This window comes from Rhinatrema bivittatum, chromosome 5 (assembly GCF_901001135.1).
Source record: "Rhinatrema bivittatum chromosome 5, aRhiBiv1.1, whole genome shotgun sequence".
Lineage (NCBI taxonomy): Eukaryota > Metazoa > Chordata > Amphibia > Gymnophiona > Rhinatrematidae > Rhinatrema > Rhinatrema bivittatum.
The window spans coordinates 24,681,883-24,807,805 of record NC_042619.1 but is presented as its reverse complement, the minus strand read 5'-3'; the positions used below and the strand labels follow the sequence as shown (position 1 = coordinate 24,807,805).

Below are 125,923 nucleotides of genomic sequence, written 5' to 3'. Positions count from 1 at the left end.
AACCATTCCATCCCCTTTATCATTGTTGCTGCCCTTCTCTGTGCTTTTTCTAGTTCTGCTGTCCCTGAACTGCACACAGTATTCAAGTTGCAGTCGCAGCATGGATCGTTACAGTACACTTAGTGCACAATGGTTCCCACCATGGATTGTTTCCAGTACACTTAGTGCACAATTGTGTACACCTCGCAGCAGAACGGAGTAGCGGAGTGGTTGGCGTGTACTCTGGTTCGGTCTCTTTAGCTGCAGCAGCCTACCCAAACCAGCCTGGGAGAACTGACATCCCTGGCAGGGTACATCAGGAAGCATGCGATAAATAAGCACGAGGAGGAAGAAGAGACACCTTATGTGCTTGCGTAGTATGTGGGTGCCTGAGCAAGAGCATGTTGCTGACTCATGGGATTGTGTTTCAAGGAAGATGCAATGGATAGGGCTACACATTGATAAGGAGAGCTGCTGTCTACTGCTAAGTGCTTTAGTGGCATCTTGTCAAGGGGGGAGATGACGATGAACTCAAAGACAACAACAAGGATGACGGCCCAGACGACAGAAATTAGGAATGATTTTTCACATCGAGTAGGATGCGGAAACTCATTTGGACAAAGAGGCACCAGGAGAGGATGCCACCCGTGAAAATTCAGGATGCTGCCAAGTGATCCCCTTTCCAAAGAAGAGAGGAAGACTTAAGAAAGCCACCTTAAAATCCGAGGAGTCCCCTCCACAGAGAAGACATTCAGTTATCCCTAGGAATCCTCCACGGGGTCCATATTCAAAGGTTTGTTTGGCTAAGTTCAGAACTTACAGGCCGATTCAGTACAGTGCGCTCCGGTGGAGCTCCAGTGGAGTGCACTGTTAACCCGCATTTGGACGCACGTTTTCGACACACTAGCTTTATCCCTTATTCAGTAAGGGGTAATAGTGCGTCAAAAATGCACATCCAACCCTCCCGAAACTAATAGCGCCCGCAACATGCAAATGCATGTTGATGGCCCTATTGGTCATTCCCACGCGATTCAGAAAGCAAAATGTGCAGCCAAGCCGCACATTTTACTTTCAGAAATTAGCGCCTACCCAAAGATAGGCATTAATTTCTGCTTGCACCAGGGAAGTGCACAGAAAAGCAGTAAAAACTGCTTTTCTGTGCACCCTCCAACTTAATATCATGGCGATATTAAATCGGAGGTCCCAAAAGTTAAAAATAATTTCAAAAATTGGCCCGCAGCTTGTGGGTTGAAAACTGGATACTCAATTTTGCCGGCGTCCGGTTTCCGAACCCGTGGCTGTCAGCAGGTTTGAGAACTGACGCTGGCAAAATTGAGCGTCGGCTGTCAAACTCGCTGACAGCTGCCGCTCCTGTCAAAAAAACAGGCGCTAGGGACGCGCTAGTGTCCCTAGCGTCTCTTTTTACCATGGGCCCTAATTTGAATAATTTCTTTTTCTGAATTTATTTATTTATTTATTTATAGGTTTTTATATACCGATAGCCGTTTGCACATCGTATCGGTTTACAGATAACTAAAACTTTTTGACAGTGTCATTATACAGAACTTTTGGCACTGCCATTACATAGAACAGTAAACTTTGCATACAAGAGATAAACATCAACAAACAGTAACTGGGTAACTATTTACAGGGAACGAAGGTTCCTCAATTGCGGGCACAGGAGAGTGGCCTGTGCGTGCGCCAGGAGAGCGGGCGCTCGCCCGCTGTCCCGCGATTTTTACTGTATCAGCCTGTTAGTTGGACAGACCATATGATTTAAAAAGATCCCACGACACTGAGTGGTTCCAATTTATCCTGATATGCTTTTAGCCTGATAAAGCTTATCTAGATAAATTGGGGGTGTTGCAGGGGTGTTGTGGAGCAGGGCTAAGTTAGCCACATAACTTATCTAGCTAACTCCAATATTCAGAGTTAGATAGATAAGTTATCTGGTTTGGCTAACTAGGTCTTTATCCAGCTGTATTAAATGGAGCACCTAATTAACAGCACTCCTCTGGATATCTATGGCAACCAAGTTTAGCTGGATAAATTGTCCACTCACCATGCTGTTACATATTGACTTAAGAGTGTCCTGGAAAGGTTGGGATTTCTGAGCATCTAGAAGCAAGGACTTCCATTGAACTGCAAGTGCACAGCTCTCAGAAGAGTGAAGCAAGCAAGCCTACCTCATATCATGAAGTCAATGAGGGTCCCCATGTGGCACAATGTGTGAGTAAATAGAAGACGAGATAGAATCTCTAGACAACAAGGCATATGGAAACTTGTAGAACTGCCAAAGGGAATGACTCCTATTAGGTGCAAGTGGGTACTATGTAAGAAGTCTGATGCAGTAGGTGAAATTATATGATACAAGGTATGTGTTATGTTTAAGTAAGAATGTGAACCCTGGACTGAGATGAGAGGTGTCTCCGCCCACAGGGAGGAGCCCTGTGAGCCTCACCGTCAGCAGGCGCAGTCTCAGTGGCGTGGGACACAGCTAGAAGTGGAGACTTTATTATATAAGAAAGGAAAAGTAATGTCCACAGAGTTGGAGATATAGTAGTACAATCCTGAGCAACGGGAATTACCCAGAGTGAGACCACAGCTGAGAAGATCCGGTAGTGGCCTGCGGAGTGGGGTTTGCCGAGGAAGTCTGTACAGTAGATATTGAAGAACTTGAAAGCGATGCTGGAACCCAGAAGTGGCTCCTGTAGATGTTGTATATGAATTCTGTAGAGCAGGAAAGCTGAATGGCTTCTACTGAAGAAGGACGGTAGTGGCCCGAGAGTCGGGGTACACCGCGTAGAATCCACAATGCAGTCTGTATAGTAGAAGTCAGTAGAGGTACTCACAGAGATGGTTCCTGGAGAGAGGTAGAGACCTGAGACACAGGTCTAGTAGCAGTCAGGCAGGAAGCCCTCTGAGGAGCGGATAGCCAAGAACGCAGGGGAGTCCCTGAGGAGCGGGTACTCAGAGCGTCCGGATGCCAAGACCAAGTCAGGAACAGGAAGTCCTTGAATGCGGAGAATTCAGCAAGACGTAACTCCTTGCTAACTCGAGGAAGGCAAGGGCTGGTCAGATTAAATACACTAGCAGGTTGACGTCATCGGGCAGGGACGCCCTTGAGGTTCCCGCCATGACGTGTTCAAATGAGGCTCTTGCGCGCGCGCACGTCTAGGTAACTCTGGGTCCAAGATGGCGGTCAGCAGCGCCCACACTGACCGGGAACGCCAGTGAGGTCGGCAGGGACTGGCAGAGACCGCCATTCTTCCCAGACTTGCTGGAGCAGGGAAAAAAGAGGTGAGCATGAGAAGTCGCAGCCGTCTGCGACTGACAGGCGTAACAGTATGCCTGCTAGCCAAGAGATTTATCCAAGTACATTTGAGTCAAAAAGCCTGCGAGGGAATCAATTGGACCATTAGATGATCAAGGGGTAAAAGGGGCACTAAGGAAGGGCAAGGCCATAGCAGAGAGATTAAATTAATTCTTTGCTTTGGTCTTTATTGTGGAAGATGTAAGGCAGATACCCACACCGGAAGTGATATTTAAAGGTGATGATTCAGAAGAACTGAAATAAATCTCTGTGAACTTGGAAGGTGTAATAGGGCAAATTGACAAACTAAAGAGTAGCAAATCACCTGGATCAGATAGAGAGTTAAAAGTACTGAAAAATGAAATTGCGGACCTACTATTAGTAATCTGTAAACTATCATTAAAATCAGCTAGAATACCTGAAGATTGGAGGTGGTCAATAAAACACCAGTTTTTATAAAGCGTTCCAGGAGTGATCCAGGAAACTGTAGATCAGTGAGCTTGACATCAGTGCCAGGAAAAATGGTTAAAACTATTATAAAGAATACAATTAAAGAACATAAAAATAGTAATAGTTTAATGGGACAAAGCCAATATGGATTTAGCCAAATGAAGTCTTGGCTTACCAATCTGCTACATTTTTTTGAAGATGTGGATAAAAGTGAACCTGCTGATATAGTGTATCTGGATTTTCAGAAAGCGTTTGACAAAGTACCTCATGAGAGACTCATGAGGAAATGAAAAGATCATGGGATAGGAGGCAATATTCTGTTGTGAACTGAAAACCGGTTAAAAGATAGAAAACAGAGATCAGGGCTCAATGATCAATTTTCTTAGTGAAGAAAGGTGAGTAATGAAGTGCCCCAAGGATGTGTATTAGGACCACTGCTTTTTAACATATTCAGAAATGACCTAGAGATGGGAATAATGAGTGAGGTGATCAGATTTGTTGATGATATAAAATTATTCAAAGTTGTTAAATCACAAGATAATTGTGAGAAATTGCAAGAAGACCTTTTGAGACTGGGAGTCTGGGCATCCAAATGGCAGATGACATTTAATGTGGACAAGTGCACATTGGGAAGAGCAATCCAAATTATAGCTACATAATGCAAGATTATACATTAGGAGTCACCACCCAGGAAAAGGATTAAGCTTCATCATGGATAATACGTTGAAATCCTCTGTTCAGTGTGCAGGAGAGGCCAAGAAAGCAAATAGAATGCTAGGGATTATTAGGAAAGGGACAGAGAATAAAACAGAGAATGTCATAATGCCTCTGTATCACTCCATGGTGCAAGCACACCTTGAGTATTGTGTGCAGTTCTGGTCACCGCATTTCAAAAAAGATATAGCAGAATTAGAAAAGGTACAGAGAAGGGCGACCATAATGATAAAGGGGATGGAACAAGTCCCCATATGAGAAAAGGCTAAAGAGGTTAGGGCTCTTTAATTTGGAGAAGAGAAGGCTGAGGGGAGATATGATAGAGGCCTATAAAATCATGAGTAGAGTGGAACGGGTAAATGCGAATCAGTTGTTTACTCATTCATAAGGAAGAGCAGTGGTGATCCCACTTCCCAAGACTCACCTCGGTGGTGGGAAAATTAATGGAGACGCTGCTGAAGGAAAGGATAGTGAACTACCTACAATCTGGTGGGTTGCTTGACCTGAGGCAGCATGGATTTATCATGGAAGGTCCTGTCAGACAAATCTGTTTGACTTTTTTGATTGGGTGACTAGAGAATTGGATCGAGGAAGAGCACTCGATGTGATCAACTTGGATTTCAGCAAAGCTTTTGATACAGTTCTGCACAGGAGGCTTGTGAATAAAATGAGAAGCTTGGGTGTAAGTGCCAAGGTGGTGGAGCAGATTACAAACTGGTTGACTGATAGGAGACAGCAGGTAATGGTAAATACTTCCAATGCTTGATCCTGGGGGATATTAGTATATAACGATGACACATCCATTGATGTAAACCAATATTGTGTCTGAGAATCCAATACCACCTGTTGTATCTGTTGTAAAAAATGAATAGTGTCCTTTGTGTAAGATTGCATCTCCTGTACATATGGCTGAAGAATATGATCCAACAATATCGCCGGAGGTTCAAGAACAGAACTATTTAAGGACACTATAGGTCATATAGGAGGTTTAAGGATGTTTTTATGAATTTTTGGTACAAGCATTGGAAGTTATACCCGCTACGATCACCGGCCAAAATGGGATGCATAGGATATCCACGTCCTTTATCATACAAATGGCAGAATTGGTCCTCACCAAAAATCATTTTTTGTTTGAATCCACCTTATATTTGCAAACCCATGGTATACCTATGGGATCCCCATTGGCACCTACCACTGCCAATTTATACATGGCACACTTTGATGGTATTTGTATCCCTCAAAAAGACATCAGTGCATCGTTGTTGTGGTTCAATACAACTGAAACATTATTTCCTGCTTCAGTAGCAGGGGGAAAAGTGGAATTGGATTCAGACAACAAGCCCAGGATTGCTTCTATGGCCAAGTCCATAAGCAATGCACGTCAAGTAGCACTGTCTGAATTTTCAAGAAAGCTCAGTAAAAGCTCAGTAAAAATGTTACTGACTGAAATTTTGATGGGTATCATAAGGTTTGGAGATAACTGCACAGAGCGACAGTTACTATCCTTAAGAGAAATATGGGAGTAACCTGCACAGAGTGGCATTTACTACCTTAAGCTTTCTGGGCAGACTGGACAGACCATTTGGTCCTTTTCTGCCATGGGTAGTAACTGCCACTCTCTGCAGGTTACTATCATGCCTTCTGTTATGGGTAGTAACTGCCACTCTCTGCAGGTTATCCCCATGCCTTCTGTTATGGGTAGTAATTGCCACTCTCTGCAGGTTATCCCCATGCCTTCTGTTATGGGTAGTAACTGCCACTCTCTGCAGGTTACTCTCATGTTTCTGTTAAGGATAGTAACTGCCACTCTCTGCAGGTTACTGTCATGACTTCTGTTAAGGGTAGTAACTGCCACTCTCTGCAGGTTACTGTCATGACTTCTGTTAAGGGTAGTAATGGCTGCTCCATGCAGGTTCCCCCCATGCCTTCTGTTAAAGGTAGTAACTGCTGCTCTGTGCAGGTTACTCTCATGTTTCTGTTAAGGATAGTTATTTATTTATTTATTTTATTTCGAGGTTTTTATATACCGAAGTATAGCGGGAAGCCTTCACTCCAGTTTACAAGATAACAACTTAATACATTTAGGTAACACAGGAACGAATTGATAGACAGCGAACAGGATAACAACTTGATACAGTTTGGTAATACTGGATCGGATTAATAAATAGTGAACTGAGTAATGGATGGGTTAAAAGGGGGAGCAACGATTACAGCCGATTACAAGCTTAAAAGTTTAGAAAAGGGGGGCGGCGGTTACAACCTGAGAAAGGGTGCTTTACATCAAATAAAGTCGGGGAATAGCGGGCATAACTCAAGGAGGAGCGGGGTAGAACGGGGGATGAGAGGAACGGGGATGAAGAGTGGGTTAGGAACGGGGAGGGGGGGATCTGGAGGGGCAGGGGGAGGATGAGAAAGGGGGGAGGATACTCGGGGAGAGTCGGTAAGATGTGCTAAGTGGTGGAGAGAAGTGACGGCTTAGCCGACTCCGTCTCGGAAAGTTAAGTTGAAATACCAGGTTTTGAGTTCCTTTTTAAAAGATTTAATGTCACTGAGAGATCTTAGGTATTGAGGTAGGGAGTTCCATAATTTGGGTCCTGCGATAGAGAAGGCTCTGTTTCTCGTGGCGGTCAGTTTGGCAATACTGGGGGAAGATATGTTAAGGTTCAATTTGCATGCAGATCTAGTGGGACGTTGTGCTTTGTGAAGGTGAATCATGTCATTGAGGGCGGGGTCAGTTTGTTTGAAAATTGTGTTGTGGACGATTGTCAGGGTTTTGAATTCGATTCTTTGTGCTATAGGTAGCCAGTGGAGAGTTTTCAGGACGGGGGTGATATGATCTGATTTCTTCTTGTCGGTGAGGATTCTAGCGGCAGTGTTTTGTAACATTTGGAGTGGTTTTATGGTGGATTTTGGGAGGCCGATCATAAGAGAGTTGCAGTAGTCGAGGCTGTTGAAGATCAGGGACTGCAGAACTGTACGGAAATCTTGGTGGTGGATGAGTGGTTTAAGATGTTTCAGGATGTGAAGTTTCATAAAGCCTTCTTTCGTTTTTGCAGTAATGTTCTTTTTTAGGTTGAGTTCATTGTCAATCCAGATTCCGAGGTCTTTTGTTGTGTTTTTGAGTTGTATGCAGGTGTTGTCGATTTGTAGGAAGTGTGGGGAAGTTGGCGGCCATGGGTTGTGTTTGCCAATGAGGATGCATTCGGTTTTATTCATATTGAGACATAGTTTAAGTTGGCTTAGTTTGTCTCTGATGGCGATTAGGTGTTTGGCTGTGGAGGACAGAGCATCTTCAATGGAGTTGGAAACGGGGATGATTAGTTGAATGTCATCTGCGTACATAAAAAAAGTTAGGCCGAGACTTGAGATGAAGTGGCAGAGTGGGAGTAGGTATATATTAAAGAGTGTGGCAGATAGGGCGGAGCCTTGTGGTACCCCAGTGTCGAGGGGGAGGGGGGTAGATGAATTGTTGTTGACGGTGACCTTGAAGAATCTATCTTTTAGAAAGGAGGTGAACCAGCTTAGAGTTTTGTCGGCCAGGCCAATGTGCATCAGGCTGGAAATCAGGGTATCATGATCAACCGTGTCGAAAGCCGCGGAGAGATCAAGTAGGATGAGTAGGTGGTTAAGTTTGTCATCGAGTCCTCTGATTAATTTGTTTGAGAGGTTGATTAGTAGAGTTTCGGTGCTTCTGTTTTTTCTGAATCCGTGTTGTGAAGTATGGAGGATATTGTTGTCTTCTAAATGCTCATTAAGCTGGATCAAGGCTGCTTTCTCCGTTAGCTTGGCGAGGAGTGGGAGGTTTGAGATGGGGCGGTAGTTATTCAGGTCATCAGAGTCCAGGTTCTTCTTTTTCAATATAGGAGTGATGTTTTTAGTTGGGAGGGGAGTATCCCTTCTTCGAGGGATTTGTTTATGATGGCTGCGATGGTCGGAGCAATGACATGTGCCATTTCTTTTAGGTATTGGGTTGGGATTGTGTCTAGCTCGTGGCGTGTTGGGTTGATTTTTGTTAGTAGGTTTTCGGCATCTTTGAAGGAAATAGGGATGAAGTTTGTCCATGGAGTTGTGGTATATTTTGTGTTATGATCCTCCGTGTTTGATAGAGAGTTAAATGTGTTGGTAATCTTACTTATTTTGTTCTTGAAGAACAGGGCTAGATCTTGGCTTAGGTTGTTTGAGTTTGTTGTGGTAGAGCGGTGGTTGTTTTCGTCGATCAGATTTCTTACAATGTTGAAAAGAGGGTTAGAATTGTTTGATGAATTCTTTATCTTAAGACTATAGTAGTCTCGTTTGGCATTCATGATTTCTTTTTTGTAGGTAGCGAGTAGCGTACGGTAACGTTGAGTGGTTTCTGGGCATATCGATTTTCTCCATTCCTTTTCTAATTTTCTTAGGTTGCCTTTCAATGATTGGAGATGAGAATTGAACCAGGGGTTATTTTTGTTGCCAGTTTTTTTTAGCTTTTTGGTTTTTATTGGGTTTATATTGTTGGCGGTTTGTTCAGTGAGGTGGATTCAGGAATGAATAGCGTTGTTGGTGTTAGAGAGGTCTAGGTTGGCGAGTTGCTTAGAGAGCTCTTGTTGTAGTTGGTCGAGTTGGAAGGGGGGACGGTATTTGAATGATGGTCGGTCCGTGGTATCCTTCGAGATGTTGATCTGTAATCGTGTCTTGCATTGTATAATGAAGTGGTCTGACCAGGGGACAGGATTGGTTGATATTTGCGGATCGGCGAAGTGGTGGTTGGTGAAGATCAGGTCTAGCGTGTGACCAGCTTTGTGTGTAGGGAAGTAAACTTGTTGGTGCAGGTTGAAGCTGGCGAGCATATCGAGGAGAGTTTGGCAGCTTTGAGATCTAGGGATGACGTCCGTGTGGAGGTTGAAATCACCTAGTAAGATGGTAGGTTTTTTTGTGTTGATGTTCGATATTAAGTATTCTAGGAGAGGGGATAGGTCGCTATCCAGTAGTTTGGGGGGGGGCAGTAGATTAGATATATTTGAAGTGTCTCTGAATCGAAGAGGGCAATTTCGTACTTCTTTGGCATGTTGTGTGGTATTAGTTTCATGTTGAACTTCTTTTTTATGGTGAGAAGCAGGCCTCCCCCTCTGCGAGCCTTGCGAGGGATGGAGAATAAGTCGTAGACGGGATGGGTTATTTGGTTAGATATCACATGGTCTGTATTTTGGAGCCATGTTTCAGTTATTGCAATGAAGCCAGGATTTTTATCTTGGATGAGGTCGGCTAATAGCATGATTTTTTTGGTTAGGGATTGAGCGTTGATGAGGAGAAAGGTGAGGAAGATTAGGTTTTTGGCGTGTTTATTGAGGGGGATGTTGATCAGATGTCTGTGTCCAAGCTGTGGGGACGGTTTGAGTGGTGGAGTCATGGTGGGGATGAGTTGAGGTTGAATGGCCATTTAGTCTTCAGGTAGGGTTGTTGTATGGGCGGGGGTGGAGGAATCCGTATGAGGTGCCTTGGTGGAACGTGGGTGGGCGGGATGAAGTGGATTCCGAGAACAGGTCTTTGGCGGGCTTGCTCTAGCGTTAATTGGGCGAGCAGACTCTAGAGATAGGTGGAGACAGAGCGCAATTGAGCGGCGGGGTAGGATGTGGGTGGGATGCTGTAGCTGGCGTGTAGGTAGAGCTTTGAGTGGTGTTGAGATGCTCAGGCAGTGAGGCATGTAGAGAGCTGAAGTAAGGTATGGGGAGGGCTATCTGGATCGGTGCTGGAAGGAGTGATGGGAGGGGGTGCCAGGAGGTGGAATGATGGGAGGAGGGTGCCTTGGAGGCGGAAGAGGCTGTGGCTAGCAACGGTGGGTCTCACTAGTGGGACTCGCAGGCTAGAGGGAGAGAGGAGAGGTCTTTTTAGTTCTTTTTAGTTCAGTTGGCAGCACTATGGGCTGCACTAAGGGGCGCACAAAGGGGCAGGCCCCTTTGTCGCGCGCCTTTGGCGCGCGACGCTGGGTGCACAACACCCAGGGAGTGCGCAGGGATTTAAATATCCTCGGCGTTGCGGTCTTTATGACGTCGAATTTGCGCCGCTGTGATTCGGCGAAGTGGTGTGCAGCATGCAGCGGTGTCGGCAAGCAGGAAGAGCCTCGGTAGGTTCAATCGGCCGCATGGCCAGTGGTGGGCCGTCAGGGGTAGGGTGAGGAAAAATGGGCCTTAACCCGATGGGTCCTTGTGCCGGCTGCGTGGCCCTCCTCCCAGCTCCTTCGGTCGGTACGGCTGTCTGTGAAGTCCGTCGAACGCGGCGGGAAAGGATGCCCGGGGAGTGCGCAGGGATTTAAATATCCTCGGCGTCGCGGTCTTTATGACGTCGAACGTGCGCCGCTGTGATTCGGCAAAGTGGTGTGCAGCATGCAGCGGTGTCGGCAAGCAGGAAGAGCTTCGTAGGTTCAATCGGCCGCGTGGCCAGTGGTGGGCCATCAGGGGTAGGGCGAGGAAAAATGGGCCTTTTCTGACGCTCTGTGCAGGTTACCCTCCTGCCTTCTGTTAAAGCTACTAACTGCCGCTCCATGCAGGTTACCCCCATGCCTTATGTTAAGGGTAGTAACTGCGGCTCTCTGCAGGTTACTCTCATGTTTCTGTTAAGGGTAGTAATTGCTGCTCCATGCAGGTTACCCCATGCTTTCTGTTAAGGGTAACTGACGCTCCATGCATGTTCTCCCCATGCCTTCTGTTAAGGGTAGTAACTGCCGCTCTATGCAGGTTACCCTCATGACTTCTGTTAAGGGTAGTATCTGCCGCTCCATGCAGGTTACCCCCATGCCTTCTGTTAAGGGTAGTATCTGCCACTCTATGCAGATTCCCTCCATGCCTTCTGTTAAAGGTAGCAACTGCCGCTCTCTGCAGGTTACTCTCATGTTTCTGTTAAGGGTAGTAACTGCCGCTCTCTGCAAGTTACTCTCATGTTTCTGTTAAGGGAAGTAACTGCCGCTCTCTGCAGGGTACTCTCATGTTTCTGTTAAGGATAGTTACTGATGCTCTGTGCAGGTTACCCTCATGCCTTCTGTTAAGGGTAGTAACTGCCGCTCCATGCAGGTTTCCCCCATGCCTTTGTTAAGGGTAGTAACTGCCGCTCCATTCAGGTTACCCCCATGCTTTCTGTTAAGGGTAGTAACTGCCACTCTGTGCAGATTTCCCCCATGCCTTCTGTTAAGGGTAGTAACTGCCACTCTGTGCAGGTTCCCCCCATGCCTTCTGTTAAGGGTAGTAACTGCCACTCTCTGCAGGTTCCCCCCATGCCTTCTGTTAAGGGTAGTAACTGCCACTCTGTGCAGGTTCCCCCATGCCTTCTGTTAAAGGTAGTAACTGCCGCTCTGTGCAGGTTCCCCCCATGCCTTCTGTTAAGGGTAGTAACTGCCACTCTGTGCAGGTTCCTCCATGCCTTCTGTTAAAGGTAGTAACTGCCACTCTATGCAGGTTCCCCCCATGCCTTCTGTTAAAGGTAGTAACTGCCACTCCGTGCAGGTTACCCCCATGCCTTCTGTTAAGGGTAGTAACTGCCACTCCGTGCAGGATACCCCCATGCCTTCTGTTAAGGGTATAACTGCCGCTCCGTGCAGGGTACCCCCATGCCTTCTGTTAAGGGTAGTAACTGCCGCTCCATGCAGGTTACCCCCATGCCTTTCTTAAGGGTGGTAACTGAATGATAGCTGAATTGCATAATCAGCAAAGCGAAGAGAACTGTTACTCTTCCTGTTCTCTTCATGTTAGTATTAAGCAATGGTTGTATGACTGGTGGATTTCCTCTAGCATTAAGCCCATTTTGGTTGCCGGTCAGTGCAACCCATTCGTCATAAAATCCATTTACGGAAAAACATCCCTATGGCTTTTGAGTCAGACGTACCCAACCTAAAGTGAACCTGTATGGAGAAATTGCTTTTATTTTATTTATTTATTTATTTAGCGTTTTTTTTTAATATACCGAGGTATAGCATAGATGCCTTCACTCCGGTTTACATATGGAACAACTTGTTACATTGAAAAATTTAAAACTTTAAAGTTTAACAATAGTGGGAAATGGCACCAAAAGAAGAGATATGAACAAAGAACATAGTGTAAACAGGGTAGATACACTGAATAGATAGGCAGAGATAACTGGGTTCTTCAAAAAGGAGGTATCAGTGGCTTGAATCAGTAGAGATTGTCCAAAATGGAATATTTAAAGTTGGCAGTTAATGGGATTATAGTATAAAGTCATTGAGAGTTGTCCTTAAGAGTATGGTTTATATATGGTTTATACGCTGAGGGTACATTCTGACAGTCTATGCAAGATGTAAATATGGAAGCCAACATTCAGCCGCTATCCGGCTAACTTGGCCAAGATATTCAGCAGCACAGCTGCGTCACTAAACGTGCTTGGGCCATCTTATTATTGGCTGGGTAGGTTTGTCCGGCTAACTGTAGTTTATCCAAATAGCAGTCCTAGACTTATCTGCCTGACTAAGCTGGGCAAGGCTGATACTCGGCACTTGCCTGGTAGATTAGGTGGGTAATTAGCTCTCCCTTCCCGTCCCACCTCTCACTTATACGGTTAATTGTTTAGCCAGATAAACAGTTTGCTGGCTAAGTGGCAGCCAAATTTTCAGACAGTGCCACTTAGCCAGCTAAGCTGGAAGTTAACTGCCTATGTCGCGCTGAACGTCGACCTCAAACTGTCCACTGTAACTACTGATATTTACTATGCAAAACAAACTTTACTTGCAGCATCTTTATTAAACAATAGCAGATTATAAAACAACTTCAATAGACTGCAAATACAGTTGCCAAATTTAAGGAGTCACAAAAGCCCAGAATTCTCTTTGTCCGTCTTTTACAGTTCTATCCTTCATTACCACCCCTCCCCATCACTTCTCACCCCCCCCCCCCCCCCCCGCAATGACAGCTTACAAGGCCTGTATAGGATGCCGTACATTGATCAGAATGTCATAGAGGGCATTTGTTCCTTATGCCTCCGTGACTAAAATATTACCCTTTTATTGGGATGTGCAATCGTTTTTCCCGAATTAGGCAATGTCAACGAAATTGCCTAATTCGGAATGGTTTGGGAGAACCGAAAAACGATTGTATTTTTTTCATTTTTTAGTTAGTGCGCACTAACCTGAAAATCAGGGCCCCCGAAAAAAAACAACCCCAAACCGTGGGAAAAACAAAATTACCACAGGGGGGAGGGGGCCCAAAACAAAGCTCAACACGAAATTTTTACCCGAAGCACATCTCTGGCTTTTAACCCTTCTAAAATAACTTTCAATAAAAGGAAAAGTCTGTGTTGGAATCATTTCAGTGCATTAAAAGTCATATTTATGATGCCAGCTGCAGTGTGTGTGCCCTCAGCACAGGGTCCAGGAGATCATTCTCCTTTCCCCAAATGGACCAGAGCCCCTGCGTCCGTGGCATGCTAAGGAATGAGCCAGGGCTGCATCTATTACTGAGAAATGTAATCATAAGGAATGAGGAAAAAGTTCATAAAATGATGCAGAAAGGCAGCCGGTCTCACTTGAAAGTTTCACATCGGGCACAGGCTTGCAACCTTAAGCTCTCCATTTGACAAGGTGACTCTTTAGACGAAATAACTGCCCGTGCCCTTGCAGAAGCTTTGCCTGCTATGTAGAAATAGCCCCTCACTTGAAATGGAGCAAAGGGCTGCTTTGAATATACTATAGATCAGAGGGAAAATTAGGCAATTGGATTGCTCAGCAGTCTTCAGAACTGGCCAACATGATTTTGAAATACTGTTGCCAAGGCTGCTTTTAGACATCTCTTTTCACCTACTGTCAATAAAGATTAATATATTTTTTTTTGTTTGCTTTAGGTCCAGTATTCTGTGTTTGCTAAGTTTTGTCTAGACAAGCATGGTCAGTGCCAAGCAGAAAGGACCTTGCAGTCCCATGAACTGGTCTAAATGTTTATTAATAACAGTATTACTAATTTAGATTTCATTAGTGCCTTTCATCCAAACAGGATCCCAGTGTGCTTTACAGCTTAATACTTTCAAAACTTGCACAGACCCGCTCCAGGATGTACAGATTAGACATAAATTTTACGGTCTGATTGGTATTTATTTATTTAAAAATTTAGATTTCACTCATACCCATTGTTCACAGTGGATCACAAGTTAACGTATAAAATTGCCAGGAACATAAGACATTAAAATTTATTAATAAGAAAAGTAAAATAAAATACAATAATAAAACTATAAAATTATAAAACGCATAACAAAATCAAAATGAAACAATAAAAATAAACAGACAATAAATTATAGATATCTGTGGTAAATAGGAATAATAAGACAAAAGACCTCTGAGTACAGCTATATGTGGAACACAATAGAACAGTCTGATGCAATACCTCAGATGTAACTAAAAGAGATTTTAAAAAAGAACTGAAACTTTAGGAAGAATACAAAAAAGAAATTAAATTTGTATATCTTCGCCAAAGGCTGCTTTGAAAAAGTGAGTTTTAACTGCTTTTTTAAAGGCAGCAAAACAAGCAATACTTCTAATAGTGTCTAGGAGTTCGTTCCACAACTGCAGACCAGCAATGAAGAATGCACGATCATGGGCCTCTATAAGATGGATACCGTGGAAAGATGGAACTTCCAACAGACATTGGTTTGAGGAGCGATGAAAATGTGTAGGTGATTATAATTTCAAAATGGCATTAGCCCATGGGGAAACATTATTATGAAGCAATTTGAAAACCAGCAAGGCAATTTTATTCTTAATGCGCCATATCAGGGAAAGCCATTGCAGAGGGCATGCTGTCATGGCCCGAGGCCAGTTAACAATGTGGCAGCAGAATTCTGGACCATCTGGGGAGCCTTCAAAGTAGTTGCTGGTAAGCCTGTCAGAAGAGTTATAAAAGTCTAATCCGTTCAGGACTAAAGCCTGTAAAGTGGTCTTAAAATCAGAAGACAAAAGAGGTTTTAATTTGCTCAGCATCCTCAGTTTGGCATAAGAAGATCTGACCAAAGATCCAATATGAGGCTTCATAGTAAGCCCTGAATTCAAGATAATGCCGAGATTACGAATAGAAGCAGAAACATTGATCTTAAGACTCTCAGATTGGAAAAAAAAAAAGGCGCATCATTCAAAGGCAATCTACTCAAGATCATAATCTTGGTTTTATCGAGTTTCAGAGTCAGGTGGTTGTGAGTGAGCCAGACTCTAATAGAAGAAAAGCATATATTCAAGGACTCATTCGTAGCAGACCACAATGTTTTGCTTGGGGACAAAAAAACAGTATGTTATCAACATATAGTTTATAATTGATGCCCAAGTAGGCTAGCAATTTACAAAGCGGGGGCAAATAAATATTAAAGAGTACCACAGAAAGTGTGGAGCTTTGAGGGACCCCAGAAAAAAGCTGGTAGCAGCCTGAAGAACATGTGGCAATAGAGACTTGTTGTATAAAGTCCAAAAGATAGGATGTGAATCATCTAAGAACATTTCCGCTAATGCCAATCTCCTCTCAACACTTGAGTAAGATTGAATGACGCGGGGCGACAAAAGCAGCAGACACTTCAAGTAATGCCTTGACATAACACAGCCCACATCTGATGATTATCTATGCTCGAAAGAAGCAGAGTAAAAACCTGCAAAAATCAAACAGGAATTGGCCCAGCACATCATGCTGCACAAGAAAATCATCAAGCTGAGTCAGGACGACACTCTCTGTAATCTTGGCAAGAAAAGACAGGTTGGAAATAGGCCTATAATTATTAAGAGTTGCAGGGTCCAAAGAAGAGTTTTTGAATAAGGGACGAATCACAACCCTTGAGAATATTAGGATGTTAATCCCCCTCTGATAAGGGGAGATTAACTATTTTTTAAATAAAAATAGAGAGGCCCTGGCAAAGAATCTTAACCAGAGCTGGGTCGTGCTTATTCAGAGAACTGGAGCTAGGATTCAGTTTGGATAAAAGACACTCATTTTAGAGATAGAAGCATCAGCAAAGGTTTCCCAAAGAGGTGAGGCGGGTGGAAGACTGGAAAAGCCAGGAGAAGCAAAGTTTTGAAATCTATCGCAGATTTTAGTGATTTTATTTATTTATTTATTTAAGGCTTTTTTATACCGATGTTCATAGGTACATCACATTGGTTTACATAGAACAAGAATTAAGATTAGAAACAAACTTTACATATAACTGATGGTAACATAACATAGAACAATAAAAGGAACACAAAACTAAGGTGATTAACAGTTTCTAGAGATGATTGTAAAGTTTAACAATTTAAGTAATTCAAAGAGGTCGGCTAGTTATACATTTAATGTATGGATGGAGGAGCAAGGGGAAGGAAGAAAGGTGTAGGGGAGAGAGAAGGTACTGTGGGGTAATGGTGAGAGAGAAGGGGTATAATAGGTAAGTAAATGCTTGTTGGAAGAGCCATGTTTTTAGGGGTTTTTTTAATTTCTGGGAACATGGTTCCATACATAGGGTAGGGGGCATTGAGTTCCAGTTTGAGGGACCGGCAATAGACAATGCTCTATCTTTTGTGGAGGTAAGGTGCGTGAGTTTAGGTGGGGGTGTGTGTATGGTTCCTTTGTAGGCAGATCTGGTTGGTCTGTTTGAGGACTGGAAGTGGAGGGAGTCGTTTAACCAGTGAACTTCCTGGTTGTATAGGGTCTTGTGGATAATTGTAAGGCTCTTATAGACAATTCTGAAAGAGATAGGGAGCCAGTGGAGGTCTCTTACAATGGGAGTGATGTGATCCTTTCTACGTGTGTTGGTGAGGATTCTGGCTGCAGCGTTCTGTAACATTTGGAAGGTTTTGATGGTGGAGGTGGGGAGGCCTAGGAGGAGGGAGTTGCAATATTTATTTATTTAATTTATTTATTTTATTTTATATACCGGCAACCGTTTGCACATCGTGCCGGTTTACAAGTAACTTATAAACAAGGAATATATAGGCGAGGCCTTTACAAAGAACAATATGTAACACAGTAACAAAGCAGATAACTAAAAAACTTGGGGAAGGAGGGATAGAGACAAGAGGGGGGGTGGGGGAGGGTGAGAACAGATAGTCAAGTTTAGAGAAGATTAGGGCTTGAAGAACAGTACGGAAGTCATTGAAGTGAAGGAGAGGTCTTAGTTTTTTGAGGACGTGAAGTTTGTAAAAGCATTCTTTCACAGTAGTGTTTACGAATTTTTTTAAGTTCAATTGATTGTCTATGATAGCGCCTAGGTTTCGAACATTTTGAGAGATCGGGGTTAGGAAGGGCGTGGGGGTCGTGTATGTGTGGGTATTAGTAGTTGGGTTATCTGATATGATAAGGAGTTCGGTTTTGGCAGTATTAAGGGCAAGATTTAGATTTGTTAGGAGATGGTTGATTGAAGTGAGACAGTTGTCCCAGATCTTAATGGAGTTAGGCAGGGAGTCTGCTATAGGGATAAGAATTTGGACATCATCCTCATAGATGAAATGAGTGAGACATAGGTCCTTTAGTAGTTGGCAGAGTGGCAGCATGTATATATTGAAGAGAGTAGAGGAAAGTGAGGAGCCTTGGGGTACGCCTCGAGATAAGTTGATAGCATCTGATTCACTGTTTACTAGTTTGACCTTGTTAAGGTGGTGACATCAAAAGCAGTAAGAGAATTCCAGAAGGCCCGGAATAAGCACGAAGGGACCCTTTGGGGAAAGGCAGAGAGCAAACTGGTGTGTACGGTTTTTGCAACAACAAATCCTCCAGATTAAGGGGCGGATTTTAAAAGGAGCGCGAATAGCCTACTTTTGTTTGCGCTCCAGGCGCAAACCAAAGTACCCTGGATTTTAGTAGATACGCGCGGAGCCGCGCGTATCTGCTAAAAACCTGGATCGGTGCGCGCAAGGCTAAGGATTTTGTATAGCCGGCGCGCGCCGAGCCGCGCAGCCTACCCCGCACAGCCTACCCCTCCAAGGCCGCTCCGAAATCGGAGCGGCCTTGGAGGGAATCCTCTAACGCCCTCCCCTCACCTTCCCCTCCCTTCCTCTACCTAACCCACCCGCCCGGCCCTGTCTACACCTCCCCCTTACCTTTCTCCGGGGATTTACGCCTCCCGGAGGGAGGAGTTAATCCCCGCGCGCCAGCGGGCCTCCTGCGCGCCGGGCAGCGACCTGGGGGCGGGTACGGAGGGCGCGGCCACGCCCCCAGACCGCCCCGGGCCGTAGCCACGCCCCCATACCCGCCCCCAAAACGCTGCCGACACGCCCCCGAAATGCCGCGACGACCGGGCCCGCCCCCGACACGCCCCCTTCGGAGAACCCCGGGACTTACGCGAGTCCCGGCGCTCTGCGCGCGCCGGTAGGCCTATGTAAAATAGGCTTCCCGGCGCGCAGGGCCCTGCTCGCCTAAATCCGCCCGGTTTTGGGTGGATTTAGGCGAGCAGGGCTCTTAAAATCCGCCCCTAACTGTAGATTTGCTTGTGCTATTTGATCTTTTTATTTTTTTTTTTACCATGACTATATAATTCATAATTTTCCTATTGCTCAGTAAAATAACCTCAGAAACAAAACTGGGGGGGGGGGGGGGGGGGGGGAATCCTATTTCAGAACTGATTCCCGAAACTGTAAAAAAGACAGTATCATGATCACAATGGCAAATTGTGGCACTTTTCTTTTCAACTACCTCTCAAGTATGCCCCCCTGTGCTCCACCCTTCCTCTACCTCCCTTCAGCATTCATGCAGCACCTTCACTGTCTTGCAACTATACTCCCGCAACCTACACTGTACACGTGCACTTACACTCCAGCACTCAGACCCATAATTCACACTCTCATATCATCCAACTGGTCATTAACACAAACAAGACACAGAAACACTATAAAAGGGAAAATGCTAATTTTATTTTATTTTTTTTTACTTTTCCCCCTTCTTCCTAGCGGGCCGAGATTGGATGTGCGCTATTACCTAAGGGTAATAGCACATCGAAAATGCGTCCAACCCCCCGAAACTAATAGCGCCCGCAACATGCAAATGCACGTTGATGGCCCTATTAGCTATTCCCCGGCGATCCAGAAAGCAAAATGTGCAGCGAAGCCACACATTTTACTTTAAAAAATTAATGCCTGCCCAAAGGCTGGCGTTAATTTCTGCTGACGCCAGGGAAGTGTACAAAAAAGCAGAAAAAAATGCTTTTCTGTACACCCTCCGACTTAATATCATGGCGATATTAAGTCGGAGGCCCCAAAATTAAAAAAAAATAAACATTTTTTTAAAAAAAATTTTAAATCGTCCTGCGGCCCGCGGGTCGGAAGACAGACGCTCAATTACGCCGGCGTCCATTTTCCGAACCCATGGCTGTCAGCGGGCTCGAGAACCAACGCCAGCAAAATTGAGCGTCGGCTGTCAAATCCGCTGACAGCCACCACTCCTGTCAAAAAAGAGGCGCTAGGGCCTCTTTTTACCAATGGCCCTCATTTGCATACTAAATCGCAAGCACAGGAGAGTGGCCTGTGCGCACGTCGGGAGAGCGGGCGCTTACCTCGGAGCGCCGGCTCTCCCGCGGGTTTTACTGTATCGGCCTGTTTGAGAGGGTGTGTATCCCGGTACCACTTTTGGAGAGTAGGGGATTGCACATTCGGTCACCATCTGCCTCCTCCTCCTCCTGCTGTTTGTGGGGGGTGGAGCATCAGCTTGTCAGGGCGGGGCTGAAAGAGAGAAAACAAAGGACGCAGCCAGTCAGCACGCCCCACAGACATGCAGATCAAGGGCAAAGTTTACAACTATTAGAGATGTGAATCGGAACCGGCCCAATCGTTTTTTTTTTTTTTATCGGCTGCGCCCGATCCGATAAACAAAAAACCCACCCCGACCCTTTAAAACCGCTCCCTTAGCCTCCACCACCCTCCCGACCCCCCCAAAAATGTTTTAAAATTACCTGGTGGTCCAGTGGGGGTCCCGGGAGCGATCTCCCGCTCTCGGGCCGTCGGCTGCCACTAATAAAAACGGCGCCGATGGCCCTTTGCTCTTACCATGTGACAGGGTAACCGTGCCATTGGCCGGCCCCTGTCACATGGTAGGAGCACTGGACGGCCGGCGCCATTTTTATTAGTGGCAGCCGACGGCCCGAGAGCGGGAGATCGCTCCCGGGACCCCCACTGGACCACCAGGTAATTTTAAAACCTTTTTTTGGGGGGGTCGGGAGGGTGGTGGAGGCTAAGGGAGCAGTTTTAAAGGGTCAGGGTGGGTTTTTAGGTTGTGTCCTAACTCTCGTTAGTGTGCACTAACCTGATTAACGATTTTTTCACGATAAATAGGTGGAATTTCTATTGTATCGCACTCTTTAACGATTAATGACGATTTAAAAAATATCGGACAATATTTTAAATCGTCAAAAAATGATTCACGTCCCTAACAACTATACCTCCAATGGGGGGGGGGGGGGGGGGGACACATCTCTTCATCTCCTCAGCAAACCCCAGGGAATGCTTGTGAGTGCATGGTGGTGTACCTGGACTGCAGGGCACACTGGCTCCTTGGAGAGGCTGCTGCATGATCTGGATAGTCAGGGGCAAAAAAGAACTTGGAAGAACCTCAGAAACCAGAGGGAAGCAGTAATATTAGTAAGCATGAAAAAAGGATGCAAAGGCAGGATGCACAGCAGGGAGAAAGGCATACAGTGTAACCAGGACAGGCAAAGAACATGACAGACACTACTCAAGGAACACAGGAAAAGCACATACCTTTCCATTGCTCGCAAAACTGAGCAAATGTGTAAATAGGAAAAAAATAGGCTTGTTTTACATTTGGACTTGCCGGCAGTTATTTATGCACTGTAATTTGCTAAGGCATTGGTGATTTATCATCTGACTGTAATAAGCATTTGTTCACATAGATATGAGCACTGGAGTTTCTCCCATTGAATCCTGCGGAGCGGTGGAAAATGAGTTGTTCCCCCCTCGGTGGCATAATAGTGGGTGACCCACGGGGGCCGTTAAAAAGACGGGATTCTGAGCCTTCCAGCACTTTATGTGATCCTTCCAAGCTACCATCAGCTGAAGCTTGACTTGGGGAGAAACACCAGAGGGGAGCTCCACCCCTCCCTCGCTGAGATCATCAATGGAGGCCCATGGGGGGCCATTAAGAAGACGGGGGCCGCAGGCAGGCTCACCAGAGGTGGGCCGCTGGCAAAGAACCTTGTCCCTTTGCTAGTCCCTTCACCTAGACCCTCGTTGAGACCATCCTTTATTTCTGGAGTTGGTTGTTTGTTTTTTTTTTGCTTAGATCGTATGTTCGGGGTTTGGTTGGGTTTACAGTTATGGCTGTTAATCCCATTTTGGTTATAAACGGGAAGAGGAAAGTATAATTTTCCGATGCATGTTGAGAATCATTTTCCTAATCTAAGAGAGAAGATTAAAGTTAGGTAGCTTGCCTACCCTCTAAGACACAGCCTAAATGGGACAGTGTCAGGACCCTAACATTTGCATACATTAATATGCTATCCTTTTGTCAGAAATCTGAAATTATTACAACTTTATTACCTGAAGCCGAATTAGACTGCTTATGTATTAGTAAACATGGTTATCACTATCTGACCTTCCTCTTTATGATGTATCATTCTCCACCAGGTTATTGCTTCCTACGAGGCACTAAGCAATAGGAACAGGGGAGTATTATTACTTTAGCAGTGAAACCTATTTCTGTGTCTTTGGAAAATGCTTGTGAGAGTTTGGTGGTAAGAATTCAAGAAAGGTTATTGGTAGTTTTGTACTGGCCATCAGGGGTGATCTGTAAAGATCCTACTTTTATTTTAGATTTTTTTACATCCCTTTTTATTATAAACCAAAAAGGTCTTAATTATTGGAGACTTAAATATCCATAAAGGTTATTGACACTTATCGAGTTTCTTGGATTTTCAGGTGGGGCTAAATAGTTTACAGCTGATGCAGTTAATTACCTCAGTCACTCTGCTACCTTTTCTTTTACTTTAGGGGAAAGAATAACCTCATATTTTAATCCTCCTAGAATTAGGAAATCGAGCGATCCTATCGAGCCAGTACATTTCAGGACCGAATGAGAGCTTACACATAACCCTGTATTTATGGATTCAGCTTCCTCTTTTGCTGATACTATGACCCAGGGTTTAAGTGAAGTAACTGATAAAGTAAAATTGTTCCTTGGTTTAATAATGAATTGCAGATTAAGAAACAGAAATTACGCCAGGCAGAGAGGCAGTGGCAGAAAAACTCATCTGTTGAAAATCAAGCCCAGTATGTAACACAGCGACAGGATTACAAAAGGTGCTTTGAGACAACTAGGAAAGAGTATTTTAAAGCTTGTCTCTCACGGATTCATTAAATCAGCCACCAGAATTGTATTTCTGTAGTACATAAATTGGTTGAAGGCAAAAAAGTCTGAACACAATAATGTTTGTTTCTAGGGGTGTGCATTCGTTTTGACCGCATATGTAAAACGTTTTTTTTTTAACTTAAAAAAGTGATGAGGTGAAAACGATCGGATTTCCAACTTATTCAACATAGCTATGTTGAATACGTTGGAAATCGCGATTGTTGATCCTAAATAAAAATTTAAACCCCTCACCCTCCTTAATCCCCCCCCAAGACTTACCAAAACTCCCTGGTGGTCCAGCGGGGAGTCAGGACGCCATTTCTGTATTCCTTTGCGAGGAGCACGTGACGTCGGGGTGCCAATGGTATACCACCTTCACGGAGCGGAAGGATGGAGGGCTGCCGTCTCCAAAAACAGAGGGGTGGGGAAGAACAAGGAAGTATACCGGTGAGGGCATTGGCTAGAGTTAATGCCAATTGTGTTTAAGCTGCTGCAATATTAGCGGATATTAAGGTTGTAATAATGTTATAATGTTAATTTTGGCTGTGGCCGTTTCTTCCACTGAATAAAGGCTATCATGGTTTACCTACTCTGCTGTCGTGTGGTCAAGGGTGGGAGGGACGGTCATCTGTAAGCTACGGTGTGCCCGAGTTAAGGACCCATTTCAAATTTGGGAACACCGGGGAAAATATTAGAAAAATTAGTTTATAGTCAATTTAATAAGTTTTTGATGAACAATAACAGCTTACACCGTTTCCAGTGTGCTTTCCGGAAAAATCACAGTACAAAAACTTTATTAGTTTCAGTAGTGGATTATCTCCTTCACTGATTAGACAATAACGGACTAGTAATGTTAGTATTTTTAGGCATTACAGCAGCATATGATACCATAGCCCATGAGATTTTATTACATCGGCTAAGGGAATTTGGTATAGGTGGACAGGTTTTCACAATGGTTTCTATCAAGGGTGCTCAAACCGGTCCAACGGGCCTCCCCTAGCCAGTCGGGTTTTCATCTTATCCCCAATGAATATGTATGAGAAATACACAGGAGGCAGTGCATGCAAATACATCTCATGCTTATTCGTTAGGGATATCCTGAAAACCCAACTGGCTGGGAGGGGGGCCCTCAGGACCAGTTTGAGCACCCCTGGTTTATATCATGTCTAACAGGCAGGATGCAGCACAATAGAGTTCAAGAAAGCTGCTCAGAATGGTATGAATTAAAGTGTGGGGTGCCGCCCTTTTTAATGCTTATTCGGTCTCACTTTGTTCTTTGAACTGTTGAGTGTTTGGTTCAGGGTTTGTGCAGACAATTTGCAAATTTATTTCCCTGTAACAACTTCATTGTCTGGTTTGGTGCAGCATTATTTCAAAGTGACTAACCGTCATCGGCAATTGGATGGAAGAAAATAACTTGATCCTAAATTTATCTAAAACCGAGGTTTTGTGTTTCCACCTCCTGACCTTCGTTCATACCCAAACGGACAGGCCGATGCAATAAGAGGTACGGGAGAGCCCACGCTCCGAGTCGAGCGCCCGCTCTCCTGACGCGCGTCCAGGCACCTCTCCTGGAGGCGGCGGCTGTCGGCGGGTCCGACAGCCGACGCTTAATTTTACCGGCGTCGGTTTCCGAACCCGCTGACAGCCACGGGTTCAGAAAACGGACGCCGGCAAAACTGAGCGTCCGTTTTCAAACCCACGGACCTGCGGGCAGATTTTTTAAAATTTTATTTTATTTTATTTTTGGTGCCTCTGACTTTTCCCAGTGCTTTCAAAGTTAATGCCTGCCCCTAGGCAGTATTCAGTATTCAGTATTCCGGGCGAATAACTAATAGGCTCATCAACATGGATTTGCATGTGATGAGCGCTATTAATTTCGGAGGGGGTTGGCCGCGCATTTTCCACGCGCTATTACCCCTTACAGTATAAGGGATAATAATAATGCGTCTAAAACGCGCGGCCAAATGGGTCTAAACGGTGCGCTCGGCCAAGCGCACCTTTCTTTATCGGCCTGCTAGTTAATGGAATTAAAATTCCGGTGGAAACAGTGATTAGGAATTTGGGTTTTCATTTTGATTTGCATCTACATTTTTTTTTTTTTTTTACCACAGCTGAAATCGGTGCTTAAATCTGTTTTTTTCTTTTTAAGCCGTGAGTACTTCGACATGTGAGATGTTCTAGACCAAAAAGATTTCCGTACTTTAGTACAATCATTTGCATTGTCTACAAGTGATTATTGCAATACATTATCTGTAGGGCTTCTTTCTTCTCATTTTACGACCTTTGAGAAATTTACAAAATTCGGCAGCTCGGTTATGAAAGGTTAATCATGGGACCATGTTAGCCTTCTCCTGCGGGAACCTCATTGGTTAGCAGCACAACAGTGAATTCATTTTAAAATTTTAGCTTGAATTTTTAAGGCATTGGGACGTGCGTGTGCACGTTTGAAAATCTGCTTCTTACTGCACGCAGGGCCTGTGGCTCCTGTTAGCTAAAGCCCTTTGCACAACAGGCTCCTTTCCCTAATCATGTCTTGTCAGCCGTACGCTTCTCCTTCACACTTGGTTAGTTTTCTAATCTCTTTTTTTTTTTTTCTTTATATGAACGGGATCAGCGCTTACCTACTTCTGATGACATCGCTAAATCCGGTTGCATTTCTAGTGCATGGTGATTGTGTGCAATCTGAAAAGGCAAATCTTCCCTAACGACCCCTTTCTCCAATCAGCCATCTCTCTGCAAATGCTACACCCAGTAGCCACCTTCAGATTCAGTGTAGATTGGGGGATGCATTCATCAATTTTAATCAAAATTCCACTGCACTCCCCCCCCCCCCCACTCTCTCAAACATAGGTTCTCTATCTTCCCTCCCTCCAGGGTGACCCCAGCACTTCCTCCACCTTCACCAAAGGCACACAAGGCTTCTGCAAGGAATCTCACTCAGCAGAGAACAAACCCTCTGCTTCCTGTTCCAGCCCCTCCCCTCATAGACAGTTTTAGGGAAGAGGAGAGGAGGGGTTGAGGCAGAGGTTGGAGCAGAGAAGCAAAGAGCCACTCTACTCACTAATCCAGCCCTTCTATTCCTGTCTTGCAGGAAACCAGGAGGGGGAGAAACTGGAGTGAATAGAGTAGAAGAGACTAAATAAGAGCTATTGGGCTCCCTAATCCATCCCCTCTCTTCCAGCTGTTTCTCCCCATCTGGACTGCTTGATGCACTAACTCACTGTGCCTTTCTGGCAGTGGTGCCTATATTGGCCATAGGATAACCATGGCTCTGAAGCATGAGATAAATTTGCATGTATTTCTAACCCCAATTCAGAGTGTGTGCTGAATCCCAATGTTATAGTCACTAGTCCTTTTGCCCCAGGTGTGGGTTCTTGATCTCTGGAGGGGGGTGGGGGGAGGGGGGAAGGATGCCCTTCTAGGCTGAGGGTGTGTGAGTGAAATCCCTTCCCTGATGTTACAGTAGCTCTTTGGGGAAGGTACACTGAAAGAATAGGCTGGACTTACTGATGGGGTGTTCAAATAAAAATTTACTGTGATTTGGTGAAAAATATTTAAGCTGCATAAACAAAGTGACGACCAGGACATCCAGGTTTAACTGTTCTCTTGGAGCAGAGATTTAAGGTCTCTCTATCTCTGTGGAAGTGTCCTTCAGTGCTGGATCCTGAGATTGGTTTACCCTCTAGGAAGTGGAATGATAAGTGTCCCAGGTAGGCTGGAGGTGTCCTAAGAGTAGATGGATTCCCTTCCCCACAGTACCTGTGCCACACTAGAGTCATGAACAGTTATGGAATGAGGACCCACCACTAAGGAGTTATTTCTTCTTCCTCTACCTCCACGGATCGAGCCGGTTCATAGTGACCTGGGCCGGGTTTCTTTACAGTCACATCGTTGGGGATGAGACAATTGATTTGGTTTCTTCTCTGGTCTCCACTCCTCATCTGATATAAGAACATGCTATAGTGGGTCAGACCAAAGGTCTATCAAGCCCAGCATCCTGTTTCCAACAGTGGCCAATCCAGGCCATAAGAACCTGGCAAGTACCCAAAAACTAAGTAGATCCCATGCTACTGATGACAGTAATGGCAGTGGCTATTCTCTAAGTCAACTCAATTAATAGCAGGTAATGGACTTCTCCTCCAAGAACTTATCCAATCCTTTTTTAAACCCAGCTACACTAACTGCACTAACCACATCCCCTGTATATCACTGCTTGTTTGTAAACATTTCAGATCTGCAACTTTCCTATCCACTGCTCTTGGGTAATCTGAGGGTTCCCTCACCCGTTTGAGGCAGGGGTGGCCAACCGGCGGCGTCTCGCGAGCCGCACGTGGCTCTTTGGAGGAGTCCGTGCGGCTCTTGGAGCTGTCCCCGTAATTCGTATACATGGGCGGCAGGAATAGCGAGAGTGGCAAAGACGGCCTCAGCAGCAACAGTTGCGGCAGAATGGCGCAAGCGAGATGGCAGTGTCTGAGCCGTGCCGCCGCCGCCGCTGCTTTGCCGCCGAGGCTGTCGCTGCTGTTTGCCGCCGAGGCTACCAGCCTGCTCTTCTGCCGCGGCTCTCTTCACAGCGCCACTCTGTTGAGCTCCCACTGCCGAAGAGACTGCCCAGGCCAGGAATCTGTGGATCCACTGCCTTTGCTTGACCCCGGTGGTGCACTAACTCAGCCTCTTGGGTGGGGATGAGGAGGCGCTGGAGCAGAAGTAAGAAAAGAGGGAGATGGAGAGAGGAGGAGAACATTGGGGAAAGCTGAAGAGAGGGAGAGGGGGGGAGGAGGAGAAAATTGGGGAAAGGGAGGAAGGTTGAAAAGAGGGAGGCAGAATACGGCAGACTCCTGGCACCCACAGCAAAAGCAGCAGAGAAAGAGGGGCAGAGAAGTTCAAAGTAATGTCATTATTATTATTATTATTATTATTATTATTATTAATAATAATAACTTTTGAAATGTTAAAAAGTCGTTATAAGCATGTGTGGCTCTTGAGCGCTCTTTGATTTATTTTTCGGCTCTTGGCCTGTGAAAGGTTGGTCACCCCTGCTCTAGGGCATCCTTGATGACCCACCTATCAGCAAGCTCTCCTAACCACCTGTCAGCAGGCTCTCCTAACCGCGCCTCTTGCTCTTCCTCCACAGAGTTCATGGCATAGACTGGTACATAGGGGTAACGCAGTCCAAACATGCCTTGTACCTTTCTCCACACAGTACGCTCACCCTGAAAGGCTCGATACAGCTTGGTTGTTCCCTGGTTCCCAAAGGCAGGGAGCCCACCCAGGACTGATTCCTCTCTGTTAGGGATATCGGCTGATCCAGTAGCTCGTTTCCTGTCAAAGATTCGGGAACCCTGGAAACGTTGCTGGCTGCCCAAGATGAAGCTTGTGGGTTGGGGGAAGTCACTTAATGGCAGAGATTCTTCTCTGGAGGAGACACCCAAACTGCATCTAGAGGCAGATGTCTCCATTGCCATCGGGGCAAAGCTCCCGGTAGGTTTTCAGACCTCGGACCAATAAATAAAAAGTTTATTGCAAAATATTTAATTTGCATAAACAAAGTGATGTCCAGTATATCCAGGTTTAACTGTTCTCTTGGAGGACAGATGTAAGGTCTCTCCGTGAAAATGTCCTTCAGTGCTGGATCCTAAGATTGGTTTACCCTCTAGGAAGGGTGGGCTGGGGGTGTCCTAAATGTAGATGGATTCCCTTCCCACACAGCACCTGAGGTCCATTTGTTCTTCAAAACCTGTCAGTATCCTGAGTCCTTTGGGAGTCTCCAGATGTCGCTCTCCGTTCTTCAGTTCACCTCTCCAAATTCTCCTTAGTAGATGATGTCCCTGGGGGAAAGGCCTCCTCTGGAAGACAGTTGTCAAGTCTTTCCAGATGCAGGGTAAGGAAGGGCGGCAGAAAAAAGGAACTTCCTTCCCTGACCTCAGGCAGAAAAATCTCAAAACTTGTGGAAAACCTTTTGGTCTCTCTCTTCACCTTGAGGTCACTGCAGTCCCCTCTTGATCTGGGCGAAGAGGCAGTCAGGACCCTCTTGGCCCTCCTAGGCAGGGAAAACAGCCTTTCAGTAAGGCACAGGTCGTGGACAGGAAAAAACTCTCAATAATCAGAGAAAAGGGGAAAAGATTTTCTCAGTCTCAACTCTCCCCTATAGCCCTGTAAAGGAGCTGGCATGGCAGTGCCTCTCTATTCCAGATCTAGGCAGGGATCCTTCCAAATGAAACATAGAAATGGCGGCAGAAAAGGACCAAGCGGTCCATCCAGTCTGCCCAGCAAGCTTGTGGTAGCATCAAAAGTACCGGGCTTATGGGTTAAGGGTAGTAACAGCCGCATCAGCAAGTTACCCCCACTCCTACTTGTTTTCCCAGACCCCAAAATCCAGGGTCCTCATTGGTTGCTGTCTGAGTCTGATTCCCTCCACCTTTTCCGTCCTCCCCACTGTTAAAAAGAAACTGTAAGCTGCCACACTGCTGCCTAAACTCCTCCTCCCCTGTGATATAGGAGCTGATCGTTCCGGGCAGCCTCATGGGAGGGGCTCCTACAAGTCGTACACCCCTCTCCTACGATCTCTAACCCCAGGCTGGAACTAGGGTCTCCACATATTGGAGATCCAGTCTATGCAAAATGTATCTCATGCATATCCATTCTTGATACCCTGTGGGTGTCCAGGGCAGGGTAGGGAAGCCCTGGTTTAACTCACTGAAAATTAGGCCACATCTTTAGACCCTTCGTGCTCTTGGACATTTACGTTTCGTGTCGAGCTTCACATGAATGCCTGAACTTCTTGTTTTGAAAATTTCATAGATGTCTGAATGGGTTGCTTTACGTCTTAAGTTTTGTAAACTTTATCTCGCTCTGTCATATAACAACATCGAGGTCCATATTTAGCAGCTTGCTTGCTTTATAAACTTATCCAGCTAACTCAGCCCATATACTCGTGGACGTGGCTGCACCACTGAATATATCTGGGCTATCTTAAAGTTTATCCAGATCTACGGGCCGACCAGAGTTAGCCCCTATCTTATCCAGCTAAATTCTAGCTGGCTAACTTATTATCTGGCTAGCATTTAGCTGCATAGGGGCCCATATCCCCATCTAGCCAAATCATTTCTGACTTGTCCTTCTAAATGCTTTTAAAGTTGGACCTCATAAAGGCAATCAAAGCTTGCAGATTGTATGGAAAAGAAATATTGAAACGGAGCAGGGCATGCAGTAGAAAGTCGTGCTTAGTATATATTAAAAAAATAAATAAATAACATTGCCAATCTCAGACAAATAAAGAAATAGATTATTACCCAAGCAGATGCAAGGTTGGAGTAATAACCTGGCACATGCCCCAAGCTGTCTAGGTTCCCTCTGGCAGCCAGCTAAGTACAGTGAAGGTTGAAAACAAACTGATTGCAGGACTGTAAAAAGGTAAAACGAATGCAAAATGAACCCCTTCGTGCATTATGTTTATTGCTGCACTAGCTAGGGCCCATGGGATTGAAGCACTCAATGTGGGAAAGTACATCTGTCTTCTGTCGCTCTTTATAGAAGGTGCATAGGGGTCTTATTGTTTATTTATTTAAACATTTGTAGACCACAGAGCCCCACAAATTACAGAGAAAAGAACTTGAACAAATGTTGAGAACCTTATGGGTTCCAACTAAGAGGAATGCTCCATTGTCATAGGGGGAACAGAAGAAGTAGTATTGTGGTTTCTTCTAGCTCCCCTAGATGAGAAACTATATGGAGAGTCCTTAGGGAATTAAACTCATGCCACCATTTTAGGAGGTGGAATTTTCAGTTATCCCATTTACACAGAAACATGACAGCAGAAGGCCTTGTGGCCCACCTAATCTGCCCATTGGTCCGATTTATCTAGCCCTTACAATTCCCATCCCTCCCTCGGAGATCCCCTGTGCTTATCCCATGCTTTCTTGAATTCAGATTACTGTTTTTGTCTCCACCACCTCCACTGTCACCATGCACGCTCATGATTTGTTTAGTTGCATTAAGAAAGGACCCTTGGGTCTTTTTGGAACCCGTTTGGTTTTAGAGAAAGAGGTCTTTCAATCCTTCCTTACTCTACTTTTATGTTCCCTTTTCAAAGATTAATTTTACAGCTTTCCTGAGTACCCGAGGGCTCAGGGTTTCAGTGTTTTTCAGCTAATAGGCGTGATGTCTCTCAACCAGAGAGCATAGGTAGACTCTTATAAATCCTGGTGGAAGAATGGATCTGGGTTCATTCCTGGGGAAGGAGGATAAAGAGAAGATCTGTGATTCCCATCAGGTGTTTAACCCCATCTACATCATCAATATGTTAAAGAGAGGAGTATGGAGATACCCTCCAGGTACCCATAGGGAAGTAAGGAGAATAACTGAACTACAGGACTTAATATATGAGAAATGGGAATTTACTGTGGAACATCTACATTGGGAAAATATCATCCTATCTACCAAATTCTGGGAGGAAGGTCCATAAAACGTACCCCATTAATTGGAAAAGATCAAGATTAAGAGAATTAATTGACTTCATAAACATTGTAAATTAATGGGACAGCTTAGAACTAATGCTGTAAAATGGATTGTCAAGAACTAGAACTCGTAATTGAATGATTTCATCGATTTCCATCATTAATCACTAAACATTAAGTTGGAGACCGAATTGGCTTCCAGTGTGATTACTACTGCTATATTCAAGAGATTGTGGTCCTGGAATGACTAATGAACAAAGCTCAGAGCCTAGGAAGTAATCTTTCTGCCTCCTCCCCAGCAGGAAATCTTGGGCTTTCAGATGGCTTACCATCAGAAGGAAAGTTAACCCTTAAGCCCCTTTAGTTAACTTGAAGTGTGGCCTTCAGAGACCTGTGATGGAGCGCTAGCCCAGGGGGGTTATACAAAAAATTGTTTTTCTTTTTGGATGGGCATATTGTAACGAAGTATACAGGTGAATACAAACACTGGGCATGTAGTGAGACATGAGGCTGATGACTGAGCATCAAGAAGTGCTGACCTCACTTCCTCCTTGGGCCCATGCGGGTGGAAGGACTCCTTCTGCTGCTTCTGCTCTGTGTAGACCCACTGTCAGGGTCTGATCCGGGGAACAGCTGAAACAGGCCCAGTCCACAAACAGCTTTAATTAAAGAGACAGATTCCTGTCTAACAATATGCAGGAGAGTGCTTCCTTACCAGGCAAGCAAGGAGTGAGATCCAACAGAGCCCAGACAGAATCAGAGCAGATTTTACAGACCCGGTCAGTGAACTAGGGATTTGTTGTGCCAGCAGACACTCTCTGCTGGGTAAGGGGTTTAAACAGAGTGGGCTATCAAGAGTGGGTCTCCTTTTGCGTCAATGAGACTTCACTAGGTGTGTTCCACCCACTAATACCTGAAGTATAGAAATAACACTGTTTTCCCAACTCTCCACAGTCAGCATGGCTTTTCCTAGAGGGCTCCAGCCTGCCACCTCCACAGTCTACCCTGTTTAATCCTCATCTCATGAGCCCTCATCTAGAGCCTCCTTTTCATTGAAAGAGACTCACCTCCTGTGCATGGAAACCCTTGAGATATTTGAATGTTTCTATCATATCTCCCCTCTCTTGCCTTTCCTCTAGGGCAGTGGCGTAGCCAGAATTGATTTTTTGGGTGGGCACAAGGTTAACATGGGTGGGCTGTAGGCATGCAGGTCTACTAGTTGTTTTTTTACTGATAAATAATGCCAAATTATGCAGCATAGCATTCACATCTACGCCTAAGTATGAGGTTTACTTAATGATACAAACATAATTCACGGTGATTTGTGGTACTTTAGCCTTCTTATTATTACGATTTTATACACGGCTCCTACCTGTCCATAAATTTTGAGAGAGCGGTTGTGTTGCTTATATTTAAATTGCTAACATCTCAAAATATAGATATATATTTTTACCTTTGTTGTCTGATCTTTGTATTTTTCTAATCAGTTGGTCCAGGTCTCTTTTTCCCATTTTTTCCCTTATAGCTCATTTCCTAATTCCTTTTCAGTGTCTTTCTTCTATTACTGTCTTCTTCCCTTCCACACACACCCACCCACCCACACACACACACATACACGCTTTCTCTCACAGACTCCCTCTCACACACTCAAGCTGTCACTCTCATATGCTCTCCCCCCCCCCCCCCCCCAAGCTCACATTCAAGTTCTCACTTTCTCACCCCTCCCCAGGCTTATATTCTTATGCACACACAGACGCACATCCAGGCACCCATTCTCACCCACACACATAAACCCAGACTCCCATTCTCACCCACAAACCCATGCTCCCAGTCTCACCCACACATATTCAAGCTCCCATTCTCATCCATACATATACACATTTAAGGTACTATTCTCACCCACACATACACACATTCAAGCACCCATTCTTATCCACATATTCAAGCTTCCATTCTCACCCACCCACACAAACCCAGGCTCTCATTCTCACCCATATATACACACATTCAAGCTCCCATTCTCTCCCACCCACAAACCCAGGCTCCCATTCTCAACCACACATACACACATTCGAGCTCCCATTCACCCACATATTCAAGCTTCCATTCTCACCCACATACACACCCAGGCTCCAGTTTTCACCCACACACACTCCCATTCTCATCCACACATACACATTCAAGCACGTGCACAGCTTCCGCTTTCTCCCCCAGAGCAGGAAGATCAGCTGCCTCTCCTGCTGCCACCGGCCTCCTGCTATCTTCGGGCGTCGGGCCGTACTGCCCGCCGAACTTCCTGTCGGGGGGGGGAGCGGAAGCGCAGCGCACAACGTCCGCTTCCTCCCTCCCCCCCCCCCCCCCAAGCAGGAAGATCGGCGGGCAGTACGGCCCGACGCCCAAAGATAGCAGGAGGCCGGTGGCAGCAGGAGAGGCAGCTGATCTTCCTGCTTTGGGGGAGAAAGCGGAAGCTGTGTGCGGCGCTTCCGCTCCCCCAAACAGGAAGTTCGGCGGGCCATTTGGTTTCCCCCCTCCTTAGGCTTTTCCCCCTCCTTAGGTTTCCCCCCTCCTTAGGCTTTTCCCCCCCTCCCAAGGCTTTCCCTTTCGCCTCTCCTTGCCCGCCCTTCCCCTTTTATCTTCCTACAATTTTACAAAATTGTTCAATTTAGTCCGATATAATCAATCCTATGCTAATTGTCACTAATGTAAATATTCCTTTTTCTGTAAATAAGTTCCTTTTATTTCTTATGTTAACGGTTGTTTTTTATACTCTCACTCATGCTACCTATCTTTCCCTCTCTCCTTCCTGTCTCCCTTACCCCCCCCCCCTTTCTGGCCTGCTCCCATCCCCCGGCCCCCTGTTCATTGTAATTTCCTCCTTTAACTGAGTTACTTGTAAACCGGCGTGATGTGCCTCACGAACGTAGGTATATTAAAAGTTGTTAAATAAATAAATAAATAAATAAGATAGCAGGAGAATGGGTGGCAGCAGGAGAGGCAGCTGATCTTCCTGCATTGGGGGGGAGGAAGCGGAAGCTGCGCGCGGCGCTTCCGCTCCCCCCCGAACAGGAAGACCGGTTGGCCATACGGCCGCAGCAGCGCTTCTCCACGTGTGCCATGATGGCACGCGAGGCGTGGGTTCTCTTGTTCGCTGTCGCGGGGATGGGATCCCGCGACAGCCTTGCAGTTCCGGTGCCAGTTGGGTGGGCCTGGGTCTAAGTTGGGTGGGCACCTGCCCACCCAGGCCCACCCGTGGCTACGCCACTGCTCTAGGGTATACATGTTTAGATCTTTAAAAAAGATGATTTATATTCAGACAACTACCAACAAGGTCTGAATTACATAGTCTGGGTAAAACAAATAAGCATGGGTGTAGCTTGCTTGTTACAGCGGTTACTACCCTGAATCAAGCCTGGTACTTCACTTGGAATACATATCCAGTGCAGCTCACTGCTTCAACGGCAGGGAAATGAAGAAAAGAGGATTTGTATTCAAACAACCAACAAGGACTTAGTTGCACAGGCTGGGTAAACAAGCATGGGAGTAGCTTGCTTATTACGGTGGTTACTACCCCAAACCAATAAATAGAAACTCTGTTTAATATTTACGTCCTTATGTTCAGAAACTCTGTTTAATGTAACGCCTTAACCGCGACTGTTTTTGTTCAATGGAAACCGACCTGATTTGATATGTGTATCGAGAATGTCGGTATATAAAAATTCTAAATAAATAAATAAATAAATAAATTAGCTGGATACTTCACTTGGATGCAGCTCCAGCATTGCTCTCTACATCAATGGCAGGGGTGGAAGGGAAATAGAACCAAAAAATGTTATTTAAAGGGACAAGAGTAACAGAAAAATATGAAAAAAAAGTGTGAAAGCTTGCTGGGCAGACTGGATGGCCCATTTGGTCTTTTTCTGCCATCATTTCTATGTTTCTATCCCCATATGCTTTAGAACAAAGACCATTGATCATTTTAATAGCCACTCTCTGGACCAACTTCATCCTGTTATATCCTTTTGAAGGTGCGGTCTCCAGAATTGTGCACAGTATAACAAGAATAGGATTGTGTTTTCTTCTGAGTGAACAGGGTTACCCATCCATTGGGACTCAGCCCTTTTATGTTTTGTTGTTATTACTGATTGCTGAAGGAAGAGGGTCCTTTCCATTGGAAGGAACCTAGGATCATCAATATCCTTAAGGAGAGATGGCCAATGGTTCTCCAAGCTGGAGAAGGAGAGCATGCAGAGATATTTTCAGATCCCAAGGTGCATTACCAGACCTTAGAGAGAGGGATGGTACACAGAAGATTCTGATGAAAAATGTTTCTACTAAGTTTATTTCCCAAATGTATTGTTTGGGTCGCAGGCTATCCATATAGTCCATATGTTGACTGATCAGTGGAGCACATATTTATCTCTGGACTTAAAAAAAGAAGATTGGCATGCTATTTGGTGTTCTTTACAGAAGCTTTCACTTTCTAACAAAAACAGGGAGCTGATGTATAAATGGTTACACAGAACGTATTTATTTATTTATTAACTTTTATTTACCGACATTCATGGAGCACATCATGCCGGTTTACAATGAACTCAGGTGGGAGATACAGTAAAACAAAATAACATTAAAACAATATAATATTACTAACACAAAAACAAGGTACAAAGAAGAACAAAATGTATAGATGCCCACTATGCTTTTCTAAATTTAGCAACTCTAATCCTTTATGCTGGAGAGGCTGTGGAATAGGTTGCCTCCTATCATCATATGTGGTGATCTTGCTCGATTGCCCAATCCTTTTGGACAGAAGTCCAGGGGAAGATGAGGCTATCTTTCAGAAGAATTTTCATCAGTCTGCTCCTCTTGTGTTTGTCAGGAAAAGGGGAAGTGGCTTCTCATTAGCTGCATGCAGCTGGAATAATTATCACTCTCTTCTGGAAGTCTACTCCTGGGCCTCCAGCTCAGTTGGAACCAGTTCTGGGATCCTGGAATCATGGACCTCCATTTACACTACTCAGGAATTTTTCCCTCTATTTTATAATCTCCTCCCCCAGCATACCAAGTGGGACCATTGCAGTGTCAGTTCTTGGCCAGAGGGTCTTGCACCAAAGCTCTCTCCAGAACCCTACAATCACGGGCCCTGAATCTGACCACTAAGTGTCACCCTTGAGCAATGTGTAACCATAGGATCCAAGCTGCTTCAGAAGTTTACAAAGCCGTGTAAATCAGTTCATTGTTATCTTATTCCAAGGCTCCAAACAGACAACAGTTTGGACAGTTCCCTGACATGGAACTGTGTTTCGCCAGGGAGGCTGCGTCAGGAGGGACTAGACAGGTAGCAACCTTATATCTACATAAACAGCCTGAATCCTATGGTCATGCATTCTTCTCAAGATCTGCATCTGCGTGTGAAACGTTTGATAAACCCACATTGTATCTTGTATCCTTGAGCAATGACCGTGATGCCCTTCCCCCTGGGGGAAGGGTCTTGGATGCTGTCTCCACAGTATCTCCTACCATGAGGCCTGGAAGACCCAACTCAGGGATATAATCAGGGGATTTTCTGCATGGTAGAGCCACCTGAAACCACCTGGCCAGTCAAGCAATTGTTCTCCAGTGACCCTCCCAATAACTGAAATGACACCGAGTAGGAGAAAGGTACTTTTTATTAGAAGAAAACCAAGTTGTTTCAGTGCAGAGCAGAGATGTCAATGAAATAGGGCACAGTGAACAGGAATGGCAGCAATGGGACAATTAGCCCAAAGTGGGTAGATCTAGTCATCAAAATCAACTGCTGTTGTCTCGCCAAGCTTCTGTCCTTCAGAGACTGCCAGGGATGCCTCTTGGAGCCAAAATTTCAAAATAGGGATTTGGCTTCATTTCTTCATGAATTACAGTATGAGTTCTGGCTATAAATAGCTTTCTTTACCCTTTGTATCTCAGAGCATGAATTACAGACCAGCTGGTGAGTCAGCATCTCCCCAGGGAAGGCAGCAGATTGCAAATCAGGATAGAAGGCAAGCCTGGTGGGGCTGAAATAGTGACAACCTCATCAATCAGTAGCTCTTCAAGCTCTAGGCTCTTAAAATTTACTCTTGCTTTGTCAAGTAAATGCATCTTGATCACACTGCAAGGGTAAAATCAAGAAGCCTGTTCAACTATTTTTTTTTAGACAGGGTCTATAAAAAAAAAAAAAGTCACCGATTCCAACTTAAAAATTTCTGTTTAATTCAATGATTTAAAAAAATAAAATAAAAAAAATAAATCTAGAAGTAAACTTGGAGCTTCCAGAACCCATATGCAAGGTATTGCATGAGCACCTGCCCCTGACACTTTACAGAAGGAAGCCAAAGGGCTATTCAAGGTCTATAAAAAAAAAAAAAAGAGAAGTCAAGCCAAGCATTCCAAGGAGAAAATAATCCATTTGTTTAGTGTCTTCCAAACTTACAACATCCAACCTTGCCTAACCGGTACCTTCATCAATGTATTTCTTTTTGGAGTGCCTGGCGTGATATTCCCTTTAGTCAGTGATTTGAAACAGCAGTGTCTCTTATTTGTGGAGAAATTAAACAGTCTGGCCATTTCCTTCTTCCCTTTTTCCTCGTCCCCTGACCACTAGCCAGGTGCAGCTTCTGAAGTGTTCAGTTTGCAGATGTGAGAGATCCAACGAGAAGAAGAGGAGAAATGTGGCGGGAGACCTGGCCTCTGGCGGCCATTTTGTCAGCTCTCGGTTAATTCACCACGCAAAACAAAACCCACTTTGTAAAGAAATGTTCCACTGCCTGAATGAGGGAAAGGCTAGGCTCTTGCTCATGGCAGGTCTTAAACTTAGCAAGCTTGAAAGGCATCATGACTGTAGAAGAAGAATGCACGTGTTCATGTATCTTTTCAGGCTAGCTTATATTTGGTTAACTTGCCTTGGCTCTCTCTCCCTTGTATTTTTAAAGTGAGTTGTTTAAGATTTATGTTAAACTGAACTAATTTTTGTATTTGTAATGTGAGCCATTTTGGTATTTTTAAATGCATCTGGAATCAGATCACATCTGTTTGCTAAGTGGATCCGGGTAGGAAACTTCATGCATTATAGGCAGCTGTAGCACTGTTGTTATGCCCTTGGTGTTAGTGGATCCTTTATGCTGTGGTGTGGTTAGAATAACCTAACAAGTGAGCCCGTTAGGCCTACACCGACAGCTGGCGGATGTGCTTTGTGGCGGGACCCATGTTAAGCTATTGGGTTCTGGTTGCTGGCAGGGCTTTAGGTGGATTTCTAGGTGATCTGGAGAACGAGAGTCCAAGGTCAGGCGAAGGTCAGGGCGGGCAGCTGACAGCGATGCGAGAAGACAAGCCAGAGGTCAGGTCCAAGGCAAAGGTCCAGTCCAGGCAGCAAACCAAGACCAGTCAAAGTCCAGAGTCGAGGTCAGAATCCAGGAAATAGGCCTAGGGAAAACAAGACAAGATAGGACAGAACGAAGGCAACGAAAACAGGCTAGGTAAGATGAGGAGGCTGGGGCCCGTGCAAGGATTCAAGAATAATGCAGGAGACAGGAACAAGACTGGAATGTAGAAACAAAGGCAACAGGCACTGATGAGCAAGGCACATCAGGAGGCTGCTGCTGAGGCAAGGCGTGCAGTGGTGAAGTGCATCCTGAAGTGGATGACCTCATTGGAGTGCGACTCCTCTAGGTTCCTGCCAAGCCGCCTGTATTATGCGTGCACATGCGTGCGTGCGCGCCTTAGGCAGGTGTTGGCAGGGATCTGATAGTGATGAATGTTGGCTGGGCTTGCGGCGTTTGGGGGTGGAGGAGCTCCCGCAAGCCGCAAAATATAACAATTGTACTGCAATCTTAGATCAGACGGATGTCAAGAAAGTATCTGGCCTGTTCGTCACCCTTGACCAGTGACACCCATAGTGAAGCCCCACTTGGCAGTCATGCCAGCAGGAAAGGCTCTGCAGTCCCTCCTGCCAGTGAAGAAAGCTGGCGCTACAGAATGGTAAATGCTCACTCTGGAGGGGTGGGTGGGAGGCGAATGTTGAGTAACGCTTGGAGGGAGCTCTGTCATTACTGCAAGGGTGGAGGAGCAATATCATTGCTGGGGGTGGCAGGCGTGTGGGCACATTCTTTATTAAGGGGGGTGATGGTGGGGATAACCGGCCCCTTCACTTTGGGCTGCTTAAGCATGACGGAACATTTCGGCTGCCAATGCGCATGAACAAAATGTAACACCTGCTCCCAGACAGATATTAAATTGTGGCATTAACGATTTCACAGTAAATAGCTTGAGAAGAGAACCTTTACCATGCACACATTAAAGGCTCCCTTGCATATGATGCTCCCTCATTAACACTGGGGTAGTGCTAATTTTAGCACATACATATTTACCATATTGGGGGATTTTCTTAATGTGCACAAGGTGGCCTTATTGCAAAGCATGCAACTTTATGCATGAATGAAATGCCCTTTACCAAATATGTTAAGCTTTATTGCATAAGCTCCAATATCTGTCTCTCTAATCTACACAGCACACATATCTCAACGTACTTACAAAGCAAGAATAGTCAAGGAGGAAGTAAAAGAAAAAAATAAAGCAAAGCGATTAAAGAGCTGGTGCCAGTACTCTAGCAGCTGGGGAGATGATGGTGCACTAAGGCGCAACCCTTCTGCGGCATTTATAAGTGAAGAGTCATAGCAGATCGTATCATAGGGATGCGCTTTCATTTGTTTTGCTTTGTTTGGGAAGTCCTAAAATGTTCTGTGTGCCAAAAATGAAGAAAAAAACCCCAAAACAAAAAAATAAAAATGAAATGTAAAACAAAAGAGCACCCTTATTATATTGGTCCTGGGGCAAAGGAGATTCTTCTGATATCTTTTATTGGGTCGATATAAGAGTTACTCAAATACATCATTGTGCATCTCACAAAGTGGACTCCTATCCTTGAAATATATATTATATTAGAGATTTAAAAAAAAAAAAAAAAAAGTGTTGGCATATGCCTCAAGAAAGACAGCTAAAAATGGTGTTTGATCTGCAACAAAAGCTATAGAAGATGAGACTGAGAGACCTAAATATGTTTATCCTAGAGGAGAGAAGAGATGGGGGAGAGAGGGAGATGGAGACATTGAACTACCTCAAAGCTAATATTACATAAGAGCAAAGTTTTTTTTCAGAGGAGCTAGAGGTCATGATATGAAGCTCCGCGGGGGCAGACTCATGCATGTCAGGAAATATTTTTTCATGGATGCCTGAAAAGCTCTCCCAGATGGGGTGATGGAAACCAAAAAATGCTAATTGAATTCCGAAAAGCATGGGATAAATTCAGAGGATCCCTAATGGCAAGAGGATGACAGTGAAGGACGTCACCGGGGTAATCTGCATGCTGTGCTGGTTTCAGCCCTAAACATCAGCACAATATCCTTAGCTTCCAAGAGAACTGAGGTGACTGCATAAAGGGACCATTGTTAAAAGGCATGTACAGGAGTCAAAAGTTTGTTTACCTTTTTTGGGGGGGGAATTTCCCATAAATTTCATTTTGTTTAGGGTTTATTTGTTTATTTCATTAAATAAAAATGAAATAAACATAAAACCCCACCCGAAATAAACATTAAAAAAACCTCCCAAAAACAGAAAAAAAAGAAATGCCCTTTCCCCCCCCAGGCCTCCCATCCCCACCATCCATCCCTCCCACCCAAAAAAATGCTGGGTCCAGAATCCTCCTCCGTCCCCACTTATGTGGTCTGGGGGGATCCGCTGATGAGGCCTAAGTCCAGGCCGAAGACTCGGCCTTGTGTAGTAATAGGCCGCGGTAGGTCGCCACAACCTTGGCCTAGGCCCTATGCAAGGCCCAGGCTTGAAGACCTAGTCCCGATGCCAGGGCCCAACCCAGAGCCCAGGCCTGGCTGCCAGAGCTCTGGCCTCTTAGGTTCTCTTTGTCTTCTTTCTTCAAATGATGGTGTCTGCTAGGGACGCGTCAGAATAAATTAATTCTGGCGCATCCTCCTCAGCGGAGGGTGCCATTATGTTGTACGGCCATAAGGTAGACTGTCATACAAAAAAAATGGCACCCTCTGCTGAGGAGGATGAGCTGGAGTAAATTAACTCCAGCTCATCCCCAGAGATGCCATCATTTGAAGAAAGAGGACTGAAGAAAGAAGACAAAGAGAACCTATGAAGCCTGGGCTCCAGTGGCCGACCAGGACCTGGATCGAGTCTCAGGTGTCAGGATCTGGACTCTGGGCTGTACCCTGGTGTTGAGGCCCAGGCATTAGGACCTAGCCTCTGGACTGGCTTTGGCATTAGGCCTGGGTTTAGGTTGAGGCTCAGGCATCAGAGCCGGGCCCCAACATAGGCTAAGGCCTAGGCGATGGGCCTGGGCCTGGATGTTGCGTAGGATTCCTGATGGAGAAGGTAAGTCAAGGGTGAGAAATTTCCTGGGCCTTTGCTCATATCTCGGCCGAGGCCTCAGCATCGGGCCAGGGCTTAGGCCAAGATCCTGACATCATGCTCAGGTGCAGGCCACAGCTTCTGCATTGAGCTGCAATCTATGCCTAGGCTAGCACTTCAGGCACACATGAAGGGGCCTCCAACATTGCTTCTGAGTTCTTCTGCTCTCAGTGGTGGTGGAGGGTGGGTTGAAAGGTGGTTGGTTGGCATGCTCATGCCAGCGGGCACAGGCGTCTTCTTCCATTCTCCCGAGGGAGGGAGTGCATCCTCTTATCTGGTCTCATTAGTGCCTTACCACTTTGGTGTGGAGCCAGTGTCAAGGTCTGGTCACCGGAGCTCCGGTTGTGCTCGATCCCCAGCTCGATTAATGCATGATAATTTCACAGTTGGGAGATCTGGGACAGATACATAAAGATACCACCTTAGAGATATGAATTTCCATCATGAAGTTCTGATCAAGTTGAACCCCTAGATTTCGTGCTGACTTCTTAGGTTGCAAGGCGTGAACTGCCAAGGAAGGTAAGGATAGAAGGGGGTAACCTTGATGACTGAGCCAGAGGAGTTCCAATTTGGTCGGGTTTAATTTGAGCTTGTGGTTGCTAAACTATTGGACTATTGCCTAAGCAATCATTGAAACTGGCAATGGATGAGGTGTGATCTGATCACATTTTTGTGGGACCAGACCTCTCATACTATAAATTGCTTTCCAAGGAAAAATGTTTGTTGTTTTGTATATTTTTTATACCTTTGAAAGTCTATATGCCTCTTCTCTTTCTTCTCCTCTACAGTATATCTATATCTATACTCTTAAGTCTCAACTCATAGGACCTTTGATGCAGACATTGTACCATTTTGGTAGCTCTTCTCAGGCTATCTCCATTGGTCTATATATTTTCAGAGGCATTGCCTTCAGAATTAGACACAATACTCCAAATCAGGTCTCACTAATGATCTCTATAGAAGCATGATAACCCCCTTTTTTCCCCCTACTGTTTATGCCTTTCCCAATGCACCCTAGCATTCCTCTAGCTCTGACTATAGCCTTTTCATGCTCTTTCAATACCTTGAAATCATCTGATATAAACTCCGCCGTCATATTCTCCTCCCTCTGGTATTTATTTATTTATTTATCTTATATGTCGCAAATTCCAGCAATCGCTGATCACTGCAGATAGTTACACTCATTAAAGCAAACCAACAAATACTTAAAAGCTTGGAACAGTGCATTATAACACAGAAAAAGGTATACAATGATTACAGAGATAAACGGTTCAAGGTTTAAACATTACATTACCTACAGGCTTTCCTACAGAGCTTTGCCTTTACTTTTCTTTCTGAAGCACAGTCAGCTTCATCTCTCAGCTCATTCTCTAGAGAGTTACCCAGGGCAAGACCAGCTGTAGAAAAGGCTCTGTTTGTTGTCTCTTGTAATCTATAATTCTTATAGGATGGCATGGCCAGTGGTTTTTCATTAGTGGAATGAAGACATCGTAATGTAAGATTCAACCAAGTCAGCAAGACAGAAGTCTTTACTATAAATAGCCTCGGGAATCAAGGTTAACATTTTGAATTGAGTTCTTTCCTGAATAGGCAGCTAATGAAGTTCCTTCAGTTTTGGGGAACTAGCTCATGACATCTAGCACCCGTTATCATCCTAGCCGCCACATTCTGGACCACCTGCAAGTACTCTGGCCAATGGCCTTTGGCTTCCCCAAATATGAACCATTGCCGTAGAGAGCAGTCCAGTTTGCACAGGACGAGCGTTTGCGCTGCCGTCTTCATGTCTGCGCCTGAGATCTCACTCTTTAAGCATCGATAGCCGCCGGTTAACAATCACGACGCAAACCGACTTATCTTCCAACAAGACTTTACTGAACGGCTTCTTTCAGCGTGAAACTTGATACCTCTCGCAGTTCTCTTTCCTTTTGTAACGTCCCCAGAAAACAGAGATAATTGTGAAAAATCTGTGGCTCTGGAGTTCTTCGGTAACGTAATCTGAAACAGGTCCCACTCTGCCCCGGCGCTGATTGGGGTTCCTTCCTGGGATGTGCGCTAGTGGGGTGGCTAACCCCGATGTAACTCCCCATTCGCCATACCGTGACTCGGATGTTCTGGGATTAACTCCTTTCTCCTGTTACACCTGAAGAGTTAACCTTTCTGCAGATAATACGTCTTTGCAGTGATTATGCACGAAAATGCTGCCACTTCACTTCTCTTCCTTAACTCCTTTTACTTCCCGTGTTTGATTGACCAAGCTCTCTCCCAGCTTTTGGTAAGGTGGGTGGTGTAACTCTCAGCGGGAGAGAAACAGAAACAACAAAATGAAATCGCTCCACTACCAATGTTCAAAGGTGGGGGGAGGAAGGAATGGTGGATAAACTTCCTTCAAAGAAAGTCCAAAATAAGCCAGTTGTCTCCTCCTCAAAAAAGGAAAAAAAAACCAAAAAACAAACTTGAAAAAGAGGCCACAAGGTGTAGGGCCTAAGGATTTATTCATAAGCAAAAACTAGGAACTCGAACAAAAAACACTTCTCACTCTCCGATGTTCATCTAAAAAATTCTGTTCTACAGAGCAGTATCCTTTCGACAAGGCTGCACTTTAAGAGGGACCTGACGGGGGGGCCTTACGTTAGTGATTCCTTGGAGACCCGGCAATTGATACCAATTCCCTGAGTCTCCGGGTGACATCAGGAGAGTTCCCAGGTATTGCCTGTCTTAACAAGAGTTGGTACTCTTAAAAGTTGGGGACCCTGACCTTTGGGTGACCTCTTCTGCTCTTATATGTCTGGTGATCACTGGAGTCCCCCCCCCCCCGTTAGAAACACACTTTCCGTTTGTAGAGCACCGGGTCCAGTATTGCTCCTTTCCTTGTGGGCTTTGTTGCCCAAGGACAGCCCCCTTGAAGGCAGTCCAGGACCCTCCGTGCATCTGATTGCAAGGTAGAAGTCCAAGCCTTTTACTTTCGATGAACTTGGAAATCCTAGCGGTAAAACTGGAAAGAGAAAGTGCTGACCTCTGAAACTGGGCCCTGGGGACTGGGAAGTATTTTCCTGCTCGCTCTCTCTCTTTTTTTTTCCTGTGTTCAGGTCTCCTAAAAGTGGGCGCCGATGACGACTAGTCATGGAGAGAGTGTGTATTATTATACTGAAAGTTCACCCCTACTAAACCTTGTCATTATTTACTTTGGGGCATTAGACTTCAGAAATAGTTTTGCAGTCTGTAGGCTAAGTAACTGCTTACCGTTTCCTTGTGGTCAGCGTGAACTCTAACCTGTGACTTTTCTTCCTGAGCAGCGCTCTCCAGTACTCTTGCTGGGTCGGGAGTGAGGGGTGATCGTTGGCGCTGTTCTGAAGATTAACTGAAGGGGCAGACATCGTCATTAGCTGTACCAGAGATTTATACCAAACCCCAGGGCCCGTGGAACTATCTGAGAGAAGTAGTAAGGAGGACCTTGGTGGAAAGCAGAAGTGCTACAATGCCACAAACACAGACATAGGATTGATACATTATACGAAGGATTTATTCCAGCAGACACAAACGGGACAGTGACCCTACTAAAGCTCTTGTAGATTATTGCAACACACCAAAAAAAAAAAAAGTGTGGAAACGTCAGGGCCCCTTGTCCTTTTAGCATTTTACATCCATTGAAGAAATGCTAAGAGTCAGATCCAGAAACAAATTATAATCAGCTTATTGACCTTTACACATGCAGAAAAACAAAGTTGACCAGCCTGCACTGGACAATTCAAAACCTAATACATGCCTGATGCTCCGGCATGACCTGAGGTTTGTATCTGGGCTGTACCTTTAGAAAATTTAAAAACAGAGTCCAGATAAAAATCATTTCTTCATTAGGTTTTGATGCTGCTCGAGGAACCCAACAGTGCCCCCAGTGGCGGGGTGGGGCATTTGGGATTTATTCTCTACTACAGGTGTTTACCTTCCAGACTTTGGTTACAGGATCTGTTCCATCCTTTCCCCACACATTCATACCCCAGAAAAACGTGCATTCGCTGGGGAGGTTAAAGAGGAGGAAAATATGAGTTACAAGAAGCATTTTTATTTGTTGGTTTCTTAAAATACCAAAATATGCCTTTCCATGGAAGGAGAAAGTGTGACATTGAGTCACGCATACCCAAACTGTTACCTTCTGGAAGACATTTTCCCGGTGAGGTAAATTTCAAAGAGCTGTGCTCAAATACATACTTATTTTAACCTTCTATTCCATGCTGCTATAAAAACTTCTTAAGTGAAAGGGTTTCAGCGAGGACCCCAGGGAGCTGTAATTAGCAGTGGAGCTTCAGGCTGAGGTCTCACCATGCCAGCTGGACATACCCAGAGTGTTTTCACATGGCTTTGATAAAACGAGATTAAAAAATGTGAAATCTGGAGTGAAACTGAAACGTCTCGCAGAATGATGGCTGTGGTGGAGGAGGAGAAGACCCAACAGTGATCAGCAGCATGCAGACGGCACGCCGCGCCTTAAACGAACTCCAGGTGCCTGTCCGCCGGGATGTTGTATCTGGTTTTGTGAGCCTCAAAGAGATTGCATAACTCCTCGATGTAAAGCTTATGCAGGCGATCAACTTCCCCCTGCGAAGGGTGGTCATTCTGCTCAACGTTTATGGGCTTTCCAACTAAAGCAAAACCAGACAGACATAACGTTAGAAAACATGAAGCACAAAAACAAGACAAGAAGTCCTATTAGAAATTACAATGAGCAGAAGGAATTACACGTCACCTTTCAATCTGTCTTAGACATAACATTTTTAAATCTAACCAAACCTTAGCATTATGTATGTTCTTTAAAGCTAAAATGATTATTAAATTAGGGGCTTTCTGTGGACTCCAGGGATGTTCTAATGATGTTGTAGGCTATAATGTTCTAGCCTGCTGGGTCTATCTGGCAGATTAAACAGTGGACCTAGGAGGCCAGATGTACGTTCATTTCAGAAGTTTATGCATGTATATTTTTCATGTCCATAAAATTTGATTTTAGGTGTGATAGTTGTTGTCTGTGGGTTGCCCCAGGAATGAGCAGCCTAAGCTCTGGAGAGGCGAATCCAGGCTGAAGACAGCGAAAGCAAGAAAGCTGGGCACCTTCCACCTATGCTGATGCTGACCACCTTCCCCTCAGGTTGAGGGGAAGCCCCCGATGCCAGCAAGGAGTATGAGGCTTTGAATTAGAGCGAGGAACTGGAGCACACCGGGAATCCAGGAAGGAAAACAGGTAGGAGCCAGAGATGAAGAAGTGTTCTGGTTACAGCAACAGTACTAGAGTACTAGGACCGGAAGGCAGGACCAAGCTCTGGTAACTGACTGATGAGAGTGCCCGAGTATAAATACATTTATAAGTACATTCAAAAATGGTTTGGACAAGTTCCTGCAGGAAAAGTCCATAAACCATTATTAAGGTGGAGCTGCAGATATCCACTGCTTATTCTTGGGATGAGAAGCTTGGAACCTGCCTATCCCTTGGGATCCTGCCAGGTACTTGTGACCTGGCTTGGCCATTGTTGGAAACAGGATACTGGGCTTGTTGGACCCTTGGTCTGACCCATAATGGCAAGCCTTATGTTTTTATGTCTATGTATGAAGCAAGATGGCACCACGGGGAAGCAAGAGGCTTGGAATGGACAAATAAAGCACAGTGACACTCACAGGATGGAGATGAATCTGACCTTTACATTATGCACATAAATGCCATCTTATATGCATAAACTTCCAAACTAAATGAAATAAAGAAAAATACGCCAAAAAAGGCTAACTGAATGGACATGCCAAATTGAAAATGTTTTATGTACATTCCTGTAGTTAAATCCAGCACAAAGAAAAGGGGAAAGAAGATGTGCTGGGTGCCGGTGATTTTGACTGGTGAAGACTTGGTATGATGCAGACTGGTCAATACGTCGGTAAGACTGAAGACTTCAAACATGGTGTGCGGTGTAACCCTCCTGCGTCCGAAACATTGCAGTGTTGGACCTTATACAGACAGCATAAGATATTCTGTGCACAAAGCCCGGCATGAGCAGATTGTAGACTGGTAATGTAACATATAATGTCCTAAGTGGACCCTTTTCTCCTAAGCCAATGATAGCTTTTATGAAAGAATCATCTCTCTGGGTTACCAATGATTAAAAAGCCCTAGCGCCTTCTAGAGCTGTACCTACAAGCCGTTAGCCCCTAGTGGCACTATAGGAGGTTTCTCCAGAGCTTCAACAAACATTTCCTTTTCTTTGTGCTGGATTTATTGTATTTTGATATTTATTAGTTCTCAGCCATTCTTGGATTATCAATATTTTGCATTCCTGTAGATAGTAGAGATGTGCATTCGTTTTTGCTGAATTGGAAAATTTCAACGAAATTGTCCAATTTGGCATGTTTCAGGGAACCCGAAAAAGATCGGGATTTTCCCGTTTTTTTGCAAAAATTTGTTTTTCCAATTAGTGCGCACTAACGGGAGTCAGTGCGCGCTAACTCCCCGTTAGTGAGCGCTAACTCCCCGTTAGGGCGCACTAACAAAAACTAACAAAAAGTAACAAAATCTAACGGTTTTTGTTAGTGCGCCCTAACGGGGAGTTAGCGCGCACTAACAAAAACCATTAGATTTTGTTACTTTTTGTTAGTTTTTGTTAGTGCGCGCTAACGGGGAGTTAATGCGCACTAACTAAAAATCGATTTTTTGCAAAAAAAAAGACCCAAACCGAAAAAAAACGACATTTTCCATGGCAGCCGAAAAACGAAGAACGACACAAACACAAAAAACGATGCTCATCTCTAGTAGATAGGCGTGGGAAAGGTGGGTGCTGAAGCAACTAAGTGGGACTTTTGTATGCTCATCTAACCCATGATGGTGGAGTACAAATGGGGAAAATTTTGAAAAACTGTTTGGGTGATTGGTATACCGTGGTGATTTTATATGAGGCCTGTTTTATGATGTATATGAGCGTGTTGATATGATTACTGATGGATGGATGAATGATATTATGTGTGATTAAGTTATTTGATGTACCTTTGGACAAAGATACAGGTAATATTGTGCACCTTGTGGATAAGACAAATAAGTAGTAGAAGATTTCTCCCTTGGAAATGAATATGTTTAATTTAAATTTACCTGTTATAGCACTCCCCAATTGAGGACTAATAAGAATTGTAACAGGATTAGTTGATTTTTGATTTATATCTTCTTGTAATATATGGATGTTGCGATTTTGTGTTTCCTGTGTTTTTATTAATGTAAACATTGATAAACTCAAATTATAAATAAAAAAAATAAAAAATAAAAAAAATATTGTGCACCTTGTGAACACATATATGTGTGAATTGTTAACTCATAGAATTTGATATTTGAGGTATGTGTACCATGACTAGTTCATGGCTTTTTAAGTTTTTGTATAGCCTTAAACATTTTTGTAATAACAATTATTTGTAAGGATTTTTTATGTAATTTGTTTTACCTCTGTTTTTGGTTATTAAGACAAATGAAACACCATCCTGGATAAGGAGAAATCTTATAGGTGACCACCACTTTGTAGCTGGCAGCTGGGATGTATCCTTAGCAGTATGGGCAGACTGGAGGAGTCATTTGGTCTTTTCTTGATATCATTTACTATGGTATTTATTTATAAATAAATGTTATTGTATGTTATTCAAACACTGCGTGTCGTATGGTTGCAAACCAGGGAAGCCAGGGTTCATATCCCACTTCTGCCACTTGTAACCTTAGGCAAGTCACTTTGGTCTCCATTGCCTCAGGTACAAATTTATGGGAGATGCATTAAGCCACGGTAGGGCTCTAACGCATGTTAAACAGCAATTATTACGCGATATACACTGTTTATCATATGGCAGACCACTATCACGGCAATGTTGTGTGATATATGCGACATTTTGCATGGCCCTGCCCAGATTCTCTCCCCTTTTACAACTAGATGGTTTGCATGCGATTTGCATGCATTAAAAAATGCTAATCCATGCAAAGCATGAAGTTAAATCTTTTTCTTGTTTTACACTTGGTGCCACCCTACCAATACGATAGTGGGACCCCCTCCTGCAAAAAAAAAAATAAAAATTGCGGCTTAATGCATCTAGGCCTTAGATCGTGAGCCTTCTGGGGACAGGGAAATATCTACAGCACCTGAACGCAATCCACTTTGAAAGTGCCTGAAAAAGGCAGAATATAAATGAAAATAAATAATGTGTAAACTATATTAATTATTGCTGAGAGACGGATGTTAAATGACGACAGATAAAGAGCAGTGACATACGGTTCCCTGGCGTTTCACCTTTTTGACGTTTTCCGCTGCTCTTGCCCGGTTTGGAACATAAAGACTGCATTTGTCCTGGCTGGAAGGGGATCTAAGCTGCGGGTAAAACTACTCCTTCAGAGGATGGAGGCAGCCCAGTCCAGAGAATCGGAAGCTGTCAAACCTTTATTGACCCTTTTTTTCTTTCCCCTTTGTTACAACATTGCTCATCAGTGTAATCCAGCTCTGCTCATCAGTGTAATCTAGTTCCAGCTCTGCTCATCAGTGTAATCTAGTTCTGCTCTGCTCATCAGTGTAATCTAGTTCCAGCTCTGCTCATCAGTGTAATCTAGTTCTGCTCTGCTCATCAGTGTAATCTAGTTCCAGCTCTGCTCATCAGTGTAATCTACTTCCAGCTCTGCTCATCAGTGTAATCTAGTTCTGCTCTGCTCATCAGTGTAATCTAGTTCCAGCTCTGCTCATCAGTGTAATCTAGTTCTGCTCTGCTCATCAGTGTAATCTAGTTCCAGCTCTGCTCATCAGTGTAATCTAGTTCTGCTCTGCTCATCAGTGTAATCTAGTTCCAGCTCTGCTCATCAGTGTAATCTAGTTCTGCTCTGCTCATCAGTGTAATCTAGTTCCAGCTCTGCTTATCAGTGTAATCTAGTTCCAGCTCTGCTCATCAGTGTAATCTAGTTCTGCTCTGCTCATCAGTGTAATCTACTTCCAGCTCTGCTCATCAGTGTAATCTAGTTCTGCTCTGCTCATCAGTGTAATCTAGTTCCAGCTCTGCTCATCAGTGTAATCTAGTTCTGCTCTGCTCATCAGTGTAATCTAGTTCCAGCTCTGTTCATCAGTGTAATCTAGTTCTGCTCTGCTCATCAGTGTAATCTAGTTCCAGCTCTGCTCATCAGTGTAATCTAGTTCTGCTCTGCTCATCAGTGTAATCTAGTTCCAGCTCTGCTCATCAGTGTAATCTAGTTCTGCTCTGCTCATCAGTGTAATCTAGTTCCAGCTCTGTTCATCAGTGTAATCTAGTTCTGCTCTGCTCATCAGTGTAATCTAGTTCTGCTCTGCTCATCAGTGTAATCTAGTTCCAGCTCTGTTCATCAGTGTAATCTAGTTCTGCTCTGCTCATCAGTGTAATCTAGTTCCAGCTCTGCTCATCAGTGTAGTCTAGTTCTGCTCTGCTCATCAGTGTAATCTAGTTCTGCTCTGCTCATCAGTGTAATCTACTTCCAGCTCTGCTTAATATTTTCACTGCCAGTGACTGACTACAGTTTTCCTTGGGTAAAAAAACTCTAGAAGTCATGTTGGTCTCAATGCAAGTATTTAGACCATATGGAAGAGTTTACGGGTTGGAAAAATGAGCAAAAGATACGAACTGCCTTGGATGTTTTTTGGGGGGACTAAATTCTTTGTACGTGGCTGTTCTGAAAATCTGAAGCAGGAAGTTGCTTCAAATGAAAATATTGTATTTTATTTTTTTTATTTGCTTATCCCCCCCACCTTTCCTTAACTATTATTACCCTGGGTGACTGGGTCCCCATGCTGATGGAGGACTGGCAGGGACAGGGGAGCCTTCTCTGACTCTTAACCATTCTGTGCCTTCCTGCTTCTAACAGGGGACAGATCTGCTGTCCCGGGGTCATCCTGGGCACGGCCCCTTCTCAACAGGCTTGAACAGCCCTGACTCTTTTGGAAATGCACTTGGACTTGGGAGCCCGGCACATCTTTGCCACCAAGCCCTGGAAACGGGTTCGTGTCTTTGCATGGCTTATAGTGTTTGCTTTTGCCTTTTTTTGACATTTGTTCGACTGGATCATTATCAAAACGCACCCGCTGGAGGAAGTGTCGAGACATTTATATGTAAGTGATATACTGCAATTAAGGTAAATGTAAGGGGAAATTTCTAAGTCCTGATTCGTCCCCCATCCATGTTTTTTGTTTACTGCTGTGGAAGCAGATACATCTCAAAACTATATGGTGACCTTTGGTTTCTGTTATTGCTGTTATCGCATAAAATTAAAACTAGCTGGCAACTTTTAAAGCAATAGCATATCATATTTCCTGAATAAAAAAAAACACCAAAAAAATCTAAATAGTCCACACTTTGCAGAATGTTAGTTCTCAGGAAGTGTCTTGTTGTGGCTCGTTCATGAATTCATGTCACAGAAGCAGAATTCATTTGAAGCAAAATCACAAGTAGCACTTTATGCCATTCAAATTTTGTTTCTGATGGTTACTAAAAGAAGAAATATTTCAAACAATGGTGTTTTTAACCCTCGCCCTTTTTTTTAACCAACAACTGGTGAACCTGGAAGGACACAGATAGCCACTGGTGGCGACGGCGGGGCCGGTTCTGAATCTCTATGTGGCCGGCACGGGAAGGGGAAACTGTAACACTGACATGGACTGACCTTTAAGTGCTTCTGAATGCCGAGGTTTCTGCTAATGGAGCCTTTTACCAGGAAGCTAAACACGTTCAGTTTTCCAATACAGCCTGTGACCGCTAGCTAGAAAATGCTGGCCGAGCAAGCCTTAAATATCCCCACCTAAAGTGACTTTGTTTTTATCGAATGACAAAATGTATTGCCCTCCTAGCAATAACCTGAAATGCTCACGTTGGGGAAACGTCAGCGCAAGCTTGTTGCCGTCGTATGCGACCGGTTTGAATTTAGCTGCTCTGAAAGGTCCACGCGTAATCATTATGACGGCGCGGCTCCATAGCCGGGCCGAGCAAAACCTTCCCCGTTTCCATTTCGAAAGTCGTTTTTTAAAGTTCACGGAGCTTTTCACCAGTGCCAGTGGCTTGGTACCCACCAGGCCCAGCCTAGAATCCCTCGGGCCGCAGCAACACTCACCCACGGTGAAAATCGGTTTTCTGTACGGGAGCAGCCCAAAGCTGTACTGAATTATGCCCCGAGCGTGGAAAAGGGGGAGCGCGACCCCCATAATCTTCTGAAGCCGCTCCTGCGCCCTCCTCAGCCAGGAACCCTTGGGATTCTCCACCTGGTCAAAAAGCTCATTTTCTCCAAAGGAGAACACGGGGACCAGCGATGCCCTGTGAGGCGGGAAATAAATGCAGAATTACTCCACGGCACAGAAAGACGTATTAAGAACAGCGCGGCAAACGCCCTGCTGCAGAATACTGTGCACGGGGAGCGGCAACGTTCATCCTAGGTTCACGTCTACACACGGCGGGGTCAGGGCGGGGTCAGGGCTGGCATAGCCACTTATATAAACTGAAAGAGAATTAAAAGAAATTTCAGTCTTGGCACTTTCTGACTTCTCCTTTGCCTTAAAAAAAAAAAAAAAAAAGTGTTACCATAGGGGCAGATTTTAAAAGCCCTGCGCGTGTAAATCCATTCGGATTTACACGCGCAGGGGACTTGTGCGCCGGCACGTGTGTCCTGGGGCTTCGCTTGGGGGGGGGGCGTGTCGGGGGCGGCACGGCATTCGGGGGCGGTCTGGGGGCGGGGTCGTGACCGAGGCCTCTGAATCAGCCCCTGGGCCGGGGAATGGCACGCTGGCAGCCCGCCGGCGCGCGCAACTTACGCCTGCCTCAGGCAGGCGTAACTTTCTGCACAAAGGTGGGGGGTATTTAGTTAGGGCTGGGGGGTGGGTTAGGTAGGAGAAAGGAGGGGAAGGTGGGGGGGGGGGGTGACCTTAAAAAAAGTTCCCTCCGAGGCCGCTCCGATTTTGGAGCGGCCTCGGAGAGGACGGAAGCAGGCTGCACAGCTCGGCGCGCGCAGATTGCACAATTGTGCACCCCCACTGCGCGCGCCAACCCTGGATTTTATAACATGCGCGCGGCAGCACGTGTATGTTATAAAATCGGGCATAGATTTGTTCGCGCCGGGTTGCGCGAACAAATCTACGCCTGCGCATAACTTTAAAAATCTACCCCTTAGGGGCAAATCTTTAAACTTACGCGAGGGTGCAGATTTGTTCGCGCAAGCACTCGGCCCTGCGCAAGCACTCGGCCCCGCCCCCAGACTGCCGTCACGCCTCCGTCCACGGATCGCCCACGGACCACCGCCATGCCCCCAGCCCGCCACCACGCCCCCGGCCATGCCCCCAGCCAGCCCCTTATTCGAAGCCCCAGGACATACGCGCGTCCCGGGGCTTGTGCGCGCTGCCAAGCCTATGCAAGATAGGCTCGGTGCGCGCAGGAGAAGGCAGGGGTAGGTTTTCGGGGGTTGCGCGCGTATCTTACGCGCGCAACCCCCGTATCATAAGGGGTAGATTTTCAGACGAGCGCGAACAGCCTACTTTTGTTTGCGCTCCAGGCGCAAACAAAAGTACGCTGGATTTTAGTAGATACGCGCGGAGCCGCGCGTATCCACTAAAATCCTGGATCGGCGCGCGCAAGGCTATCGATTTTGTATAGCCTGCGCGCGCCGAGCCGCGCTACCTCCCCCCGTTCCCTCCAAGGCCGCTCCGAAATCGGAGCGGCCTTGGAGGGAACTTTCCTTTGCCCTCCCCTCACCTTCCCCTCCCTTCCCCTACCTAACCCACCCGCCCGGCCCTGTCTACACCCCCCCCCTTACCTTTGTCGGGGGATTTACGCCTCCCGGAGGGAGACGTAAATCCCCGCGCGCCAGCGGGCCTGCTGCGCGCCGGGCCGCGACCTGGGGGCGGGTACGGAGGGCGCGGCCACGCCCCCGGGCCGTAGCCACGCCCCGTACCCGCCCCCAAAACGCTGCCGACACGCCCCCGGAACGCCGCGACGACCGGGCCCGCCCCCCGACACGCCCCCCTCCGAGAACCCCGGGACTTACGCGAGTCCCGGGGCTCTGCGCGCGCCGGGAGGCCTATGTAAAATAGGCTTCCCGGCGCGCAGGGCCCTGCTCGCCTAAATCCGCCCGGTTTTGGGCGGATTTAGGCGAGCAGGGCTCTGAAAATCTACCCCTATGTGCGCAACCTTTCAAAATCTACCCCTAAATGTTTAAATCTTTTCGTGGAGAAAAACAGTGGGAGGCAAAAGCCGGCTCGGCAAAGGGGATAGGGTTAGGGGGAGAGCAGTGGGGGATACATTGGAAAACCTGGAAGGTAAAAGAGCAGAACATTTATTTACATTGTACCATTTACATAAAGACTTATTCCTAGTGCCGCCGTTTGACCCTTCATATTCGCTTTTGCCTGACCACGCCTGCTTTTGGAAGGCGCTTGCAACGCACCGACACCAACGCAGCGGCAGGAGAAATGCCAGGAAAACCCATGAGGGCTAACGGAGTTACCCGTGCTCGATGGCCAGCTTGACAAAGCCCTTCCTGCTCCTCAGCAGCAGCGTGAAGGCCCCGGGCCTGGCGTCCAGGGACTCCGGCGCTCCTCCGATTACTATGACCACCGCGTTGCCGCCTCCCTCCCTCCTCAGCAGGTGAGCGGCGCTGTCTCGGTCGGACGGAATCAGACCTGCCCGGAGAAACTGAAAGTTAGAAAAATCCACGGAGCACGCGGAGACAGCGAACCCGAGGCCCGTCCGGCCTGCCCACTCTGCGTCCCGGCGCAGTGCCAGAGACCCCCTTGTTGATCGCTGGTTTTCCCTTCACTTTTTTTAATTTAATTTAATTTTTTTTCTGCTGCTAAAAATCCTCAGCGCTCAACCCAAGCTTCCATCACCTCCCCCCGAGGGGCCCTTCTACGACTCCACCGCCACCCTTGACATGAAGAAATATTTTCTCACATTACCTATGAGGCTGCTGCTGCACCTTGCTACTGGCAAGAAACATTGATTTTGATTTTCTCTCCTTTTTTTTTTCTTTTTCGCATCCACTTGTACTGCAAATGTACTGTTGGGTTTTTGGTTTTTTTGGGGGGTTTGGTTTGTTTGCCTGTAATGAGTGGAGTGTTACAATGCCAGCCTTTTTTAACCCAAGCTTTGCAATTGTTAGTTTCTTGATGTGCTGCTGGCTGGGAGGAAGCGGGTCTCCCGTTACAGGCCTGCGTTCTGCAGATATTCGGACCGCACATCTGGCGACATTCAGCCCACGATAGTGTCTCTCATGCTGCTGAAAGCCTTTTCGAGCCCAGTTCTTCAGGAAGGCTTATCTGCCTTGTTCAGATTTACCCCTGGGTGTAATTGTTTGTGCTTCCATATCTTACGGGATAGAAGCCACGATAAATAATCAAAAGCGGTGCATTTTGTTTGAACCTAATTATTTGTACAAGCCGATTCCATGTTGACCCTAAATCAATGAAAGAAATGGACCCATCCTGAAAATTGCACCTAATTATCAAAGGAGATATGATAGGCTGTATTAAGCATGAATGCATTTTTGCAACGTTTGTCCAATTGATTATACTTCTTTTCCACGTTTTAAAATATTTCAAATGTAAATGAGAGGCATGCGAGGTGGTGGCTGAGAAAATAAAGGCAAAAAGATCGGCATTGAAAAAGCACAAGGGAACTCAAAAAATGGAATATAGGCAAGAATATCGGGTGAAGCTGAAGGAAGCGAGGAATGAAATCAGGATTGCAAAAGCTCGAGTGGAAGAAAAGATCATTGAAGAGGTAGGGCGTGGTGACAAAACATTTTTCACATATGTTAGAGAAAGGAAGAAGACCAGAAGAGGTATTGAAGATTGAAAAGAGACAAGGAGCAAGGTGTGGAGAAAGACGAAGAAACAGCAGAAGTTATTAATAGTTACTTCAGTTTTCACTAAGGAAGACACTGGAGAAGGATCGTTGCTGGCTAGCAAGAGCGCAGATAAGAGTGGGGTAGATACATTCCCATTTGCAAAAGAGAGTGTTTGGGAGGAACTAGGCAAAATGAAAGTGGACACGGCCTCGGGGGCTGGACAGGATGCATCCTAGGATACCTAAAGAGCTCCAAGAAGTCTGAAGGACCTGCCCAATAGATACTCGGAGAAGGGAGCAGAACAGCAGGACTGGAGAAGGGCAGTTGTGGTCCCGCTTCACAAAAATGGCAACAGGAAGGAGGCTGGTAACTACAGGCCGGATAGCCTTACCTCGGTGGTGGGACAATCAATGTAGAGACTGCTGAAAGGAAACCATAATGAACTATCTGCAATCCAATGAGTTACAGGATCCGAGACAACACGGTTTTACCAGCGGAAGGCCCTAGCAAACTAATCTGATTTCTTTGATTGGGTGGCTAGAGAACTGAATCAAGGGACAGCAATTGAGGTGGTTTACAGTACTTGGATTTCAGGGTTTTCAATACGGTCCTGCATAGTAGTCTGGGAGTGGGCCCCAAGGTAGTGAAATGGATTACAAATTGGCTGACTGACAGAGGCCAGCGAGTAGTGGTAAATGTAACTGTGAAGGGTAGCGGGTGTGCGAGCCCTTTGTACCGCGGTGTGGTTGATGCAGCCTCAAGGGAGTGGCTAAGGCCAGAGGGATGCATAGAAAGAGGCTTAACCAGCACAAAAAGGAGGTGATAATACCGCTATACAGATCCTTGGTGAAGTCGGATTCAGTTCTGGAGACAGAATAGAAATGGTCCACAGAAAGGTGACCAAAATGGTGTGGGGTCTGAATGGAAAGCTGTATGAGATGAGACTGAAGGACCTCAGTAATGTATACTCTGGAAGAGAGGAGAGTCAGGAGAGATAAGATACAGACCTTCAGATGTGTACAAGGACAGCAATGGAATTCAAAAGGGTATGGGGAAAAATGTAGAGGATTCCTGCTGGCTCACATTTCAGGTTGCAGGTAACCTGTGTGATGTGGCAGTTGTTACTACTCAAATAAAATTGCTGGGCAGAATGGATGGACAATTTTGTCTTTATCTGCCTTCATTCACTATGATGTCTATATTCAGACACAGTCCGGATAGCAAAGTTAGCCGGATAAACGTATCCGCCTAACTGTGGAGGCTTATTCAACAGTGCAGTCACACTACTGAATATAGCTGGCTATCTTAGGCCAGGATTCGTCATTCTGCAATGGTGGTAAAAGGGGGCAAAGAAGGGGGCGTTTGGGTGATAGCCTGCAGCTGGCCGCACCACGGTGGTGCGGTTTCGCCTGCCGCGATGCGGCCATGCTGCACACTATCGCGGGCATAGCGCCACCGTAAAAGGTGGTGCTATTTCCTGCGCTACTGCCGGCAATAACGTTCTGTTGTGTCCGTCGGTCGCAGATGGCTGCGACCGCTCTGCCTTACCTCTTTTCTACCCTTTTCCTCCTCCTTGGGCAAGATGGCTGCCTCCGGTACCGAGTGCCGAAACCCTCAGCATCTCCAACTCAGCATGGGCTTTCCAGTCCGCCATGCTCCTTCCCGCGGCCTCCTAGGCCGCACGCGCGCACGCTGCCTACGCTCAAATACACGTCATGGCGGGAACCTTGGGGGCGTCCCCACCGCATGACGTCAATACATCTAGGTATTTAAAGCCTACACTATGCTACCACCTTTGAGTTAGCAAGGGCTTCAGTTCAAGCTTCTCTGACCGCTCTAAGCTGCTTGCTTAGATGCCTCGCTACCCTTCGGGGATCTCGCTCCTCACGAAGCTCTAGACACCTGCTCCTCGGGGGTCTCTCGCTTCCAACAACCCTTCGGGGTTTTTTCTAAGACAACCGATCCTCGGGGGTCTCTCTCTCTCTTCTACTTTCAGGATTGGACTATCAGGTACTCGCTCCTTGAGGGCCTACCAGTCTGTGTATCCTGCACCTTGGACCTTTGCTCCCACCATCTTCATCACCAGGAAGATGCCTGCACTATGGTCCTGTGAGTACCTCTACTATCCGGTACTCCAACTCCACCCACCAGGCTTGGCGTTGCCTGCACCGTGGGTTGTTAGCTATCTAGGACCTCTGGGTGAGACTTCTACATCAGAGACTGCTGAACATATAGGCACCTTGCGGACATCAGTGCCTTACCTTCCTGCATCATACCATCTATCTACAGCAGTACAATAAATCTTTCCATCTCCTAGTGTCTGCTCTCTGAGGTCAGCCTATTGCTGTGGTTCCCCACGGGGCCCCTCCCCATGGGAGGAGTCATCTCCACAGCGACCAAGGGTCCACAACGCCCCAAACACAACATGTTCTAAACATTATCACCGGCAGCGGTGCCGCCAGCCTATTTCCCTAATCCCCTCCCTAACTCCTCCCCTCTTATGTTCTTATGTTCTCCACCTAATTTGAATGCTTCCACCGCGATAAGGCCTTAATGCACGCGATAATGTCTTTTCGCGGGTTGGAAAATAACTCCGTTAATTAGTTAGCCGGTTAAATTTAGGGCAGTTCTTTGACTTGACCAGACTTAGCTGGCTAAGTTATCCGGCTAATTCTGAATATTGGAATTAGCCGGTTAACTTAACCTCTAACTCTGCTCCTCCCGGTTACATCCCTGAACTGCCTCTAACTTTTCTGGCTAAATTCTATCCACCTAACTAATTAGCCAGCTAGAATTTAGCTGGATAAAGACTGAATAAAGCCAGATAACTCATTTAGTTGGATAGCTATTACGTCTAAATGGGTTCTGAATATGAACCTTTATGTTACTATATTTTCCTGTTGGAGCACATTTCTGAGTACATAACTCATTAAAAACATGAGTTTACTATGAGAGAGTTCCTCTGTGTTAATATTTAGTCTTGTCTGTTGCATCCCTGCAGCACCAGATAAGGCCCCAGCTTCTTCTCATGTTTCTTAACACGTCGATCACTTGCACAGATGAGCAGCCTTCTGGGAGGTCTGGGTTCAACTTCCAGACCCAGTTCCTGCTCCTAGGTTCAACCAAAGCTGGGGATTCTGTGGCAGCAGCCCCCGAAAGGGAGTGGCTCTGACCATTGTGCTATAGCCAAACCTACTGTCCAGTTATACAGCGCTCTTGCCCCAGGCTCTGAAGAGAGCTGCAGCCTGTGTCTCTTGGCCAAGGACCATTGATGGGATGGCCAAGCTGGAGAGAGACAAAAAAAAAATAAATTACAGTACCTACAATTGAAGGCTGATAGCAACAGAAACTGATCAGAGGACTGATCCAGGAATACAGAAATTCAGTAGGTAGCAGTTTTCACAGTCACGGTAAAAAAAATCATGTTAAAAGAAAGCCATTCCCATATAATGGCGCTTGATTCTGCAAAAGTATTGGTTCTTGTGAAATATCTGGACATATTGATCTGTGTTGTTTTTTTGTCATGTGGCAAAAATTATTTAAAATAAGCAGCCAGATGTCCAATCTGTGAAAATTTATTGTGTGGAATCAAAATATGAAATGAGCCCGACTCCAGCCGAGTTTCACCCTCTTTCAATAGGGCTGCATCAGGGGTATTTGCATATGTAAATGCTAAATCTTCATCAAAATGTTGTAAGTGTAACCTATGAACGGTACCTGATATTACTCGCAACATTTAAAAAAAATCACTGTGATCTATTCATGATCACAGTGATTTTGTACTGCTGAAATCCGGAGCATTTTATCTGCTGAAAGTGCTGCTGAACATCGTGTCGGTTTTTAAATGTTGCGAGTAATATCAGGTACCGTTCATAGGTTACACTTACAACATTTTGATGAAGATTTAGCTGGAGTCGGGCTCATTTCATATTTTGATTCCACACAATAAATTTTCACAGATTGGACATCTGGCTGCTTATTGTGTATTTCTGCTCTCAGGGCTTTATTAAGCAGCCTTCCTTGCTGTTTTGTCAGTCCCAAAAATTATTTAAAAACACAAAATCCCAAAAATTGGAGAGACAACCAAAAGCAAACAATCTCAAGTCAATTCAACTGAAACTTCAAAATATTTCTTAATGCAAAACCACAGACCTCATACCGATAGGCGGACTTTGTATCTCTCTCATCTGTCTTCTCAAGTTCTCATTCCTTCTTACCAGCAGCCTCTTTTTCTCTATTCATAATTTAATTTCTCACCTATTCTTCCTGGTCTTCTTGTTGCCCCCTTTTCTGACTATTTTTCTGGCCCTCACCTGCCTTCTCCATGCTTATCCCCCGAAAAACACCAGGTTGTTCAGCTTACCAGTGGTGTTTATATTTTGGACTTAATTTAACTCTGTTTGAACTGTGCATAGATTTTTTTTTTTTTACCTCCACACATAATGTAATCCCTGAAGAACGGCGCTCTGAACCAGAGAGGCAGCATCAGCAGGTAAGGAGTCATTCCTGGGAACAGAGTGCGAAAGCCTGTTGCGTCGGTGCAGAAATTGACAAAAGCCCCGGCTACCAGAACCCCATGCGGGTGGAAACCAAGCACATAATTGTGCCTTGGATCAAGGTCTGCAGTCTTGATCATCTGTAGGAAAGAGAAGCTATTTAAGGGTTTGCAAAATATTTACAAATGCACGAAACTTGGGAGAGAGAGAGAGAGAGAATGTCGCCTTCCCCAATGCATTTTCAATGACTAAAAAAACGGAAGTCCCATTTGCTTGTCTCAGCTACTTTCCCTGTCGGTCTGGGAATCTCTGTTCACTCCACTGGTATTAACTACACTTTATACATTTACAGAGATGCACTGCTGGGGTTGTCATTAAGGGACTGTTGCCAGCTTTGCTCCACTCTGTGAGAGACCTTTTTCCATAAAATTACTTAACATGTTGCTCCTGGGATTTCCCATCCAGCATACTGTATCGCTATAATTTTGCTATATTCACACTATTTCTTTAGTTTCAGTCATCAACCGCAGGAAGAATCAGACCATTTAAGTTTACCTTTTTTCTGCCAGCAGATGTGTTCATTTAGAACAGTGAAAACCTCAGCCTATCCCTCTCTTGATCAACCTGGTGGTGCAGAAGGACCATGAGCAGTATCTTAACTGCTGTATCTGAGCTCTGTGCACAGTGTCATTCTCTAAGAACATAAGAACATAAGAACATGCCATACTGGGTCAGACCAAGGGTACATCAAGTCCAGCATCCTGTTTCCAACAGTGGCCAATCCAGGCCATAAGAACCTGGCAAGTACCCAAAAACTAAGTCTATTCCATGTAACCATTGCTAATGGCAGTGGCTATTCTCTAGGTGAACTTAATAGCAGGTGATGGACTTCTCCTCCAAGAACTTATCCAATCCTTTTTTAAACCCAGCTATACTAACTGCACTAACCACATCCTCTGGCAACAAATTCCAGAGTTTAATTGTGCGTTGAGTAAAAAAGAACTTTCTCCGATTAGTTTTAAATGTGCCACATGCTAACTTCATGGAGTGCCCCCTAGTCTTTCTACTATCCGAAAGAGTAAATAACCTATTCACATCTACCCGTTCTAGACCTCTCATGATTTTAAACACCTCTATCATATCCCCCCTCAGCCGTCTCTTCTCCAAGCTGAAAAGTCCTAACCTCTTTAGTCTTTCCTCATAGGGGAGCTGTTCCATTCCCCTTATCATTTTGGTTGCCCTTCTCTGTACCTTCTCCATCACAATTATATCTTTTTTGAGATGCGACGACCAGAATTGTACACAGTATTCAAGGTGCGGTCTCACCATGGAGCGATACAGAGGCATTATGACATTTTCCGTTTTGTTCACCATTCCCTTTCTAATAATTCCCAACATTCTGTTTGCTTTTTTGACTGCCGCAGCACACTGAGCCGACGATTTCAGTGTGTTATCCACTATGACACCTGATCTCTTTCTTGGGTTGTAGCACCTAATATGGAACCCAACATTGTGTAATTATAGCATGGGTTATTTTTCCCTATATGCATCACCTTGCACTTATCCACATTAAATTTCATCTGCCATTTGGATGCCCAATTTTCCAGTCTCACAAGGTCTTCCTGCAATTTATCACAATCTGCTTGTGATGTAACTACTCTGAACAATTTTGTGTCATCTGCAAATTTGATTATCTCACCTAAAGTGTTTGAATCTCTTAATCATATCCTTCCAACATAACATACACAGTATTAGTTAACACAAGGATCTGACATCATTTTGCTCCCACTAAATTATGAATTATGTAAAGCTTTTAATATATATATCTTAGTATGGTGGTAAAGCTCATCTCAAATTAATTTTGTCCCGCAATTATACTTTTTTTTTGCACTCAAGCAATACAGAGTCAGAAAAATATATATCACACAGTGAAACAATCTATGGATTCCTTGTTTTGTGTCATGGGATGCATACTTCTAGTGCTGTGTGCTGTATTTAATTGAAACAAAGAAAATAAAAGTGGGTATGAACCGCAAGCCCATCTGGTCTACTGAACTTGTGGCCAGATCTGTTGAATATTAATTTGCTAGCCCTAATATAGAATGATTTCCTGCTGACATTGTTCTATTCTTCTGCATTTCTGTGTTTTTCCTTGGTTTGAAATCTTGATATATTTGTCCTAGCTTGATAGCGTCCTTTGAATCCTTGCTAGTGTGTATTTAAAAAAAAGAGGCTGGAATCTACAAAAGTTGTCTTTTATTCAATGTAACAATTGTGGTGCTTAAGCCCTAAGGTCTACCATTTAGAGACTTAAGGAGTGTCCAATTTTCTTTCAGTTGTCTGCAATGAAAAAGCAGGTGACTCATCTGAAAGAGGAATTGTTCAGCTTTCAAAGATCCTCCCCTTTCTTTTAGCTTCCAGAATATCTCCTCTAGCTCCTACAGAGGATTCAGAAACCCAGGAATAAATTGATTACAGTGGGCTCTGGCAGAATGAGGCCTGGGATGAAGAGGCACCCACTCTCTGTTACCCTTACATGATACCTTTTCTGCATTGGCTAATAAAGGAGCTCCAGCAGTAGAAAATGAGGTGACGTCTGAAAGGGATGTAGTCACCCAGAGTACCCAGGAACCCTTAAACATTACCAAAGATCAAAAAAAGGAAGCTTTTTCTGCTCGATCCATGATGACATCAGTAAACCTGGACTCTTAAGCTCCATCGGGGCCTGGCCTAATCGACTTGGCAATGAATTCCTTCCTTGCTGAATCCTTCGGATCTGTCTACCGACATCTGTTCCTGGTTTTGGTTCTTCCTGGCGTGAGACACTCTCAGGTACCCACTCCTCAGTGTCCCTGCTCCTGTCTCCTGACTGTGTCACGCCCCCCCCTCCCCGCTCCTCAGGGCAGCACTCTCTCTCTCCCTCTCCATCACTGCCAGAGACCCCCTGGGCGTCCCCACTCTTCGGGTAAGCCTACGTCCTTCCTTTTTGCGGATGCTCTCCGTGGCTCCGCCCCTTGGCACTCCTCCTCACTCAGCCTGCATCCTTGTGCCTCAGGGCCTGCCCGGCTCCTCACCACTAGGGGGATGTACTCTGGCCATTGTAACTACATTCCTCTCTCTACATTCTCTTTGCTCTGTCACCTGCAGCTGCTGACATCACCTCCCGACAGTGAGGCCCCATGGGGCTCCTCCCCGTGGGTGGTACCATCTCTCACTGCGGGCCAAGGGTCCACTGACCTATGAGTTCTAACACCCAGTTGATCATCTGTCATCCCCTTCCTCTGTATTTTCTCATATCCCTCCCCAGTTGATACTCTCACCCCTAGCTCCTCTCTTCCATCCCCTTTTCTCACCTTCCACAGCCAATCCCTCTCCCACGGATCCAACCCTCAAACCCTTCCAGTACCTGATCCCTCCCTGCAAACAGCCCCCACCCAATCATCCCCTTGACTAGGACCAGCAGCAACATTTTCAATTGGCCTCAGGCAATAAGTGGGTGACAGCTCGTGGGAAGAGAGGGCAGGTTGATGTCAGGGGCAACATTTTTCTCTTAGGTAAGTTCAGTGATGGGAGAGGATAGAGAAGAAGTGACAACCTGTGCACGCTCTGCTGGTCCAATGCCTGATGTTGATCTGCAGCTGGCAGCAGCGTCAGTAATGAAAGTCAGCACAGGATCTGTGAGCCAGTAACAGCTCCCAGGCCCTGCAGTGGCCCCAGTCCCTCCTCTCACATGGCTTCCTGTTAAGGTGGAAACTCAAGCGAGGGCGGCACCATTGCAGGACCCGAGAGTGCAGGCCAGCTCAGAGATCCCCTGCTGATTTCCACTACTTCACATGCTGGTGATGTCTGGAGAGGGCTGCCCTTTCAGGAATTTGTGACCGCAGCTGGAGGTTTTGTGACCCCAGTTGGGGTCCTGAGCCACCCACAGTTTGGGAAGTTCTGGATTAAAGGAATTACATTAAACCACAGAAACACTCAGCTGCAGAATCGTTATTTATTAACCATAAAGATGTCAGAAAAGCAAGATAACATAAAATAATTGAAGATCCTTTAGAGCTTCTCAGACTCCAATTACAACCCCAATATAAAACAATTTGAGAAATATCTTAGGAGAGGGGTTATTTGTAAGACGTCTTGTAAAATACTCCTCGATGACCCTTCTGCGAACCTCTGAGCCTCACGCTGTGTTGTCCACTTCTGCAACGGGTTGTTCAGGTGGATCTGGGGGAAGTTTTCTGGGACCTCCACTTCCAGGCCAAAGCACAAGGCAAGGTTATGTAGCATGCAGCAGGCCCTAATAATGCATGCAACCTTTTCAGCACTGTACTGGAGGGCACCACCAGACCAATCCAAGCATCTGAATCGACCTTTCAGCACACCAAATGTCCGTTTGATGCCAGATCAAGTGCTTGTATGTGCGTCGTTGTATCGTCTTTCCGCCACGGTGTGCGGGGCCTGGAGTGGAGTCAGCAACCACGGCTTACAGCCGAACTCAGCATCACCTATAACAAAGGTAATAAATATAGCATCTTTGACACTGACAAAACAAACACCAAGAAACATATCTACACAATACAGTGTACCCTCCAGTTACAACCTGCTTGACATACAAACAACTTGAGTTACAACCCAAATTTTAGTTTTGAGCTACAACTAAAACTAACTGCGAGACAGAGTTATAACCTGAATGCTGGCCAAGGCCATGTGTATCTGCTTGTGCGTTCGGTTGCTTCTAATTGGGCGTTTTTTCCTGTCAATCGTGGGTTTTTTGGCTTGGTGGGTGGGACTTCTGCTCTGCTGCTGCAGTGATTGGCTGCTGCTGCTGCCGATGAGGCCTGTCCATCTGAGGCGCACCCAGAGCTGGAAATGTTCACAGGAGCACGTAGGCAGACCCGGCACGGCATTGCAACAAGCAACAGCATCACTGGTGACCAAGGAAGCTTCTGTGCAGCAGCAGAAAGGGAGTGCATTCAGCTGGCTACTGCAAGGTATCAGGAGGGGAGGAATGAGTATGCTGGAAGGAGGAAATGAGTTTTTGGGGGCCAGAGATGTGCTCTGAGGGGGTGGGAAGGGGGGAATCCTCCCCCTTATCCCTTCCTGCAAGCCAAAGATGTCAACTAGAATGGTGAGTACAGTATGAAATTGTTGTTTCTGGTAGGCTAGGCACATTTTTAACTTTTTGGTGAGTACACTAGGAAAATTATAGGTGTTTCTGGTAATTACACACATTATACAACCCTTTTTTATTATGTTAGGTAAGGGATGCTTTGGGAGGTTCGGAACGCATTAAAGGTATTTCCATTATTTATTATGGAAAAAATAGTCTTGACTTACAAGAAACCTGAGTTACAGCCAGCCCTCTGGAACGAATTGTGAATTCGTAAGTTAAGGGTCCACTGTAGTAATAAAATACTTTAGGATAAGGCAATTTACTTCTTCTTGTGCATTACCCCATGCCACCTGGTTCTCTATCAAGACTATGGTTACCTACTGTTACTTACCAAGCAACCAGCCATCACCGTGTTTCCCTTCTGGAAAATCGGTTCCAAGCGAGGAACGAGCAAGGATGTAGGAATCATGGCAGCTCCCGGAAACCTCAAAAATACATTCAGGATTCATTGATAGGCATCACACAGCACCTGCATATTCATTGAATGGAATGACTTCCGATTGCAGAATGCACTCTCCTGTTCTGAGCTGGGGGTAAGTGCAATATGGGTGCAGTCTATTGCTCCCAATGCATTGGGCATCCCAGCTATGTCGAAGAATCCACGCTGGTTCTCCTGCAGTTGCACTGGGTCCACTGGGAAATAAATATACTTCCGAATGCGTTTCAACATAGCCCTCAAGACTTGTCCAAAGTGCCACGAGACTGAGGACTGATTCATCCCGCAAACCAGTCTGACTGTATTTTGGAAACTTCCTGTGACAAAAAAATGCAAGGCACACAGAGGTTTCACCAGCCCCGGGACAGCATGGTTGCGAGAGGCAACGGGATCTATATCATTGCGCAGGTCCTGGTACAGGGTCTCAATTGCTCTAGAGCTGAGAAGGTATCTTCGCACCACTTCAGGCTCCGGTAATCCTAGGATAGTTGTTCATGGCCGAATTACACGCTGCCTCAAGGGTCAGATGGCTCCGGGCTGCCTTGGAAACAGAATAACACGTAAGGAACATAAGACATATTGCTGCTGTGACCCTAAGGTGTTTTCTCACAGTTAGACCAACCACATCCCCAGCTTACAAAACAGTTGCAAACAGACCCAGAACTAAAGAACAGTATAGTATTAAAAGCCGCAAAATTAAAGAATGTTCAAGGATAAACCGTGTATTGAAAAGCCGGAAAAAGGAATGTTCAAGGGGAAACCGTGTATTGAAAAGCCGCAAAATTAAGGAACGTTCAAGGGGAAAACCGTGTATTGAAAAGCCGGAAAAAGAAACATTCAAGGGGAAACCGTCACTATTAAAAGCAGCAAAATTAAGGAATGTTCTACGGTAAATTGTCGACGTAATGAACAATAGATTTCAATAAAACGAAAGTCATTCCTTACCTCGGCCTGCTCCGCGTGATCTGCATTATCTTCTTCCAGTCTTCTGTTGGCAGGGTTAATCGCTATTGCCCGTGTAGTTGCCTAAATTCTTGCTCGCAGACGCAAGAAAAAGGTCAACACGACGAAGAAATAAACAGTATCCATTACAGAAACAAAAAAGAAGAACCCACTGCAAGCTAACAGCACAATAACGCCAATGTAAAGCAGGTGCAAAGTTTCGATCGCTAAAACACTCGCTAAAGACGCACAAAATTTCAGCTCACGATATTGCATCGGGTACGAATACCTAATTGGCGCATTTAACTAACATTTGCATGCCATTGGCATTATCCCGTTCACGCAGATTTTCCACACGTGTTAAGGACACGTAAAATCACTTATTGCATTCGCGTTCCCTTTGCGTGCGAAAATGTACATTCAATTGCACGTTCGCGACTGCGCTAAGACAAACGCCCCGTATTGCATTGACCCCAAAGTGTACAAAGACTGGGGGACATACAATGAAGTTACTAGGTGATACATTTAAAACTAATAGGAGAAAGTATATATTTTTTTTACTCAACACATAATTAAGCTATGGAATTAATTGCCAGAGGATGTGGTGAAAGCTATTAGTGTAGCTGCATTTAAAAAAGGTTTGGAAAAGTTCCTGGAGGAAAGGTCCATAAACCATTATTAAGCTGGAGTTGCAGAAATACCCTTCTTGTCCCTTGGATAAAAGCAGCGTGGGATCTCTCTTCCCCTTGGGATCCTGCCAGGTTCTTGTGGCCTGGATTGGCCACTGTTGGAAACAGGATGCTGGGCTTGATGGACCCTTGGTCTGACTCAGTATGGCAATTTCTTACATACTGTCTCCTAGACTGTCCATCTTGCTGTGGTGTATGGCGGGTGGTGTGTGTGCGTATCAGAAGGTTCTAGTTTTCTTGTTATTCACTTGCTGGATTCCATGGTCATCATCTTATTTTCTTTCTTCCTAATTTACTTGCCTTGTGATTGTAAAAGCTTTACCACTGCCGCCATGTTAAGAAATGTATGATTTTATTAGGAATATGAACTTCAAATACATAAACAAATCAACCAATATTAGACATTTGACTCGTGTTTTCCTGGAGCTAAGCAACACTGCCTTCCCAGCAGTCATCTTTAGTGGGGGGGGGGGGGGGGGGGGGGGGCGGGGGGGAGGTGAAGTGATGACATCACAAAACCCTTACAAAATCTCTATTGAGATTTGATTTTCAATAGGAAAAAGCTACAGTCTTGCTTGACCCTATAGTATCTCCTACAGTAGTTCTCACAGATATGAGTAACAAGTTTGGCATGTCCTTTTATGTGATCATTCCTGCTCTTTCTGCATCTTCTCTAAGAATGAACACAATATCTGCTTATATATATTTAGCACACCACAGTGCTATAAAGTCCCTGGTCCCAAAAGGTTAAGTAAAACACACTGAGAGACAGACAGTGAAAAGCGGTGGTAGGATTAGAGCCTGGGTCTCCAGCTTTACGAGAGTCAGGTTCTATCTAGTAAGCTACATTGCCAGTCCACTTGGTCATGATTTCGGTTGGCTTTGTTTTGTCGTCTGTGCCTGCTGTGCCGAGTTATTTAAGGTCCTATTTCTAAACGATCCCCTCCTTCCCACTGCAGCCTGGGAAGTGCTTCTGGCACGCAGTTTGGGCAGCTTCGTTACTGATTGACAACGGTGTATGCACAGGGAATGTGTTTAGACCTTCAAGTTTGCTTCCCTTAACAAATCAGTTTTACTTTAGCGAGGGCCAGGTCAGAGTCACAGAGCCAACGTCCACATCAGTAAAATGGGAGGAAAGTTAATATTGGCTCCAGTTCTGGCATATAAACGCCCTCCTTGGTTCAGTGGGCGAGCTGACCAATGCGAGGGGTGGCAGAGATTTGCCTGATGCTGCCGAAAGACGGAGGAAGCGAAGCGACAGGGCTTCACTAGAGAGCACCCAATTAGTACTTATGCAAGAGGAAGTGAGCCGTGGTCCACCCAGGAGCTGATAATGCCCACCATAGACCACCAGGGGGCACTCAGCTAATCTTATTGTTTGATTGATGGACACTCCCCCTCCCCCCCAACTTTAAATTTTGTACCACATTGGGATATGGAGTGGAAGAGCAGTAAGACTGTTCCAAAGGAGTCTACGGGGTAATCTTCCCATGCAGCACTTTTTAAACCAGCAATCGCTTCTCTCCCCCACCCAAGTTATTCTAATGCACCTACCAATGTATAATTCGTAGGTGCTTTATAAGAAGTTATTGGCACTGCCTCTCTTGTCAGATGGGTATCGCCGTTCACCCCATTTGGCTCACAGGCTTTCAGTCCAATGCAATATAGTGGGGCAGATTTTATAACGTACGCCCAATTTTATAACAAGCGCGCGCAGCCCCGCGCTTGTTATAAAAATCAGGGGTCGACGCGCGCAAGGGGGCGCACAATTGTGCACCTTGCGTGCGCCGAGCCGCGCAGCCTTCCTCCGTTCCCTACCCCTCCCCCACCCCATCTTCCCTTCCCCTAACTCTCCCGCCCCCCAGCCCTAAGCTAAACCCCCCTAAAAAATGTTTCTTACCCAGTTACGCCTATCTTGGGTAGGCACAAGTTGTGCGGGCCAGCCAATGGCTGGCCCGCAATCCCGGGCACAGCGGCAAATGGCCGCTGTGCCTGGAGGCTCCGGCCCCGCCCCTTCCCCGCCCCTTTTTTTCAAGCCCCGGGACTTACACGTGTCCCGGGGCTTAAAAATCTGCCCCAGTGTGTTCAGTCGAGCGCACGGCCACGCTTGGAACCCCTCGTACAATAAGGGGATTAGCTCGTCCAAAATGCGCGTCCAAACCAGTGCGTACCTATGGAAAAAAAAAAATGTGCGCCCGACGCACGGATTTTTACTCTAAAAAATTAACGCCTGCCATGGAGCAGGCGTTAATTCTCCAGGAGCCCCTAAAGTTATCAGAAAAGCAGAAAATACTGCTTTTCTGTAGTTCATCTGACATAGTATCGTGATGAGATTCAGTCGGAGGAACTGAAAAAAGGAGTAAGAGAAAAACATTTTTTTTTAAAAGTGTCGCCAGCGGTCAGGTTAGGAAAATGGACGCTCAATTGATGACCTCTCCCGGGCGCCCGATGCCGAGGAGGAGCTAGAGACCCACAACTTCCCCATGCGCCTCCTTTTTATTGCGGCTGCCCATTTGAATATTAAATCGTGTGCCCGGGAGAGGTGGGTCAGCGCGAGTTAGGAGAGCGGGCACTCAGTCATGAGTGCCCATTTTTACGCGCAACGATATTGCATCGACCTGGCAAAAATCTTCACCGTAACATCCATATAACAACGAGAAATGGCAACATAACATTTCCGACATGGCATTGCTGCCATGCTGAGTTCATGAACCATAAAGGCCACGCATGTATCTTGCATTTCAGTTAAGCATCACATGGAAGCTACAGGGACTCATTGTCAGCCTCCACTTCCTACACACAAGTCTCGTTTCTCTCCATGGAACAAGGGACTCCCTGCCAGTCTTTGCAGGCAGCGCAAGATACACTGTGCCTGAGACCCACAGAGTATGATAAAGTCACACTGGATCAAAAGTACCAACATAAACCAAATGGGGCATCTGATAGCATATTGCAATGCGTTATACTGTATAGCGGTTGCCCAAAATAAGCTATGCCATGTCTAACTTCACGTCTAATGCCTCTTATTGTAATTTTAACTTCAGTCCTTACCTTTTTTTGTCTATCACACTGTAGTTCAGATTGTTGGCTCAGAATGGGGTGTGTGTGTCACAGGAGAGCGAGGTTGGTTGATGAAGGGATTCTTAGGATAAGAGATATACAAAGAATATGACAGCAAATAATAAAGACCCATCTAGTCTGCCCAGTTTACAATACCAATCCCTTCCAACATTCCTTGGTCCGTCAACCTCTTCTATGCAGTCTTCTCCTCCCTTCATTCTCCAGTACCCACACACACTACCAAGGAAGGAGGACAAGGAGTCTTGTGTGATGGATATGGGGTGAGTGAGCCCTTAGTGCTGCAGCGCAGTTGATGCAGCTTCGAGGGTGAGTCCCCAATTCCTATGCCGGCAGTTGACAAACACCCCCTGTATCAGGACAGTCTGGAGCTTCCCCTTTAAAAGCCACCTCCTCTGCAGGTTGAGCCCTTGGATTCTGGCAGCCAGCAGGACTTAGTGGGTCCCTAGGGCAAAGGTGATAGTTAGATTCCAGAGGTACACCAGAAGCAGAATGAGCAGTAGGCTTACGGAAGTCAAAGGAGAGCCAACGCCGGGGAGAGCAGTGAACAAGGATAGTTGGGTCCAAGCAGCGGGTCAGGTCCAGGCGGCAGGCAATTAATAGTCGGGTTCAGGTGAGAGGTCAGCTCCAGGCGACAGGCAATTGTAGTTGGGTCAAAGCAAGAGGTCAGGTTTGGAGCAATAATCAGAAGACGGCTGTGAGCCCACAGGAGACACTAATGATGATAACAAGGAAGATAGGCTAGACAGGCTGGGCTGGAAGACAAGATAAGTCTGGACGAGGCTTGCCTGGAAGGAAAGGTAAGGCTGGATGAGGTTGGATTGGAAGGCAATGCAAAGCAAGGCTGGACAAGGAAACAGGAAGCAAGAATGCAGAGAAGCAGCACTGAGGCAACTGTCCCATGGTGGGCTCTTTATCCTGCAGTGAGTCAGGCACACACACTCCAAGGAGGAGGAGGGGCCCGAAGCACTGGGATGCGATGGCCTGCTGTGCCATGCTCAGCAGTGCTGGAGGGCGCATGGCATCTTGGCCACAGGAGAGCATTGGTGGCGGTGGAGTAAGCCGTTCTTATTAGTACTCCCCTTCTAAAGCCCCCACCCCAATCTACTGTTGCTTCCATCGGTCTCAGACAGCTTCGACCTCTGTGCCTCACCTTTCTTCCTGCTCTCTCCTCTAGCCTTGGGAAGATGGCTGCCACCACGTCTTCATGCCGCTCTCTCCGGCGTCCCCGGAATGGCAATGGCAAGGCTATCCGCCATGTTTCTCCTGAGGACCTCCTTCGGTGCACGTCTTTATCCGGATGGCGTGATGTCACTTGGAGGGCGTCCCCTCCAAGTGACATCACGCCATCCGGGTTTTTAACCTGCCCTTCATTTGCTAACAACTCCAGTTAGCAAGGATTGGAAGGCCTCCGGTCTAAGCTACTCTGCCACTTCCATGCTGCCGCTGGAAGCTCTCTCTGCCCTTCGGGGTTATTCTTCTAACCTGGGTACCCGCTCCTCGGGAGCCCTTTGCTTTCTTTCAGCTTCCTATCTGGGATACCAGGTACTCGCTCCTTGAGGGCCTGCTCTCCCTGCCTTGGTGCCTGCAATCCAACTACTTCTGCCTGTCGGGATCTCCATCTATACGGCTACCAATTTAGTGAGTAATCTAACCTCTGTCAGTCTGTCTCATCTACAGCTCAGCACTGGGAACCTGCATCTGGAACGCCCTATACTACCGTGTGCTGCTAACATCTACCTTTGTGGGACGGGTCTCCTCTGCCGAGGGCCCCTGGACTGCTACTACTGGATCACCTCACTACTGCCACCTCTGGTGGTATCATTCAGCTGTATAATAAAGACAAATCTTCTGTGTTTGCGTGTCTCGAGTCTAGCCTAGTACTGCGGTTCCTCACGGGGCTCCTCCCCGTGGGAGTGGCCATCACCGCAGTACCCAAGAATCCACTCCAACACCTCAAAACCATAACATCTTCTAGGCCTGGCTTTCTTGGGGACTCTTTTGTGGAATTCCGCTATAAGTTGGGGGGGTTGTAGATTGGAGGATGGTTCCCATCAGGGCCATAATTTTTCCAGGCAATAAGATACTGTAATTGGTTAAGAACTCTTTGAGAGTCTAAAATCTGCAATCCAACTACTTCTGCCTGTCGGGATCTCCATCTATATGGTTACCAATTTAGTGAGTAATACAGTAATACTGCTCTGAAGGAGCAGTCTGCCTGGCCAAGAGAAAATGGCAGGTTTTAACAATGAGATGTGGAATACAAGGATGGTGGTGGTTTGAGCTTGTACACTACGGCGGGTGCTGAAGGAAGCGTGGCATTCCAGCCGCAGGAGAGCATTTGATGGCATCAGGGTGATTCTGGTAGCTCTGGGGTCTTTCCACAAGCCACAGTTCTTAACACCTTGACTGGCCTATGATGATGGTAAAGGCAATTTTAATTTAATAGATTGAATTTCCCAAAAATCAAAATGGTGTACAATAAAAAATGAATGAGAAATGGGTGCTCTCTTTGCCCAGATCACAATATTTTCTAGCAGTTGTCTATTGAGGCAATTCAAAAGAGAATGGGTAGCACCAAGAGAAGTTCCTGTAAGACAGCCGAGCCTTTAGCATAACCTTCAGTAGTTGTCACATGTTAAGAGATGATGTGAAGAATGTGTCCAGGCTCTCCAAGATCAAGAAACTGAACTGGTATGTACTCTTTCAACTCAACAGAATCAGCAGGCTTAACATATAGCTGCAAAAGGCTACAGCTGCTTCCACACATGATGTGCGAGCAACATTTAATTGCCATGAGGGAAGGTTGCTAGCAAATGGCAACAATGATAGAAAAATGACATGCAGCCTTCAAGCAATACGTCAAGGAATTTCAATGGAGTCATCATCAGTGGAGTTGTGCTTTTGACTGCCTAGTTTAGTAATTATGTCTATGATCTAAATTATGTATGTTTATTGTAAACTGCCTAGAAGGGTGGGTATAAATTTTGTTAATAAATCAATAAATCAGTAAGGATGTCTTAAGAGCAGGAAGGCAGGTTGCCAGTAGTGAGGATTCTGCTTTCCAAATCCATCAGATCAATGGTTGTCAACCTAGTCCTCGGCACGCACCCAGCCAGTCGGGTTTTCAGAATATCCACAATGAATATGCATGAAAAAGATTTGCATGTAATGAGACAATGTATTCAGATCTATCTCGTGAGTATTCAGATCTATCTCATGGATATTCATTGTGGATATCTTGAAAACCAGACTGGCTGAATTTGTCCTGAAGACTCGATCATGAACCAACTTCTTCAGATTCTTCAAATGGGGGTCAAGCTTTGGGTCCATCAGGCAGTGATTGGTGCTCCTTCTCTGCCTCTTCTCTCTTAGTGAGTGCACGTTTGCCCTGTAGGTCACAAGCTGTCATCTCTTTCATCTTCAAATGTTAAGGGTTCCAGCAGAGGATCAGGTCTTCTGACTGGAAGGAGGCGCAGGCCTCATGTTCAGGCTGAAAACTACTTGATCCCCTCCCCATTCTTTGTTCATCTCACCTCCTGGGTCCCTCATCCTCTCTCTTTTTTTTTTTTTTTCCTGTGGAGATTCTCACTCTGCTTAATGTGTGCCCCTTAACACTCGATGGTTCTGCATCACCGGAGAGAAATTATGAGTGGAATGAAGGCTTGTACAGTGTCTAGTGCTGAACTGGTTATCATGTTTCATTAATGTCGGTGGGTGTTGTCACGTGGCCCTCTCTGTTGGACCATTTAACGCCAAGTTTGTCCCTTGTTATTATTGTCGCCTTGTTGAGATGGTCTTCATCTTCATTTTGAGGTTTGTTAAAATGCTTGTAAATTATGTTTATAAGTTATGCTTTCTCCGTGGCTGCTCCTACATTATGGAACTCATTTTCAGAGACAATGTGCTTCTCGGTCTGTTCAAAAACATTTAAGGTCTTGTTAAAAACTTTTCTTTTCAAACAGGCTTATTCATGAATTGGGATAAGAATCTGGCATTTTTTCTTTGACTGTAGAACTTTTCAATCGTAGCTCATTTATTTTGACGACGGTCTATTAAAGTTAAATTAAATATGTTACATTTTGTGCATTGCTTACTGCATTGATGATTAAAATTTTTTAATAAAGATAAAAAATAAAGATAAAATGTTTAATATCATTTTAATTTTGTATATTATTAGGTTATTTACTTAAAGGTGAATTTTAAAAGCTGGGAGCGCGCCAGGATCGGGAGATGTGTGCGCATCCACCTGATTTTATAAGCCGCCCTCACTCGCACACGAGTACCAATGCGCGAATATCTCGCATCGGGACAAAATGGGTGGAATGTAAGCGCGGCATGGGAGTTCTGGTGCGGGGCCTAGAGATAAGTACCTACGCGCCTTCGCACGTGCCCAGTTATATTGGTGCGTAAAGTTACTTCTGCTATGGAGGAGGGTATAAATCTCAATGAAACTATTTCCAGGTATCTATGAGGGAAGTGCAGGCTAATGAACCAGGGCTAGCTATAGACTGGTGGACAATCTGGTGAAACCGGTCATGGCACGGACGCACGCCATTAATCTCAGTGCGAGTAAACCACAAAAATCCCCACCTATGCTTTATTTTTTGGACCACAGTAAGAATTGCTTGAATGGATGGATTGCCACATATTGTTTGTTGTTATTATTACTCCTTATTTTCTTTCCTTGGCTAGGTTCATTTACCGCATTTTTCCACCATATTGAATTTTGATATTGCAAAAGTGCCCCTGGATAAGGCGCTGTATATTAATAAAGAAAATGGGAATGGGAAGAGTGCATTGATTACTTTTTCTGCCCTGAGTACATTTTCAAAGTTGTTACACACGTAGAATTAGCATGTGTGCACAATAAGAGCCTGTATTCACGTACATGGCTATTTTATGAACATCGAAAGTACACGCGTGTTTTCGGTTTCACCCGCACATTTATCTGCACAAGAAAGGGATGGTGTAAGGACATTCCAGATCGGGGCCAAGAGGTACGCGTGGAAGTTGCTGTTTTATAAGAGATTTACGTTAGGCAACTTATTCACCCAATTTTATACCTGCTAATTATCCAGGGCAATTATTATCAGACTCGTCTGTTGTCTGTTATTTTTGGGTGGGAGTTCTGGGTGAACTGGAGATGGACTGGGTGAACTGGCAGAGGTATCGTGATTTCAAGTATGTTGTGCGCATATTTTAAAATATACATAATTCTGTGTATGAATCAGGGTTTTTCGCAAACAGGTTATATTATTTTTCAGGCATAAAACAGACGTGCGTATGTCTATAAAATAGAGAAAATACACGTGTTTGTACTTAAATATGCACTCGTATGGTGGGATGTGGACGTGCGCGCATTTTATAATGAACGTGGGTCAAATTTCTCCCTCCCTGGTTCTGCCTGCTGAGTGGTGTTCATCAGTGTAAAATAGAGGCCTTCTCTAATAAAATTGGCGCACAAGTGCAAACTCCTTCCCTGATTAACCTAATCGTCCGCCTCTGTTAACTCAGCAGTTCAAATGAAAACACTCACGGTTCCAGGAACATTTGAAGCGAATGCAGGTTGTGCAACGTCAAACCATGTACACAAAAAAGCATTCTCACGTGAGCCGAAAAGAAACTAGGAGGCTAGATATTAAAGGGCGTTAACATCGGTTTGTTAATCAAATTCAGTTAATGGCCTGTGTTCATGCCATGCAAATGAGGTCTGCATTAATTCAGTGTCTGTGTTCGCTTTTACATGTTTTAACCTGCATTTCTTTTCTGTGCACCAATAGGTAATGAGCTAATTGTTGTGTCACATTACTTCAGTAACATAGAATTTTACGATAAAACCCTTGCAAGCTAATTAACATGCACCATTAAAAGCACCATTATTGCATGCAAACTAGATTGTTCCCACTAATGGCACTTTTAATGCATGTTAATGCTTGTGAAAACGTTAGCACGCCTTAGTACATGGGTCCTCCTGGAGTGCCCGCGCTGCCAAATCTATCTCTGCAAGTTGCACCTGCTAAAACATTTTTCATGAAAATTCAAGTGCAGCCTTTGTAAAATCTAGAAATATGCACATGAATGCAAACCCCCCTCCCTAACTTAATCAACAGCAGTGCTTCCGTTCCATCCGGGTAAACTTCCGTGCAAAAATGGGATATGCGCATAAGTTTACCCTCATATCAGATGGGCAATTTTAAAACAGGTCATTTCCCTGTGCAAAACACTGTTTTAGTCACAAACGTCCCTTTCAAAATGACTCTCCCTATGTATGGAGTATATGATGATGATGATGGTTTGGTGTGATTTATATTCTGCTTTTTCAGGTAATTCAAAGTGGATTACATTCAGGTACTGTAGATATTTCCCTGTCCTCGAGGGCACACAATCTAAGTTTGTACCTGAGGCAATGGAGGGTAAAGTGTCTTGTCCAAGGTCACAAGGAGTGGCGGTGGGATTTGAACCCTGGCTTCCCTGGTTTCCAGCCCACTGCTCTAACCAGCAGTCTCTCTGTTATTTTTGCGGTGTTGTGCCGGCGATATTCATAGCCTTATTGGACCCACTAGAAAATAATAACGTCTTATCCCGTCAGTGACACAATGAGCTTGAAATCTGCAGCTATCGATCTGAACTTGGGCTGCTTATAAACACCACGGTTTCAAAATGGAAACTGTATATTGATAACCCGAGAGCCGGTTTGATTTTTGTGCTATGAGATGCAGCACTGGTGCCATAAAAGCTGGCCTTTCACTTCTGCATTATTGACACTGCAGCACGTTGTTGTGCAACCCGGACCCAACTCCCAGCCCTCTCCCCACCCCGGGGAGCGTCGACATGGGCATAAATGTCTCCTGCTCCGCCATTTTGGATTCTGAACTTTGATCTCGTTGAACAAAGGATGTTCCGGAACTCCTTGCGTATCATTGGAATCGGTATCGTTTCACTCAGTTGGACTAATCAAGGAGGTCGATATGTGCTGATAAACTGTAAGAAACTGGAATACTTCAAAAACTGGACAGGTGATTGTCTAAACTCCCTCCCGGGAATCGGCTCCTCCTGGTAAGAAGGGCGGGGAGAGAGGAATGTGATGCCCTTCCGATTGCTTTGCCTTGGTCTCCTTGAGATGGCTCTGTCGCAAGGAAGAGTAAGTATCTGGGGTTTGTTTTGCAGAAGCTTTATCACTTAAGCAGTGTCGGAGGAATGACCTCACCTTAACCCTTGAGCGTGAAGACACAGAATGGCCCTCTTTGGTTAAGTTAAAACTGCACCTCCAAGTTATCAACATGTTTTCTCTCCGACTGCCAGACTGACATGAAGATTAGCACTTAGCTGTTAATATTTCACTTGATTGGCAGTCAAGACAAGTTCATGTTGTTATTTTTGTTCAGTATTTGTTATCTGAATTGTTATCCTGTTTCCATAGTTTTAGTGTTTATCAGGGAATAAACAAGGACGATCTTTCAGTTCCATGTTTGAGTGAGAGCATGTTCCTGTGATTGAGAATATATGTGCGTGCGAGTATGTATGACAGCTTGTTCCTGTGATTGAGACTGCATATGTGTGCGAGTATGTATGACAGCTTGTTCCTGTGATTGAGCATGTGAGTGTGAGTATGTATGACAGCTTGTTCCTGTGATAGTGTGTGAGTGTGCGCGAGTATGTATGACAGTTTGTTCATATGATTGAGCATGTGAGTGTATGTATGACAGCTTGTTTCTGTGATAGAGTGTGTGAGTGTGCGCGAGTATGTATGACAGCTTGTCCTGTGATTGAGCATGTGAGTGTGAGTATGTATGACAGCTTGTTCCTGTGATAGAGTGTGTGAGTGTGCGCGAGTATGTATGACAGTTTGTTCCTATGATTGAGACTGCATATGTGTGCGAGTATGTATGACAGCTTGTTCCTGTGATTCAGCATGTGTGTGTGTGTGTGTGAGTGCGAGTATGTATGACAGCTTGTTCCTGTGATTGAGCGTGTTTGTGTGTGTGTGTGCGAGTATGTATGACAGCTTGTTCCTGTGATTGACAATATGTGTGTGTGCGAGTATGTATGACAGCTTGTTTCTGTGATTGAGCGTGTTTGTGTGTGTGTGCGAGTATATATGACAGCTTGTTCCTGTGATTGACAATATGTGTGCGTGCGAGTATGTATGACAGCTTGTTCCTGTGATTGAGAATATGTGTGCGTGCGAGTATGTATGACAGCTTGCTCCTGTGATTGAGAATATGTGTGCGTGCGAGTATGTATGACAGCTTGCTCCTGTGATTGAGAATATGTGTGCGTGCGAGTATGTATGACAGCTTGTTCCTGTGATTGACAATATGTGTGCGTGCGAGTATGTATGACAGCTTGTTCCTGTGATTGAGAATATATGTGCGTGCGAGTATGTATGACAGCTTGTTCCTGTGATTGAGAATATATGTGCGTGTGAGTATGTATGACAGCTTGCTCCTGTGATTGAGCATATGTGTGCATGCGAGTATGTATGACAGCTTGTTCCTGTGATTGAGCGTGTTTGTGTGTGTGTGCGAGTATGTATGACAGCTTGCTCCTGTGATTGAGAATATGTGTGCGTGCGAGTATGTATGACACCTTGTTCCTGTGATTGAGCGTGTTTGTGTGTGTGTGTGTGCGAGTATGTATGACAGCTTGTTCCTGTGATTGAGAATATATGTGCGTGTATGTATGACAGCATGTTCCTGTGATTGAGACTGCATATGTGTGTGAGTATGTATGACAGCTTGTTCCTGTGATTGAGCATGTGTGTGTGTGTGTGCGAGTATGAATGACAGCTTGTTCCTGTGAATGAGCATGTGAGTGTGCACGAGTATGTATGACAGCTTGTTCCTGTGATTGAGCATGTGAGTGTGCACGAGTATGTATGACAGCTTGTTCCTGTGATTGAGCATATGTGTGCATGCCAGTATGTATGACAGTATGTTCCTGTGATTGAGACTGCATATGTGTGCGAGTATGTATGACAGCTTGTTCCTGTGATTCAGCATGTGTGTGTGTGCGTGTGAGTATGTATGACAGCGTGTTCCTGTGATTGAGCATATGTGTGCATGCGAGTATGTATGACAGCATGTTCCTGTGATTGAGACTGCATATGTGTTCGAGTATGTATGACAGCTTGTTCCTGTGATTGAGCATGTGTGTGTGTGTGTGAGTATGTTTGACAGCTTGTTCCTGTGATTGAGCATGTGTGTGTGTGTGTGTGTGCGTGTATGTATGACAGCTTGTTCCTGTGATTGAGCATGTGTGTGTGTGTGTGTGTGTGCAAGTATGTATGATAGCTTGTTCCTGTGATTGAGACTGCATATGTGTTCGAGTATGTATGACATCTTGTTCCTGTGTTTGAGCATATGTGTGTGTGCATGAGAATGTATGACAGCTTGTTCCTGTGATTGAGCATATTGTGTGTGCGCAAGAATGTATGACAGCTTGTTCCTGAGATTGAGCATACCTGTGTGTGCGAGTATGTATGACAGCTTGTTCCTGTGATTGAGCATGTGAGTGTGCGTGAGTATGTATGACATCTTGTTCCTGTGATTGAGCATATGTGTGTGTGCATGAGAATGTATGACAGCTTGTTCCTGTGATTGAGCATATGTGTGTGCGCAAGAATGTATGACAGCTTGTTCCTGAGATTGAGCATACCTGTGTGCGTGAGTATGTATGACAGCTTGTTCCTGTGATTGAGCATGTGAGTGTACGCGAGTATATGTGACAGCCTGCTCCTGTGATTGAGCATGTGAGTGTGTGCGAGTATGTATGACAGCTTGTTCCTGTGAATGAGACTGCATATATGTGAGAGTATGTATGACAGCTTGTTCCTGTGATTGAGCATGTGTGTGTATGTGTGTGTGTGTGTGTGTGTGCGAGTATGTATGACAGCTTGTTCCTGTGATTGAGCATGTGTGTGTGTGTGTGCGAGTATGTATGACAGCTTGTTCCTGTGATTGAGCATGTGTGTGTGTGTGTGCGAGTATGTATGACAGCTTGTTCCTGTGATTGTTGCATCCGTCGCTGCTCGACGCCCTCACTCCGCCCTCTCTACCTCTGTGGCCACTCCCTCCGGATCTGATGGACATTTGCTGCCGCGGCATCTCCATGCTGTCTCCTTCCGGCGTCCCCGGACTGGCACGACACTGCGGATCCGCCATGTTCCTGATGACGTAGGGCACGCACGCGTGCTCCCATTGATGTACCAGCAAGGGTGCGAACCTCAGGGGCGTCCCCCGAGATGACGTCATCCGCTTCCAATATAAAAGGTCTCAGTATTCGCTAACGATTTGAGTTAACAAGGATTGATTGTGGGGATTCATCTGGACCCGCTTCTCTCTATGCTACTCTGCCTCCTCGGATGTACCAGGGGTACCTGCTCCTTGAGTGCCCATGTTCCTAAACACTCTGAAGATTCTCTACTGTCTAGAAGCTATCGCAGATACAGAAATTTGTGAGTTACTATTTCAGATTGCAGATAGGAACCGGTACTCGCTCCTCGAGGGCCCATGTTCCTGAACACTCTGAAGATTCTCTACTACCTGGAAGCTATCGCAGATACAGACAATTGTGAGTTACCATCGCTCTCTCAGAGCTTTCCCTGGAACCAGGAACTTGCTTCTCAAGGGCCTAATCCTTTCCAGCTACTGAGCTTCCTCAAGTCCTTATGTGAGTTATCATCTAAGTACTGGCTATGCATACAGTATACCCTGTCTACTCACTATCTATAGTTTCTCCACAGCTCTTGCGCATTGTTAACTTGCCACTGGACGCGCATTTTCCCTTACCCTTATTCAGTAAGGGGCCGAAAACGAGTGTCCAACCTGCCGAACCTAATAGCGCCCTCAACATGCAAATGCATGTTGATGACTCTATTAGGTATGTCCGCACGATTCAGTAAGCCAAGCCGCACATTTTACTTTAAGAAATTAGCGCCTACCCAAAGATAGGCGCTAATTTCTTCAGGCACCAGGAAAGTGCTTTTCTGTGCACCCTCCGACTTAATATCATGGCAATATTAAGTCGGAGGTCCTGAAAGTTTCGAAAAGTAAAAAATATAAATAAATAAATTTGAGTTTGGCCCGCAGCTGTCGGGTCGAAAACCAGACGCTCAATTTTGCCGGTGTCCGGTTTCCGAGCCCGTAGCTGTCAGCGGGCTCGAGAACCGACGCCGGCAAAATTTAGCATCAGCTTTCAAACCCGCTGACAGCCGCCGCTCCTTTTGCCCGTTTTTACTGCCGAGCCTAATTTAAATACTGAATCGCGCGCACCGGCAAGTGGCCGGTGCGCGTGCCGGGAGTGCGGGCGTTCACCCGCTCTCCCGCGGGCTTTACTGTATCGGCCTGATTGTTTGCAATGAGATAGGTTTCTTGTGAAGGAGCTGAAGAACTATGAGTCTCACTCTATTCCTCAGGTGAGGAAAGCACAGTGACAGTACCTGACAGCATGGGATTTTTTGTGTTACGATCCTGCTCGCGGAGCCCATTCCGCGAGCAGGCCTCTCCACTACTCACCGCTAGGCCGCTCCCAGCGGCCCGGCCGCCATTGCTGCCTTCTTCATCGCGGCAGGACGCCGCTGGGATTCCCTTCACGGCAGGAGGGGCTGCCGCTCTTCATCTTTGCGGCCTAGCCGCCGGCGGGCCTGTTCCCTCCTTGCGGCCTGGAGTGCCACCGTCGTTGCCTTCTGCCTCCGCGGCAGGAAGCCGCCCGGCTCCTCCTCCCTGAGCGGCAAGGGAAGCCGCTGCGATGCTATCCTACGGCCTGGAGGCTGCTCCCAACGCCTGCCTGCTTCTTTGTTCTTCGCGGCAGGGTCCGTGGTCCTGCTCCACTCCCTGGGCCTTCTAGGCGCCAGCGTGTGCCTCTTCGTTCTATTTAAAGGGCTAGCAGCGGGAAAAGCCCTCGGCCCCACCGGAAGTCCTCATCAGCTCACTTCCTGGTTCAGCCCTATAAAAGGGCTCAGTTCCTGTTCCATGGGGCCTTTGATCCGGGTCCTACAGTTGTTTGTGCTCCTCTTCGGATCAAGGTCCTCCGTGGACTTCACTTGTTTAGATGGCTCTTCGTTCCGTGTTCCTGATCTCCTCGTCCTGATGTTCATGGTCTTGTCCTTCAGAGCTCCTTCATTGCCTGCTCCATGTCCTGATGTTCCAGATGTCCCTTGGTCCTGATGTCTAGAAGTCCTGATGTTCTGTGGTTCTACAGCGCAAGCCTCCAGAAGACTTCTGTTTTTAATGCCTTGCTTCTGAGAATCCTGAGTCTTGAATCCTGTCCCGGACTTTGGAGTCCCTAGTGCCTGCTTCCGTCCATGCCCAAGACTCTGCCAGAACCTGCTCCACTCCAGTGTAGTCAATGACCAGCCACAGGCGGCTGGGTAGGGCACACCCTGGTGCAGGCCTCTACTGAATCTTCATCATGTTCCAGTCTCAAGTCCCACTTCTTCGCTTGGAACCTGCTTCGCATTCAGCGTGGTCTGCGACCAGCCATGGGCGACTGTGTAGGGTGCGCTGCGATGCAGTTCTCACCCAGTACTTTCGTCTGAGTCCTGAATCCTTGCCTGAGACCTCCAAGGAACCTGAAACCTTGTCCGAGTCTTGTGAGTAACCTGAATCCTTGTCTGGGTCTTCTGAGTATCCTGAGTCTTCGTCTTCCAAGTTGCTGAGTTCCTGTCTTGTCCTGTTCCTGCTCTCAGCCTCCGTCTGGCCTCACGCACTCGTCGTTCCCAAGCAGTGGGTCCGGAAGGGCTACCGAGTGGCCAGAGGGCTACTCTTGTGACCAGCATTGTGTTGCTGGGTCACACTGGTGCATGTCGGTCCAGCGGAGGGCTGAGCCTGCCTTGTTCCTGCTCTGAAGTTCCTTGCCTTGGTTCCAGTCCTGCTTGTTCCTGCTCTGCCCATGCTTGCATGCTCTTACCTCCCACGGTGTGCCTTGGGGCTCCTCCCTGAGTCATACCGAGATCCAGGGACTCATGCTTTCCCATGAGCTAGCGACCGCGCTCTTAACATCAGCCTTAGGCCGCGCCCGCATCAGGATCTGCAGTCCTCGCGGTCGCAACATTTTGATGGCTAAAGTGTATCCTAGTTTTAGAGAAGACTATTGTTTAAACCCTGAACCCTTTGGGGAAGGCTTCCCTGGACCCAAAGCACTAGGGCTGAAGACCTGTGAGCCCTAATCTACTCCCTAGTTGGGGAAAGCACCAGTGACAGTGAAGCAGCAGTCATTGAGAGATTTTTGCAACAAGAAAATATTCTGGTATTGTTTTATGGGGAGGTGTTTTGATCCACCCTCTCGTCATGGGGATCCAGGGCTGGGATAGCCTCATTCCCAATCATCCAAGACTTTTCCTTCTGAGACGTCTTCTGGGCAGGTTCTTTGGAGACCCTTGCAGGACCACCACCCCTATGGGACCAGGACACCGGCCGGGTGACCGGGAATGAACATCTGAACCGAGGTAGGATTTTTCCGTGATAAAGGGGACCCTGCCCATCATAGGATTTCACCTCAGCACTGGGACGGTTTGTACACTCAGAGTAAAAGGGGGTGAGCTAAAGCCCAGGAGAGTCCGAGAAAGGAAACCAACCCAGGAAAGAGCGGCATCTGTAATCATCCCGGCTGTATCTTTCCGATCTCGATAAACTGGACTTTACTTTGACTTTAAAGAATCAGTAAACTTTTATTTTAACACCCAGCACATTGCCCTGCCTGTTTGTCCCAGGACCTCACCCCTTGGGATCCTCTAACTACACACAGTGAGAAAGAAACACACCACGGGCGTTAGCGCCCCCCTCGTCCCGTGAAACAGGATGCACCTTTGGGACAGAGAATCGTGTGTGGGAGAAGCGCTAGCCGGAGCAGCCCCGAAGAATGAATACGTTTGTGTGCCCTTGAGACCTAAATCTCCTCCCACAAAGGTTACAGCTGTTTTTGGCAGGGGACTCCCTGGAAAAGGAACGGCTGCGTGGAGCCCTGACAGACACCCGCACGGATTCAGTCACACCTGGATTTCAGTCTGGGACGTGTTCGGTGCCACCCTGGAAACTCTCATCCTGATTGTCCCGTCTGCCTTCTTGGCACTCACATCCTCCCAGCTTACTCTGTCGGAGAGGTCACCCGCGGAAAGGTTCACCCCCTGCATCCTGGACTCTGGAAATCCAAACCCCCCCCTGGGTCTGAGTGAGGACTTAGCCTCAGGACTGAGCATGACCTCTGCCCTCTCAGCTAAATCTAAAAGAGGAGGGGGGGAGGGCTACACAATCTAAGATCAGGGGAGAAGGGGAAGGAGGGCCAGTCCTGGGTTAACCTGTTTTGCATCCTGGGGCGCACTAAAATGTCGTCCTTCTCCTCTCAGGCTCTCTTCCAAGTTTGACTTACCTCGCACTCTCTGGGTGATCCTCTGGTTTTCACTAACTCCCTTCACCCCCCCTTGATGATCTTCTAATTTTTTTTCTAGGCTTCTTTTCCCACCCACCTTAATTCGTCCCTGGAGAAGGCTCTGCTTCCTTCAAATCAGGGGCACCTCCGCTGGACCTGCAGCTCCCCCTGTAGCTCTGGGATCCTCCTTCCCCTCCCCCCCATCTAAGGTGCTAAAGAAGATGCACAGTTGCTTTTCGCTTCCCAGCTAAAGGTCCCAGATTGCGTTCTGGCAGCAGTTCCAGGCTGCAAGCACCGTCCGCTTCTCCGAGTGAGGATTTCCACATTACCTCGGGAGAGCAGGGGTCATCTCTTCCTGCAAATGTTACAAAACCAGGCTAGGGGTGGGCAAGAATGAGGCAAGATGACATCTTCTTTAAGGCTTGCCAAATTCCCATCCCATGGAGCTATCCTAGGCTCGGGGGGGTGGGTGGGGAGGCGCTGAGGAAGAACGTCTGACCCAGTTATGGAAAACGAGCTGGCGAGAAGCTTTAGGCAGAGTGGGCAGTATCAAAGGCACCATTAAAATATATCATTGATGAGGGAGTCATTCGGGGGGCAAAGTACATGGGCACTTTTCTTAACGTGAAGCTGCGCGGGCATCTTCCCTTTGAATATTCTCCAGGTGCAGGCACAAGAAGTAAACTTTTTTTTTTTTCCAGAGTGGAAAGGAACTTCTAGAAGAAGGGGCTCGTGAAATGAACCTCCAAGAGGTGAGGGGGACTCAGGAGCAATGTTAGGAAATATATATATATTTTTTTTTCACAGAAAGGAGGACGGAGGCGTGGACTGCCCCGCGGCCCTTGGAGCAGGGACGGACTATTTTCCCAGCCAGTGTCCCATGTCAGCGACTGGCCGGACCGAGTGCAAAGCGACGCAGGTGGCGAAGGATGAGCCAAGCCGCGGCGACACCGTGCTGCTGGGCTCCGTATGAGGCGTCGCCGCCCGGTGAGCAGTTGCGGTCAAAGAAGCCCAAATAGAAAGTTAGGTATTATAAGAAAAAGGAGTGGAAAATAAAATGGAAGATGTCACAAAGCCTCTGCATTGATCCATGGGGGCGACCGCACCATGAGCATTGTGTGCAGTTCTGGTGGCCCCCATCTCAAAAAAAGATATAGCGGAACTTGAAAGGGTGCAGAGAAAGGTAAACGAAATGATAAAGGGGGTGGAACAGCTCCTCTAGGAGGAAAGGCTGAAGAGGTTAGGGCTCCTCAGCCTGGAGAAATGACGGCTGAGGGGGGGATATGATAGAGGTCTTTAAGATCATGAGTGGGGTGGAACAGGTAAATAGGGAATGGTTATTTACCCTTTCCAGCAGTACCAGCACTACGGGACCATCCATGAAGCTAATAGGTAACAAGACTAAAACAAATCAGCGAAAGTATTTTTTCACTCAGCGCACAATTAAGCTGGGGAATTTATTGCCAGAGGACATGGTAAAAACAGTTAGCATAGCTGGGTTTAAAAATTGTTCAGTTCAATTGTCTGTTGTTTTGTTATTCTGTCAGAATCCTGTTGCAATGTTTATTGATGTACTATGGTATTGTTCTCTATGGGCTGTGATTCAATAAACATATTACAAACAAAAAAAGTTTGGCCGAGTCCCTGGAGGAAAAGTCCGTAAACCACTATTCGCCCTATAGACTTGGGGAAGCTGCTGCTTATCCCGGTTACGAGTGAGAAGGACTGGACCTGTTCTTTAGGATACTTCTGGGTGCTTGTGGCCCGGTTTGGCCACCGCTGGAGACAGGATGCTGGGCTTGGTGGACCTTCGGCAATTCTTCTGTTCTTCTTTTCTTAAACCATGTCCTGGGAACGACCCTCAGTGCTGACACTTCTTATCCGGGTACATTTTTTTTCTGGGCAAAAGATTTTTCTCTCATTCTGCATCTATGGGGAAAGGCCGTCATCAAGCAGGCCTTTTCCGGTTGAGTTAATTCCACTGAAAGATGCACTGTGATCAGCACAGGACTTCATTTACCAAGGCCGGGATCTTTCACACAGAAACAGAAAATGCCAGCTCAATTCATCTTGCTCTTTTTTTTTTGTTTCTGCTGGGGAAAAAAACCCTTAATCTTATTAATTATTGTTATGGAAACATTATTGTTTTCTTTTTATGCTTGAAAAATAATTTTTTTTCTGATTTGTTTTGAATGTGCTATTTACTAACTTCATAGAAATATCCCCAAGTCTTTGCATTTTTTGAAAGTGTAAATAATCATCCCCTGCCGGTACTTCCCAAAGACTGCCTCGTTGAGACAGCAATGTCACTCCCATTGAGCCCGGGGGGGTGCTCCCCACTGGAAATAGCAGCACCCCAACCTTTAACAATTAGATTGCGCTGGTGCAATTCACTGCTAAAATACTAACAATAGGAGTGAGGCTTAAAAAAAATGGAGAAGCTCCAATTGTTCCAAAGAAGAAGGATGAGGTTCAAAAGTGCCACAGATGTGCTAAAAAGAAACATCCAGTGTCAAGAGTTGGGCTTCTTTATGGAAGCAACTGGAAATAGGACGTAGGCTTTCTGTCCTTACAAGATCTCCAACCTAGGGACTCATCCTTCCTCCCTTTCTATTAACCAAATCTTGATACAAGCAAGCTGAGCTGAGCATGAATAACAAGGGAGCTTACATTTGCAAAAAACAATCTTATCATGCAGGATAACGTACAGGAGGATGATAACTTCTTAAGAGAGACAGGGTGCTTAACCACTCTACTTCCATCTGGTCAAGATTACATTACAGTACTCATAAACTGGACTGTGGGTCAAGCAGAGAAGCTAAAGGTGTGTGCAGGACGGCATGGACCTGTAGCCGCTATTGTTTGGCGCCCTAGGAAGGCGCCGTGTTCTCCTGAAAGTATTTTGGGGTCATAATCTGCCATCAGCACAAAATTGTACACCCTGCAAGATAGAAGCAGGTTAATTCCAGAGGTCATCAGATCCAGCAAGGAAAAGCCAAAGGTCAGGTCGGGTCTTCGGCATCACAGTCAGTAGGCAAAATGGACAGATGGCTTGCCTTGGAGGACATTATCTGCCACCAGACCTAACTTTCTGTAGCATAAAATGCTTGTGAACGTTGTCCAGTAATGCTGCCAATAACAAGACAAGCTCCAGTTTAAGGACCTTTGCAGTACATGAGGCTGGGGACTGTAGTTATGAGTCTCCACAACAGAGACTAACAGAATTGGCAGCTCTGCTTTCTGCTGGTAGAGAGGGGTCTATGGGTCATTTTTTTTTAGTTTTGTTAGTGCGGGATAACCCAGGCTACTGGACAAATGCACTTACAAAAATAAATTGCAAATGCTATCATTTCCAGACCTGTTCATAACCTTTCATAGCTTCTCACATGTCTTCCTTATTGACTGCAATGCATGGGGATCGTTTTATAAAGCTTGTGGGGTTTTGCTTCACTTTTTTTTTTTTTGTCTCCCAGAGATTCTTATTGTGCCTATTGGATCAGACTGCAGGCTGTCTGCCCCGAAGCTAATTCGCGGGGGAAGAGTGAGAAGCAAGGCAGAGGACTTCTACCCGTAGTAAAACGAAGATATTCCCGAAAAAATCTGCAGCACATTGGCCTAAATAGATCCCTGTGGTTTCTAAGACCGATTTTCCAGATCCCCAGCCATCTTCCATTCTCCATCACTTCTTGCCCGCTCAAATATTTTCTAACAATCCAGAAATGTCAAGTCTAAGAAGCAAGTGGCAGAGCTAAACTTTACATCTATTAGATCTCCTTGTACGTCTCCTGTCAGAGTCTCTGCTAGACTCCTAGGAGAGTCTCTCATTACTGTAGGCCAGCCTTATGTACACAGACATTATAGGGCACATTAATCAGACTTGTGCCCTAGGACCCAATAAGGCTTCTGAAACATCAATGAAAACATCCAGAAATTTTCCATGGTAAAAATGACAGCGACAAACAGGAGCAAGGTCGTAAAAGTAAGACTCAGAACTTGTATTACTGCCTAGGCTGAAGGTGAAGTGGGGACAGAAGCAGAACCAAATTGATTTGGAGGTGGTGCAGGTCTGGTAGGATGGAGGGTTGGAGGATGGGTGGAAACTTTGGCAAATCATATAAAGAGTTCAGATCTCACCTCTCCAAGTTCCTCTTCCAGCTGTGAGACATCTGGTCCAGTTACCAGTCCTCAAGCACCCGAGGCAAAGTTTGGCAAACGTGCATGATCCGGCCCAGTTTTGCATGCAAACCTTTGCTCCATTTGCTTTCGAGACCATCATTTGCCCAGCCTGCCAGGGACTTCAGATCAATTGATCATACGGGGTGGAAATTCTGGAGTTTCTTCCGGATACTTTCGGTGCTTCATCCCTTACTGTTCTCTCTGCTTAATTCTTTCTTAGTGCAATATGGGAGAAACCCAAATCCTTTGCAGTTGCATGAGAATCCTAGAAAGAGACTGTAGTATGGGAACTTTTGAGACCACATAGGTGCATGTATGAAGAAGGGGCCTGTTGTGGTCTGGGAAACATACGCACAGCATGGCCTGGAAGCTTGCTCCGTTGGTCCCATCAACGATATCACAGCCCGAGGAGAGTCCGGTTTTACTTCTTTTTAGAATCAGCTGTATAGGCATGGACATCTAATTTATGGCAGTAGCTGAGGCCTGCCTTAGTCGTGCACAGCTGGATAGGGGTGATGGGAGGGGCTCTAAGCCAAGGGCACTACAGAGTTACCAAATGGTTCCAAGCCATCAGGGACAGGCCAAATCCATTCCTGGTTTTTTTTGTCCCTTTAGTACTGATCTTAATGAAATTGGAAATACAAGTTCATGGGGGAGGGGGGCAGTCTTGCTTCCTTAATTCTTCTTCTAATCCTAAAACTCCCAAATCCAGGGCTCACAAGGAACCCTTATGTGACCTCTTCCCTCAGCAGAGGTCCAAGAAAGCACGTTCAGGTCAGGAGCCATCAGCTCACCTGATGGGAGTCGGTCAGCAAGGGTTACTAGAAAGTACTGCCCCTTACGGGGCTGCAAGGATAAGCCCAAGGCGTGAGTGCAAACCAAGGCCTCATGCTCAAACCCCACCCCCACGCTAACTTGTTACCATGTGGTACTGCTGCTGAATCACCAATTTTACCTAAGCCTTTTCATTCAGAAAATAAAAATGCATACGGCACTTGTGTGCAAGTTAAATATAGCTCCCAGGTGCCCTCTGCTGGTCATTTGTAGTTTGCACTTTGCAGGGTTGATTGATGATTTGCTCTGTAGCATTAGGCTCCAAAGAAAGTTTATCACTATCTAGTTTGGGGTTTTTTTTCAGATTTATTTTTTATTAATTTCAGTCTCCAATCTGATTTACACAATCCAGCAATGCTGCCCTCTTACCCGACTGTGATAATTATAAAAGTAGTATTCCCTGTTTCATCTTCCCTTTGGCAGCTTTCATGCATTTCAGATGCCAGAAATATGATGCCAGACTGTCAACGTTTGCTGGGAGATGGTTTGGATTTGAAAGTGCTACACAAACGTAACTCATCCTTATTGCTATTTCCATAATTAGAATATCTTACGTTAATTGTGCTGGGTGGCCCTTCCATTACCTGTTAGTGGATTTTCTATTATGTAGCAAATACTGGAGTGGACCACAGAGACAAGAGTCAAAATGCAATAAATAGTATTGTATGCTGTGATCCTACTTAAAAAAAAGAAAAGAAAAGAAAAGCAGTGCCCCCTAGTGGTGATATCAAATACTGCTACATCCACAATACAGAATTTTATCACGCAGTAGAATGCAGTTTTACTTAAGGTTAATAAAACAATTAAAATGATAAGGAAAAAAAATATTTGCACTAGACTTACAAAATTCTAGGAAGCGCTGCCTTTTCACATTAGAAGGCTCTCTCCAATATAGGTCAAACATAAAGATAGACACTAGCTGTGCTCAAACCTTCTCTGATACTACGCTGTTTTTCTGTGGTATTTTTAATGTTAATATTGTACCTTAGACATAGCTTTTGAAGTCTATGGCACAAGTGCTGCAGATGAAAGTAGGAATATTAACATCACCAACGGTAAATTTAAAATGCATGGAAAGCTTGTGCATATTTCCTCTGACTGAATCTGTAACAGTAAAGTTTGGTTACTACGCGGGACAAGGTGTTTAAAAAGGCTTGGAAATAGGTGGTGAGGGATGAGACTAATGTGGTGTAATCCTGTTTTTTATTTAATAGGTAGGTTCTCCACAGAGTGCACATATATGCAATAAGGGTGGTATTCCTTCTTCTGTAGGATGTTATAGCCATAGGAACATATGCTTTAAGGCTCAATAAGGATTGCGGTATATTTACAAGCTTCTTTAGATTCGTTAGTTGTTTCATGACATGTGGTAATTCAGTGTTATACATTTGGCTGAGGGGTATATTATCTGTTTAAGCTATCTATTACACGATGTTGGGTTCCATATTACACGATGTTGGGTTCCATATTAGGTGCTACAACCCAAGAAAGAGATCTAGGTGTCATAGTGGATAACACATTGAAATCGTCGGTTCAGTGTGCTGCGGCAGTCAAAAAAGCAAACAGAATGTTAGGAATTATTAGAAAGGGAATGATGAATAAAACAGAAAATGTCATAATGCCTCTGTATCGCTCCATGGTGAGACCGCACCTTGAATACTGTGTACAATTCTGGTCGCCGCATCTCAAAAAAGATATAATTGCGATGGAGAAGGTACAGAGAAGGGCTACCAAAATGATAAGGGGAATGGAACAACTCCCCTATGAGGAAAGACTAAAGAGGTTAGGACTTTTTAGCTTGGAGAAGAGACGACTGAGGGGGGATATGATAGAGGTGTTTAAAATCATGAGAGGTCTAGAACGGGTAGATGTGAATCGGTTATTTACTCTTTCGGATAGTAGAAAGACTAGGGGACACTCCATGAAGTTAGCATGGGGCACATTTAAAACTAATCGGAGAAAGTTCTTTTTTACTCAACGCACAATTAAACTCTGGAATTTGTTGCCAGAGAATGTGGTTCATGCAGTTAGTATAGCTGTGTTTAAAAAAGGATTGGATAAGTTCTTGGAGGAGAAGTCCATTACCTGCTATTAAGTTCACTTAGAGAATAGCCACTGCCATTGGCAATGGTTACATGGAATAGACTTAGTTTTTGGGTACTTGCCAGGTTCTTATGGCCTGGATTGGCCACTGTTGGAAACAGGATGCTGGGCTTGATGGACCTTTGGTCTGACCCAGTATGGCATTTTCTTATGTTCTTATAAGTTAAGCGGGACAAGGGTGGATATTCTTTTGACTGTTATAAAATGAATGACAGGCAATTTTCAATCTGGGTTTTTTTTTTCTCTGGATTGTATGATTTTCTCTATTTGTTAATGACCTTCAATAAAAAAATTTCAATTACAAAAAAGGAAAGAAATCAGTAGAACTAGGGGTCATGAAATGAAACTCCAGGGAGGACAACTCAACCATAAGAACATAAGAAATTGCCATGCTGGGTCAGACCAAGGGTCCATCAAGCCCTGCATCCTGTTTCCAACAGAGGCCAAACCAGGCCACAAGAACCTGGCAATTACCCAAACACTAAGATGATCCCATGCTACTGATGCAATTAATAGCAGTGGTTATTCCCTAAGTAAACTTAGCTGTTAATGGACTTCTCCTCCAAGAACTTATCCAAACCTTTTTTGAACCCAGCTACACTAACTGCACTAACCACATCCCCTGGCAACAAATTCCAGAGCTTTATTGTGCGTTGAGTGAAAAAGAATTTTCTCCGATTAGTCTTAAATGTGCTACTTGCTAACTTCATGGAATGCCCCCTAGTCCTTCTATTATTCGAAAGTGTAAATAACCGATTCACATCTACTCGTTCAAGACCTCTCATGATCTTAAACACCTCTATCATATCCCCCCTCAGCCGTCTCTTCTCAAAGCTGAACAGCCCTAACCTCTTCAGCCTTTCCTCATAGGGGAGCTGTTCCATTCCCTTTATCAACATCAGGAAATATTTCTTCACGGAGAGGGTGGTGGATGCCTGGAATGCCCTTCCGGAGGAGGTGGTGAAGACACAAATGGTGAACGATTTCAAAGGGGCAAGGAATAAACACTGTGGATCCCTTAAGGCTACAGGATGGGAATGAAATAAAGAGTGCATGGGGGTAACTTGCTGGTGTGGGGGTTACTACCCTTAGGGGCAGATTTTCAAACGGTTGTGCATGTAACCTCCGAAAAGCTGCCCCAACCTGCCCCTGCACACGCCGAGCCTATCTTGCATAGGCTCGGCGGTGTGCACAAGCCCCGGGACGCACGTATGTCCCGGGGCTTCGGAAAAGGGGTGTTCTGGGGGCGGGGCCGAGGCCTCCGGAACAGCCGCCGTGCCGAGAGACTGTGCGTCTGCAGCTGGCTGGCGCGCACATGTTACGCCTGCCCAGAGGCAGGTGTAAATTCTCAAATAAAGGTAGGGGGGGGATTTAGGTAGGGCTGGGGGGTGGGTTAGAAAGGGGAAGGGAGGGGAAGGTGGGGGGGAGGTGGTAGGAACGGAAGCAGGCTGTGCGGCTCGGCGCGCGCAAGTTGCACAATTGTGCACCCCCTTGTGCGCGCCAAGCCTGGATTTTATAACATGCGCGCGGCTGCGCGCGCATGTTATAAAATCGGGCGTAGATTTGTTCATGCCAGGTTGCGCGAACAAATCTACGCCCGCGCGTAGATTGTAAAATCTGCCCCTTAACCAATTTGACCAAGGCTAATTGGTAGTAACAGCTGCATCAGCAAGTTACCCCCATGCCTATTTGTTTTCCCAGACTGTAAAATCCAATGTCCTTTTGGTTGCTGTCTGAATCTAATTCCCCTTTTCCTCTTTTCCCCCCCTGCCTTTAAAGCAGAGAGTGATGATGTCGTTGCATCAAGTACAGATGATGATGTCGTTGCATCAAGTACTGTTGATGCAACGACATCATCACTCTCTGCTTTAAAGGCAGGGGGAAAAGAGGAAAAGGGGAATTAGATTCAGACAGCAACCAAAAGGACATTGGATTTTACAGTCTGGGAAAACAAATAAGCATGGGGGTAACTTGCTGATGCAGCTGTTATTACCCTTAACCAATAAGCCTGATACTTTGGATGCAACTCCAACATTGCTCACTGCTTCAATGGCAAGAGCTAACTGAGCTAACAGGGAATTGAACTCGGACAGCAACTAACAAGGGCCCTGACTTTGACGGTTTGGGAAACTAAGTATGGGGGGGTGACCTCTATGGTGCGGCAGATGCTACCATGGTGTTACGCTTGCCAGCTGCAGAGCCCCGCGACCAGCGTCACCCATCACCGTGCTGCCGAGGCAGAAGCAGGCCTGGGCTCCCTGGTAGGGGCAGGGAGCCGCTGGCAATGCAATGCCCCCCTTTATTAGTGCACTACCAATCTGGTTAGCTTCCCTAATTTCTCTTAGCATTTCACTGTCCGTCTCACCATCTTGACCAGGTGGATGGTAGTATACCCCTATCACTATAGTCTTCCCCGACACACAAGGGATTTCTACCCATAAAGATTCAGTTTTGTATTTAGTCTCATGCAGGATGTTTATCCTGTTGGACTCTATGCCATCCCGGACATAAATTCGTTATATTTATTACAATGTTATAATTTATTATATTTATTACAATGTTATAATGTAAAATAGGGCTGTTACTACCCTATTCTTTTAGTTACCTGGAAACCGATGTGATATCTCGATCGAACGTCGGTATATTAAATAAATAAATAAATAAATAATAAAGCGCCACACCTCCTCCCGGGTGCTCCTCTCTGTCATTGCGATATAATTTGTACCCCGGTATAGCACTGTCCCATTGATTATCCTCCTTCCACCATGTCTCTGAGATGCCAATTAAGTCTATGTCATCATTCACTGCTATACATTCTAATTCTCCCACCTTACTTCTTAGACTCCTGGCATTAGCATACAAACATTTCACAGTGTGTTTTTTGTTTGTATTAACAACCTGCTTTTTAATTGATAGGGATAAATTGGAATCTTTTAGCTCAGTGAGTTTTTAATTATAGTCACTTGGGACTACTTTTCTTATTATCTCTGTTGGGATCCCCTAACTCTAATGCTTCATTAGTATCCTTCAAAGATACCTCCCTCCGAACCATGTGCTGCTGAGCGACTGTCGGTTTATTGTATAGGCTCCTAAATCAATGTATCTTGTCTGTACATGCAGGAATTATTCAAAGTTGATGTTGTAGATAGGGTGGCCAACTAGCTCCGGATTTTCAGGATAAGTTGATCCAGTCCTGGTTTTACCCCATTGCTTGCAGGAACTTGTAGTCTTGCTCTTCTAAGGCAATGCAATAGGGAGGTCAGAACTACAAGCCCCTGCATACAATGGGATAAAACCAGAACTAGAACACCCTGTCCTGAAAATCTGGAGCTAGTTGGCCAACCTAGTTGTAGATAAGTATTTGAGACGATGTAGATCTTTTCTTCAGAAAGGATCAGATTGAAGGGACTTGTATTGTCTCCAAAGCTCACGCACAGCACTCTCCGTGGATGGGAATGAGCAACAGTGAAGGTATTTTCCGGGTGCTTCCAAGTGGCCTGGAGTAATCATGGTGGGAGACAGGATGCTAGGCTTGATGGACCATTGGTTTGACCCAGCATGGTATATCTTACGTTCCCTTCTGCTCTTCCTGTTAATTTCAGCAGCACGATTCCTCTAACAATGACGAATGGAGGTTTATAGAATTGGAGGAGTATGCAGCAACCTGAGAACGAGGGAAGCCAAGGGTCACTTCCTGCTGACACTCCTTTTGACCTTGGCAAGTCACTTCACCTTCCACGACTTCGGGCACAAACTGAGGATCTATTTACTAAGCCACAAAGGGAGAAATATAGCTGCTTAGGTAACCCAAAAAAACCACTGCTCCATGGCCGCTCCACATTCTGGGGTCACTATCTTTTAGTGACCCCAGAGCCTACATACTGCCCTTCCCCCCTGGTAGAGTAAAAGTCATTTTAAAAAAGGTCCAAACCTTGCCCCCTTTGATAAAAAAAAAGTCACCCCAACCCCCTGGCACACCTGACCCTCTACCCCTTCTTGATACCTACTAGAAGTCCCCGGTGGTGCATTGGAGCCCATAATGGGGCAAAAGTGTGTAAGTGGCGGACCAGTGCCAATTTTTAAAATGGAGACCATGGGGTACCGAGAAGGGGTCAGCTGTGCTTGTGGGTTGGTCACTTTTTTTCTCAAAGGGTGTGGGGTTTTGAAATTGGGGAGGGGGGGAGGGGAGCAGAGCAGGAGCCAGGGCTGGGGACTGGAAACTTTTAAAAATTACTTTTTCAGCTTTGGCCATCTCACGGGTCAGTGGAGGGGGGGGCATTATGCGGCCACTCGAGCCCTTTAAGGATACATCCCAGGAGCCCTGTGACAGGCCTTAATGTCCTGATGCTCCTGGGAAAGTTTGCTCCAGCCCTTGAGGTGTAGCTAACCTTCAGTCAAATAACACGGCTGGCGAATTAGGAGGCAAGCCACATTATTAGATTTGCATAGGATCCACTGTCAATCGGCTGCTTTGCATCCATTACTAATCAGCTCATTTACAAAACCCGCATTGTGCTGGTTTTTTTGGGGGGGAAAGATAGCGTGCAGTATCTGAAATAACCTGCATTATCTGTGTGGTAAAGCAATTATCGCACATTAAAATCACAATGCAGCTTAGACTGTGAGTCCTCTGGAGACGGGAAAGTACCCACTGTACCTGAATGTAACTCACCCTGAGTGACCAATGAAAGGCCATGAGCTGAATCCAAATTAATAGAGATTGATGCCTTGATAATTCAGACCCTATGTGCAGTGAATCAAACTGAATTTTTCAGTCATTGCAACCACAGAGACTTTGCGGTTATGAATGCCTTCCTAACATAATATTGCAGTCACATTATCAGTATAGCTCATCTGTGGTCATCAGGGCAGGCAACCTCCAGTCCCGTGGGCACCAGTCTACCTGGCTTTTCAGGATACCCCTAATGAATATGCATCAGCTAGATCTGTGTGCATGCAAATCGATCTCATCCATATTCAGTAGGGATAAACTAAAATCCCGAGCTGGATTGATGCCCATAGAAACTGGAGGACGGCTCCCTCTTTTGGTTATGTAATTAATATGTTGCTGAGGCCTCGTGCTATGTCTTCTATTAAATCTTGCACAGATGCCAATGAATGTGTGAAGCTTTTTTTTATTTTACAGAAGTTTTGGATAAAGGGGAAAAACCTCAAGTTCCGTTCTCTTCACTTTACATGTGCTTTAGAACAGTGTTTCTCAAGCCGGTCCTGGAGTTCTCCCTAAGGAAGTCTGATTTTCAGGATACCCATGAGCTACATTTCCATGCAAAGCTTCCATTACATGCAAATCTACCTCATGTGGATTCATTGTGGATATTCTGAAAAACCCGACCATCTAGGGGCATTCTGATTCTCAGGAGCTCCCTAACAGGTTGGTTATTTTTTTCATCATCCCCTATTCAGTGTATGAGATTGATTTGCATATAACAGAGGCAGGTATGCACTCTTGTGATATCCTGAAAATCTGACTGGCTCTCAGGGCCTGGTGCACCCACCTCCTGAGTTAGGACTGAGAAACACTACTTTAGAAGTACTCCTCTTGGGTTTTAAGCATTGCTCGATCATTGTGATTTGCACTTACTGAGATAGGGACTGGTCCCTGCTCTCAGGGGCTGGTGCACCCACCTCCTGGGTTAGGACTGAGAAACACTACTTTAGAAGTACTCCTCTTGGGTTTTAAGCATTGCTCGATCATTGTGATTTGCACTTACTGAGTTAGGGACTGGTCCCTGCTCTCAGGGGCTGGTGCACCCACCTCCTGGGTTAGGACTGAGAAACACTACTTTAGAAGTATTCCTCTTGGGTTTTAAGCATTGCTCGATCATTGTGATTTGCACTTACTGAGATAGGGACTGGTCCCTGCTCTCAGGGGCTGGTGCACCCACCTCCTGGGTTAGGACTGAGAAACACTACTTTAGAAGTACTCCTCTTGGTTTTAAGCATTGCTCGATCATTGTGATTTGCACTTACTGAGATAGGGACTGGTCCCTGCTGTCAGGGGCTGGTGCACCCACCTCCTGGGTTAGGACTGAGAAACACTACTTTAGAAGTACTCCTCTTGGGTTTTAAGCATTGCTCGATCATTGTGATTTGCACTTACTGAGATAGGAAAGTAGTCCCTCATGTACCTCCAGATGACGCTTCGCCGGAGCAGTTGGCACTTCCGGCCACCTTTGCTAGGCGTATCCCAGTCCAAGTACCACCATATTGCATACAGCACACTGACCAGCCAGAAGCGAGTGAACAGAAGGCCGAAGAAGACAAAAATGCATGTTTGAGCTGTAAAATAAATGAAAAAACAAAAAGGTCAAAACAGCAAGAGTTAACTCTCCGCAAGAGTTTTGCACCCAGAAGTGACACTTTCTTCTAAGAACTGTAAAAATGCCAGAGCACTCAGGCCTTTCAGCACTGTGTCTGGCGTCTGAGATCAGCAGAACCTTTCGGCCTTCATGAAAGCCAGATAGATAAAATTGGTTCACCCGGTGGGCTCCAGGTCATCAGGGATGGGCTGAGTCAGTCCATCTTGTGTCCAGTCCTGATCTTCTTTAAAGTGCGAATAATACTTGACCTTGCCACTAGGTGTGAACAAGTCAGAAGGCCTATTCTGATTTGACTTTCACCACATGTTGACTCTTTGGACTTGCGTGTCCCAGAATTCATTAAGTCTTTCACCTGTCTATTCTACCATCCATCTCACAATGGGAATCAATAATCATCAATACCACCAATTTCTAAACAATACGGTTCATTGTGTACAACAGCATATATATAAGTTCCATACAAGAAAAAAATCTATTTTATTTGATTTTTATTTTATATATTTTATTATTTAAATTTTCTATTGCACTTATCCCTATTATTGTTGGGGTGAACATCATTGGAGTGGGGTGAATAATGCTGGATTAAAACCCTGGAAACCTTGGGATGTAGTTAGTGTATTAAATGTTTAAATAGCGAGCGAGCAAGGAAATATAATCCTGTATTTTATGGGGTATAGGCTGTGGGGGTGAACATCGTTGGTACCGTATTAAATGTTTAAAAGTGAGTGAACAATGAAATATGACTTTGTATTTTATGGGGTGTGCAGGTTTTATGAGTATGAATGAGGTGTGAATGCTGACATGGGATATTAAAGGGTAAAGGGTTAGGATAGGTCCGTATTATAATATATATGTAAATTATGTGAATTGAGTGCAGTGACGTGTCCACAAGTATTTGATTGATGATGTTTATCTATGTCTGATTAAATTGTACATTATATAATGTATTGTGTTAATAGGGATAAGTGCAATAGAAAATGTAAATAATAAAATATATAAAATAAAAATCAAATAAAATAGATTTTTTTCTTGTATGGAACTTATATATATGCTGTTGTACACAATGAGCCGTATTGTTTAGAAATTGGTGGTACTGATGATTATTGATTCCCATTGTGAGATGGTATTGTAATCATTGGGGGGGATCTGGGATATCTTTCGTAGTGTTTTGCCAGATTATTCTACCATCCACACATCCTCTTCCATATGGGTCTCCCCCACATGCAACACTACTGACATCTGTTGGCCTTGCAGAGATTTTCCAGTTTCTCATAAAAATTCCTCTTTTCTGAGCTCCATTCCCCCCTCTCCTTTTTTCCTTTCTTTTTGCCTCCGTAACACTGTTCTTGTTTTGCAGCTCCTGAGCCACACGGTGTGAGCTGGAGGACTGTACTTAAGCCCTCGTGATATGGCTCCAGGAAAGGCTGTGAGGGTGCTCTTGGTACGGGCTTCCCGTAACTCGGTCCTCAATGAGATCTATTTACATACAGGAGAGGCAGTCTGTGCAGATGGATTTTGTGCACATTCATCGTGGAAATATTGAAAACCTAACTGGGCTGCAGCCCTTCAGAACTGAGTTTGGGGGATCTCTGCTGTAGAAGGAGGTGTTCAGATTTTGAGAGTAAAGTGAGACTGAGAAGTAGAGGAAGCCTATGATGTATTTTGCTCTGCAGAAAGGCACTGAGAGCCGGGGAGATGATTAGAAGGATAGTAGTGGAAGCTTGGGTATCCACAGAGAGAGGCCAGGGGGATTGTTTACCTCACCCCCCTCCTCCAGATTTTAATGTCTAATTGTTTTTTGTTTTTTTTAAATAATTTCTATGATTTTTGTAAGCCAGAAGCTTAAGATATTGTTCTTGCTCTGACTAGCAAAGGTGAATTAAACTGCAAAGGGGAGAAGCCCCCACCCCCATTCACTCTCCAAAGTGAAAAAGAAAACAATTCCAGGGAAGAACACTTAAGGCAAATGGTGACGTGTGAATTACATAGCGGTACCTTTGTTGGTTGAGACACAGAGGGACCAATGCAAATTCTTTCCTCTGAAGCCTACAGAAGTCCTTCTCACCTATGCAAATGTTAAATTACCCTCTGGCTCCTCTACAAGGGGTGGGGGCAGGGGAGGAGGGTGCCAGGGCTGGAAGCCAGTGTTATTATCCCCTGATCTGTAGTGACACCAAGTGGACCTGCCTACAATTGCTAGGGCTAAATGGATATTTCCACAGACGGAAAATTTTGAGTTGAATGAACCTATGGCAGTTTTTGGAATCAGAACTTGGGGTGTAATCCCGGACCAGAACCAATGAGGAGCAGGGGATCAATTGCTAATGAACTTTTTAAATTAGGTATAAAAGAAAGGTTGACTTTTGTGTACAGTCACACAGGCACAGTGAGGAAAAGACAGAAAGACAAAACAATGAGGTCAGGTTCCTACCCCAGCCACACGGCTCCTTTCACAAATGAAAGAGCAGTTGCAGATAGATGGGAGCGTTGCTCATAGCCATAGTCTGTAGAATAGTAATTATATAGCAGTGCCGAGAAAGCAGTGGATTGTTATTTTGTAGTGAGAGAAAAAAGTGTGAGTTTCAAGTATTTCCTGACCTTTTGTTTCATTTATAGCTAGAAGGGCAGTATTTAGAATAGTATCTGCATACATTCAGTATCAAGTTGACTTGGTTGCAGGGAAATTCGTAAGATTTGTTATGATTTTATATAGAGTAGACTGGGAATTCATACATTTTTTTTTTTTTGTGAGAACTGGGACTTCCTATCTCCTGAAGCAAGTGCACCCTACAGCATAATCTTCTAGTTGGAACATACTCCTTAAATAGTTTGGACAAATAACCAGCAGCAGCATCTTGCAAAGATTTATAAACTAGAACAAGTATTTCAAATTTAATATGCTCTATAACTGTCAACCAGTGCAAGTGTCGTAATAATGGGGTTACGTGATCACGCAATGGGACTACCAAAGTCACTCAGGCAGCTGAATTTTGTAAGAGCTGCAAAGCCGGCAAATAAGACTTTGGGAGCCCTGTATATAGAGAGTTGCCAGTGCCAGTGCCTTCTTCAGGTATTTCCGCATTATATAAAAGTCAAAATCCAGGGCTTTTAACTTTATATGACTTATCTTGGCATTGACTCTTCTAGCAAACCATTTCGATAGTCACTGACTGCCACTAGGGTGGGCAGCTACCCAGACATTAGAAACAGTGCCTCCATTTGTAAGTACTAGGTCTGGTATCACTCCTTCCCTTGTGGGTCCCATCACCATTGTCTGAGGAGAGCCCCTTGAAGGGAGTTCATGATCTCTATATTTCTGAGTCCACTGATTGTTATGCCCATCGGTCGCAGACGGCTGCGACCGCGAGGGCTCACCTCCTGCACTGCCTTCCTGGCCTCCCCGGGACTGCTCGCTGCAAGGGCTTGTCGGCAACGCCGCGTTCCACGGGACTCTCCTCGGCGACATGGACGCCACCGCTCCCCGCTCCAACCCTGGGCCCTCCTAGGCACGCATGCGCACCACAGGCCCCGCCTATGAAGCCTCTTCGGCGGGAACCTCGGGGGGCGTCCCGCTGTGATGACATCATCGGCCTGTCCTTCTTAAGCGCCGTTGATGCTTGGCAACAAGTTCCGTCCTGAGACCCTACTGCTGTGGATTCTCCAGGTCGGCTGCTGTCTTCCTTGGACCCTGTCTGGCACCCGCTCCTCGGGGGTCAGTGTGCGCTTCCCGGGGACTTGCTCCCCTGGCCTACCCCGCTCCTCGGGCTGGCCCCGCGCCTCTTGGGCTCCATCCTTCCTGGCTCCAGCTACCTGTGTCTCATTTGGATTCGCAGTCTTGTGAGTTCCTCTTTGGGCCTCCTCGCTCCTCGGGGCTGTGCCCGCGTCCACCCCTATTGACTGGCAGCGCTTGCCCGCTCCTCGGGCTGCGCTCATTCCTCACTTAACCCAGTCCTGCCCCGCTCCTCGGGGTTGGATCCCTGCCTGTACCAGCTGGTCTCCTGTCCCGATCCTCGGGCCAGCTCCAGCCTGCTCTCTGGCCACACCTCCGCTCTCTGGGGTTCTACCGCCTTCAGCTGCCTGGGCCAGGACCGGACTACCTCAACCCGTGGGTGGCCTTCGCTCCCTCCACGCTGCAGCTGCGCCCCCTTGGGGCTGACCTTCCAGAACCTCCTAGAGCATACCACCCTGCAGGGGTTAGCTATGGGACCTTGGGACATCTCCATCACCTGCCAAGAACTTCCTCCGGTGCCGGTATCCCTCCTCCCCACAGGCAGTAACAACTCGTGCCTCGGGCCAAGGGTCCACCAACCCACAGATCATAACACTGATGAGATATTTTGATGCACATCTGGCAGCTGGAGGTTTGTGTAAATGGAAGTGCCATTGCTTTTTTCCAATACAGACCACAGTGCCTCTACCTTTTCCCATGCTCCCTGAATTACAGGTGCTCTGATATTATTTTTTACATAAAGAGATATTCCACCCCCTTTTCTGCCAACCCTATTCTTCCTAAACAGATTAAAGCCCAGTAAGATTGTTTTCTGCTCATGGGACTCATTGAACCGTGTCTCCCTGATAGCAACAATGTCCAGGTCTTCCTCCACCATAAGGGTTTAAAGGTCAGGAATTTTATTGCTTAGACCAGTGGTTCCCAAACCTGTCCTGGAGGTCAATGTGATAAATTTGCCTCCTTAGCATGAAAATTGCATCTCATGCATATTCATTGTGGCTATCCTGAAACCCTGACTGGCTGGGGGTCCTCGAGGACAGGTTTGGGAACCTCTGGCTTAGACTCTGAGCATTTAGGCCCATGGCCTTCCGTTTGCCACCCTTCTCTCCAGTTTAAACACCCGTCAACTTAGGATCTGAATTTGTCACTTAGGATCTTTTTTCTCTAACAGGAAAAATGTAGGTCATCATTAGAGTAAAGCTTTTTATTAATCCATATACAGCCCCAGCCCTCAGTGTATGTAAAACCTTCTTCCTTACATCAGGTTTTGAGCCAATCATCGGCAATATGACCATGACCAAGCCTTTCCTCTTCCTTATCATGAAGAGGCAATACCTATGAAAATGCCCATTCCCTAAATTCTCTTCATACGAACATTGCACAAATCTCATCTTTGGCTGAGTTTCCTCACTTCAAAGGTCATCAAATCTTCACAAGAGACCACTGTTCTGTTCGTACGTCTCACTCTGCATGTCAAAGTGGCCCCTAACACCCTACGCTACTACCTAAACCTCACCTCGAGTGACTAGGTTGGCCCCCATAGAGATATAAATACCTATCTAGCGTTGGAACATTATGGCTTCTCTCTCTCTCCCCCCCCTTTCCCCCTCCCCCCCCCCCCCCCTTCCCCCTTAATAGTTAAAGCTGTGGATTGCTAGCAGCATGGTGTGAGGGGAGGAGAAGACTGGAAGCACACCAGCCCAGAAAATTTTACTTTTTTTAATAGCTAAGAAAACAGTTTAAAACCCAAACCCTTTTGCCCAATCTTCCTCCATCAATTGAATTGAAACATCCCTGACTAAAAGGCAGGGCTTGCTGAGTCCCTGCAGTGTGCGCTCATCATCCACCCTCCCCTTGTCCCTGGCGCTAGACCTTGTGCACTACCCGCCTGAGCACTACCATGCCCCTCTTTTTTTCCTGCTTTAGTCATCAAGCTGGAGAGCCTGGTGAAGATGGGTGGACCCCTCCCCAAGGCACCACTCTGGCTATCCAAGCTGGTGGGGCTGATGCTCAGGCAGTTCTTGTAATCAGACATCAAGTTTGGGGGACTGGAGCTGGGGGCTCGTAATCAAATATAAATGATATTGAAGAGGCACGGTGAAGGAAGGGCATTAGCATGCGTTGCTAGCAGGTGCTGGTCTTCAGCTGGTTATTACTGGCTGGCTTGAAGTTTTGCATCTGGATAGCGAGCAGGCTCATTTTGGGGGGGGGGGGGGTAAGATTTATTTAAATGTACCTGCTTATTTAAAACATTTAGAGGCTGCCCAATCCAATGCTCTCTGTGTCTTACAGTAAAAACAAGAAGCAAATAAGGTAATAAGCGAAGATCCAACCATCAAGGATGAGAGACCATTAAGGAAAGGTGTCAGCATCCAGCCAATATTTTTGGTGCTGGGTGCTTGCTTAGAATAAAAATAAAACTTTGAGATGTATGGACACTAATTTGAACTTTCCTTGTCCTTCCTTTTCGTATTGGTCTTACAGTAAAAACACACATTTCCATGAAACAACACACAGATGAGTGAACCCACAAATAAATACTTAGATGTTATGGACTAGGAGTCACTGCATGAGACAAGCTGCAAGCTCCATGTCCACAGAGGTCCACCCACCTAAGGTGCACAATTAAAGATTACACAAACTAATCAAGAGATACATTTAGAAATGTAAAGAAATCCTTGCTGCATTGGTTGAAAGTAATCTCTGAAATGGCTGGCTGGGCTGGGCTTTCTACTCATCTAGAAAATAAATTCAAATTCTGTTATTACCTTAGTAACAATGACACAAAGTCCCTTCATTACCAGATACTTTATGAAGTACCACAAAAGCCTGCAAAAAGTTACTCAGAACCTATATAGCAAACTTCTTAGACGTAAGCCACCCTGATTTCCAGAACTCAAAAAGCAACAAAGCTATATGAAAAGACAAAATAGAAAATATTCTTTTATTTTTACTTGTTAAATTTTATCTCTTATTATTATTATCGTTTGTAATTTTCTTTTATTGTATTTTATTACTATGTTAACCGCTGTGAAGGCTATGCCGCGACAACGGTATATAAGTACCAATAAACCTTAAACCTTAAACCACCAGGCCCTAGAACACCAATATACCTCCTGCTGGGAAAACAGGACAAGCTGATCCGCTACAGATTCCTACACAGATACTACATCCTAGAAGAACTCGTCACCTTGGTCATATATGCAGGACACAGATGCTTACTAAATACAGAATAAGTGAGTGACTAATTAGAAATAGAAATCTGCAGATGAAGACTGAATTCTTCTTTGCTCTACTATGCAGTCCAGCCTCACCCCTCCTCACTAGATTCCTACAAAGAGGAGGGGAGGAGGGAGCAAAAGGAGGGAAAGGACTGGATTAGGGAGCAGAGTGGATATGCTTTGCTCTGCAACGTCTTCTCCAGGCTCACCGCCTCCCCTCCCGTCTCTGAATTACAGGAGAGGAGAAGTTAGATCAGGAAGCAGAAGAGCGACACCTAGTGGCCGGAGTTAGCGCCCATGATTGCTGGGCTTCTGAAGGAGCCCTGGTGTATGGCCCCCAGCTGAAGACTGTACTATGACGACTGGACTACGTGAGTTGAGAGGGGATATCAAATAGGGGAGAAATCCCCTGGTAGTTATGAAAGAAGGCGTTCCAAGGGCACTGGAGGTCCAAAGGACCAGGAGAAAACTACTGGCCTAAAATATATTAAACTAAGCCAAAATAAAGAACCGAAGAAACTCAAACCTCACATCTGTCTTCACAGTCTGCACGCTTGGTAATCCCCTTGATCCCGATCTATGTTCTGACTTTCTTCTTTAATAGCAGTAAATCTGTTTCCCATCATCTTTACGCAATATTGTCCGCGTTCACCCCTGGTCCAGATTCTGTTTCTACAGCGAACTTCATGCATGTCTCACTTCACTTCTTGTTCACTGCAGCTGTGTTTTCTATGGCCTTGTCCGAATCCCCAGCCTCTCAACTTCAGGAAGCCCAACAAGCTGCTGCTCACCTCCCTAGCCACTCTCAGAAGTAGGACTGCATTACTCTAGTCCCCAATGGCCTCCGATGGGCTCCTGATCTAGTCAGTTTAACATCGCTCTCCTCGTTTTGTCGACTTCCCCCTGGACTCCCTGCTGGCCTATTATCTACTCATCAGTCTCTCCATTGCCTCCACATCTCCCCATCCTCTCGTATTCTGGTGCCATCGCATAACTTTGCCCCCTTCGTGCATCAGATCTTCCTCCGTTTCGGCGCCCTCTGTTTTAGCATGGCCTACCAGTATCACATTTACTTCGCAGACACCCTCCCTCCGTTTGATTCCCAGCTCAAGATTTGCCTCTTCTCCTTCACCCCTTTCCTTGAGCGCGGGTCCCATGTACGTGGGTAAAAGTATGTGCACTGTGCCACAATGCGTGTGCTTCTCCACCCCAGCATCGAGTGGATGCCTTCTGGGGGGTCGGGGTTAAGGTGAGGAGTGCAACAAGGCACCTACTTCTCAGAAAAAGCATCCATGGTAAATGTAGGTGGAAAGCCCTGCGGGAGCATTTTCGCTAGGCAGTTTTCATGCATGCTTCCCTTTTAAGAAGAAGGTACGAAATCTGCAGGGAAAAGTACCCAGGGGGTTTTGTACCCTGCCTGCACAGCTTTGAAAATTGCCTCCTATATGAGCTGTGACTTTAGGCTTAAATTGCAAAGATCAGAAACAGCCCTAGTGCGGGAGGATAAAGCCCTCTGAAGGCACTGCATTCCAGATGTTCTGCGGTGCATTTCAGGGAGGTAAAGCTGCATCTTTGAGGCTTGGGATAGAATGGGTCAAAATAAGCCTTGCACTACTGCTTTCCCCTTTTTAATGCAAGCCCTGCCTGCGAAAGCTTCAGATCAGAGCTTTATTTGAGACAAAGTGTCATAAAAAGTATCTGCTGTGCTCCGTGGAGGTCAAAGTCCATGGGAATGCAAAAAAAAAAAAAAAAAAAAAAAAATGCTCGGTCACCAGAAAACTGTTAGAAGAAGGATGGCAAGGAACCATAAAATGCAAGAAGAAGAATTTAAGGCTGAAAGTCTTGCCTCACAGTCCTTGTAATGAAAACCAGGGTCTGGCCAAACAAGACAAAGTCCCCCTTGCTGGATGCACTTTAAAGCCTTTAAATAAAGAGTTGCAAAGATCATTGCTGCTGATAACCTTCAAGGAAGCAGAGGGGAGTGTGGTACATCCTCAGCAACATTCAGTCGTCACGCCTCAGACACCTCCATTCCAGGTGACGGGGACTGCCCAGGCATGTTCACATGTTATATTACAGAAATGTTCCATAACCTCTGCACCAGATGTGCAGCAGGGCATATGAATCCGCCGTCCCTCCCTGCCCCCTCCTTACTTTTCTGAGTAGTGCACAATACATTAAGGGAAATTTTATTTTAACGTTGAGGGATGAAAATCTTGCAGCTAAAACGATGAGGCTCCGAAAGGCTTCACCAAACGAGACATCCTGAAGGGCTGTGGAAGAACAGGCCGGAGGTTATTCTTGGCTGCTGTGAGCCTTGAGATTTCTGCCTAGAAGCGTCTCCTTTTTGGCACGGTCATGTGAGCCTCCCGTCAGCCACGTGTGGTGTCCCAAAGGATCAGAAAAAATGAGGAGCACCGTGGGCAGGTCTTTACGCATTGTCAGCCTTATGGCAAAAAACAATTCAAGTTTACTAAATGACAAACGTGTGCAATGAGACGTTTTTAACTGGGCGCCTAACTGCAATGCACGCGGGCATTTTCCAGCCCAAGCAAGCCTGGCTGATCTTTCAAGTGCCAGGTACCCACGTGCACTGTGTGCCCTCTAACGTGGTTTAAAGGGCACCCGGGCATTTACCAGAGGAGAGGGGGGGCTCTGGATGTAGTCCCCGGCTGCATAGTCATTTATGTCCTGTCATAAAAGATTGTGTTGCGTGATTTGAATATTAAGAAGGGTGTCATGGCAGTAAGAAAGAGACATTGTCCTTTAGGAGGAGGATTCTTTAGGGTGCGGGGAAGATGAATGTTGTGGCCTGAAATGTACGTTGGGGAAGGAGAAGTTTGTTCCATTGGTAGTTTTTAAGGTAAGTAACCCCGAATGCCCACTCATGCATGATACCAGCATTACAGTTGTAGAGATCCTACACGTTCCCTACTAGGAGTCAATCAGATTATACCAATTGTGTGGGGGAGGACATAGAGCATTAGTGTAGGTAGGTAGGACTCCTATGAAAAAGTGTACATGGTGTGTTCCTCTGATATAAATACTCAGACCACCATCTTAGGGTGCGGATTTTCTGTTTTCCCTTCCAGAAGCAGCATACCATGGCTATCCCCTCATTTTTCTGTTGTTTAATGCCTCCATGGAGCATATTATTTGGGATGGGAGCTTCTTTCCACCCTCTCTATCCTGTTAAAATTTGTAACCTACCATTAAAATTATCCATTGTAACTGAAGCCTGGAAGGTGGCCAATGTAACCCCAATATTAAAAAAGGCCTCCAGGGGTGATCCGGGTAACTATAGACCAGTGAGCCTGACTTCAGTGCCCGGAAAAATAGTGGAAACTATTCTAAAGATCAAAATCCCAGAGCACATAGAAAGACATGGTTTAATGGAACACAGTCAACATGGATTTACTCAGGCAGTCTTGCCTAAACAAATCTGCTTCACTTTTTTGAAGGATTAATAAACATGTGGATAAAGGTGAACCGGTGGATGTAGTGTATTTGGATTTTCAGAAGGCGTTTGACAAAGGCAGTAGAGGAGGACCGGAAGGCTCATCTGCATACTGCTCCCAGCATCCCCCGGGAGAGGAGTCCAGAGGTCACCGCAAGCGATCCAGGGATTGACTTCCACGCCCCAGCTTCCAGAGGCCCCGCACAGTTTGCAGTAGAGGAGGACCGGAAGGCTCATCTGCATACTGCTCCCAGCATCCCCCGGAGAGGAGTCCAGAGGTCACCGCAAGCGATCCAGGGATTGACTTCCACGCCCCAGCTTCCAGAAGCCCCGCACGGTTTGCAGTAGAGGCGGACCGGAAGGCTCATCTGCATACTGCTCCCAGCATCCCCCGGGAGAGGAGTCCAGAGGTCACCGCAAGTGATCCAGGGATTGTCTTCCACGCCCCAGCTTCCAGAGGCCCCGCACGGTTTGCAGTAGAGGAGGACTGGAAGGCTCATCTGCATACTGCTCCCAGCATCCCCCTGGGAGGAGTCCAGAGGTCACCGCAAGCAATCCAGGGATTGACTTCCATGCCCCCAATTTCCAAAGAGAAGGAAATTTGCTTTTGAAAAATGAGTTGGAAAAAGTCCATGCATAGACTTGCACCTGCTATTTGTCAGACTAAAAACCCACACAGGTTACTTCCTGCTCTGCACTCTCCTCAAGCAGCAGGCACATGTGGCTGGCATAGAAAACATAGGCTTGCTGTGTCAAATTTTTTGGTGACCCACTAGTATGTCTCGACTCACTGGTTGAGAATCGCTATTCTACAGAATACAGCGGCCAAAGCAACCGACCACAGAACAACCAATACTACATCAGCTGTGCTGGATCCCAGTCCAAAAGCAGAATACAATTCGAAACCCACTGCTTCGTCTACAAGTGTGTGAATAAACAAGCCCCTGAGTACCTCACTCAGCTTCTTTTCCCCTGCATTCCCACTAGAGAATTCTGATTTCCTAGCGTGTAGCCAGATGGACTCAGGACCAGTGGGTTATGTGCGCCTCTGCCAGCAGATGGGAGACGGAGTCAGATTTCAAAGCTGAGGTCACCCTAGATAAACCCCCGCACTGACCTCGGCTCCTCAGTATCTCTCCGTCTCCTAGCAGATGTGGACACTATCTCACACACTAGCACAGGTGTTAGGAAATTACAGCAAGAAGACAAAATTACCTTAAAGAAGATCGAGCCCCGCTCTCCTGCGGTGATACCTAAGGGTCCCTCCCCCAGTTGAGAATTCCTGAGGTGATCTCTGATATCCTTCAGAGGTGTGCCTTGTTCTGGTAGCCGGTTCCCGGCGTGGATTTAGCCTCCAGAGGGGCTGAAAGGCAGCGGGTGCATAACCGAGCGCGGCAGTGAAGGTAAAACCCTCTCCCCCCGCAGCTGGAGACCATCTCGGGACCAGGTAAGTAGAAAACTTTAAATTTCAGGTCTCCGGTCTCCAGAGCTCGGATTGCCGTACCGATTCCTTTCTTCCGGCGAGGTTAAAAGGGAGCACCGATCGGGTTGAGCAGCCATGGCTGGGCTAGGCCCTGATCCCATGCAAGGGTCCACACACATGGAGTCCCTCGGGGGGGGGGGGGGTGCGCTATCTTCCATGCGGGAGGCATCGGCGCCATCTTCCCTTCTCGTCCGTCGGTACGCCCGGGGCAAGCCGGGCGGCCGATGCGCCTAATTTGTGCCCGTCCCCGTACAGACATGCGCATCAACCGCGCGCACAGCGGTGCACATGACCGCGCGCACACAACTGAGCGCACTCCGTGTGCATAACTACAGCCGCGCACAAATACACGCGCGCATTGAAGCTCTTTACCTGTGCGCTTCGACATAGAGGCAATGGCACCGGCGCCCAAGAAGGCCAGAAGGCACTCTCTTCGCACAGCCTGCCACATAAAAGCTGCGCAGCCTGAACTGGAGTCCTGCCTGTGTCAGCATTGCGAAGAAGCCCGGGGGGGCCAAAGCCCGATCCTTCACTGTCCGAGGACGGGTCCGGAACTACCACATACGATAGCTCCCCAGACCTATGCAACTCAGAGATGGCTTCTCCACAGGAGGGCACCTCAGGGGCCCCTACTCCGACTCCCCCTGGGACCTTCTCCTAGTTAGAATTTTTCCAAGGGTTGCAAGCCTTCGCTCAGACACAATCAGCCCCGGCTGCGACACAGGCTCAACCCCTGCCGGAAGCACAAAATCTTCCCGGCCCTTTTTCGAATGCCTCGCCTAACTAAGAGAGGTCTCTCCGACAGGTACCCGGACACCTCAGATGATGATGGCGGCTCCCTGGAAGAAGGAGAACTCCCTCCAGGTCTGGAACCATAGCGGACCATGCTTCGCTTCTTCCACAAGGATGAATTACCAACTCTTGTTTCCCAGACCTCTGAAGACTTTGGGTATTCCAGGCACGGACCCTATGGCGGAACCAAAGAAGAACCCCAATCTTGGTGTCCCTTCGCAAAGCCTCGTGCTACTTCCCGATGATGGAAGCCATCCAGGAACTGACTGACCTGGAGTGGGATACCCCGGAGGGCCAGCTTTAAAGGGGGTCGGGCCTTGGAAGCCTTATACCCTCTGGAACCAGCGGCCAAGTAACGCCTGCGCTTTCCGAAATTGGAAAATCATGGTCTGTGCTGTCTCAAAGCGAACATCCATTCCCGTTGAGGGAGGGGCTGCATTGAAGGACACTCAGGATAGACGATTGGAAATCCATTCTTAAGCAGGCCTTCAACGCAACTGCAATGACACTGCAGATTGCTTCCTGCTGCGCTGGTGGCACGTTCCTGTTTGCTCCTCTCGAGAGAGGCAAATAACTCCAGAACATATACCGGCAAGATGATGGAACCTGCAGCAGCCTTCCTGACAGACGCAAGCTCAGACCTAGTGCGTACCTCAGCCAGAGGAGTAGCCTCGGTAGTGGCAGCCAGAAGACAGTTATGGCTGTGGAATTAGTCTGCTGACGTGACCTCTAAAGTGAATCTCACAAGAATGCCCTTTAAAGGATCTCTCTTATTCGGAAGCAAATTGGAGATCTTAGCCAGCAAGTGAGGCGAATCCCATGTGCCTCGGCTACCGGAAGACAGGAGTAAAAGATCCCAGACCCCTCCTCCAGAAGAACCAGGGGCAGAGGCTCGCAGTACTTTAGACTCTACAGGAACTCACAGTTCCAGGCTCCTCATCTCTCCGGAAGATCCCAGCCCTTTCGGAACTGACAGACCAAGAGAGGAACAGGCCCGGGGGCAGGGTCCAGCCGAAGTCCCCAATGAGAAGGGGCCGACCCATCCACGGGAAGAGGAAATAGGGGGTCGACTTTCCTCTTCTACCAAAGATGGGTCGAGATCATGTCGGACAAATGGGTACTAATCATTCAAGAAGGTTACTCTCTGGAGTTCCGCAACATCCCTAGGAACAAATTTATGATGTTACCCTGCCACTCCCACACCAAGAGACTGGCAGTGGAAGCCTCTCTGACAAGACTACTCAGTCTGAAGGCAATAACTCCGGTTCCTACGTCCCAACAAAATACGGGGTGCTATTCTATCTATTTTATTGTTCCCAAGAAGGAAGGATCATTCCGACCCATCTTGGACCTCAAGAACGTCAACCGTCATCTGCGAATACTACACTTCCGCATGGAGACTCTTCACTCTCTAATAATGGCAGTACAACCAGGAGAGTTCCTGACCTCCCTGGATCTCTGTTACGCCTGCTGTCCGCAGCAGACCCGCAGCACCGGCCCCCTCACCTTTCTACAATGACTTCTATTTCTGGTTCCTCCTCGCTGGCAGCGGTGGGCCGTCAGCTCCGTCAGCGGGCCTCCCATGGTGCCTCTGGCCCTGCCACAGTCCCTGGCGTTCCCGGTCCAGCTGCCGCTTCTCGTCGGGCCTCTTCGCGTGGCCCACGGAGAGACGCTGACTGGCGCCGCGCCCCCTCTAAGCGCGCGCACGCATCGCTGAAGTTTAAGTAGGGACCGCGGCGGGAACCTAGCTGCGGCCCGGATGATGACGTCAACAGTGTACAGTATTTAAACTCAGGCTTCTCACCCTAGCGTCGCCTTCACTGGTCGAGTACTCGTTGCCCTCCTGAGGGTTCTCCCCTCATTTCCAGTGTTCCTGTTCTTCGAATGTTCCTTGTTCCTGGTTTCCTGGTTCCTGTGTTCTTACTACTGGATTCTATCAGTTGATCTACGGACTTTGACTTGCTTTGCCTGACTACGCCGTTGTTTCTCTCCAGTCCTGGACCTCTGCTTCGCCTGACCACACCGTTGCTTCTCTCCAGTCCCAGACTGCATCGCCTGACCACTCCGTGCCTCTCTCCAGACCCGGACCTCTGCATCACCTGAACACTCGTTTGCCTTCTCTCAGACCCGGACCGCTGCATCACCTGACCACTCCGTTGCCTCTCTCCAGATCCTGACCTCTGCATTGCCTGACTACTCCATTGCCTCTCTCCAGACCCGGACCTCTGCATCGCCTGACCATGTTTGTTTATCTCTTCGTTTGGACTTCAGCTTTGCTTGCCACCGCTTCCAGATTGCTGCCGGCCCTGACTCAAACATGTTCTTATTTTACTTAATGTTTAATCCATGGCTGTGAAAATGTGACACCTTTCAACAAGGTAACCTCTGGTACAGACAAGCATTCACCAGGTAAACACCTGCTAAGAAAGGGGAGTGTTCAATAAAGAATGATAGAGAGGATTCGCATGTGCAAGCTGGGGAGAAACCACGAGGATTTAAAATTCTGGAGCTCCACTCTGAGTGGCATATCTGAAGTTTGAGTAAGATGTATCAATGAATTACCTGCTCAGGGGCGTGGAGTCCATAGTGCACAGGCACCACCCAACTCATGAGAGGGCTGTGCGATGCACCACTAATCTGAGATGCCATCTCCAGGGTCTGGGAAGCTTGCCAGTCTATTGCCACTGCACTGCATCAATCAGCTTTCTGCTTCGGGCAGCTAGAGCAGCTGCAGAACACATGAGTGGAGGGAAAGCAAGCACAGGATGCAAGAATCACCTGTTCATGGTGCCTCATTTCCTCTCAGCCTGGTATGGCTGTGCTCCCCGGTGCAGGCTGCGGCAGCTACCTTTGTTTTACCTTCATCCAGCAGACCCGCTTGACTTTTTACTTCCAGGTGCCGAGGGCCTGGTTTGGCCTCTGTTGGAAACAGGATGCTAGGCTTGATGGACCCTTGGTCTGACCCAGCATGGCATGTTCTTATGTTCAGAGAGTAGAGATCCAAGGCAGGAACCATGGGTCCGGATAACAGGAACAAGCACCAGAGAACTCACGGAACTTGTTGCCAAGTCAGTTTGCATAGGCCAAGGGAGGTGCTTAAATATTTCAGAGTAATGATGTCATCAGTCGGGGACGGCCCAGGGGTTCCCGCCATTGGCCCTTTAAAAAGAGAACAGATGGTGCGCGCACCTAGGGAGGCCCAGAGTTGGAGCGTGGGTCGACGGCATCCCAGCTGCCACGTGGAGCAAGGAGGACCAGGAACAGCGCGGCGACAGTGACTGGCCAGGGTCGCAAGCTCACCCGGAGTAGAGGGCCAGGCATGGCAGGACGCAGCCGACAGTCATAACACAAGGAAAAGGGATTTGTGAAATCTGCGGACTGTGACTTGAAATGTTGATACGGAACCCGCTATGCCTGTGGTAAGGTCCCACTGGGAAGCTCACCAAGGCAGCGTACCCCCGTTAGAGCGGACTTGTTGGGTACGGTGAGAGTAGAGGGTTAGGTGGACTAAACCGTCTGCCAAGCTCTCCCTTGTGAGGCATGCCACAATGGTTTATTCCTTGGGTTTGCTATCGTGACCTCTAGCGTTATCTAGAAATAGACAAAAGAAAGGAGGAAAAGAAAGAGTGGTAAGAAAAGGGTGACGTCCATTCCCTCTCCCCTGCAAAGGTCATTTGCAGGAGGGTTTTTTTTTCTCATTGCTTGACCTGTGCAACTTCCCCCACAGGCCCCAGTACTAAATCAAAGGAACGGATCTAGAGAAGAGGGGCCCTGCACCTTTCCATCCTGTGACCTGGGAGCCAAGAGTTTTGTCTCTGTAATGCGAACTAAAGCATGAAGGGTCTCCAGACAATGCAAGAAAGCGTTTATTTTTAGGGCTTCGTCTCCTCGGTGGGAGACAGCCCCGTTTGTCCATGTTTGTCTTTTGCTAATTCCGGGGCTCTTGACAGCCTGCAGGGAGGCTTTTGTAGCAAGACGCCAGGATTTTCCCCGTTCAGCATTTCCCCTCCTGCTAACCAAGCAGACATATTGAGCAGGGGAGAAGGAGAGCCTCTGTTGCATCCGTCGGTCGCAAATGGCTGCGACCGCTCTGTCTTACCTCTTTTCTTCCCTTTTCTTCCTCCTTGGGCAAGATGGCGGCCTCCGGTGCCAAGGGCCTCGGCGTCTCCAGTCTAGCATGGGCGTTCCAGTCCGTGGCCTCCTAGGGCACGCGCACCTCTCCTATGCTCAAATACATGTCATGGCGGGAACCTCGGGGGAGTCCCCACCGCATGACGTCAATACCTCCGGGTATTTAAAGCCTCCACTTCACTACCACCATTGAGTTAGCAAGGACTTCAGTTAAGCTACTCTGACCGCTCTAAGCTGCTCGCTTAGACGCCACTCTACACTCCAAGGGCCTCGCTCCTTCAGAAGCTCAAGACACCCGCTCCTCGGGGGTCTCTCTCTCTCTTATTCCTACAGGACCTCTGGACTACCAGGTACTCGCTCCTCGAGGGCCTACCGTTCTAGTATCCTGTACCACAGACCTTCGGTCCCACCATCTCTACCAGGAAGACCCCTACACTCACGTGAGTACCTTTATGATCCGGTGCTCCAACTCCACCCACCAGGCTCGGTGTTGCACGCTCCGCGGGTTTCCGCCTCTCTGTAACATCTGGGTGAGAATCTTCATCTGAGACTGTTGAACATATTGGCACCTCGCGGACCTCAGTGCCTTACCTTCCTGCTTCATACCATCTATCTACAAGCAGTACAATAAAGCCTTCCATTCAAACTGTGTCTGCTATCTGAGTTTAGACAATCTCTGTAGTTCCCCATGGGGCTCCTCCCTGTGGGCAGAATCATCTCTAAAATGCCACAAACCCAACACCCTCCATCCAGTGTCACGTAGGAGAGCGCCCCTCCCTAAGAGCAAGGAGAAGAGAGGAGGCCAGAGCGTCGTCAGGAATGGGATTTCAGGTTAGTACGCGTGTCTCGAGGGTTAGGGAGACCACATGGCCATTCGTGAGGAGAACCCAAAGAAAGCAACCCTTTAAGGGACTCAGATCGTCCTACTCATTTATTACCATGGATTCACCACCGAGCAAGTGCATAATTGTGTCACATCGTTGCCATCGAGGACATTGTGTCACATCATTGCCATCGAGGACATTGTGTCGCAAGTAAAGTTTGTGGCTTGGAGAGGCTTCCAACAGAACACCCAAGGCCTCTGAAGCACAAGCTTGTGCCCCGGTATGTAGTGAGCGAGTCAGGACGTAGCCACTCCAGAAGTAGGACCCCCACCCCTTGCCAAGGAAGAGCCAGGGGGCGGGGGCTACACCTGTGTAGGCTCAATCGTGCCTGTGGAGCAGCTTGTAAATAATATGTCAGATCAGTAGGGACCACCACTATTGGCGTTGTCTGAAGTGATTTCCAGCCCTGACTAGCATACATCAGAGCAGTCACAGTAAGGATTTTGCTACACTATCTGATCGACCAGTCTTGAAAGAACCTTTAGACCACCAGGAATTGCCCCGCTGTTACATATATATAATTTATTTTTTATTCTATGTAAAGGTGTGACGGAGGGTTCAGTAACCGTATACAAACCAACCGTCTCACTGACACATCACTGTTCTTGCCAGTTCCAGATTCTGCACTTAGTATTTATAACCTAAGTGCTATTTTTGATCTTTTTAGAGGGTTGGGGGGTGGGGGGGGGAGTGTTGTCTGCTGGCCCCAGCCCCTCCTTCCTCAGTCTCCCTTAAGTCACTTTTGGAAACTTGGGACTGTCTGGGAAATTCAGTAAATCATGGGACTGCTGCTGAGGCAGTGCTCAGAGCCCCTGGAGAGAGAGGGAATCTCAGTCATCACACAGCAGTGACACCTAGTGGCCAGACATAGTATGCACACCGACTGCGTTCAAGGACCGTCACTTTGATGGCTGGGCTGGATGGAGTGGGGCAAGTGACGGGGGAATCCCAAGTAGTTAGGAATGAAGGCTCACGGTGCCATAGCCTTAGAGGAGGCTGGTTCCGATTAAACTGGAAGCCCAAAGGAGCAGGCAAGCAAAAAAAAGCATGGGACTACTTAAGAAAATCGGTCTTGCCCTACTGTCCATGCGCCCTAACTCTCTGACCTGAGCCTGTTTGCCAGGCAATACAGAGAGTGGCTCTGAAAGTAAGACCTGAGGGCGAGCATTGCACGGTGCTCGTTTCCTCATGCAGAACTATGACCTTGTCACTGACCTCCTTACTGATTAGGGAGATGAGATTATTTGCAGGCTCCTTCCTGCCGAGTTCACGCAGGCGGCTCAAAGGTTCTGGTTTTCTTTTAAGCAACTGGAACTTCAAAGACCATTTCTGCCCACGCCCAATGCATGACGCCTTCCTTCTCTCTCTTATGTGTACTCAGGTGAAATCCAGACCCTTTATTACTGAATGGCAGCGTAAAAGAGCGGCGGCCCCATCAGACAGGTCAGCACAAAGCTGACCCGGTCAGACGCTAAGCGCAGCTCCTCCAGATCACGGACCGTGCCGCAAGCGAGTCCGCTTTCCGGGATATCCCCTCGATGAATATGCATGAGGGATATTTGCATGCCCCGCCCCCCATTGCGGGCAGCTCGCTCTCTCTCTCTCTCTCGTGCGTATTCCCTGCGGATTTCCCCGGGGAAACCAAATCTGTTTGTGGCACTTCGGGGCCAGAGCTGCCTCCTCTTATTGGCACGGGCTTGCCCAGCGTGGGCACGGAAAGCAGGGCAAACAGAAAAGGGCCGGACGAAAGGCGCTGACCCGCAGCGGGGCTTCCCAGGCAGGCACCGGGCCACCTTTCTGCTCTTCCTCCTCTGCTCACCTCCCAGCGGAGAGACGTAAAGCCGTGGCAGAACTGGCAGCGTTTTATTCCAAATTACTGTGAGCAATTGTGAACCGTTGAGATGGATTTGTCCGTGCAATGGTATATAAAACTGTCTAAATAAAATAAATAAATCACGGGCAGTGCTCTTTAAATGGGCTTCCTGCACGGCTCAGTGCAACCCTGGCTTTGCTGTCAGGCACCTTGATTACTTGACAGGCCTCGCTGCTTCTTGCATTTGCAGGATTTAGTTCCCCATTCATCGCACTGGATGGAGGTTTCCGTGGAAGCCCTCCTGTTCCTTTTTATCGTATTAACAAATCTTTATAATAATGATTATGTGCTAAATTTTTCTTTGGCGTAAATTTTGCACAACAGTCATTTTACTGTGAAAGAATGATTCAAAAAAAAAAAAAACAACAAAAAAAAAGATCTGGATGTGGGGAGGGACCCTAGGCAGAGCGCAATATAGGGCATGCGTTTAGTGTGCCGGTTTATTCACTTATTGGCGATCTCATGCGCAGATGTCAGAACTGGTGCTGTAAATCCGAATGGGAAGAAGAATGGATTTAATTTTTATCTCTGTCGGCTATGTCTTTAATTTTGTGACATGAGCCGCTCTTTGGGTTTCCGCGGTTACCCCTGCGTGTGGGGAAGTTTGTTGCCCTTCACAGTCAAATGCCCCTTGCCTGAAGATCTCAGGTGCCCTCCATAGGTCAGCAGAGGGCAAAGGTGTTCCTTGAGGGTCACAAACAGAGCTGGCTTTCAGGATATCCGCAATGACCGTATTTCTAAACACAGCTGAAATCTAACTGTAGCACACTGAAGGTCAAACCCTTCGGTGGCTCTAAGACAACAGCGAAATGAGTGACCATAAAGGAAGGGACACCCTAAGACCAGATGTGAGGTCTCTATCCAACTTAGTTTTATGTAGGGAACAAACAAAAAAAAAAAAATCCCCAACAGGTCTTACCGAGAGCCAGGAAAGAGAAGACCCACTGAACCACAGCGGCCGTCTGCAGCCTCCTTTCCACGGGAATGGAGAGAGGAGCGAACTCGATCGGCATCGTGGACGCTCGGGAGCTTAAGAAGGGGGCAGAGTGAGGGTAAAGACTTCCTGGTGCCTTGCACACACAGAAAGTTATGTCGCAATGTGAACCAAGCAAATCCCAGCCCATCCCAAGCAGGAGGCCCGGAGAGGCGGCAGCGGCAGCAGGTCCTCCCCGCAGCCTTGTGGCCGAAGTCCAGCCGGGGCCCCCCTCTTGGTCACGCAAAGGCTGGGCAGCGCTTCTGATAACCCCACAGCGTGGCATTGACTGAAACGCGCCTCATGCATGCACCTCTGCTGCTCCTACTTATTATAGCCCTTTCTATATATTATATATATATATTATATATATATATATATATATATATTATAGCCCTTTCTATATATTATATATATATATATATATATATATATAATATATATATATATATATTATAGCCCTTTCTATATATTATATATATATATATTATATATATATATATATATATAATATATAGAAAGGGGCTATAATATATATTATATATAGTATATATATATATATATATATATATATATATATATATATAATATATATATATATATAATATATAGAAAGGGGCTATATATATATATATAGAGTATATATATATATATTATATATATATATATAATATATAGAAAGGGCTATAATAATAGATATATATATATATATTATATATATATATTATATATATATATATATTATTATAGCCCTTTCTATATATTATATATATATATATATATTAGATATAATATAGATATAGATAGATATATATTATATATATATATAATATATATATTATATATATATATATATTATAGCCCTGTCTATATATTATAGCCTTTCTATATATTATATATATATATTATAGCCCTCTCTATATATTATAGCCCTTTCTATAGCGCCACACTGCACACGGGAGCCTTTTTGCTTGTTTGTTTTTGCCTCCAGCGACCTGGATTTCAGCGCGAAGGGAAACGGGTGCGCACCTCCTCAGCCTATTCCGGGTTACCTTTCAATCAGGCCCGTACAGTACAGTGCGCATTTGGACGCGCGTTTGACGCGCTAGCTTTACCCCTTATTCAGTAAGGGGTAATAGCGCGTCCAACACGCGCGTCCAACCCCCCCGAAACTAATAGCGCCCGCAACATCAAATGCATATTGATGGCCCTATTAGGTATTCCCGCGCGATTCAGTAAGTAAAACGTGCAGCCAAGCTGCACGTTTTACTTTCAGAAATTAACGCCTACCCAAAGGCTGGCGTTAATTTCTGCCGGCACCGGGAAAGTGTACAGAAAAGCAGTAAAAACTGCTTTTCTATGCACCCTCTGACTTAATATCATAGCGATATTAAGTCGGAGGCCCCAAAAGTAAAAAAAAAAGTAAAATTAAAAAAAATAAATTAAAAATTGGCCTGCTGGTCGGAAGACGGACGCTCAATTATGCCGGCGTCTGTTTTCCGAACCCGTGGCTGTCAGCAAGTTTGAGAACAGACACCAGCAAAATTGAGCTTCGGCTGTCAAACCCACTGACAGCCGCTATTCCTGTCAAACAGGAGGCGCTAGGGACGCGCTAGTGTCCCTAGCGCCTCCTTTTACCGCGGGCCCTAATTTGCATAGGCCACCCTCCTGAATCGCGCGCCCAGGAGAGTGGCCTGTGAGCGCGCGCCAGGAGAGCGGGCACTCGCCATCTCTCCCTCGCGTTTTTCTGAATCGGCCTGAATGTGTTGCCCGCACGAAGCCGTCTGACCGACGTCCATGGCACACCTTGAGGAGAAATGAGAAGTAGAAATGAGCTCCGACGGCTCTCTTAAACACTTTTAACATAAAAGTTAGGGCCAGGCACATCCCGCAAGTCTTATCCTCCCCCGACTAGCCAAGCTTCATTACGCTGCGCAGTAAGAGCTGTTCTCCTGGATAAAAGAGACTGCTCGCTTCTTCCTCCCACTTTATATATATTTACCAGCTCTTGCCTGGTTCCCTGATTGAAAAAGTCCTGCTCCGAGATTAAACCTTCCGTGCCACGCTTCAGACAGGGCTGAAGCTTCGTGATCTGTTTTAAACCTGGCTGGCCTGCGAATGCAGGGGGAATCAATCCGGAATCATCTGGCCCTGCAGCACTTCTGAGCCTGCCCCGGTCAAAAATGCATTTTTCTAAGGCCAAACTGAAACTCCGCAGCCATGGAGGTTACCATATGGTTCAGAGGTACAAGTAACCAGGCCTGGGTTTAAGCTTTACGACAAGGGGAGGCCAACTCTGGGCCTCAAGAGCCACCAACGTGCTTGGTTTTCAGGCTATCCGCATGGAACTTGCGTGAGATGGATTTGCATATCGTGGAGGTGATGCATGCATGTTCATATTGGATAGCCTGAAAGCCAGGCCTGTTGGTGGCTCTTGAGAGACCGGTGTTGGCCGCCGCTGGATAATTGGCATTGGTTTCAGGGCATCTCACTCCTTCTCTGGTCACCTTAAAGGGCTAGGGGCGCGCATTCGTTTTGAAGCAACATGAAAATCGCATTGAAGCAGCCTGTTTCGTTACCTGTCCTTTCAAAATAAAACAAAACCCCCCGACAAAATTTGTTGGATTTTTTTTTTGTTTTGTTTTGTTTCAAAAACAGCGGGCACCCACCCCAGCCTGGTCTCCTGCTGCCACCACACAAAAAAACCCAGTGCTGCTGAAATTTAAAAACTGAATCCTGCCCCTCTATGGACCTTACCCCTCCCCCCTTCCCAAAGTCTAAATGGGGCAGAAGTGAGCCCCTGTTGTTACTGCCGGCACCATTTTATGATATGGCTGCATAGTGCACAGGTGCAAGAACTAAATGGTGTTGGCTGGTCGGTCGGCACCATTTACAAACTGGGACCCGATGGGACAGGAGGGACTGGGGATCGCTTCTGCTCCCATTAGAGCATCCAAGACCCCACAGAAGGGTAAGAGGCATTTGGGATGGGGGAAGGAGGGTGTGTATAGAGGAAGGTCGGGGTTTCAATTTTCTTATTTCGTCAATGCTGATTTTGCTTCAGTGGGGTGGGGGGAGGGAATGGAAAAGGAATCCAGCCCTTTATTTTCCTTTTATTTGCTATTCCCATTTTTTTCCCTGTCCCTTCTGAGGTTTATTCTGTTTCAAATAAACAAAAGAAATATAAATAAGCGTGAAACCAAATGAAGCAATATTTTTTTTTTTTTTTTTTTAGTGTGCATCCTAATGAAGGCCCACATATCTGAGATTGCTTTCAAATCCTTAATCCCAGCTCTCCCTAATCTTGGCCTTCTCATATTAAACATGTTTTCCTGTAATAGCTAAGAGATTACTAGCATATTATTTGTCTTATCTGTGTATCTCTACTGGATTGTAAGCTCCATGGGGAAGGGACTGTCTCTTTTGTGTATCTGTATAGCGTTATGGATATCTAGTAGCGCTATAGACATGTTAAGCGGGAGGAGAAGTAATGGACAAGGAGAGATTACATTTACCTGATAATAAGGCACTTAGGCTTCTTTGCTATCAGCGCCATTGAGTTGTCAGCACGCTCCTTCAGGCATCAGAACTTGGCACCCAGCTGTGCTCACAATAGGCGCTTGAAAAAATAGGCACTCAAAAATTAGGCACTTAACATATCATACATAAGAACATAAGAACATGCCATACTGGGTCAGACCAAGGGTCCATCAAGCCCAGCATCCTGTTTCCAACAGTGGCCAATCCAGGCCATAAGAACCTGGCAAGTACCCAAACACCTAGAAGATCCCATGCCACTGTCGCCTACCCCGAGCACTCAGTCCACATGCAACTTGAGCATCTGCCTAGGTGTCCTTAAACGCACCATTGTGCGTCCACCTAGGCATCCCTAAGCCTTTAACTGAGCGCTCAGCTAGGTGCACACCTAACATACAGTCGGGCATGTAAGCACAAACAGACGTCCTGAAGAGAGCAGCCTATGCGCAGAGATAAGTCACGCGAATGCTGCCCACAGCCTCCCATGTGGCAAACAATTTAAGCCTGAGAGCGGGGCCAGCCAGAAGGCTGCTCTACGCGCCAAGCTGCCCGAGTCCCCAAGCTCTCCCGGAGGCCGGGAACGGAATGTCAGATCAACGCCCCGAGCACGGAGACCAGAGGGGAGAGGGACCCCTAAAATCAACTACCCCTCTTACCTCTTTTTTTCTTTGTTTTAAATTATTCTTTACCCAAGCTCAGCCCTTCCAGCTTGAGTACAGGGTGAACAGATTTTGTCCCAGACTCGCTGTGGGAAATTCCAACTAAAATTCCACCCTTCCCCGCTCCCCCCCCCCCCCCCCCCAAATCCTCTGAAATTTGGGGGGAAATTTGATAACACGCGAGCCGGGCTTGAAATCGGCCTGGTTTGAGATGGAACCTGGATTCTGTTTGCACGCCCGGAAGCACACACCGGGCCGGCAGCATGGCCGCTGAGGGAAAGTCTCATGAGATTTTTCTATCCGTGCACCGATTCATTTGTACAGTTTGCTGCTCGCCGGGAAATGCGAATTTCCATAGGAAACCTGGGTATCCTTTCTGATTGCTGTGCTGAGGCGGGGAAGCGCGTCACAGACACAGATACACACTTTCCAACAGGTACTCATCTGCACAATGTATACCTTTCTTTTTAACAATGGTACTTGTGTTTTAGATGTAAAAAAAAAACCCCCCAAACAAAACAGTTTTCCATTTGGGGACGAAAATAGCTTTCAGTCTGTAATGATCTGGGAAGGGGGAGATGAGGGGATGGGGATGGGGTGCTGGGGTGCAGGGGGCAGAGGGCAGAGAAGTGGTAAATATCTACATCCCTCCTTCTATCACCATCCTCTCAAGGTGCTAGTCCAGATTATTTTGTGGAGCTTTTACTCAATTAAAATTGTTTCCTTTCGTCAATTAATCCCATCTGTGGAGCTCCTGGTTCAAGTCCTTACTAATCATGGCTTTGCCGATTTTAACCAAAAAGCCTCGCCTCTGCTTTGTCTGCGTGTCTGGTCCAGATTGTGAGCTCCATCCAGCAGGGACTGTCTGTGTACAGTGCTGTGTACATCCGGGTTAGCTTTCTAAAATCAGGAATAAGTAGGAGTAGAAGCAGTGGGATTGTACATTAGTTGGTAAAAACTGATAGTTTATGGAACCAGGAGACCCCAGTGATCAGCTCAAGAGCGTAATTATGATGAGTTCTGGTGGGTATAGGGGTCCGTACCTCTCAGCCAATGGTCAGCCGCTACAATGGCTGGGCCAGCCTGAATGGTGAGATGGCAAGCAGGAAATCCCCTCCCCAGGTTACTTTAGAAGTCAGAGCACTATAGCCCTAATAGATGCAATCATTTTTGGGTACCTTTCCAAATAATGCAGCCTACAGCATTATTTAAATTCAAATAGCCAAAACAGGAGAGAGAGAGAGATCTGACACTATATATCTCCCACTGTAAGAGGGGGCACTTTCAAATCAGAGTGGGTTTGGGGGGAGGGGCAGTGTTACAAGAGCCTATAGATCCCTGCACCCTAGGCAGACCAATGTACACCAACCCTCCCCACAAAACCCACCCTAAGTTGAAAGTGTCTCTCTCTCTCTGTCCCTGTGCATGCTTTTGTGTGCTTGTACACATTTCTTGCAAGTGCTTTTGTGTGGTTGCATGCATTTATGTGAGCTTATGCCACACTTGCTTGCTCTTGGATTTCTGCGCATTGTATGAGCATGTGTATGCTTTTGGTGGTTGCATGTGCATATGTGAACTTGTGCATGTTTGCATGAGCTTGTGTGCAATGCTTATATGCACTTGTGTGTGTGCATGTGCTTGCACGCATGCCTGAACCTGTGCGAGTGCTTATGCACGCCAATGTATGAGTGCCTAGATGTGTATAACTGTACCTGTGTGTGGAGGTGTGAGAGGTAGGGCTTTGCAGACCGAGCATATTAAACATTATTCAGAGTTGCATGGGTTTTATGATCAATATCAGCCTGTGTGTGCGCCTGTACCTGGGGATGTTTCTGCCTGGTGTGTGTGTGTGGTGGGGGGTGTGTGCCTGTATGTGCATGTGTGTGTGCCTGGGTGTGCACTCCTGTGCCCGTCCATGTGTGTGTGTGCAATTGCGACAACATTTTGCAGAAAGAGCATATTATCTTTATTTATTTCTCTTCCGCCTATAACTTTGTTAAGCTAAGTGGATTACAAAATCAACATAAAACAATGTTACAACGAATAAGAAATGAAATATTAAATTAGTCAGAAAACAGTTCAGTAAATAAAACC

At 46.2% G+C, this 125,923-nt stretch overlaps 1 protein-coding gene across 1 annotated transcript; it reads right to left on the bottom strand.

Moving 5' to 3' along the window:
- Window positions 1–45,668: 45,668 nt before the first annotated feature.
- MOGAT2 (monoacylglycerol O-acyltransferase 2) lies at window positions 45,669–119,686 on the bottom strand. The gene is made up of 6 exons (XM_029602148.1): window positions 119,580–119,686; window positions 98,870–99,048; window positions 60,886–61,090; window positions 55,114–55,288; window positions 52,735–52,934; window positions 45,669–46,261 (listed from the first exon to the last, which is right to left on the bottom strand). Exons 1-6 carry the CDS (start codon window positions 119,671–119,673, stop codon window positions 46,107–46,109), a joined length of 1,008 nt encoding a protein of 335 aa, XP_029458008.1. The 5' UTR covers window positions 119,674–119,686; the 3' UTR covers window positions 45,669–46,106.
- Between the last annotated feature and the right edge of the window lie 6,237 nt (window positions 119,687–125,923).

Coding starts and splice junctions, on each gene's coding strand:
- MOGAT2 (XM_029602148.1), bottom strand. CDS start 119,673: ATGCCGATCGAGTTCGCTCCTCTCTCCATTCCCGTGGAAAGGAGGCTG. Junction 61,091..98,869: donor GGGACTACTTTCCTATCTCA/GTAAGTGCAAAT, acceptor TCTTTCCTACAG/ATGATCAAGACTGCAGACCT. Junction 46,262..52,734: donor AAAACCGATTTTCACCGTGG/GTGAGTGTTGCT, acceptor GTTTTGCTTTAG/TTGGAAAGCCCATAAACGTT.